General features: G+C 37.3%; 3 protein-coding genes across 9 annotated transcripts; 1 reads left to right on the top strand and 2 right to left on the bottom strand.

The window, feature by feature from the left end:
- Positions 1–28,792: 28,792 nt before the first annotated feature.
- On the top strand, positions 28,793–32,049 carry zgc:113227 (uncharacterized protein LOC541506 homolog). The gene is made up of 2 exons (XM_048200248.1): positions 28,793–28,937; positions 30,853–32,049. The coding sequence occupies exons 1-2, from the start codon at positions 28,800–28,802 to the stop codon at positions 31,954–31,956; spliced, it is 1,242 nt and encodes a 413-aa protein (XP_048056205.1). The 5' UTR covers positions 28,793–28,799; the 3' UTR covers positions 31,957–32,049.
- Positions 32,050–33,832: 1,783 nt separating this feature from the next.
- On the bottom strand, positions 33,833–40,624 carry si:dkey-261j15.2 (uncharacterized protein LOC794828 homolog). Of its 4 annotated transcripts, none has more exons than XM_048200237.1 (5): positions 40,117–40,624; positions 36,105–36,506; positions 35,179–35,909; positions 34,913–35,089; positions 33,833–34,776 (listed from the first exon to the last, which is right to left on the bottom strand). In XM_048200237.1, the coding sequence occupies exons 1-3, from the start codon at positions 40,511–40,513 to the stop codon at positions 35,632–35,634; spliced, it is 1,077 nt and encodes a 358-aa protein (XP_048056194.1). In that variant the 5' UTR covers positions 40,514–40,624; the 3' UTR covers positions 33,833–34,776; positions 34,913–35,089; positions 35,179–35,631. The 4 variants fall into 4 exon arrangements, with proteins under 4 accessions (XP_048056194.1, XP_048056195.1, XP_048056196.1 ...); XM_048200238.1 differs by having other exon boundaries at positions 33,833–35,089; positions 35,179–35,249; positions 35,344–35,909; XM_048200239.1 differs by having other exon boundaries at positions 33,833–35,089; positions 35,179–35,246; positions 35,344–35,909.
- A 10,297-nt stretch (positions 40,625–50,921) lies between these two features.
- sema5bb (sema domain, seven thrombospondin repeats (type 1 and type 1-like), transmembrane domain (TM) and short cytoplasmic domain, (semaphorin) 5Bb) lies at positions 50,922–131,737 on the bottom strand. 4 transcript variants are annotated; one of them, XM_048200209.1, is made up of 22 exons: positions 131,559–131,737; positions 102,144–102,217; positions 91,321–91,550; positions 86,787–86,886; positions 86,357–86,402; positions 78,389–78,451; positions 77,939–78,251; positions 76,722–77,007; positions 75,772–75,907; positions 75,446–75,653; positions 75,053–75,260; positions 67,993–68,110; positions 65,990–66,174; positions 60,436–60,579; positions 58,948–59,095; positions 58,578–58,806; positions 57,527–57,745; positions 56,538–56,708; positions 55,108–55,245; positions 54,980–55,018; positions 54,687–54,895; positions 50,922–52,349 (listed from the first exon to the last, which is right to left on the bottom strand). In XM_048200209.1, exons 3-22 carry the CDS (start codon positions 91,502–91,504, stop codon positions 52,188–52,190), a joined length of 3,306 nt encoding a protein of 1,101 aa, XP_048056166.1. In that variant the 5' UTR covers positions 91,505–91,550; positions 102,144–102,217; positions 131,559–131,737; the 3' UTR covers positions 50,922–52,187. The 4 variants fall into 4 exon arrangements, with proteins under 4 accessions (XP_048056166.1, XP_048056167.1, XP_048056169.1 ...); XM_048200210.1 differs by having other exon boundaries at positions 91,321–91,529; XM_048200212.1 differs by lacking the exon at positions 102,144–102,217.
- Between the last annotated feature and the right edge of the window lie 12,442 nt (positions 131,738–144,179).

Below are 144,179 nucleotides of genomic sequence, written 5' to 3'. Positions count from 1 at the left end.
GAAGACCAGAAATATTACCCGGCCATAACACACAAGTGTTAGTTCAGCAAGGAAAGCAATCAAAATATCCTGCCTGGATGTTTTATCATCAGATTGCATTGTCAAAGGAATGAATATAAATGTACAATATAAAAACATGATCCTTTAAAGGAATATTCACTCAGAAATGTTGGGTTTTTCCTAAAGCCTGGAACACACCAAGCTGACGCCGACGAAATAGTGGCGACAAAAGCAGACTGCGGGGTTGGCTTACGTCGGCAGCGTCTGGGTTCAAAGTTGCCCTGACACACCAAACCAACGCTCGACAGCCGACGGTCAAGTAGCACGTGCGTTCTGCGCCTGCGTAAGAAGAAATGAATTCCGTACCAACAGGTGGCAGCAGCTGAACAGCTAATCAGAATGATCAGATGGCCCGACGGACCGACGGCGATTCAACATGTCGAATCAGGCGAAAAAAAGCCAACGAGGACCAACTTCAGCCGACGGTGTGGAACACACTGAGAAAACTTAGTCGGCCATGAACAAAAACTGCCTGACGGCTGACCGTTGGCTTGGTGTGTTTCTGACTTAAAACAGTCGTAACAAAAGTCTATGACTAATGCACATTTTGTTCATCAAGATAATCTAGCCTAAATAGAAAGCTGAAGTTTTAAACTAACTACACGATGGTCACATGTCTTTAATGTCACCACCAATACGTTTTCCAACAACTCTTTATTGAAAATCTACAAGTTTAGATAGAATAGCTTGCAAGAGTGTGACATAAAAACAGCGAGGCAAAAAGCGGACAATGAATAATGTTTAATGTTCCCAACAACCTCTGTAGTCCCATTTAAACACTTGTTAGCAAGTGCCTTTTTGTGAGATGCATAAAAGTTTTTAAAAAAATCATGGGGTATTACTGATGTTTTTCACGTCGCAGAATAAAATGTGAAAGCTTAACTACAAACCTTACTTCAGGCAATTAAACAAAAACACATTAAAAAAATGGATGATGGAACTGGATGTTCATCTCATTGTTTTAAGACTCACTCCTGCTGCACTCTATAAATCACTATCCACTTTCTTTGTATAGAAAATAGCAGCTTGGATATTTTAATTCAAAACGTTTATATCCTTTTTGCTGCTCATTGTTTGTTACCATTTACTTCTAAATTTGTTTTAGCAGACATACAGCGCACTTTGCTCAATATGACGCCCACCAGGAAAATTCAGCCAGGTACCAGCTTGTCATTGCAGGCTTCCTTCAGGCTCTTTTCTCACAGAACAAAGAGAAAAGAATATAAGCTCTCAAAAGGAATGCATCAATACATTATCAAAAAAGGTATTAGAGGCCATTTGTGGTCAGTTTCAACCTAGTTTATTCCTGTCTGCTCTTTACATCTGTCCACTCCATTTCTCTCAGTATCTCCATCACAGTTATGCCTTCAAACCTTCATATCTTGCCTCATCTCAACATCTCAGTGACACATGGCCTTAAAGCAAATACACACACACTAGGTCACAAGGTACTGTGTGTCTACGATCTACCAGAAGCTGATCTTACATCAGCAAAGGCAGCAGCTAATGGGAAGCCATGCAATATTTCCCCAGTGCACAGATCCCTGTCACATCCCCTCAGATGGGAGGTTCTCTGAGGTAAAAGGTGCAGTGCTGCAAAATGTCATTGAGATGTTTGCCTGACATGTTTCAGTTTTCCATCAAATGAAGGGAAAATGGCTCCCTGAGGAGCTAGGTTACAGTAAGGAAGGCTAATCTAAAGAAGAACTCCAAGCAAAACAAAGAGGTTTTTGTGTTCAGGAGGACCCAAAGGCATAAAACTTAAGGCAGGCCTTTGCTGTCCAACATTTACAGGTTTTATAGTTTGTCAAAAAAATAATAATAATAATATAAAACACACACACAGACACACACACACATTAAAGAATGTTGGGCACAACTGCTCTTTTCCATATAATGAAAGTGAATATAGTTTAGGCCCCATTTACACTAGTGTGTTTTCGTTTTTTAAACTGCGTATTAAAATGAAAATGATTCAAGTCTACACTGGCGTTTCCATAGCATTTCAGAAACGATCTCCGTCTAACACTACACGGCCGAAACCCATGTCACATGACCGTTCATGCACACTGGTCATGCGCCTACAAGTGTAAACAGTTGCCTCTTGTGCATGTAGGCAGCTGCAGTATTAAAAAAAAATCATAGTTTAACTGCACAAAGGCTGCTAAAAATAACAACAAAGCAAGCAAAGATTGCAGTTCAGTCTCTGTGTTATTGTTTACATGGTCGTCAAGAATACGCAGAGAGAACGTGGGCAGCCACGCCATCGTTTATACTGAAACACAACCCCGGCGTTTTCAGACTTAAACGGGGTCTGCAGCGTTTTCAAAAGTCTCTTGCTGCATCCGAAATCGAACACTACTCTACTATATAGTACGCGAAAATCAGTATGCGAACAGAGTAGTATGTCCAAATTCATAGTATTCGAAAAACAGTAGGCGAAAAGTACCCGGATGACTTACTACTTCCGGCGAGATTCTGAAGTGCGCATACGATGAGAAGGGTCTGGCTGCAAACCATGGGCGAGTGGAGCTCCACTCTCGAACAGAACATACGTCACCTCCACTTGAATAATTTTGTCTCACCAGTGTTAGCTGATGTTGCATGACGACTAGGTGTAATCTATGTTTTGATGCCTTGTGTTAAAATAACATGAGGCAAAATCTCACAATAAAATAACAATTAATAAAATTATTACTTATCAGATTGTGTTTTACTAATGTCTACACCTACCCCAACCCTAAATCCACCCTTACAATAATGCAAATAGCCTACAGGTGCTGGTCATATAATTAGAATATCGTGAAAAAGTTCATTTTTTTATTGTAAATTATTTTAAAAAATGAAACTTTCATTTTTACTAGATTCCCTACATGTAAAGTAAAACATTTCAAAAGTTTTTTTTTTTTTTTTTTTTTTTTTTTTTTTTTAATTTGTTGATTAGAGCGTACAGCTAATGAAAGTCCAAAATCCAGTATCTCAAAATATTAGAATATTTACATTTGAGTTTCATTAAATGACCATCCCTACAGTATAAATTCCGGGTATCTCTTGTTCTTTGAAACCACACTAATGGGGAAGACTGCTGACATGGCAATGGTCCAGGAGACAATCATTGACAGCCTCCACAAAGAGAGTATGGTCATTACTGAATGTGGTGGCTGTTTACAGAGTGATGTATCAAAGCATATTAAATGCAAAGTTGACTAGAAGGAAGAAATTGGGTAGGCAAAGGTGCACAAGCAACAGGGATGACCACAAGCTTGAGAATACTGTCAAGTAAAGCCGATTCAAACACTTGGGAGAGCTTCACAATGAGTCAAATGAAGCCGGAGTCAGCGCATCAAGAGTCACCACACTCAGACATCTTCAGGAAAAGGACTACCAAGCCACTTCTGAAACAGAAACAACGTCAGAAGCATCTTACCTGGGCTGAGAAAAAGAACTGGACAGTGAACAGTGGTCGAAAGTCCTCTTTTCAGATAAAAGTAAATTTTGCATTTCATGTTGAAATCATGGTCCCAGAGTCTGAAGGAAGACTGGAGAGGCACAGAATCCAAGCTGCTTGAAGTCTAGTGGGAAGTTTCTGAAGTTAGTAATGATTTGGGGGGCCGTGACGACTGCTGGTGTTGGTCCATTGTGTTTTATCAAGTGCAAAGTCAATGCAGCCATCTTCCAGGAGATTTTGGAGCACTTTATGCTTCCATCTGCTGACAAGCTTTATGGAGATGCTGATTTCCTTTTCCAGCAGGACTTTAGCACCTGCCCACAGTGCAAAAACCACTTCCAAGTGGTTTGCTGACCATGATATTACTGTGCTTTATTGGCCAGCCAACATGCCTGACTCCTGAATCTATGGGATATTTTCAAGAGAAAGATGAGAAACAGTCGATCCAACAATATATAGATGATCTGAAGGCTCAATAGTGCCTCAGCAGTGCCACAGGCTGATCACTTCCATGCCACACTTCACTGATGCTGTAATTTGTGCTAGGAGCAAGTCATTTGCTGTATTATGTGCTGCCGACCAAGTATTGAGTGTACAAATGAACACACTTTAAAGAACTTGAACTTTTCTGTTTTGAAAATCCATTTTTTGATTGATCTCAGGAAATATTCTAATATTTTGAGATACTGGATTTTGGACTTTCATGAGCTATACACTCTAATCATCAAAATTAAAAAAAAAAAAAACTTTTGAAATGTTTTACTTTACATGTAGGGAATCTAGAATATATGAAAGTTTCATTTTTAAAAATAATTTACAATAAAAAAAAATGAACTTTTTCACGATATTCTAATTATATGACCAGCACCTGTACATTAATTAAATGACGCAATATTGATGTGCGCATGCCCAGTGGCCATAGCTGTAGCTAGCTACACTTGTAGAGGTGAGGTATTTCCTGTTCGAGAGTGGAGCTCCACTCGCTCCTTAAGTCTGCAGCCAGACCCTATTGGATACGATGGACACTTTACTATCCCATGAGGCCACGGGAGAGGATTTGTGAATGGAGTTGATGGGACGTAACTCAGAGATTGTATATTATAGAGAGATGAGCTGGTCTGTATCTCTTACCATTGGAGAAAGCGGAACGGCTAACTTAATCACGTGCGGCACCTCACAGCCTATTGTGTAATGGCAGTGACATCAGTGCCCACCATTCAAAACTCCTTCCCTGCATACCACCACAGCTGGAGCGTTAGCATTAGCCATTACGCTTTTTTGGCTAAAGGTTGCAGGCTTGCCTTCCAGTGGCTTTTACACAACATTGTTCTATCTGTTAAACAGTAATGCGGCACATTTGCTCTTGGTAATGCCGTAAATGAGTCCTACCTGTCCCAACATTCCCTAGTCTGCCTTCTCTTAAAAAAATACACTTTTATCAAGCTAAAAACTATATATAGTTCCCAACTAAAGTATTGTTTAGTGTAAAACACGCTAAAGATTAGCGAACAGGCTAAATGATTAATTAAATAATTAGCTATTTCCCCACAAAAGCTGTTTAATCAGCATAGTGAAGCCTCTCATCCATTGACATCCATTCAAAAAATGGCCTCTGGTCTCCTTCCCTGCATACCGACAGAGGTGGAGCATTAGCATTAGCCGTTACGCTTTTTTGGCTAAAGGTTGCAGGCTTGCCTTCCAGTGGCTTTGAACGTAACTGAAGCTTGTAGGTCATGTGACAGTAAAAACATAACGGATGCAGTACGTCCGATTTCATTCACGCAAAATGCCAGCGTAGCATAAACAACAGGCATAACCTTAGCAAAACGTTTTAAAATGAAAACGCACTAGTGTCAGTAAGATTTTTTTAAAGAAACTTTTATTCAGCAAAGATGAAAAAGTGACAGTAAAGACATTTATAGTTTAACAAAAGATTTCTATTTATAATTCTTTTGAACTTTGTATTCATCAAAAGAATCCTGAAAAAATGCAGCAAAAAAAGTTTTTAGCAATGATAATCAGAAATGTTTCTTGAGCAGCAAATCAGCATATTAGAATGATCATGTGACATTGAAGACTGGAGTAATGATGCTGAAAACTCAGCTTTGCCAACTCAGAAATAAATGACATTTAAAATGTATTAAAAATAGAAAAGTTATTTAAAATTTCAATAATATTTCACAATACTGTATCCTGTATATTTTGATCAAATAAATGCAGCTTTGGTGAGCAGAAGAGACTTTCAAAAACATTAACTCAATCAATCAATCAACTCAATTTTATTTGTAAAGCACTTTCAAAACCATAAAAATGGACCAAAGTGCTGTCCATAAATAGTAGATAATTATAAAATTAATACAAACATAAAATAACAATTAAACATAACACCAAGAAAATCATGCCATCAGTTACCACCAGTTGACCTAATCAAACTCCGAAAGCTTGATAAAATAAGTACGTCTTCAAATTCTTTTTAACAATGTCCATGCTTAACGAGGATTTTATAGATAATGGAAGCATCCCGTTTTCTGGTGTTTGATAAGATTCTCGCTGCAGAATTTTGAACATACTGAAAACGAGCAACCAGGGATTCACTTATGCCTAGATAAAGAGGGGGGAGGTAAATCTTACCAACTCCAAACACACAATCATTGCATTTATTCAAACTTGCTGTGTCAAACTTGTCGCATAATATTTCATGATGTCAGGCAAACAAAATTCTGTCTGTGACATAAGGCGAGTTTGGAAGTATAAATCACCATCTGCTTTCATTTTATGATAAAGAGCAGCTGGAACATTCTGACTAACATCTCCTTTTGTATTTCACGGAAGAAGGTTTGGAATGTTTTTAAAAATAATGGGGTATTTTTCTACTCAATAACATCCAGCTCTCTTCTACATTAATGCTCTCTTCACAAACATATATGCATGCAAGCTTTGGAGAAAATTGTGTTATTTTCTCTTTTATTACAGGCTGACTTGAGGGCATCACACATTATGTCTTTCTTTCCCATTACAATGGGTTTAATATTCATTGTGCAGTGCCACAGCCCCTTCCAGACTGGCCAGGTCTTCATTTCTGGATTCTCTCTGAACATACCATTGCTTGCTTGAACTGTCCTATCTGAATGGGATCTGAAATTATTATCGGGGTAGAGGAAATCAGATAGGTGTATTCAAAAGAGCTGAGAGCTTGAATCACACACATCATTATCATAATTACAGTCTGGAAGTCCATGCAGAGGTATTCAAAATGCAGCAGCCCCAACCCTTTAAATGTAAAACCTGAGAATGGAATACTGGCCTGATTGCTTTGAACAGAGTTCATGGCCCTCCAGTGCAGAGCTGTGTACTACTCGTGGGTGGTGAGCCATGTTTCTCTAGCTCTCGACTTGAACTTGAACCCAGAAGCCCTAACACTGATTGAAGCTGGGAGAGCTCCCCCTGGGACTGCAGCAAAGCTAATACAGACAACAGCCACACCATCATGATGTTCTGCTTTTACATCTCTCCCCCCACCATACTCCAGATACTAAGAACTGCTTGGTGAGGTGTTTGTAACGTATCCTTGGAAGATCAAAATAACATCTTGATGTTCATTTTAGCTGGTGAATGATTTATTTATGAGCATAAAAGAAGATGTACTCAAAACATGGTGGCTAATATACACTTGACTTAATAGACAGGCTTTGTGTTTTTCAGCCCATTCTGAAATCAAAATATTTACACACAGTCATTTATAATAAGAACGCTGGTTGCTAGTTTTCAGCTTTTTTATTAAATTTGAGTGCAGTCATATCAACCCAGGAGGCAATTTTATCACTCTTACATAGTTCAGTAGACTTCATGGAGATTTCATTTATGTTTACTTCAGGTAGGCTATAGATGTTTCTCTGAAAATAAGGAGAAAAAAAAAACAATTAGTCAATTGTTGACACACAGAAAGAGTAGTGCCATAACAGAATCAGAACAGATTAGTTCAGATCATTTGATCCTGTAAAAAATTGATTAAAAAAAAAATTGAGTTTATATTGAAATTAGACTTTTTTGAGTAAAAATTTGAGCAAGGTCTCCATTTACTGTCTATTTTGTCTCATTGCAATGTCTCAAAACCATTAAAAATATATATATTTCAGCTAGTTGCCAAGGCAATATTTCTCATTTTCATTTATTTTAAAGGGGCTATATGAATATGTATGTATCCGCGTTTCCACCGCAGGAACTTTCCCCAGGAACTAGGGACTTTGGGGTGGTACTCATTGTGTTTCGACCACAGGGACCAGGGTCTAAATGAAGTTCTGAGTAAAAATTTCCCCTTCAGAAAGTCCCTGCTCATGAGGTAGTACTTTTTCAAAGTTCAGGAACATTCGGGGGTGGGACTTGGGTGCTGAACATGCTGATTGGTTGAGATCACGCAGCATTTCGATTGGTTGACTCAATGTAGCATTTTATTTTAACCACCATTTTTCAAAGTCTGTTGCGGTGGGTGCAGTAAGAGATGTTTGCTTTGATGTTTGATGTTTTCGAATCAACAAAAAATACTACAGATGGACCGTCAACGAGGTTCAGGCTTTATTAAGCTTAAATGTGGAGGACGAAATACAGCGGGAACTGGAAAGTCGTGCACAGTCCTACATCACTGGACTAATTTGCCTAATCTTCACAGTACTTTAGACCGCAATGGAAACGCAGACAGCAACAGGTCTGGGGGGGGAAGTTCCTGGGACAAATTATTCCAGGTAATTTCGGTAGAAACGCGGCTGCGTTACATGATATGATATATAAGTTATATAAGTGCGAGGCTGCGAGCACAAGCAATAAATTGTTGTCTGCAGTTCACTGAACGGCCACCGGTGACGCTAATAACAAAAGTTTCTGAATTCTACATATAGCCCCTAACTTGATGTACTAATATAACTTACAACTAAAATATAAAATAATAAAAACTATATAGACATTTAAAAAAAAAACTAAATTACAAAATTAATAACAAAATTACTAAAAAATTAACTAAAATAAAAATGGAAAATATAAAAATAAAAAACTAATTCAAATTATTAACAAAAACTACTGGTACAAACACTCTCTCATGGCAATTTATAACTATTGTAACTTTATAACTTTTGGCAAATTGATGGCTAATTCGTATGAATTTCTCATTTGTATAATCTCATTTGTACATTTTTGCATGATCTGCTTACGCCCCACTGATGGTTAGGTTTAGGGGGTGGACCGCATGCTTTTAAAAAAAATAATAATACTTTTCCATCATATGAATTCACATGAAATCACTGTTTCGTAAAATAGGTTTTCTCATGTTGTTTCTGCCATAAACACTAATGCATAGCTAGACAATTCAGTTTCAATAAAGGTGTGAGCTTAGAAACAACACCAAAAGGATCCTCTTCCATGGTGTCAGTTTGTTTTAAGCCTCTTTATTTTGTCCCCAGTCGAGCCCCAAACCACACTCTATCATACATGAAAAATGACAAAAGCTGTTTCATTATTACAGATACCATGCAACTAAATATGCATTTTGAGGAGTGGCCTAATACCACGACACTGGGCCCTCATGCATATTTAAATAGCTCCAACCCTGTGTCTGGCCAGCAAGCAATTTCCCGCTCCACTCCGTATGGCCCAACCCCCGCCCGGCCTCAATAGCATGCATATGTATGAAGCACTGTTTCATATGTATCAGGTCCATCATTTTCTCCTGTTTCACTGAGAGGCGATGACACGCATGGCATCAAGAGGGATGACCCTCACAGGGGGCCAGACAGTCTCACAGGAATAGACTAGAGCCAAAACAAACTGCAGACTCCCATCATGCTTTGTAAGAGAAGGAGCAGCGGACAGGGAGATGAATAATCCAGATACGCAGTCTGCCACTGATGGCCTCTCAGGCCTTACATGGATATCTGCTCTAGGTATAGTTTAGATGCTGGTTGTTTCAGAATGTTGTAAACACTGTTGACTACAGTAAATTGGACATATGAGAAGCTTCAAAAAGTCCACATATATAATTACAGTATCTCACAAAAGTGAGTACACCCCTCACATTTCAGCAACCATTTTAGTATATTTTCTCAAGGGACAATACTATAGAAATGAAACTTGGATATATTTTAGAGTAGTCACTGTGCTGCTTGTATAGCAGTATATATTTACTGTCCTCTGAAAATACTTAACATACAGCCATTATTGTCAAAATAGCAGGCAACAAAAGTGAGTACACCCTAAGTGATAACAGTTGTATGTCGTTTAACCATGCAAAGCCACATGTCCTAGTCATCATGTTCATGTTTTTGTCTGCTTGACAGGACCATACAAATGTGTGGATCTTGTATTAGAGCAGTTAAAATTTTGTGCATTGAGTACAATTCTCTCATACTGATCACTGGATGTTCAACATGGCACCTCATGGCAAAGAACTCTCTGAGGATTTGAGAATTAGAATTGTTGCTCTCCACAAAGATGGCCTAGGCTATAAGAAGATCGGTAACACCATGAAACTGAGTTACAGCACAGTGGCCAGGGTCATACAGAGTTTTTCAAGATGGGTCCCCTTGGAACAGGCCAAAGAAGTTGAGACCTTGTGCTGTGCATCAGGTGCAGAAGCTGGCTTCAAAAAACAGATGCATGAGTGCTGCCAGCATTGCTTTCGAGGTTGCAGAAACAGAAGGTCAGCCTGCAGTGCTCAGACCATATGCTGCACACTGCAACAAGTCGGTTTGCCTGGCCGTCGTCCCAGAAGGAAGCCTCTTCTGAAGCTGGCTCACAAGAAAGCCCGCAAACAGTTTGTTGAAGACAACCTGTCCAAGAGCATGAATTACTGGAACCATGTCCTGTGGTCTGATGAGACTAAGATAAACTTGTTTGGCTCAGATGGTGTCCAGCATGTGTGGTGACGCCCTGGTGAGGAGTACCAAGAAAATTGGGTCTTGCCTACAGTCAAGCATGGTGGTGGTAGCATCATGGTCTTGGGCTGCATGATTTCTGCTGGTACTGGGGAGCTGCGCTTCATCGAGGGAAACATGGATTCCAACATGTACTGTGACATTCTGAAGCAGAACATGATACCCTCCCTTCAGAAACTGGGCTGAACGGCATGATAATGACCCCAAACACTGAAGGTGAAGGTGATAGAGTGGCCAAGTATGTCTCCAGACCCGAACCCTATTGAGCATCTGTGGGGCATCCTCAAACGGAAGGTGGAGGAGCACAAGGTCTCTAACATCCAACAATCTTCTTATAGCCTACGCCATCTTTATGTAGAGCAACAAATCTTTTTTTCAGATCCTCAGAGAGTTCTTTGCCATGAGGTGCCATGTTGAACTTCCAGTGACTAGAATGAGAGAGTGAGAGCGATAACACCAAATTTAACACACTTGCTCCCCATTCACACCTGAGACCTTGTAACACTAACGAGTCACATGACACTGGGGAGAGAAAATGGCTAATTGGGCCCAATTTGGACATTTTCACTTAGGGGTGTACTCACTTTTGTGGCCAGTGGTTTAGACATTAATGGCTGTGTGTTGAGTTATTTTGAGGGGACAGCAAATTTACACTGTTATACAAGATGTACACTCACTACTTTACATTGTAGCAAAGTGTCATTTCTTCAGTGCTGTCACATGAAAATATATAATAAAATATTTACAAAATGTGAGGGGTGTACTCACTTCTGTGAGATACTGTATATCCAATTTTCATTTCAATAGTATTGTCCCTTGAGAACATATAATAAAATGGTTGCTGAAATGTGAGGGGTGTACTCACTTTTGTGAGATACATTTATATATACAGTTTATATATACAGTAACGACAAAGATCAGATTACATGACATATGGTAATGATATGCATCCACCAAACTGACATAAAATATCATAAATAGCAAAACTTACCATTATGAAACCCCAATAAAATAACATGAAACATCCATTTAAAGGCATAAAAAGCTTTCATAATCACCTACGTTTTATTTTTTTATGACTTTATAATGAATACCCATGAAAATGTGACATTTTTTAACCATAACTATGGTTTTTAGAAATTACGGTTCACATGCTAAATTTTTCTAAGGCCTGGTTTAGCAACATTAAGACACAAGAGACCACTTCCACTAGTGCACTAGTGGAAGTGGGGGAAAAATAGTGTAATGTAATCAAAAACTGCAGGCTTGTAAATAAATAAATAAATGCTAGCATGTGCTAATAAATACATAAAATAATAAATGAAAAAAATAAAAATCAATACATCCCCTGTAATGCTGGGGGGATTGTATGTCGCTCCATTACACACACCCAGTTACCTCTTTACAAATAAACTAATTATCACAAATTAACACCAATCTGACAGGCACTGCGCTCTTAGCCATGACACCAGTGATGAAACACTTGGCATTCTGACTACGGTCATTTATTACAGTAGATGAGAAGGAGATTCTCTCAGACTGGTTCCTTTCCAATGGCAGCGGTCCATATTAACACATATGTCTAACTCATGTTTGATAATTGCTAGCATGTGCTAATTAGCCCCAAAGCTGCTGAGGAGGTCGCTGATACCAAAGAGTGACATAGCGAGAGGGAGAGAGTTAGGGCAAATTCCAAATGGCATTTTTGTGCCCTTGAAAGGCACTGCAGAAAGGGGATCTTAATTGTAGGGTCGTTCTAAATAAAACTGTTCCAAATAGTAAGCAACTATCCTTCATGTGTCAGAATGGGTAGCAAGTTTGCAAAGCAAAATTATCCTAAACTGGGCTTTCCCTTAGCAGGGGCTTGCTAGTTTGGGACTAATTGTTGGTTTGTAGTACAATTATATTGTTACATATAATAAATTAATAAAATTATATTGTTATATATGTAACAGTTTTGGAATTATGGTAAAATTGGTAATAGGGCCACACAAAATTTAAGACAGACAAAATTTTTACATTTTCGCTGATCAATGTTTACATGTGAATAAAAGACTTAATTCAATCTGTTCATCATATAAAGCGATCAAGTCTTTTCAGAAAATTTGGACTAAACCACTCAGTTCATATGGATTAGTTTTACAATCTCTTTATGAACTTTCTGAAACGACAAAGTGGTAGTTGCCTGGGCTGTCAATGTAGGGACAGAAATCTCTCAGATTTCATTAAAATATCTTAATTTGTGTTTCGAAGATGAACAAAAGTCTTGTGGGTTTAAAACAACATGAGGGTGAGTAATTGATGACATTTTTTATTTATTTATTTATTCGGTGAACTATCACTCGGTGAATGCATTTAAGCTTCTTTTCATGCTTGGTTAACTTTATGTTAGATAACAAATTAAACTCAGCTCTTAAAGTCCCTCTGTAGTCAATAATTTTATCCCTTAAAAACTCTTCTTTGATCACCATATTTAATTGTTTTTTCCTGTGAAAAAAAAAAAATAATAATTCTTCATGCCTTAAAATAGCTTGAATGTAACTGTACACCCTTGCCCCCTTAAGTATACACAGCTCAATGAATATGCAAATTAGCCCCCTCCACTCACTCACGCCAGCTCAGAGATGAACTCACTCAACTTACTGAGGTAATGTTATACAAACCATGTTCCTATTCGCCATGTCAGAGTCAGACAGCTGCCTTCTAACAATCAATATCCTTACAAACGCTTTGAACAACTCAGAACATCAGTGGAGAAAGGGTTATAGTTCATCATAACATCGTAATATATATCAAAATCCCACCGGCACATTGACGTGATTGGTTACAAGGTAGTTTGTGATGTCACAGACACCAGTGATTTCAAACTGGGGGTTTGAGACCGTCTTTTTTTCACTGCAGTTTTGAGAAAATACTCAGCAATGGTGTTGACATATAATTTTGCACATGGTTTGTCTTAAAGGTGCCCTAGAATCCTTTTTCACAAGATGTAATATAAGTCCAAAGTGTCCCCTGAATGTGTCTGTGAAGTTTCAGCTCAAAATACCCCATAGATTTTTTATTATTCCATTTTTTTAACTGCCTATTTTGGGGCATCATTAAAAATGTGCCGATTCAGGCTGTGGCCCCTTTAAATGCTTGCGTTTCCCGCCCCCAAGCTCGCAACTCTATAATACATTGAATAAACAAAGTTCACACAGCTAATATAACTCTCAAAATGGATCTTTACAAAGTGTTCGTCATGCAACATATCAGATCATGTAAGTAGAGTATTTATTTGGATGTTTACATTTGATTCTGAATGAGTTTGATAGTATGCCTCAGCTAACAGAGCTAAAGCTAACATTACACACTGTTGGAGAGATTTATAAAAAATGAAGTTATGAATTATACAGACTGCAAGCATTTAAAAATGAAAATAACGAAATCACTTTGGTGTCTGTGAATACAGTAAGAAACAATGGTAACTTTAACCACATTTAACAGTACATTAGCAACATGTTAACGAAACATTTAGAAAGACATTTTACAAATATCACTAAAAATATCATGATATCATGGATCATATCAGTTATTATTGCTCCATCTGCCATTTTTTGCTATTGTCCTTGCTTGCTTACCTGCATAAAGTCTGTTGATTCAGCTGTGCACAGATCCAGACGTTAATACTGACTTGTCTAATGCTTTGAACATGGGCTGGCATATGCAAAATTTGGGGGCGTACATATTAATGATCCCGACTGTTTTGTCACAGTCGGTGTTATGTTGAAATTTGCCTGTTCTTCAGAGGTCTTGTGCAAAAATCTAATTTACATAAGGAGGAGGAAACAATGGTGTTTGAGACTCACTGTATGTCATTTCCATGTACAGAACTCTAATTATTTAACTATGCCGAGGTAAATTCAATTTTAAATTCTAGGGCACCTTTAAAGCATATTAAAACACCAAACAGACATATAAACAACATTAAAAACTTGATTTTCGCCACAGGGGGTCTTTAACACAAAAACTATGGGATTTGTGCATCAAAAAAGTTATGGGACACCAAAGTATTCATGGAAAGCATCTCAAAATAAAAAAGCCATGAAGTTTAGTGAGTATAGAATGAGCAAATTCACCTGTAGTTATGACTTGCAACACTGTTAGCGCTTGTGAATATTTAGCCTGTTTAAAGAATACAAGCTTACTCTTAAAGTGCCCATATTATGCTATTTTAAAGGTTCCTAATTTTGTTTTGGAGTTCTCCTACAATAGGTTTACATGCATCCTAAGTAAAAAAAAATATATATATTTTCTCATAATATACAGTGCAACATCAACTCTTCCCTCACAGTGTCTGAAACGGTTCTATAAATTATTCTCTCTAGATCCCTCCTTTCTAATAGTGTACTCTGCTCTCATTGGTCAGATGGCCCAGCCTGTTGTGATCGGTCTACCGCTTACAGTGTGTGTCTGAAACGAAACGGCTATTACCATATCTGAATTTCCGTTCCGGAGGCTTCCTCAGCACTTGATACACAGTGAACAGTAATGTTGGCATTGTTTTTTTCCTTATCAGTTCCATCCTTTTGAAGTGAATGCAAAGTGGAAGCATTTTCTCGTTATGTCAACAACATAAACCATCTGAGGGCGGGTCAAAGTAGATGTTGTTCACGGGCAGCCAATGAACACCAAAGACTAGCATTATGCAAATGTGTTACATTTCTTTAACACCTTTCAGCAGTTCAGAATCAATTATTTTTTAGGAGACAATAACTTTATTGTGCACTTTGATCTTTAAAACTTTGCAAACCTTTACATTCACAAACATCTATATTACACACTGCATGAAAGGTAATACTCAAAAAAGCATAAAAGGGGCACGAAGGAAATATTACCTGCAATGACAATAAATGAACATGTGTCTATTAAATATACTAAGACTTGAATATTTAGGTGACTTTAAGGGACAGGACTTCTGTGGTTAATGTTTTAGCACATCAAAAATAGTTTATTTGTGATCGTGCCATGCTGTTAGCACTGTACTGGACCAGAGGTTGGTCAGATCATATCTTGAGCTTTGAGCGTTCTGAAATCTGAAAGACTGACATCAGTTATGAATCCCAAAAGACCAATTTTACACAGGCTGAGACACTGTGTGACATTCATGGAATGAAAGCCTGAGGCACATGAAGACAGGGTGAAAGAGGACAAGATGGAGAGAGTGAAGATGGGCTAAGAGAGAGAGAGGGAGAGGGGATGAATAGTCACCTTAGTGGTGGCTGATGTGCTGATATCTCTCATGGCTGTGGGCAATGTTCATGTGATTGGGTGTTTGTCAAACAGCCACAAAAGATAGCATCCATTCACCCAAGACTCACTCACTAAGCATACACACACAAATACACAGGAAACATCACAGAAACCATATGCGTGTGGAATGTCAGAAAGAAACATGGTTCCACCGCAACTCCAAATGTATACGCAAGTTCAGTATACTTCAAGTGCACTTCTAAACTGTGATTGTGGTTGGAATGGCATACTATCATATCACATTTAATATTTATGCTGCATATACACTGTAAAAATTATTCTCAAAATGGTAAATAAAGCAGATTATTAGAGTACGTTGATGATTGATGGAGTTTTTATACAGGAATAGATGTATTCCGCACCACTGCTTTGGAAGATGAAACATATAGGCTACATTTGTTTGTGAGTCTGTATGTGTCATTGCAAATCAGTCATGATTTCATGTCAAAGAACATCAACCATTATTGTACATCCATAAAGCTTACATTTCGGTTAATGTTCTATAGTTTCACCCCTCCTGTTTAAAGTCTTTTATGTCCTGTTTATTCAAATGTGTTTGTGAAATACGAGTGTCTTTACAATGCATCTTCTTTTTCCTCAGGATATGACTTTTGAATCTTTAATATTTCAGTCTTTTTACTTCAAATTTTCATGTTTAATTCAGTGTTTCTTTGTTATCTTTAAAAAAAACTTCAGCAATATTTGAATAAAAATTCAAAGTAAATCCTACACTTAAGCCCCGTTCACACCAAGAACGATAACTATAAAGATAACTATAGTCTAAAGATAACTATACCAGCGGACCATTCCAGATATCCTTGTTTATTCAAAGCGTGTCTCTCACTTTAAAGGTGCAATCTGTAAAATTTGGGAGGATCTATTGACAGAAATGCAATATAATATACATAACTATGTTTTCAGTGGTGCATAAAGACCTTACATAATGAACTGTTATGTTTTTATTACATTAGAATGAGCCATTTCTGTCTCCCCCTCCAAGTCGCCATTATGCACCAGCATGTTTCTACAGCAGCCCTAAACGGACAAACACTCTACTGAGCGTGTTTAGTCACTATGTTGTTCTTCTTCTAAATCGTTCATGTTTTTAGAGGCAGCTTGCATCGTCACTTTGTTGAATACGCACAAAGTAGTAGAAGTAGTAGTTGTCTGGTTTATTAGAAGCAAAAACCATTCTTTGTTAGAAGTAAGAAAAAACTCATTGCTTCACACACAGGCTACTCTGCTGTCTCAGATGACAACATCTTTGTATTGTGTCGGCCAGACGGCCACCATAGCTTCTCCGAAAGGGAGGGGTATGAGGGGTGTGCGCCATTAGTTGCAGTTCACAACCTCACCACTAGATGCTGCTCAAATTTACACATTGCAGCCTTTAGGATTAGTTCACTTCTGAATGAAAATTTCATGATAATTTACTCATCCCCATGTCATCTAAGATGTTTTTTGTCTTTCTTTCTTCAGTCAAAAAGAAATTAAGGTTTTGGAGGAAAACATTCCAGGATTTTTCTCCATATAGTGAACTTCAGTGGGGTTCACTGGGTGCAAGGTCCAAATTGCAGTTTCAGTGCAGCTTCAACGGGCTCTACACGATCCCAGACGAGGAATAAGGGTCTTGTCTAGTGAAACGATCGGCCATTTTAAAAAAAAATAAATAAAAAAAATGTATATACTTTTTAATCACAAATGCTTATCTGGCACTGCTCTGCGATGTGCCACGCATTACGTTGAAAAGTCATGCTTGGCGTTGGCAGAAGTACCAATCCAGTGTCTACAAAGCGAACGTGCAAAGTCTAAGCTAAACGCCCTTTACTAAAAAAAAGGTAAAACAACGATATTGGATGATTTTCAAATTGGAGGAGAAAATTCGTTTTTCATCCCTACCGCAGTACTTCCGCCTACATCATGCGTGAGCTCTCAATGTAATGCACAGCGCAACGCAGAGCAGTGCAAGACGAGCATTTGTGGTTAAAAAGTATATGCATTTTTTTTTTTTAAATGACAGATTGTTTCACTAGACAAGACTCCTCGTCTGGGATCATGTGGAGCCCTTTGAAGCTGCACTGAAACTGCAATTTGGACTTTCCGCACGGTGATACCCCACTGAAGTCCACTATATGGAGAAAAATCCTGGAATGTTTTCCTCAAAAACAATTCTTTCCGACTGAAGAAAGAAAGACATGAACATCTTGGATGAGTAAATTATCAGGAAATTTTCATTCAGAAGTCCTTTAAATGCTGGATGAATTCTGATTGGCAGTCATTGTTTTTATCGTTCATCAGATGGATAAAAATTGTTCTGAAAGTCTATATCGTTTCTCTGTGCCATTATCGTTATAGCTGTGGTATGGACTCTTCTATTCTTTAATATTGAGAATGATTTTTAGAACTGTCGTTATCTTTATAGTTATCGTTCTTTGTGTGAACAGGCCTTTATTTTTCACAAATAGTAAACAAAATAGTAAGCATGATTCCACGACAAATACTGTTGCAAGACCTCATTACCTCGCATGTGAGTGGCAGTTATCAATGGAATAACTTTTTTTTATTATTATTATTGAATTTTGTGTGAAACGTCTTAAAGGTCCCGTTCTTCGTGATCCCATGTTTTAAACTTTAGTTAGTGTATAATGTTGTTGTTAGAGTATAAATAAAATCTGTAAAATTTTAAAGCTCAAAGTTCAATGCCAAGCGAGATATTTTATTTAACAGAAGTCGCCTACATCGAACGGCCAGTTTGGACTACATCCCTCTACTTCCTTCTTTAATGACGTCACTAAAACAGTTTTTTGACTAACCTCCGCCCACAGGAATACACAAGAGTTGCGTTTGTAGAGTGCGTTTGTCGCCATGTCGTCGAAACGCTGTTATTTTCATCCCGCAGTCCAATCACCGGGTCTGATTCCGGGTCAAATTGATAGGGTAAAATTAAAGACATGTTTACAATAACACTGAGCGCGTGCATCTCCAAGTTATGGTAAGAGGCGTGACCTTTCCGGGCAAGGAGCGCTAAGCTGCTGTCGAATCACAACACAGGAACCGCTGGCACAATCAGAACTCGTTACGTATTTCTGAAGGAGGGACTTCATAGAACAAGGAAGTCATCAGCCCGTTTTTATGACAGTGGAAACAGCGGTATACAGATAAGTAAATTATGTGAAAAATACTGTGTTTTTTTACACGCGAAACGTGAACACATGTTATATTGCACACTATAAACACAATCAAAGCTTCAAAAAACCACGAAAAACGGGACCTTTAACATTTGGTAGTCCAGTCAAGAAAGAGATCAAGTCTCTAATTAGTAGAGTAGGAGTAGCATTTAATATGAAATATAAGAAGCGCTTTGATATAAAAAAGCAAGAAAGTATTCCATTCCGAACACAGCCTAAAATCAGACAAATGATCCTTGTGTCCAGTCTTGTGAATAGCGTGGGACGGAGTGTGTACACGTGTGTATTTATTTGCGTTGAGAGGTTAGTGTTGGTCAAGGTAGAATGGCTTGAATCGAAGGGTTCAGGGAGAGGAGGCTAATGCAGAAAGCCACTTCAAAAAACACTTTTCATCTTCTCTCCTTTTTTAACCATCCAGCCCTCCATCATTTTCCCCATGCCCTCCACTCCGAAAACTCTCCTTTTCATCTGGAGAGGGATCAAGACCGCGGATGTGTTTGACGTAATTATGTGCGATCAGGATTCTGTCTGTCCTCCTGTAGGAAATGATTTCATCCTTTTCAAAAGCAGGTCATAATCGAAAATAAGATGGACCGAATTTCATGTTCTTCTTTTTTGCATGATGATATTCTGCTGTCCATGAAGACCTCTGCTGCTTTATTCATAATTCATTTCTAGCATGACAAATGCAAGCTTTTTGTCCCCCACTGAAAATATGACTGCCACACTCGAATGACTTTGATGATCAATAATGAATATATGAAATGGGCCAAGAGTGAGTTTACAGGTTTGGACAAAAGCATTCTGATGTTTGGCTGTCTATATATATATATATATATATATATATATATATATATATTATTGAAAGCCCATTTTTGGGATGTCAGCGATGAATTACACTTTGGTTATTTCACCCAAAAATTAAAATTCTGTCATTAATTACTCACCCTCAGACCTTCGTTCATCTTCGGAATACAAATTAAGATATTTTTGATGAAATCCACCAGGTATATGACTCATCCATAGACAGCAATATAATCAATACTTTCAAGGTCCTGAAAGGTACTAAAGACTGTTAAAACAGTCGATGTGACTGCAGTGGTTCAACCCTCCCTTATGGAAAGAAAATATATTTCCCTATATATGAATGATCAATATATTACGTGATTTAACAGTATATCTGAAAATATACAGAAAAATATATTGCATAAAAATATTACAATATATTGAATAATACATAAGAAATTGCTGCTTTTCATATATTTAAAAATATGTGATAATATATTTACTAATATATCATAATGTTTGTAATTTTATATTCAGTAATATACTTCATAATATATAGATTTATATGTGATCAGATATGGTACTGCATGCATTATATATTTCAGATATATTTACTTATGCAGTATAAACACATATATGGTCAAATATATTATGTAACACATTTCTTATATTTTATAATTATTTACATTTTAAATATTTCATATTTTCAAGTTATTTAACAAAAGCACACCTGTATGTACTAAAGTTTCTACCAAAGAGACTATTACTGTACTATAGTGTGCGCAGCCATTACTTTTTAAATAAAGTTATTATAGTTTTAGTGCTGTTCAGCCAATCATAAACCTAAGCACAGGCTCTACTCTTCAGCACAATGGTAACCCCAAAAACTCACACATACCAGAAAACATTTTAAATTCCAAAATAATACAACTTTAAACACTTAACAGATCTCCACTATATCAATATTGAGCACATGAAATAGCACTTAATTTTAACATTTACCCTCCTTTAACAGTCAGAAGCAAAGCATGCTGGGAACTAGAAGTCTGTTGTAACCACTGATTGTAACTCATTCCATGAATGTGTGTATATATGTGTGTACCATACATTTACATTTATATAGGAACATGTAATATATGTACACAATAAAGGATAACATTTTATGAATGCAATGCTATTTTTGTCTTCATTTATACATATTTTATATGTATCAATATATAGCCATATATGGTCAATGCATATATTGCAGTATATTGAAAAATATAAGCACTAGTTTCCCATATATGGAAATGTATTATGTAATATATTGCATTATATTTTGCAGTATATTCCCATATATTTTGGTTCCATAAGGGCTAATTTTATGAAGCGACGAGAACACTTTTTGTGCGCGAAAACAAAACAAAAATAACTTTATTCAACAATATCTCTCTTCTGTGTCATTCTCATGCGTTGTCTACGTCAGAACGCCGACTCATTATTGGCCAGCTCCAGCGTCAGCCGCACACGCATGCGTCGTGCTGATCACGTGATCAGCTTTGGCCAATACTGAGCCGGCATTCGGACGTAAACACAGAAGCCTTCACTGTGAAGTTGCAGCTCAAAATACCCCATAGATTTTTTTTAATTAATTTTTGTAACTGCCTATTTTGAGGCATAATTAGAAATGCGCCGATTCGGGCTGCGGCCCCTTTAATTGCTCACGCTCTCGCCCCCTCCCAAGCTCTCGACTCTATCACTGCATAAACAAAGTTCACACAGCTAATATAACCCTCAAAATGGATCTTTACAAAGTGTTCGTCATGTCTAATCGCGTATGTATGGTATTTATTTGGATGTTTACATTTGATTCTGAATGAATTTGAGGCTGTGCTCCGTGGCTAACGGCTAATGCTACACTGTTGGAGAGATTTATAAAGAATTAAGTTGTGTTTATGCATTATACAGACTGCAAGTGTTTAAAAATGTAAATAGCGACGGCTCTTGTCTCCGTGAATACAGTAATAAACAATGATAACTTTAACCACATTTAACACTACATTAGCAAAATGCTAACGAAACATTTAGAAAGACAATTTACAAATATCACTAAAAATATCATGTTATCATGGATCATGTCAGTTATTATTGCTCCATCTGCCATTTTTCGCTGTTGTCCTTGCTTGCTTACCTAGTCTGATGATTCAGCTGTGCACAGATCCAGACGTTAATACTGGCTGCCCTTGTGTAATGCCTTGAACATGAGCTGGCATATGCAAATGTTGGGGGCGTACATCCCGACTGTTACGTTCTTCGGAGGTCTTTGAAACAAATGAGATTTATATAAGAAGGAGCAAACAATGGAGTTTGAGACTCACTGTATGTCATTTCCATGTACTGAACTCTTGTTATTCAACTATGCCGAGGTAAATTCAATTTTCAATTCGATGGCACCTTTAATTTGTGTTCCAAAGATGAACGAAAGTCTTATGGGTTTGGAACGACATGAGGGTGAGTAATTAATTTTTCATTTTTGGGTGAACTAACCCTTTAAGAACGTCAACAAGTTTGTTTTGACATGAGGCATGGTACATGTCTATTTTAGCCATTTATATCAATTCACATGGTTATGATACAGTACAGCACCATACCAAAGAGAATAGAACAGAAGCTCTAGCTCCATTTCCAATTTTCTATTATCATGCTGTTGTTTTCATTGAGCCTGTAAGGATAAGCATTTCCCAAGTAAATGTTAATATGCATGTTCATATGCACGCATTATTCCAATAGCATCATGGTCCTAAGTGCAAGCACTCTGGGAAATTGACCGAATTCTGTCTTGTGGACGCTCAGAGCATCAGGACAGGTTGCATTCAATAACATTCATTAATCTATGAATATTCAAATCGTCACTTTAATATCATTGACACGCATGAACTTTGTGGCGGTCACCAATTGCAACAGGTGACCACGAGTAATTATGCAGATTTATTCAAGACATTAGCATGATTAATTAGGTGCAAACCGAGGTGGCTACACTTGAATTAGTAAGCATTATGAATAATTACCATGCATATTTTGCTCTTTATGTGGCTGGGTTTCGTGATAAACAAAGCTTTAATTACGAGAAAACATCTGGGAATAGTAGTGACCTTCATTAATCTTACGCAAATTCCCTCAGCTCTACACCCTGATGCATAATTATTGCATTAATAACAGAGGCTGCACTGTATTAGTCCACTTGAGGAAATTCATACTATTGCCCTTTAGTAAGAACAAAACTAGAAGTTATAACCTATGCTGCACTGAGAAACAATTGCTATGATTAAAAAGGAGAAATGTTGATGAATGAACTATCCATTATTTTCCATACTGAAAGTGGAACCAGGCCTATAAAGCCTCAAAATGGCAAAAACGCATCATAAAAGTGTCATGACTCTTCCACTATATTCCACATATATCACATGTTAACTCTGTGTGATGAAAAAATAAAGAAAAGTTGTTATTGAGTGATAATCTTCCCTTCAAAAATATTGGATTTTTCCGAGAATAATGAAAGAATTTCATTAGTATTAAAGTCTCACACAAAGCTAATACTGCCTCAGAAGACTTACACATAATACATCAGAAGAACAACATAATTAGGAGTGAAAGATGACCATTAATTTTTGGGTGAACTAATTATTTACCAGATCACATACTGTACTGTAGACATTTGCCATTTTAGGTTTTTTTAGCAAGTCCAAAATGTCAAGAGAGTGTGATAGATGAGAACAGCAGAGGAAAGGGTGAAAGGTTTGTCCTCTCGCAGTGACTCTGCCTCTTTGGCCTGACTTCACACAAACAGATCACCAACTATGAAAAGGACCAGAATCTAGAAGAGGGGATCAGTTTTCCCTGAGCCTAACCACTTACCCAGCAGAGCTCATATACACACTCACATACACACAATTCATGTCAGGGTTGTCACAGTAACCTGATCCTTAAGGCCTCCTGACATGCAGCAGTCCAGTCTGGGCTCTCTCTGCCCGTACACTCTGGCTGTAAAACAAAGGAATTGCTTCCACATGTTTCTAAAGGCGGCAGAGTCTCATGGTACAAATCTTCAGAATGGGACCTTCCTCCTCTGCCAGGACACTTGCTCTCTCTCTCTCTCTCTCTCTCTCTCTCTCTCTCTCTCTCTCTCTCTCTCTCAATTTTTTCAAATTCAAATTCAAATGAGCTTTATTGGCATGACAAATTGTAAATTTTATTGCCAAAGCATTTATATGAGCAGAAAAAATGAAAATGAACAAAGTAGAACAAATTGTGTGATGAACAAGTGTAGAAAAAAAGGGGGGGGGGGGCATCACTGTTTGGTCGACACACACGCACATCAAAACTGCCATCTAGTGTTGTCTAAAAATAGCTTATTTATTACAGTTCATTAACAGGTAAATAGATGCAGTAAATTGATTTATTTACATTCTGGTATTTTTAGTTGAACATAGCCTACTCTGCATTTTTTACATCAGATTAATAATACAGAGTAAAGTGCGCAACACCAAACAAATTTTATCTTGTTTATACTGTGAGCTGTGTATAAGAGGCTGCTAATTAACAATGAGTAAACTCCATCTAATTTTCATCTAGCCCTTTTCTTGTGTCATGCAATTTACACTAGGAGGACCCACAACCATGACATCATATCCTGAAACAAACCTTAAAATTGAACAAGGTCCCACTTAGTTAGAAGAAACACTAATCGCCATAACTATGATTTAAAGGGGTCAAATCAACTTTTCCTTGAGCTTTTGATATATATATATATATATATAAGCGGTCATCGTACTATAAGAATATCCTGTAAGTATCGGAACTGAAAACTTCCTTGTTAGTCCAATAAAGGGGTTTTTTTTGACACCAGGCCCATCGAACGACTGATCCTGGAATGTGCCTATGACGTTATATACAGGTGAAACCCCACCTCCACAGAAGAAATCAACACCTACTTCATCATTGCAACATTAGCCCCACCCACTGGCGTGTTAGTGAGATGAAGAGGAGAGAAGAGTGGACCGTACAGGACAAAAATAACATTACCTTATAAAGGATCTTAAAGGTGCTCTAAGCGATGTCACGCGTTTTTAGGCCAAAATATTTTTTGTCACATTCAGCAAACATCTCCTCACTATCCGCTAGCTGCCTGTCCCCTGAACACACTGTAAAAAAACGCTGTCTCTGTAGTCGCCACAAGCTCCAAAAACGGCAATAAAAACAAACTGGTGCAGCCTGGACCACTTAACATAATAAACATGCTCCAGCCAATAACCGACAAGAATGATTTTAAATGCGCGTTCATGACTGTTTCAGGAAGCACGGAGGGGAGGGGGAGGAGGAGGAGGAGGGAGGGTCTAGCTAGCCTCTGTTTTGTTTGACAACACTTCAAACGTCAACAGGAATTACTCCACCCAGGATCACTTAGAGCACCTTTAATGCTATTATGGTTATTTATTTTCAACAATATGAATGTCTCAGTTGAGCATTATTTATTTGTATTTCGCAATTTCACTGTGGATTCTTTGGTAAATCAATCGCATTTCGGTGCAGGCTTTGCAAACAGACTTTTACGATATGGACTCCACAGTAATGCAAAAAATGTAAGTAACTGAGTTACTCCTACTGTTCTAATGCCTGATTTGATATGATTCGTGTAGTCAGATGTCCTTTGTCTATACAGTAAATCAAACCAGTGACTAAATGGTCAACTTCACGTTGTTTCTCTTAGTAGGATTAAAAAATAATCTGTTATTTAAACTGTGATTAAATTATTTATAGAAAGCGATCAAAGAACGCTCCCTTTACCATCGTTGGAGCTGTCAATCACACAGCACGAGTTTATCAAGTTCTGGTGCCAAAACTCCCGTTTTTTTTTCAATGAATTTCTGAGCTACATCACGTTTGCATTTGTTAAAAGTTTTCAAGAGAGTAATACTTAGCTATTTCAAATGGGAAGATGTTAGCCAATCACAGCAGTGGGTGTTTATACTGAAGTCTCACAGCAGTCACGCCCCTTAAAACAGAGCATTCAGATAAGAGGGCTAAAAAAATGCCTTTTATTTCTGAATTATGACAATTTTTGATGTAAAAAGCATACTAACATTATAAGTGCACCCCAGGAAACATTATAAAACAATAAAACAATGCAGTTCATGACCCCTTTAAAATAAAGCATGTGATCAAACAATGGTAATTGTATAGATCATACTTAAAAACCATACACAAAGCATAATTTCAAGATGTTGCATACGTGGAATGAAAACATGTCTCAAGTACTCACAACCATATTGTTACATCAAGGTACACTATATTGCCAAAAGTATTGGGACACCCCTCCAAATCATTGAATTCATGTTTTCCAATCACTTCCATGGCCACAGGTGTATAAAATCAAGCACCTAGGCATGCAGACTGCTTCTACAAACATTTGTGAAAGAATGTGTCGCTCTCAGGAGCTCAGTGAATTCAAGCGTGGTACCGTGATAGATTGCCACCTGTGCAATAAGTCCATTCGTGAAATTTCCTCACTGCTAAATATTCCACGGTCAACTGTTAGTGGTATTATAACAAAGTGGAAGCAATTGGGAACAACAGCAACTCAGCCATGAAGTGATAGGCCACATAAAATCACAGAGCAGGGTCTGCAAGAGGCACACAGTGCACAGAAGTCGCCAACTTTCTGCAGAGTCAATAGCTACAGACCTCCTTCATGTGGCCTTCAGATTAGCTCAAGAACAGTGCGTAGAGAGCTTCATGGAATGGGTTTCCATGGCCGAGCAGCTGCATCCAAGCCTTACATCACCAAGTGCAATGCAAAGCGTCGGATGCAGTGGTGTAAAGCACGCCACCACTGGACTCTAGAGCAGTGGAGACGTGTTCACTGGAGTGATGAATCATGCTTCTCTATCTGGCAATCCTATAGACGAGTCTGGGTTTGGTGGTTACCAGGAGAATGATACTTGCCTGACTGCATTGTGCCAAGTGTAAAGTTTGGTGAAGGGGGGATTATGGTGTGGGGTTGTTTTTCAGGGGTTGGGTTTAGCCCCTTGGTTGCAGCGAAAGGAACTCTTAATACTTCAGCATACCGAGACATTTTGGACAATTTCATGCTCCCAACTTTGTGGGAACAGTTTGGGATGGCCCCTTCCTGTTCCAACATGACTGTGCACCAGTGCACAAAGCAAGGTCCATAAAGACATGGATGAGCGAGTTTGGTGTGGAGGAACTTGACTGGCCTGCACAGAGTCCTGACCTCAACCCGATAGAACACCTTTGGGATGAATTAGAGCGGAGACTGTGAGCCAGGCTTTCCTGACAACATCAGTGCCTGACCTCACAAATGCGCTTCTAGAAGAATGGTCAAAAATTCCCATAAACACACTCCTAAACCTTGTGGAAACCCTTCCCAGAAGAGTTGAGGCTGTTATAGCTGCAAAGGGTGGGCCAACTCTATATTAAATCCTACAAATTAAGAATGGGAAGTCATTAAAGTTCATGTGCATGTAAAGGCAGGCATCCCAAAACTTTTGGCAATATAGTGTATGTCATAAAAAACACTAATCTCCACAATGGTGATTTCAAATATAAAACACCATATAAAACTACAACACCTATTACTTTCCATGGCATACACAATTTAATATTCATGTGAACAAAACTTTTGGCCACACCCCCAACAATGCTCAGACAGGACCTCAGCTGAAATATTTTTTTTCTAGTTGCATTTAATTAATTTGCCATAGGTTTGTTCAAACTGAAGATATACATATTTTAGTAAAAGAAAAATTTAAGTATTGAAGAACGAAATTTGATAATGCAGAATTTATTGTGAAACGCAAACACATCACTTGAAATAAATTCTTGTTCTTTGGATAATTATATGCTTGCTTATTTGCCGCTTGCCAGCAATTTTCAGAATTAAAAGCAATACTGTATCCCATCATGACTGCAAACACAGTTAATTTCTCTAAACTGAACCTGCTTTAAAAGACATGTTATAAAATTAAAATATATTGTAGCTGAAGTCCATTAATATGATAAAGCAATTATGCTAAAATTATTCATATATAATATGCATTGTCAGCTTTCTTTGTGTTTTAGTTTGCATTTCTTTCTTTCTTTTTAAGTTCTGCTTAATTTAAGAAATTTTCACAAACAAAGCAAAATCCATGCACCTCCACTAAATTTGTGAGTCACTTCTTCAGGACAGTCCTGGCCTCCTGGTTGTTCATTAACCTAATTAAAATAATAACAAGGAGGACTTCTTTTACTGGGCAGCAAATAAAGTCTAGTTTGCATATAGAGACTTAATGAATGCATGGCAGCAGGTGCAGACGGATGATAATTATCATCAGTAATGATAGTCACCTGTGACCATCTCCACCTTTTCTTAAGGTTCATTCCTTTACTTAACATGAACATCACGGACTGCATAACTGCAGAAAGCAGCAAATGAAACAAACAAACAAACAAAATGAGCAAACAGCTTTTGTGTGTATACAAATCTATTCTTGAATGGTATAAAATACTGTGCAATTATTGCTGACTGATAGAATAAGAGTTTCTTTCATCCGTCTAGTTATTTACATATTTGTAAATACGAGTTTTAATGAATGAATACAATGGTTTTTGACCAACCATACCAGGACGTGACAACAGTGAGGTTTTTCATTGGATGAGAGACGGTGTGTTGCCGCCCTCTACTGGTGATATGCACGCGGTGCAACTCACAATGAATGAAGCTACGAATAACGTATATGAATATATATATATATATATATATATATATATATATATATATATATATATATATATATATATATATATATATATATACACACACATTGTGAAAAAAAAAAAAGTGAAATCGTTTCACAATTTATTGCAATGCTGGTTTGTATTGAATGTTATTTACCCACGTTTTCACTATCAACCAAATAGATTTTATGGGTTAAGTTTTACACAAAGAGGTATTTATATATAGTAACATTCATAATATTGCAAGGGAAAAGAGAATAAAAGCACTGATTTGACACGCACGTGATGACGTAATCGGCCACGTAAGTACATAACTGCCCACAAACAATCATGGCGCACCATAGTCATTGTTTACAGGTCTGTCTACTAGTTTTGAGAACGTATTTTAACATCCAAAGTAATTTAATTCAGCGTCTTCATGCAGTTCAAAGACAATGTCATAGACACCGTCTACGTTCAAGACGTCAGGTAACGTTAACCCAGTTATTATTATCTTTATGCTTAGCGAATGTGCAGGATTCCCTCACGTAACGTTACTGGTTACGGAGCACGATCAAGTTTAGTTAGGTGGTGCACATGCAAACACCTATTTTCAAACTAACTTTAGTTATATTTCTAATTTCAGTTGGGGGCGGGACATTGTAAAAACTATATTTGGAATTGTAATAAATAAATTGAATTAATTCTGCAATCAGTGTTTTTTTAAGAATATATTGAATGTCCATTTTTTTTTACCTTGTGAACATGGTAATTTTGTTGGGTATATATAATCACATTCACACAGATATACAATTAGAAAGCAAATACAAAAAATTAGTTACAAGAAAATAAACATTTTCTTTATTTCCTTATGATTTTGTGAAAGTTTTTCAAAGTTTCAGAAACATAATGTAAAATAATGTAAAAAGACGGAAAACTTATGTTCCTGTGTCAAAAATTGTAATATTTTAGTACTGTCCTGATTTACATTTTTGTTAACGAGTCATTCCATTTCAAATCTTGCTCAATAATGTAAGTCTGCCTTACAGTGTTGTAACTTGGAACATTCCATGTCTTAAGAGTGTAAATGTGCAATAAAATAAATAAAACATATAATGTCCTGGAACATGATGTCTTAAAGTCAAGAGTAGAAGTAGTCTTAAAGGGTTAGTTCACCCAAAAATGAAAATAATGTAATTTATTACTCACCCTCATGCCGTTCCACACCCGTAAGACCTTTGTTCATCTTTGGAGCGCAAATTAAGATATTTTTGTTGAAATCCGATGGCTCAGTGAGGCCTGCATAGTCACCAATGACATTTCCTCTCTCAAGATCCATAAAGGTACTAAAAACATATTTAAATCAGTTCATGTGAGTACAGTGGTTCAATATTAATATTATAAAGTGACGAGAATATTTTTGGTGCGCCAAAAAAAAACAAAATAACGACTTATGTAGTGATGGCCGATTTCAAAATACTGCTTCATGAAGCTTCGGAGCGTTATGAATCTTTTGTGTCGAATCAGCGGTTTGGAGCACCAAAGTCAAGTGATTTCAGCGGTCTGACGGTTTGACACGCGATCCGAATCATGATTTGACACAAAAGATTCATAACGCTCCGAAGCTTCATGAAGCAGTGTTTTGAAATATAATAAATATGTCGGTTTTTTTTTTTTTTTTTTTTTTTTTGGTGCACAAAAAAAAATTATTGTCGCTTTATAATATTAATATTGAACCTCTGTACTCACATGAACTGATTTAAATATGTATTTAGTACATTTATGGATCTTGAGAGAGGAAATCGGATTTCAACAAAAATATCTTAATTTGCGTTCCGAAGATTAACAAAGTTGTTATGGGTGTGAAACGGCATGAGGGTGAGTAATAAATGACATTATTTTCCCTTTAAAGTCACCATGAAATCTGACAATTCATGGTGACTTTAAATTGACCATTTTTATTTTATTTATTGGATTTTGCAGTGTTTAATATATATGACTTATCTGTGTACATCTTTTTTTAAATTCTTGTGCCCTCAATCTTCAATCAAAATAACTTCCCCTCCCTCTTGCACTGACATCTCTTCTCTGATGACTGTTTACTGGCATGACAGGACAACCTGTCAATCACTTGAATAGCAAACCACAATGATCCAATCAATTCCCAATGCACAAAATCAAGTCCCACCCTACAATTTGTCTTGTACAAGAAGCCGATTCACTCAGATATAATCACAATAGGGAATAACAGACCATCACAACTTCCGTTTCATGCCAACATCAAGAGTAAGAACCCTGACATGGTTTATAAGTAATTACTTTTGCTTTTTTTGTATTGCCACAACAGAAAGATGTATCAAAGTTGGCATTACATAAACTCTATACACCTTAATTTTCTTAACAGATAGCCTTGGTGATCATGAGAAGACGGACGTCTACTGTGTGGTCATATCCACGAGAGGACAAGTGGTGGGATGCCATTGTACCTGAATTCTCACCAGAGCAGTTCCTCCAGAATTTCCGGGTCTCGCGGGAGTCTTTTGAGTACATATGTTGTCATCTCGGACATGTTCTTGAACGAAGGAACACCAATTTCCGTTTATGTGTACCTGTAAAGAAACGTATTGCCATCGCCCTTTGGAAGCTTGCCACTGGCAATGAGTACAGAAGTGTCAGTCAGCTTTTCGGGGTTGGCGTGAGCACTGTGTTCAACTGTGTGCAGGACTTCTGCAACGCTGTAATTAAAGTTCTTCTGCCTGTTCACATAAAATTCCCAGATTCTGTGAAGCTGAAGGAGATGGCAGATGTTTTTGAAAAACGCTGGAATGTACCACAATGTGTTGGTGCAATAGATGGAAGCCACATCCCAATAACAGCACCTGAAAAATACACTCGTGACTATTTTAACAGAAAAGGGTGGCATTCAATTGTAGTGCAAGCAGTAGTGGATGGGAAAGGGTTCTTCTGGGATTTGTGTGTTGGCTATCCTGGGAGCGTGCATGATGCAAGGGTCCTAAGACAGTCTTATTTGTGGAACATGTTGAAAGATGGACAACTGTTAAACCAAAATAAAGTACTCATCTCCGGTTGTGATGTTGGATACTACCTGATCGGAGACTCGGCCTATCCCATGCAAAACTGGCTCATGAAGCCATTTTCTGACTCTGACAGATTAACCCCACAGCAGCAAAAGTTCAATTTCAGGATGAGCAGTGCAAGGTCAGTTGTGGACTTGAGTTTTGGGAGGCTAAAGGCACGATGGAGGTGTCTCTTAAAAAGGAATGACTGTAAACTGGAGCTGATAAAGAAGATGGTTTTGACCTGCTGTGTGCTGCACAATATTTGTGAAGAACGTGGAGACCACTTCAGTGAGGACCTTTCAGCCATTCATGTGAATGTGCAGCCTCCTGTTCAGGCATTAACAGAACATGGACAACTGGAAGGGATGGATGTACAAGCCGCATTATTAGACTATTTTAGCAGACAGGAAGAGGAACTACTCAAGTAGCAGCTTAATTTTATTGCCTGTTTCTATAGTTTTTTTTCCTCTTATCCTTGTTTGCTTATGGTGTGAATATTCAATAAACTCAAATGAAGTGTATATTGATTTTATTACAAAAATGAATTACAAATCTGAAAATTTCAAATGTAAAAAGTGTTAATAAAGTACAAACAAGTAGACAAAAGCCAACTTTAGGCACAAAAGAATGACGCAACAATGCACACAAAAGTGTAAATGAACAAATGTAACAACTGTTTAAAGTTAACAGCATTTAAAACAAAAGGATACGATTTGGATGAGGGAACTGACAGCTAGAATGTAGATAAATGTCATAATGTCTGCATGTAGAAGCTATAGAATGCAAAAGATTGCTGTGTTCTTTGAAGCACAGTTCAATAGTGGGCAATATCACAGCCTTTAATCCAGGAAGTCTGGTGGTGAGGCCTCAGTCCTTCAAGAGTAATCCTTTGCACCAGGGGCCCGTTTCAATAAGGAGGTTCAACCAACTCTGAGTTAAAACTTGAACTCTGAGTTGATTTACCCTGAAATGCTAAACTGAGTTTTCAGTTTCAGAACAGCTTAATTAAGTTAGTTCAACTGACTCGAGTTAAGCGCATTCACCACGACTATAAAAAGCCACAATCAATGGAGCTCCGATGTGATTAACCATGGCAACAGCTCCTGAAAAAAAAGAGGTCTGCATACTTTTCCTCAGTAGAACTAGAAGCGCTACTGCAAATGTAAGCCGACTACAATTATATATTTAGAAAAAAAGGAGCAAGGCTGCAGCAGCAAGCAGAGTTGGCTTGGGAGAAAATTGCTACTTGAGTCAATGCGTAATTTTTAATCACTGTTATAATATCAGAGGTGAAACCTGGCAGATCGGTAAGTTATTCATTTCCATGTAGGTGCAGATAAAAATGAAGTATAAATACAATTCAATCAGGTAAAGGTTTAAGCGTACCTGACTTTACAGACATCTGACATACTAAATAACTAAATCTCATTCAGTGTCAATTTCAATGTGCAGCAGCTTTTTCCATATAGGTCTAATGCTGTTTTCACACAATTAAATGTTCTCTAATCCAACCTGCTATATTTCTTAATTAGAGTAATGAAATTAACATTTGACTTCTACTCAGACAACAGAAAGAAGGCAGAGGCTCGCAAAATTGGGGGAGGACCTGTACCACCACCTCTGACAGATGCAGAGGAGATAGCCACAGATGAATTGTACCAAGTATTGGAAGAATATCAAAATCTAACAAGGAAAATAACTTGTATTTGTAAGACCACCAAATAAACTGTGAATAATGTGTGTTTATTTAATAGCTGTGGGTGGTTATGGAATATAATATCTTGAACTACCCTTCCATCCTGGAAATCTGCAGGGTGGATCAGGTCTTTCCACCACACTGAATAAATGTGTGGTTCACCACGCCTGGTTCAATGCTGTGGATTGACCTCCTACTGAGATACAGTAATCATCTTAATTTTCGATGATGGGAATACGCGTGCCATCAATGCATCAAATTAAAATGCATGGGGATGACAATAAAAACCTCTCCTGATGTAAATGTAACTCCTTACGAATGAATGTAGCCTCCTCATCTACACACAGCAAAATCCCCAGAGTTAAATCAACTCTGCTCAGAGTACATATGGTCCCTCTCTAAATAGTGTTAAAGTAACACTGAAGCAGAGTTAAAGTTACTGAGGTAATTAAGTAATTAATATGGCTGTGACTTAAGTCACTTGTAGTTCTTGTGTTCTTATTTCTTCAGTGATTCTGCTTGTTAACAGCAGGTGTTCATCACTAATGCACAATCATTAGTTAATTAATTGCTTTATTATCTCATTAAATTTAACTCTGCTCCAGTGTTATTTTAACACTATTTAGAGAGGGACCATATGTACTCTGAGCAGAGTTGATTTAACTCTGGGGATTTTGCTGTGCAGGATCCTCTATAAAAAGTCATGCCATTTTTGTCACTAAGACGTGTCTGCGTGATGAAAATAAGCGCAATGAATGAACTGCAGAGCAAAACATTTTTTCTTTGTATTTTTGACTTGTTTCCAGTCAAAATATCTAAAAATTCTTAAATCCAGATGCATTTTCTACATAAGAAAAATTACATAAGATATTTAGTCTTGTTTCCCAGGGGGAAAAAATCTAAATTAAGTGCATTTTGCTTAAAACAGGTAAAATGATCTGCCAATGGGGAAAGAAAAATAATTTTGTTTTCCGTTTACATTAATATTATTTTTCTTACCCCATTGGCAGATCATTTTACCTGTTTTAAGCTAAATGCTTACCCCAGGAAACGAGACTAAATATCTTATGTTATTTTTCTTTTTATCGAAAATGCATTTTGATTTAAGAATTCTGTATTTGTATTTGTACTTCGGTAAGGAAAAAAATTTTGCAGTGTGAATGAATGAACACTGCTTATGCTTTAAAAGGGAGAAGGAGACTACACTACAACACACCCCTTACGACATTGGCCCTGCCTTTTGTTCACACAGGGAGGGCGCATTCCGGGACTGATCCCGGCAATGTTATTAGGTCCCCATTCCGAAATCAATCCTGGGACATGTTTGCGTTCACACAGAAGGGACTCTGACAATTTTATGGGATCAATGCGCTGTGTGAAAGGGGCTTAAATTACTTTCAGAAATATCCTTGAATTACCCCACTTTCTCGGGATTGAGATACTTCGATTCTGAAACAGAAAACCCAGAGTTTCCCTCATTTCCCTCATTAACATACTCAGAGTTTACACTAAACCTCCTTTCTGAAACGGGCCTCAGGTCAAGCTCTTGTGCCTGTATGACAGATAAACAAAATAACAGTAATAAATAAACAGATGATTCTGTTCAAGCAAAATGCTCCTCAAAAACATAACCCCTTCAACGTCTTGTGCAACTATGGAAAAAGCTTTAATCACTAATGCCAGCTTACTGCCTACAACACCAGGATGGACTTCATTTTCATTGTCTTCTTGATCTGTTGGTTCCATTATGGTGCATGATGAACCCTTGTTGACATCAAGAGTGTTGTCTTCCATGCGTGGCCATTTATTCAAAGTCACGAAGAAAGGTTTGATGCTGGCCCCAACAGAGCATCCCAAAATTTTCACTACAAATGAAAGTCATATCTGTTAAACACAAGAAAAACGGTTCATGGTTGATGTGATGAGGCTACAAGTTAGAAGCTTATAACTTTACCTTCACACCCATTCAAATGCTTTTCATAGATGGAGCAAAGCACTGGCAGTCAATATTTTGTGTTCCTCCTACTTCACAGAGCAAAAAAAAATCCACTGAGCCAGAAACCAGGACAGTTTGGGAATTGGGAACAAGGTTTTAGGAGACAAACGGTTAAAAATGCACCTCTGGTAGTTTGCTACACTAATTCCACGTGGAGATACTCGCTGCCCATGGTCTCTATATCATGACAGGTGATTGGAAGGAATGAGCTGATGATGTCAAAAAGGAAAATAATTTCAGGGGTAGAGAAAATTATATTTTGATGACAGATTAAAAAAAGTTATTTTTTTTCTGTAATAACGTACATAATAATTCAAAATAAGAGCAGGAACATAAATTAAAGTAATTTTGATTTTTCTTTGACTTTAAATGTAAGAAGTGTGCAAATGAGAATAAAGTATGCAAAAGCATTCATGGCTTGTTTCCCTGCTGTCCCTCCATTAGCGCCACCATGCGTCCCAATAATCCCAGCATAGAATTTGTAGCTTCATCCATTTTATTAAGAATGGCAGTATTAAGTTCTTTGGCGTGTGCCATAAACCGTTCATCAGCAGTTTGCAAGTATTCCAGCAGCTCCTGGTTTGGATCTCTCTTCTTTATTCTGGTTGTTCCCAGAGACTTTCTTGGCTGGGTATGAGAAGAGTTTAAGGACGATTCAGCTTGGTCCAGCACCTCATTGACTGAACAGTCTGTATGTAACATAATAACAGAAACAAGTTACTTAAAAGACCTATAGCATATAGTACATCTACTTGCTAATCTTGCCAAACCTATGAGGCTAGCTATAACAAAATTTGCAACATGAGATGCCCAATTATTCTTTTGCAGTATGTATTAGGAAAGCAAGTAGAAAAAGAGTACAACAAAGTTAGATAAAATCTTACCAAGATCAGCTGCAGAAGACAGCGATTCAGCATTTGATTCGAGCATGGCGGTCGCTGAATTTAATGCCTCTGTAAACTGACTCGCTGGTAGGTGTTCCAGCACAGCATCCATAACGTCATGGTTGGTGGTATTATTGCTCAGTCGGCTGATGCTTTTACTTGGCTCCTTCTTTTGGTCCCGGAACTCCTTCTTAAGTTTTTTTAGTTTGTTTATGATTTGGTCAGTCGTACGGGTAAATCCAACTTTTACCATTTCTTGGCAAATGTCGTCATACACTCTTTTCTTTCTTTTCGAGCTCTCCAGTCTCTCCTGGATCTCTGTGGAAGACCATATCGCAAGCAGCGAACTGGTTTCCTCTGAAGACCACTGCTGTGCAGTTTTGCACTCGGATATTCTGCTCCCTACAAACAAAAAAAACTATTTTGTTGAGCAACTTTGTTAGTAAAGCTGCTTGGTTTGGGTTGTCAACAACATAATATATTGTGGTTATGATTTGGATCTTGCTAAACATTTAACTTATTGTCTTATTGCTGATGCTTGTCAAATAACATTTGACATAGTAGCTCTCATGATCAAATGCAGTGTGCAAAAACTAAAGTTAGTCAGGGTTGCCACACTCTACTGCTTAGAAAAAGTTATGCTTCAAAGGTAAGCCCATTTTAAAATAACTCAAGTCAGACCTATTTTAGGCCGACACAAAAGTGGTCTGAATAAAAAAGAACCTAGTTTTCTTTGCATTCACATGCTTTCACTTGTTACTCAGATTTCTTTCCATTAACACTTTGTCTTATTGCTGATGCTTGGTTATGAAGCTAAAACAAAAAGACAAACAATTTAACACAGTAATAGCTCTCATGTACGGAAGAGGATTAGGGCCAAGAAATTTCGAGAAAAAACTCGTTAAATTTCGTGAAAAAAGTCAAGATAAAATATTGAGAAAAAACTCGTTAAATTACGAGAAAAAACTCGTTAAATTTCGAGAAAAAAGTCGAGATAAAATGTTGAGCATAAAGTAATTAAATTACGAGAAAAAAGTCGTTAAATTACGAGAACAAATTTGTTAAATTATGAGAAAAATGTCGGTAAATTTCGAGAAAAAAGTCAAGATAAAATGTTGAGAATAAAGTCATTAAATTATGAGAATAAAGTAATTAAATTACGAGAAAAAAAGTCGTTAAATTATGAGAACAAATTCGTAATTTAACGAATTTGTTCTCGTAATTTAATGTCTTTTTTCTCATAATTTAACGAATTTGTTCTCGTAATTTAACGACTTTTTCTCATTTAATGACTTTATTCTCAACATTTTATCTCGACTTTTTTCTCAAAATTTAACGACATTTTCTCATAATTTAACGAATTTGTTCTCGCAATTTAAGACTTTTTTCTCGCAATTTAACGAGTTTATTCTCAAAATTTAATAACTTTAATCTCGAGATGGTTTTATTTTTTTATTATTGCTTGGCCCTAATCCTCTTCCGTACTCATGCTCAAAAGTGTGTACAAAAAAAATTAAAAAGGCAATGTTTTTCTCTCTCTCTGAAGCGAGTCAGACTGGTCACATTCTACTGCTTATAAAAAGATATTTCTTACAGTTATGTCCACTTTTAAAGAACCAATGTCAGACCTAAGTGGACAGGGGAAAAAAAGTGTTCATTTATTTTAGCATTAAAATGTATCTTACTTATGAATGCAAAGTGAAATTGAACTCGGATCTTTTTTTGTTCCACCTTCAATGTGATGGGTCAACTGAAGTCAGTTTTATTTGAATGTAGATTTTCACAATACACAGTGATTCAAATGAGCTTAATAGAAAATTATGATGTTCATAATATCTTCATATATCGCCTTATAATCGCATTTAGCAGATTGGAGCTAGGCCATAATATAATTTACATCAGTCATCGAACTGAATAATATTTTATATATTTGATTTCATTATTATCGTTACACGACAGCTATACATTTCTATCGTAATTTCTTCACTTTTACATGACATTGAACCATTCAGCTTTTATCTGGGAGAAAACCTGAAATATAAACATAGATTTTATACGTGTTGTGTGTTTAATTGTGCAGCCCTACTAGCTATAACAAAAACCTTACACAGCATAACACTGTCAGGGTTTTTTTTCTGGCAATTGCGAGCTTATATCACAATTATGTAAACTCGCAATTGTAAGAAAAATATTTAGACTTGTGAGATAAAAAGTTGCAATTAGGCTAACATTTTTTATTTATTATTCAGTGGCGAAAACAAGATTCCATAGTTTATTGTCATTACTTAACTACTGATACACACTTGGCAGTAAGTTTTGGAAGATCATTATCTTTGCAAGGTGGACTTTTCAGGGTAAGAGATGGACTAAAAATTAACTCCAACACCTTACAGCTAGATTCCGGAAGATAAATTCTTCAAACAGTGGTACAAGAGGATGTTGTGCTGGTCCTTCAAGAGTCACTCTCAATCTGTCTGTCTATAAAGCCTATAAAAAAAATCTGACTTCTTGTATTTTACTACAATTCAGTATGTGATTCTTAAATGGGGGGCATTTTTTAGGATTCTTTACCTAATCTAAGTCTGAGATCCTGACACCTCGTACTCCTGGAGAATCCAGGCAAGTTCTGGAAAATGGTGGCGCTGAAGACTAAAGGGTTTCTGATGGTTTCACACTTAAAGGTGCTAAAGAGGATCTTTTCGTCGACTGAGAAACCAAAGACTGTTAGTGAGTTTTTGAAATGAGCGCATGCGTAAGAACAACCCCCCTCCTTCACAGCTCATTTCAAGGGAACGCCTCCCAAACTCGTGCACGAGAATTGGAACACGAGTGTTTACCACCGGCATTCGCTGTGTCGTGTTAGTGGATTCATTATGTCGGACTCACCGCAGGTAACTCATAATCTGCAGTTGTTATTCCTGTCTCCTGACAAAAACATTGCATGCAGCGCCTGTGGAGTGTGGGAAGTTACTGGAGCACGCAGCCGCGCTTGTCTCTCACAAGGAACGTCATGGCAGTGATTGACAAGCCAGAGGGCCAATCCGCGCACGTCTCTCACAAGGAACGTCACGGCAGTGATTGACAAGCGAGAGGGCCAATCGTTTACGCGATGATCGCGTAAACGATTGGCTGATGTTTTTAAGGCCCTACCTCGTGCAGATGATGTATATTAATATTATTCCTTTCAGTGCACCTAATAATTAGTCTTTTATCAGTTAGTAAAGAAAGTTTCAAGTAATATTGCAAAAATGTATAAAACAAAACATCCTCTTTAGCACCTTTAATTCTTCACCTTAATTCTTAATTCTTTTGCAGTTAACGTGTCTTTTCTTATCCACCTGTTTTTGTCTGACCCTGCTGACCCAATGAGCATTTCACTGTCCAATGGACATGCCTTAACAGCAATTTATAGTATTGCATTAGTATTGCATCCTTCTTGTGGGAATTTAATAATTTTTGACTTTTCAGTCTGAGATAAATCTCTTTTTGGCTCATTTTATCTGTAAAAGAAAACAAGCCTTCATGAACTAACTTCATGACTAAATACAAAATCAATAGTAGTTATTAAGATTGATTGGTTTGAAAGTTGATCAGAAAATCAACTTGCATAATAATTAAGCAAACAATTATGCATTTAAGCAGTTAATAACATACGTTACTATAACAATATAATAACTGCTGCAAGTGGCAACACAAGACTAAACATCATCATTGAAAAAATACTACTCTCACGTGTCAAAACTCAGCATTCCTGAACATCGCACTTTCTACAACTAATGGTGATTGTTTTAGGTCAGTGATAAACTCTTTGGTCTTGACTAAAGAAAACCCCAAGAACTTTTTAAAAATAATTTTCCAGGACAACTACAAGATTTTCCAGGACACTTTACATTTTCTCTAATTTTCCATGTGTTTTCCAGGACTGGTAATATGTCATCAATTTTCCAGGTTTTCCAGGATAAGTGGGAACCCTGCACTGTATACAGACAAACAAGCATTTTGGAAAGCTTACCTAGATCCGCTACAGAGAACACGGGAGAGTCATCGTTTGTCTCGAGTGTGGCCGTCGCTGAATTCAAGGCCCCGTTCAGCTGACTGGCTGGTCGGTGTCCTAGCACAGACTCCATAATTTCGTGGTCAAAGGTTTTATTGCTATGTCCACTGCCGCGCTTGCTTGGTTTCCTTTTCTGGTCCCTGTACTCCTTCCTAAGCTTTTTTAATTTGTTTATTATTTGGTCGGTCGAGCGAATGAAGCCGCCGTGCAGCATTTCTTGGCTTATCTCGTCATACACTCTTTTCTTCCTTTTCGAGCTCTCCAGTTTCTCCTGGATCTCTGAGGAAGACCATATCGCGAGCAGCACGCTGGTTTCTTCTGAAGACCACTGCTGTACGCTTTTGTTTTCGGACATTTTGAGTATGTACGGTTAAAAGGCACTGCCCGTGCAGAACTATAGCATGATAGCTACAGCTAGAAAGACTGTTGTTTTGAAAATGTTTCCTGGTGACGTCATATTTCCCGCCCCCCAGCATTTTGGGTTCCCGGGGTTCGAGGTGGATGATGATGGTTGTAGTGACGAAACACGGCTTCATGAAAATTCTTAACAGAGCTCAGATTTCTTTACCTGCTTGTGTAAGCTTTTGGAATAACACATTTCTTGATATAATATGGGAAGATTTCTGGCTTCTTCAGAAAAACAAATCTAATAAAGTTATTTAAGTCTCTATTCAAATTCACAGTTGCTACCCAGTTAATTATAAACTTGCTAAATTTAATAGTATTTCCCCCATGTGCTCCTTTTGTCATCAGTTTGAAGAGACAATCATTTGTTTTGGGACTGTGTGTACTGCAAAATATTTTGGGTTGACTTTTCAAACTTTGTATATCTATCCCATGCCCGTAGGCAGGGGGGGTTCGGGTGGTTCGAACGAACCCCCCCTCACTGCCAAAGGTCCAGAATTTTTTTTTTTTTTTTTTATGTGATTATTGTCATCATTGTTTTAATCAATTCTTGTGACAAATATTCTGGGTTGCTGTTTCAAATTAATATGATACATTATTGTAGCTGGACGTGTGTGTGTGCCGCGCGTGCAGTTCAGAGAGAGTTCTCGCAATACACTTTTTCAAAGCAACGGTGAAGAAGCATCGCCGAATGATGTGGTAGGGGTTATATATATATATATATATATATATATATATATATATATATATATATATATATATATATAGTTTTAATTAAAAGGATTTCTATATTTTATCCACTCAATAGTCTACAATATAATAGCCATATAAACGTAGCGTAATTATAATAATAAAACATAGTGGGATATTCAGTGATATTGGCTGTGCAATATCGACTGTTGTGATTGGCCAATACCGGCAGACTGGAGCCAATGGAAATGCTTCGGTGCGCGTCTTATTCCTCTGAGAACTTCAAAGCAGACCGCTTGAGGTAAATTATCTGGAATAATTAGTATATTGATTTACGATGCCTATGTGAGAGTGTTAGCCTATGTCTGTACATGGGCGTCGGAACCATTGTATGTGGGTGGGACAAGACCCACCCACTTTTTAAGACCAATGATATTGGACCCACTCACTTTTACCGTCTCTAATTCAGCATTTGTCTAATCCCCCTCAGGTGATGCTACTCCACAAACCACTAACAGAGCATAAAAAATACCAAAAATAAAAATATTTTTTAAAACATCGCCAAGTCAAACGCTTAGTTTATATAGAACTGTCTCTTTTTACGACCACAACAAACAGGACACTTTTCAGACGCGCATTCCGACTTCGCCTCAGCGCCAGGCGCAAGTCAAACGAGCGCGGAAAAGGTATCTTCAGTTGAACAACAGTGAACTGTGGTCAGATGAGATGTTGTCAGGCTATGCCAGTAAAACTCCAATCAGCCGTTAGCCTATAGCCTACTGCGCTCGAAGCATGAACCCAAGAATTGCTCGAGCAAATGCATGCGCCGGCGCGCGCTGCATATTACTTTATTATAGCTTAAATAAAGCGCTAAAGAAACTACGGGCATGCACCGTCGTAAAATGTAAATGAAGTCATGAAATTACCAAACATGCGATTAAAGCTGCCTCAAATTTGTGCATGCATGTATGTATTTGTTGACGTGGTTTTAAAGCTATTGTTATCCAATTTGTTGGCCTTAAAACGTCTTAAAATGCATATATGTACACCAAGGAAATCAAACCCTTGGTGCCCCCCTTGCATAATAAAACATTTTGTGACCTCGGTGAATATAAAACCCTGCGTACGGCCCTGCTTCTTTTCTATCTAACGAAATCAAAGGTAATCATGTATTTCTCCAGTTGTGCGCACTTGGGACTAAACTTTGTATGCACTGTGTGATCAATGTGTGAAAATAAATGGGAGCAAAAACGAAAAAAGGTTTGTGTCTCGTTCTATTAAAAAAAATCAATAACTACCGATTGATCTTGGCATTCTATCTATCTATATGTAGGCTATGTGTGTATATAAATAAATATATATATATATATATATATATATATATATATATATATATATATATATATAAAAATGGTACATGAGGAAGCAATTTGACAACAATGCAGTAAATATTTTAGGTGCATCAAAAAGCATGCTCGTTAAAATACCAGCAGACAAGATAATCCAGCACAAATTAGTGCATAAAAGGTCACCAAAATGAAGTATTTGAACCTCATAATTAAATACAAAAGGAGGAGAAAAACTGCAAAAAGGTCCACTTTTTGAAAAAAAGAACCCCCCCTTTCAATAGGCTGGCTACGGACCTGTATCCTCAAACTTCTGTATAAGCCAAAAAATTGTGTTCTTTGAGACCCTTCTCATTTTAAATTTGTACTTAATTTACTACTTTTTCTTGCCAAATTTTATATTCACAAATGCAAATTTACAAAGAAAACTTTACAAAGATAAGAATTTGACTTGTATTTAAAGTCAATGAGAAACTCTAAAACTACTGCATGTAAGGGTGTATTCACACCTGTCTTGTTTGGTTCGATTGAATCGAACTCAAGTTTGTTTCCCCCTTTGGTGTTGATATTTTGGGCAGGTGTGAGCACCTCAATCGCACTCGGGTGCGGACCAAACAACCATACCAAGACCCAGCTGAAGAGGTGGTCTCGGTCCGGCTCCAAGCGAATTCTGGTACGGTCCTCTGCTTGAGAATTTCTGTACAATAAATGGATGACCTTAGCACATGTGTGGTTTTGTTTGCAAATTTTGGTTCACCTGCAAAAAGGGCAGTGTGAAAGCAAAACACACTAAACAAAAAAAAAATAAAAAATCAACATTGTATTTGGTCCGGACCAAAGCAAGTGAAGTAGCTGACTTTCCTGGTGTGAATACACCCTAGACTCTGTTATGGTCTAAATCATTTAAGCTAGTTTAATACTCTTTGTTGTTTTTATTTTGTAACCCTCATTATTGTAGGTGGCTGCAGTGAGGGGAGAAGTGAAAAAAGTGCAGGCAAGACGGACAGTTCTCACTTCTCGAAGTGGATCAGACACCTAAGAGATTAAAGGCGGATATCACAGGATTCACAATGTGCTGTGTTGCTGATAAACTGGATGTAATTTAAGTTCTGTTGCTTTTATATGAAAAAAAGATATACATATACTTTTTTTTTTTTTTTTTTTTTGAACAAGACACCCAAAGTACTTATTTATTTCCATTCGAAAGACGTGTTTATCAAAACTTTAATTACAGATGTTTTTATATTTTTTTTAATAAATATGACAATCACATAAACCATAGAGAGATCTCACTGTCTGAGAATTTGGGAATATTCCCTGCTGAAAAATCCAGCTAAAACCAGTCTAAGATGGTTGGCTGGTCTTAGCTGGTTTAAGCTGGAAGTAGCTGGTTTTAGCTGGTCTCCCAGCCTGGCTTAGCTGGTGTTCAGCTGGTTTAAGCTGGTCTCATTCTCATTGAATTGTTCACTCAACCGATTGAATTGACACAACACTGAGTCAATGACAATGGACAAACAGTCACTGTGATTTTAATTGTGTACTAGAGACATCAGTCATTTTTGCACATCCACAGTTATTCCACCCGTTATTCCACCCGTTTTATCCTTTATCTTAAATGTTCTCAGCATTACTCGTCATAATTGCATTTTTACTAGTAAGAATTAAATTAAAGAGCTCTACAGTTCAGTTCTTACTAGTAACAGTTACAATTAGTGAGCTCTCTAATTCAATTCTTAGTAACACTTATGATTAGAGAGCTCTCTAATTCAATTCTTACTAGTAGCTAGTCTCCAACGTGGTGGTCTCCAGCTCCGCTGAGGTGGTCTTCGATCCGCCCTGGCCACCGGACCAGGTTCCTCGTCCTGGCCACCTGATCAGCCTGCTTTGCCCTGGCTACCTGCACTACTTCTATCTCCAGTCATTCCTCCACTACACAGGCCTGGCCCTCCATCCCGCCCCCTGGTCTGCCTCCGTTCCACCTCCCTCCTGGACTTCTTGTTTTTAGGAATATCTGGAAGCTATGTCACATTCCTGGTTCTGTGTTTTGAGTAGGATTCTTATTTTGAAATATATTCCCCATTGTTTCTGTGTCCCCTTCTTGTGTTTAGTTCCTGTTTCTCTTGTTTGCATTAGCTCCCTTGTTTGTTACCATAGCAACCCTGATTGTTCCCTCAGGTGTTTCTTGTTTCTTTTTGTTAGTTTCCCTGTGTGCATATATATAGCCCTGTGTATTAATCAGTCTTTGAATCGTTGCGGTTGGAATTCTTGTTCCTGGTTGGATTATGTTTTTTTAATAAACTTGCTGCATGTAGATCCTCGCCTCACCTCATCTTTGCCACCATCGTTACACAATGACAGAGAAACATCATGTAGTTATTTCATTCTAAATAATGACGCAGCAGCTGATTTTGACATTTACAGCCTTGGAGTAAAGGGACTGTGTTTTTGATGTCACTGTGAAGTGGTAAATTGATAGATTCATGTTTGTTTGTTTTTTAAAGAAATTGTTTAATATAGGGCAGATTAAACACATTGCCAATATAGACAATTACAGTAATATAAGGTTTTCAATATTCTAAATTTAATAATGAATATGATCTGGTTAGTTAAAATGATTTGAAATGAAATCAATATTCAGGGATTGATTTGATAGGTAGAACCAATTGTATATTGTTCCTGCCTACTCTAGTATAAAAACAATATTTTAAATATTTTTTTAATCATATCATACACTTCACCTCACCCCTCACCCCGGGTGAGTACATGCACTTTATTTTTTCCACTTCAAGCACTACATTGCACAATTCTATTTGACCGAAATGCTTGTGTTAAAATATTTTACTCTGCCCAAGTTATGTTCCGCCAATGATAAAACTGTGCTAGATGGCTGGTAGTGAGCCTGTGTGCAGAAATATATGACAAGGACCAAGAAGGAAGAGCATCAGAAGATCTTAAAACTGCAAATAGTTCATTTTCAAATAGTTAAAAAAAAAATAAATAAATAAATAAATAAAATATCTCTACTTCCGCTAAAGGATTTTGTTCACCAGCTGTCAATTTTAAGGTACTGAGATTTTATTTATGAAAACAGACAATTTATGATTAGGCCTACAACTGGTATATTGAAATCATTCTGTCTCCCTAGAACTAATGATCAATCCAACGTTTTCGTCATAGAAAATGGCAGAAGCCATGAATATTTACCAACTCAATGTAAGAGTGTTGACACCAGAGGGCGGCATTGAGCTATAGTTCTGCGGAGAGAGGAACGTTCTCATAACATGCTTGAATCTCTCATGAATGATTTCATTTCCACTTCACCTACCGGACCTGAAGGAACAATATCACTGGCTCATATGACGCTTGTCAGAGCTTGAAAGAAAACAGCAACATTAATACTGGAAAAGGAATTCCAGTATATCCAGGATCTGATTCCAATTAGGAGCAGTTCCAAATTATATTAGAAATTCCTATAGGAATCTTGTATGCATTTGAAAGGCTCGATTTCAGAAAGAAAAACATCTCATTCAAAGTCATGCCTGTGAGATGATTTAAACAACACAGTGAAATAAAAGTCTGTCTAAAATGCATTCAATGATTCTATATCAGCCATTTATTAACGAGTTTAATGAACTACACTTGTAACCCATTAGACAGCCAAAATAAAGCCCAAATTATGTGTGTATGCGCACAGTTAAACGCACAGCCTTGCAAAGTATACTTCATTTGACTCATACCATGAGTTCATGGTTTGAGCTGGTTTATGCTGGTCCTTAGCTGGTTTAAGCTGGTCAAGTGCTAGTCCTGAGCTGGAGCTAGCAAAGTCCCTTTGAAGACAAGTCATTTCACTCGGCGGCCATCTTTGAAACGCCTCACGGGATCCAAGTGCAGCTCCTATGTCTTTGAATGGGGAAACATCAAATTCTCTAAAGCTGTTTGCCAAGCTTTCGATTAAATTTCATATTTGAAATCACCAGTGAAATCTGACAACAACGGTCACATAAATCTTGTTTCTAAACGCTCGAATCATGACAAAAAACGGTATTTTTCAGGCTGGATCAACCTAATGCGCATGTGCAGTCCTAAATGCGCGTCTCTTGTGTCTCATTCCTGAGGCGCGCGTCTGACTGTTTCGGTGCGTTCCAAACGGGATATATCGCCCTCAGAAGGGCACTTCGGAGTTAAAATAATCATGGCCGCCATGTTGAAGGGTCGTTCCAAACCTAAGTGCTCAAAACTGGCCACTTCAAGGGCCCTTCGGAATAAAGGATTTCGAAGGGTACAACTGATGGACACTTCGGGCCCCCATGATCCTTTGCACAGGGAAGTTGTTTGACGTCACAGAATGGGTACATGAGGCTCAGAATTTTACCTGTAAATCATGTATGAATAGTATTTTTCTATACTACTGCAATATTTATCACAAAGGGCGCAGTTTGCACAATCTACGAATAATTAGCTGCTGAAGTGGATTTAGGCTACCTGTTGTAAAGTTAATGAAAGTTATCATGAGCATTGTTATGTTTAAAAAGCAGATGTCTTAACAAATGTCAGTAGACCGAGAAGATTTTAAAACGAGCAGTTCAAAGACAACCATGGGCAAGTGGAGCTCCACTCTCGAACAGGAAATACGTCACCTCCACCTGCAAAGTCTCACAATAAAATAATTAATAAAATTACTACTTATCAGATTGTGTTTTACTAACATCTACACCTACCCCAACCCTAAACCATACCCTTACAATAATGCAAATACAGTAATTAAATGACGCAATAATGATGTATGCATGCCCAGTGGCTATAGCTCCACTAGTGGAGGTGAGGTATTTCCTGTTCGAGAGTGGAGCTCCACACACCCCTTAAGTCTGCAGCTGGCCGCTACAGTGACGCGATGACTACCAATCAGTGATTGGCTCTTATTTAGAAGGCAGGTCTTATTCCGCCATATTGCTCGTTGCACTTTCTCCCATTCATAATAATACAAGTGACGCGTCTTGTGTTACTCTAGTCTTTGGAGCTAGTTGCTTAGGACCAACACTTGACCAGCATAAACCAGCTCATGACCAGCTAAGGACCAGCATAAACCAGCTTCAAAACATACCTAACCAGCATACACTGTTTTTTTCAACTGGGTGGATGACCTTTTTATTGTCCTACGCCTTCCACAGATTATATAAATACATTTAGATCACTTAGTGATTGCTATCGGTATGTGAAGAGACTTTCAGCCAGCATAACAAAAAAGTTTTTGAAGCAAATCACCTACCCTGCCTTTAATAAAGCACTCTGAATGGAGATTAATACCATTATTTTACTGTTTACTTATTTATCAAACTACATATCACAGAACAAAATGAATAGGTAAATAATGTTAATGAGTCTTTATGTCTCTTCAATTCTCTTCAAGTCAATAGTCTTTGTGCAGAGATCATTCATTCCCACTGCAATGTGTTTTACTCTGTTTTTGTCAGTCTGCTCACTCACGCTGATGAAATCACACCGAACGTGTCCTTCAGGGACTTTCATAACCTCTAAAAGATCTCTCTACTCGTGCAAGCATTATGGGTGTGTGAGTGAGTGTATAACATCTGTAGAAATCTAAATATTTTGGTATTATATTATATAATTGGCATTTCTTAGAATCTGCATGATGTTCTTGAGAAGTTTCGTCTTAGTGCAAGTATGGTGTTTATGTCATGCATGTCAAGTTGACGGCTGTGGCTCCAAAACTTCTCAGCTGTGTTCAATTTTCAAAACATCCGTGACCTCAGCTGATTTCTACATAACATGCTCGTCTTGACTGCTCCAAAGGTCCAATATTCACCCCTCGGATATTAAGAAATGGCAGGTATTCATTCTTGTTTTCATGTCAAAAGCTAAAAAAAACAACAACTTAAAAGTCAATTGTCTTAACGAATTTTGGTAATACAAATTTTGGGTGAAATGTGTTTAGTTTACATAATGAAACATTTCTTTTGATTTTATGGTGATGTTTTTTTCCACTTACAAATAAATGCTCTCTGTTGCACACATGAGTGTTGGTTCAGGAGGTTTATCCTCTGAGCAGCTTTCATTAGTGGTGTATCTGGAGGCCACAATAGGTCTCAGTTCAAATGGCCCGTCTGCTCTGATAACTCTCTCCAGCTGCTGGGTAATGGTTGGTTTCCTCCCATTAGAGAGGAAAACCTCCAAACAGCAAACAGCTCATTAAAAAGCCATATCACTTACCCACTGTTAGAACCACAAACTTCATTCATCACATGGATTGAAGTGAAGACTTTAAATACTCATCTGCAGGCTCAGGCTAGAGGACACTACGTACACCAGAGAACACGAAGGCTCTGTAATCAACTCTACAGTACCGCTAATGACCAGAATTATTAACCTTTCCCTGTGCTGGTACAATCCCTCACAGAATACACAACTTTAGATATGAAAGTGATAATGTTACAATGAAAAGTCACATCATGCAGTGTGCTATTCATAATAATACCAATGGATGGATGGATGGATGGAATGACGGATGGACAAATAGAATGACATAGATAGATAGATAGATAGATAGATAGATAGATAGATAGAAGTCTTGACAGAAGAAAGTAAATTGTGTTGTTTTGACACCCAGCTGGATATTTATTTATTTTTACAATGTACAACATATAAAAACATAGAAAAAGTTCACAGTGTATAAAGGCAGTGATCATGTGTTGTAAATTCATTTTCTTTTTTATTGCATAGAGAACTGTCTGCATTCAGAAAATGCAGCATCCATGCAACATCAGCGTAAAAATGTCCGGTTCTGCTCGCGCACCTCTCATCATCAGAAACAATGTAATGCCATATTCAACATCAAGCGAGATGCATTTTTGTATTTTGCATTAAAGTTCATCTGGGCTCATAGTAAAGATTAAACAAAATATTTCATAAAACATATATTTTCATTTAAACGTACACACACTGCTGGACAGAAAAAAACTGTCATACACAAGACAGTATCCATTTGAGTACTCTAGTGTACAGAAGTGTTCTTTCATTTTCTTATGTTCGCTGTGGAGTTATAGCAAGGAAAAAAAATACCTGATTCCATCAAAAAGAATCATCATTTGTGTATAAATATATAATGCCAGCTACAAATATACATACATACTTACAAATGTACATCCCTTTAGGTTCAATAACACTCGCACAGAGCTTTTTCATACTGCCATGCTCCAGTAACAATTTATTTTAAAAGAAAAATTAACCAAAAATTAAACATTCTGTCCTTATTTACCCATCCTCATGTTGTTTAAAAGCAGTATGACTTTCTTTCCTCCGTGGAACAGAAAAAAAAAAGTTTAGCAGAATGTGTGAGCCACATCTTGATCTTGAAGTTTGAATATGTATGCATGAAATTTAAGAGCTTTTAGCAAATACTTTTTTTTTTTTTTTTTTTTTTTTTTCAGTCAGCCAACACAAATCTACTGTATGGATCCAGAAGATGTAGAATATAGTGCATGTCATATTAACTACTTTTATAATGCTTTTATAGTGGCGTTTTGTGCATTTGGGAGCTTGACAGGCCACTAAATACTTCATTGTATGGAAAAGAGCAGCATGAAAAATCTTCCACTTCAGACAAGACACTATTGGCAAAACCATTGTTTTTTTCATGCAATTGTGAGATTTTGGGATATTTTGCATCAGATTTGTGGAAAGAAAACATTGAAAATGCACATTTAAAGGGTTAGTTCACCCAAAAATGAAAATTTTGTCATTAATTACTCACCCTCATGTCGTTCCAGACTTGTGAGACTTTCTTCAGAACACAAATAAAGATCTTTTTGATGAAATCTGAGAGCTTTCTATCCTTCTATTGACAGCTACACAACTACCACTTTGATGCTTCAAAAAGCTCATAAAGAGATTGTAAAACTAATCCATATGAATTGAGCGGTTTAGTCCAAATTTTCTGAAGAGACTCGATGAACAGAAGCTCAGCTGAACCAGCTTGATGCTCGAGAACAAACCTCATTGGTTCTTGTGGAAGCTCAAACGTGCTGCGTAACACATGAGAATGAACCTCATTGGATTTCCACATCAAGCAAATATGCTTGAGCTTCTGTTTACCACAACTGAAGTTGATGAATGTTTATATGTGAATAAAAGCCTAAATTAAATCTGTTCAGTGTGTAAAGCGATCGTTTCTCTTCAGAAAATTTGGACTAAACCACTCAATTCATATGGATTAGTTTTAACTTTTTGAAGCTTCAAAGTGGTAGTTGCGTTGCTGTCAATGGAGGGACAGAAAGCTCTCAGATTTCATCAAAAAGATCTTCATTTATATTCCAAAGATGAGCGAAAGTCTTGCAGGTTTGGAACGACATAAGGGTGAGTAATTAATGACAGAAATTTCATTTTTGGGTGAACTAACCCTTTAAGTGTTTGTTTCATTATCTATTTGCATGTGTAGATTTCAATTATAATAGATACTTATTAAAATGAGCTTTTTCATATATACTGAACACTTACATAAAACTAACTTCCCTGTTTTATCTATATATTCTGAAGGTTTTTACAGAAGGGTTTGTTCATATATCATTTACCTGTTTTATATTATAGTTTACTCCTAAAAATATGGAGATTATATGGATACTGTTGACAGTATTTTCTGATTTATATTATATAATTACATTCTTTACCCTATTCACCTGTGTTGTCTTGCCTTAAAAAAAGCCATCAATGTTTGGAAAGACATGAGGGTGAGTAAATGATGACAGAACTGTCATATTTGGGTGAACTTTCCTTTTAAAAAGTGCCTGACAGACATATTCATACTGGTGAACATATGTGTAACAGTGTGTGGACGGCCATATATCCATGAGTTCAAGTCCTTTATTAGACGATGAAGATAACAGCCTCTTTCATGAGTCCGTAACTGTATGCAGCTCCTGCTCAGTTCAGCGACTCGACTGGTGTGACATTAACCAGTCGCATCACCAGTAATCCTGATTCCATGTACTGTATCTCCCATCCACTGCTTGAGTTCTGGAGCCGAAAGGACAAAAACCAGGAAAAAATAAGGGAAACAGATGTTCAGGCTTATTGTGGGACGTCACAGCTGTCTGGAACCCTTCATGCTTTATCGACTCAAAACGAGTTTTGCGTTGCATTTTTTCTACTATGAAAAACAACACAAAGCTGAAGACGCCAGCACACAAAGTAGTACGTCACAATTCAGTTTTGAGCTTCACATGAAAAGCAAAGATGCCAGAATTCCTCTTGCTCCTCTGCATTTTAAGAAGTGTGCATGCTTTGTGAGTGTCAGTCTGCAGTTATTACGACACATGTGATCAACTGAACCCGTGACTTCCGGTTTGAGATGACATTTAGGAAAGGAAATGCTACAAGAAAACTACATGGGCCCGTTTTATCCGAACAACAATCCTTTGCGTTTTCCTGCATCTTTTGAAATGCAGGTTATGCGCTCGACCTTTCTGCGGATCCATGCATTTTCCAATGCAACTGCATGGACGGATAAGGGTGTGTAACCGTGGTCACGCGCCCCTAAGAAAGCATGATATGTATTTGAGTGTGTGTCTTTTTGCATCAGCTGTGCATGTAGCTGCAGGGTGAATCCATGGAAGGGAAGTCATACTTGCCCAGAGGAGATGGGTAATACGTGGTGGCGTAGACGTTGGTCTGCGGCAAAGCTGATGGGAAGAAGTTGCAGCTTTCATCTGGTGGAAGCAGGTTGTTCTTATTCAGAGTCTGCGGGGAACAGAGAGAAAGCACAAAAAGTGAATACACGAGATGTCGGAAAAGCTCTTCAATATTTCAAAGGCCACAGTGTGTTTTGCATCATGCTGCAGCGGTCCTCTGATGTCAACGCTCTGAGGGAAGAGACGGTACCGGAAAATGAAGAATGATAGATAAGACGGATTTATAGAATGAGAGCCATTTCCTCTGAGATAGATTAGGGAAAGTCGTGGTTCTCAGCTGCTTCTGATACAGATCGTAAATGGACACAACAGAAGACCATAATTATTTATTGAACAAATAATAAAACAATATAGTATATAACAAATACAATTACATAAAATATAATACAATATAATATTTTTAAAATCAAACTTTGATCATTAATACTATTCAATTATATATACAGTCAAACCAAAATTTATTCAGACACCTTGAACATTTCATTCATTAATACAGTTTATTCAGAATTTTTTTTTTTCCAAAGTGTCTGAATAATTTTTGGTTCCAAATTTGTATCAATTTTACTGGTAGTCCACCATTTTTGGGTTTGATATGTCACAGTTTATTTTATTTTGCTATCCTCACTTACATAATTGAACTATAGTATCCTGCACCCACTAGAAAAATATATCAAAAATATATATAAAAAAAAGTCTGAATAATTTTTGGTTTGACTGTATATACAGTATCTCACAGAAGTGAGTACACCCCTCACATTTTTGTAAATATTTTATTGTTCTTTCATGTGACAACACTGAAGAAATGACACTTTGCTACAATGTAAAGTAGTGAGTGTACAGCTTGTATAACAGTGTAAATTTTCTGTCCCCTCAAAATAACTCAACACACAGCCATTAATGTCTAAACCACTGGCCACAAAAGTGAGAACACCCCTAAGTGAAAATGTCCAAATTGGGCCCAATTAGCCATTTTCTCTCCCCAGTGTCATGTGACTCGTTAGTGTTACAAGGTCTCAGGTGTGAATGGAGAGCAGTTGTGTTAAATTTGGTGTTATCGCTCTCACTCTCTCATACTGGTCACTGGAAGTTCAACATGGAACCTCATGGCAAAGAACTCTCTGAGGATCTGAAAAAAAGAATTGTTGCTCTACATAAAGATGGCGTAGGCTATAAGAAGATTGACAAGACCCTAAAACTGAGCTGCAGCATGGTGGACAAGACCATAGAGCGGTTAACAGGCCAGGTTCCACTCAGAACAGGCCTCGCCATGGTCGACCAAAGAAGTTGACTGCACGTGCTCAGCGTCATATCCAGAGGTTGTTTGGGAAATAGACATATGAGTGCTGCCAGCATTGCTGCAGAGGTTGAAGGGGTGGGGGGTCAGCCTGTCAGTGCTCAGACCATACGCCGCACACTGCATCAAATTGGTCTGCATGGCTGTCGTCCCAGAAGGAAGCCTCTTCTAAAGATGATGCACAAGAAAGTCCGCAAACAGTTTGCTGAAGACAAGCAGACTAAAGACATAGATTACTAGAACCATGTCCTGTGGTCTGATGAGACCAAGATGAACTTATTTGGTTCAGGAGCTACAGTTCATTGAGGGAACCATGAATGAGCAGAGCATGATCCCCTTCCTTCGGAGACTGGGCCACAGGGCAGTATTCCAACATGATAACGATCCCAAACACACCTCCAAGACAACCACTGCATTGCTAAAGAAGCTGAGGGTAAAGGTGATGGACTGGCCAAGCATGTCTCCAGACCTAAACACTACGGAATGGTGGAGGAGCACAAGGTCTCTTAACATTCAACAGCTCCGTGATGTCATCATGGAGTGGAAGAGGACTTCAGTGGCAACCTGTGAAGCTCTGGTGAACTCCATGCCCAAGAGGGTTAAGGCAGTGCTGGAAAATAATGGTGGCTACACAAAATATTGACACTTTGGGCCCAATTTGGACATTTTCACTTAGGCGTGTACTCACTGGCCAGCGGTTTAGACATTAATGGCTGTGTGTTGAGTTATTTTGGGAGGACAGCAAATTTACACTGTTATACAAGCTGTACACTCACTACTTTACATTGTAGCAAAGTGTCATTTCTTCAGTGTTGTCACATGAAAAGATATAATAAAATATTTACAATAATGTGAGGGGTGTACTCATTTCGTTGAGATACTCTTAATATGTATACCTCTTCAACCTCTGCAGCAACCTCTGTTACCTTTGTTCTTTGATTAACATTAATGACAGACATCACAGCAACTGGTTTATTAGGCTGCTGTGACTTTAAGAGCTGCCGCTGCCGAACATGACACAGATCTGACGTGCATCTCATTTTCTCACAACTTTTTAAGTTCATTTAAATGTTTAAGACTGCTCTTAAATACCTTAAACTCCATGGGTGTGTACAAGTCGTTTTTGGGTGCACAGCTGTTCTCTTTATAGTGTAGGTGGTTGGGGGTGCTGGGATGAATAACTGCGGATTCTTGAGGGGGTTTGCGGAGTCTCTGACAGTACACGTACACCAGGATGGACAGCAAAATGGCTCCCAAAAAACAACATGCGCCAGTCAGCACCAAGTGGAACAGAGAAAACCCTGCAGGAGACAAAACAGACAAAAAAAATATTTACTGGCGGTCATTAGCCAACCTGAATGCTGTTTGATGTAAGCTGCATTTACCTCCACAGTTTGAGTTCTTCTTCTGTCCCTTTGACAGCACTAGAATTAAGAAAACGATGTTAATGTGAAACACTACTGTAGTCTGAGATGCCAGAAATGAACTAAGGAAAAGAGGGAAAGGAACTAACCTGCACTCTCATTGGGCCGACACATTCTCTGATCTGTGGAGTTTCCTTGGCAAGAGGAGCTTATTTCACATATACGAACGCGGAGCTGCTGCCCTTCCTCATTACACTCTGCCCACTCTGACCACGCCCCCCACCCACCTGTTACAGGTGAGAAAAAAAAAAAACACACATTTCACAATTGTGTTGTCATTAGGTTTCATGAATGCCATCATAACGAGTATTTAACTCTTTCCCCGCCATTGACAGAATTTTCCGGCAATCCATGTTTTCACTGTTATACATTAGGGGGTGCTATTATGCATCTTCGGAAAAAGTACAGAATCTCCGGATCAAAACACAGACGAAGAAGAGGCAGAAACAAGCGAAAGAAGCATTGCTTACGCTCATGTAAGTGAATGCGATCATCAAACATTAAACAGCATATAAATCAAAACTGCCTAATTTTACTGAGTGAAATGTTGAACCCATGAAGAGGAAACGACTTTGAAGCTTTGGGGGTGTTGATGGGCTCGATCTACTCCATCTATGTTTTGATCATCGTTCTGAATCCGATATGGATGTAGTCTTTGACAAAAACACAATTTTCTCAGCTTTTTGTTTAAATGATTTTTTTTTTATGAAACACCCACATTCAAGTGTTGATAAAAACGATATATTAAAATGAAAAAATATACTATTTATATGGGATTTTGAAGCCAAAAAAAGTGCATCCATTCATCATAAAAATAATCATACAGCTCCAGGGGGTTAATAAATGCCTTCTGAAGCGAAGCGATGGGTTTTTGTAAGAAAAATATCCATATTTAAAACTTTGCAAACTATTTTCCCAGCATAGAGTAAGATTAGGTGAGAGTAGACATCTCTCATGGTTCAAACAATAGGGCTGGGCAACAAACTCAAGCTCCTCTTCTCTTATATTGAAATCCTCTGACATTTCTATTTAAAAACTCTCATTTTAGACTTCTAATTCGTGACCGGTGTGTTGTTGTGGTCTATCCACTGCGCTTAAGTGTTCGTCAAAATATGTCATGCGTCGGGTAAGAGGTCACTCTTCCACCGGAACTAGACTCATGTACGGCCATTGCTAAAAGCCAGTGATTATAGTTTATAGTATATTTTTCTTACAAATACCCATCGCTTCACTTAAGAAGGCCTTTATTAACCTCCTGGAGCTGTATGGATTACTTTTATGATGGATGGATGCATTTTTTTGGGCTTCAAAATCTTGGGTACCATTCACTCCAATTATAAAGCTTGGAAGAGCCAGGGAATTTTTTAATATATCTCCCATTGTGTTTGGCTGAATGAAAAAAGTCATATACACCTAGGATGGCTTGAGGGTGAGTAAATTATGGGATAGTTTTCATTTTTGGGTGAACTAACCCTTTAAGAGAAATTGCTGTGAGCAGCAGTGTTAAATGTTTTCTCACCTTCACACTCGTGTGTGTTACAGAGAGCTTCCTCCGTGTGCAGACCAATGCAGATATCTCCAGAATGAGCAGGGGCGGGGTTAGAGCAGGTACGGGAGCGCTGGTAGTGACCGCCGCCACAGGAAGTCGAGCACTGAGACCAGGAAGACCAGCACGACCACGCTCCCTTCACTGATAAACAACACCTGTTATTACACTAGTCCTTGCAGCAAGACTTTTATAGCCAGTTATTACAAGGCTCTCTGGAATACTTGATTCTGATTGGTTAGTCGCGACATTCCGAGGTGTATTCTCCGATAACAACCTTCATCAATAGCAACGCTGAATAACATACCAGCCATCTTTCATTTCTCTTGTATAACACTGTGGACTCGCTCTCGCTTGTTATCATACAAATGCAGCTGCTGCTTTCTTGAGTCTCTGTTCAATTTATTAGTTGTATTGAAAATGAAATCGGAGAACGTCAGTATTAATAGTATTGCAATATTGTTGCTGTGTTCATCTTCTTGCAAGGACAATTGTTTTGTACACTGTAATGGATTATAAGATAATAAACTGGTAAGATTTCAAAGGTTTTATGTCAAATCAATTTCTCTTGTCCCCATAATTATTTGTGTGGTGAAAAGCAGTGTAATAAGTGGTATGACTGTACTTTGTCCCTTAAATGTTCGTTTAGTTGTTCAATCGCTTGCTAGAAACTGTTTTCTTCATGGAAGCTTTGCGTTTTATGAGCTAATAAAATATTTCAGCAAATATCAATAATTTTCATCCAATTCTTTACTTACGTGGGAAGTAGCCGTTCAATAAAGCAAAATAATGGACATCCAGACAGTTATCAAAAAATAATCCCCTTCAATGTGATACAAGACCCTGATCACCCTGTCGGGGTTTATTCTGTGATAACAACCAGCTGGATGTACATTATCCCTTTCTTAACAGGACATGAGTGACATATTTCAGAGGAAACAAGTATCTGAAAAATATCTGACCTGGGCATGGCTGAGAGTTGCAGTCCTGATACTCGGCCGGCGCTCCGCTGCAGGCGAATGGCGTGCTCTTGCCATCCGGTGTGGCACAGGAGCGCTTGCGTGTGCGGAAGCCTTTAGAACACTCTTTGGAACATGCAGACCACGTTTCCCATGATGACCAAGCAGCTCCTTGCACTCGTGTAACGGGTCGACCCATTCTCAACAGGTCCTCAACTAGACCTACAAACATAAAAGTGTTTCTGTTAGTTTTGGGCTGCACGACTAATCAAAATAGAAGTGATATCGCGATATGGCTTAGTGTGATTATCAAATTGCAAATGCTGGGATTTAATTAAATAAACAGAGTTTTCAGTGTCTAAGAGTGGCTCGATTTGCAGCGAGTGCTGCTCCACTAAAAACTTTGCATCCGCTCTTAGTTTGGGTCGCTTTAACGTGCATCTTCCCAAACTTATAATAAGTCCTTATAGACCGGTGGTTGTCAACGAAAGAGTGTTCCATCAAAATAAAAGTTTGATGGGATAACGTTTGAAAATGAAGAAATTAAGACAGCCATAAATATTAGTATTGTAATTTTACAGTGGTACTGTAAAATAAAATAAAATTTTACTAAAAATAAAAATGTAATTTACTAAATTTACTAATTAAATATTTTACTAATTTACTAATTCAATTTACTACCACTATTATATTATTTTTCTTAAATACTCTAATTTGTATTTTATAATTGAATATTATAGTATTATATAGCTATTATAGTATTATAATAGTATTATTTCTTATTTTGCTTAATATTTTTAGTTAGTAGTAATAATGATACTATTATAAATATTTTATAGTCATATTGATATATAGCCAAAAAAATTTGGGCCAAAGTGCAGCCCTGCAAACAAGCAAAACATGGAGGCTTTTTTAACACACATTTTAAAGCAAAATGTAACTTTTTATCAGAAAAATCGCAAATCGATGTCACCCCCATTTCATGCCGCCCAACCTTATAAGAGGAATGTGTATATATGAGTATATGTGTCTGAGGCTATGTGTGTGTATGTACCATCAGTCTCACAGACAGCAGCTCCATCAGTGGTGGGACAGAGGCGAGTCTCTATCTTGCGTTTGCCAAGCTGCAGGTCGTGAGGGTCGGCGAGGAGAGCCCTGCAGGTGTATCTGACCCTCTGCTCCTGTCTCGCCCCCATTTGAGTCACATTAACAGGGTACCAGGGTGTCCATGGCGTGGTACGCCTCACCTCGGCACACGCATCCAAATTACATGCCTTATACTCCTGGATGCAGTAACACACACGATAGATGCTAATGAGAGTCTAGTTTTCAAATAAATCTCTTTTCATTTCTCATGTGATTTTTTGTTGACATTAGGGTTTTTGATGATTATCATAACACATATGACCACTCGAAGACCCTACCAGAGGGCAACCAGGACACGTGTTGCCATTCTCGCAGGTTCGAACACGGGATTGGACTCCACCACCACAGGCAACGCTACATTTGGACCAAGCGCTCCAGGAGACCCAGGACACCGGAACAGGACACAGATTCTTTTCGTTACACAGTCTGAATCACACAAAAATGAATAATTCATCCATCTTTCACGTATACGCTTATGGAGTTGGTTCTTTTAAGTTAAGGCTGGAATACACTACACAACTTTTAAAATCAGAATAGATTTTCAAACACTAGGCATCATTCACTTGCCAACTTTGTAAATGCTTACATAGAAAAACTGGGCATCATACAGCAAATAAACTTTCAAGTCGCTCGGAACACAAACTCACACAGAAACATGCGCCTCGTAATACGTGTTGTATAGAACGTATGTGCTAGAGAAACAAACGCGCAGCCATCTTTCGAATTTTGTGTTTGAATTTGGTTTTGTGGTGGCTCTGTATATTTTTATGGCATCGCTGTTGAAGAGTAATTAGCTGGTGAAGTGGATTTACTTGTTGTGGAGTTAACGAAAGCTATCATGAGTATTGTAATGTTTGAAGAGGATGTCATAACAAATGTCAGTAGACCGGAAAGATTTTAAAACAAGCGGTTCATTCATAAATCCAGGACATCTTACCTTCATGCTGTGGAAATACAAACCACAAGACAAAACACAACAAGCGCAGTGCAGCGCTGAAAAGGGGCAGGGCTACATAAGGTCTATACATGTTCTAAAATCACTCAAAATATCAACCATGTTTGATATCTTCCAAATGGATGAAATCAAATTCTGAAGTTAAAAAATCTGAGTTTGTGCCCATCATAAACTATGTGATTTTCTGCAAAATCTGTTAACTCAGACTGCTCAAAATCTGCAGACTGGCTCTGACTTTCTGTAACTACAGTAGCATTGACTTGTCCAGACTGCAAATTGGGGGAAAAAATGCAAATGTTGTGTAGTGTGTTCTAGACTTTAGACAACAAAAAGAATCACAAGAGTTTGTTTTAGTGAATCAAAATCATAAAGCACAGCCAGTGCATTCCAACCAATTCTTGAATATTTGAAGTCAGTTTTTTAGTGAATCAAAAGCTTACAGTACAACCAGGGTAGTCCGACTCTCAAATAAATGACTCTTAAGGGGCCGTTCACACAGAACACATTTTTCCATTCCACTGCACTAATTTTCCATTGTTTTTCTACGTAAACATGCTAGATGGACGTCATTAACTGTTGCACTCGAGTCTCGTGTCTTATGTAGCGTTTCAAGCATGACACAACTTTCTAAAAATGTGCGCTCAAGTTAAAATAATTTTTTTTGCGCTTTTTTTAACCAATGACCTGTGTCTCACATTTTTAACAGCAAAAACGTGTTCTGTGTGAAGCAGCCATTTTTGTTGCAAATTAAATCATATCAAATCAAAACAATACAGCACAGCCTTATAGCCCATTTTTCTTTTAGTCTCACCTCTCCTCTCGCGCCTGACCTACGCATACGCGTCCTCCATGTCGGGGTGCTGGGTTGTTGCAGGACCGCTGACGGACCTCAAATCCAATGCCACAACTGGTGCTGCACTCGGCCCAGGATGACCAGGGAGTCCAGCCTCCATTCCTGAACATACACAAGCAGGAGTTAGCATGGATATCACACAATAACACAATCTGGGTACCTGTCGGTTAGCAGGTAATCTGCACTACATTAAAGAAGCCGTATTTGACCATTTTTGTTGTATTGTATGATGATAGCCAAGTATCATTTAAGAAAAATAACCATTAGATTGCAAAGTAAGAAAGAAATTACAGTATTTTACACCTTACAATGAATATCGGTCAATTTTATTATGGTTACTTTTCTTAAATATGACATCCTTGATGACGTATACAGCCTTCAAATGCGAACTCCAGAGGACGCAGCCTCCGAAATGACACGCATCTCCTGTCACCAAAGGAGTGTGTTTTTGGTTGTGAGGAAAAGGGGACAGTGGATGAAGTTTGTTTTTCTGGGGCAGCAACGGAGTTGTACATGTATGTTTGTTTGTTCCCGGGATTTCGGTGATGAATGCTTTGTAAACAAGTCCCAGTTTGGCGATGGATTTGCAGATCGCGGGTGGTGAGTAAAGCTGCATCAGATGTCTCCGTTTTGTTGGCAATCGGCACGCAAGTGCATATAATGTAAACAACAGGAACGTTTTTGTTCCATTTTTATTTTGATGTCACAGCTTGCAGACGATCTCTACGCAAAAGCTGCGCACGCTCGTGACTCTTTAGCTCTGCCCACGGCACTGACGGCAGGCACGCCTCCAGGAGCTCGGCTTTTTTCGAAAAGACTCAGTACAGCGTACCTATCTTTTATAAATATGATAAAACTAAAGACTTTTCGGAGATATGAAGGATGCAATACTACTCTATATGTACTCAAGATTAACATGAGATTGGCAGAAACTGTGTGTGATACCGCCCCTTTAATATTTTGAATTAGCTTTTATTTTTATATTTTCATTTTAAGTTTAAGGTTTAGTAATTATGGTATAGTATGTAGTTTTTTTTTGGTCTAATATTTATATTTTATTTCAGCTTTATTTTAATTAACGAAATCGTTTTCAATGGCTTTTGTTTTACTTAACAATATTGACACTTTCTTGTGTGGAAATGTTTTTGTCTATACAATGAAAGTAAATGGGGTTCAAAACCTCACTCATTTTCAACCTGTATGAAAGTAATACAGGTTTAAACCAATATAAAGAGTAAGGTAGGGACACTAGTAAGGTAGGGACATCTTTGCACTGCAAGGACAGTCCCTCTGGAGCTACCTGGAGTCAAGTGACGTCTTCTAAAGGCCTGATAATGACTTCACGGGATTGTGATCACAACTTTAGAGCTGTTAGGTAACATCAGTTTTATTAAACTTAACAGTAGAATTCTGACAAAAATGTATTAACAGCTCATTACTCAAACTGTATGTCATTTATTATAGGCCTGCTACAGCTGAAAGATCCTGCCACAGCTGCTGTTTTTTTGTTATACTGAAACATTACGTCCTGTTACTTTCTTGCACCCAGACCTGGTGATGTGTGTGTTTAAACAAGCTCTCTAGGTGAAGAAATAATAGGAACATTCATTCAGTGACTGCAGGATAATGGGACATGCAAAGAAGGAGCTGCTCCGTGAGAACTGCTGCGTCAGCATCTTGTAGTTAATGAATAAAGCCGCACGTTACACGCGGCACGTCTGTATCGGTGTTCGGGATTGATGAACTCGAGGCCTCATTCTCTGCAGCTGTTAGCGTTGGGTGGTTCCTTTCTCTCATGGAAGAGCTGAATCAGAGGGAATAAAAGCATCACACTTTTATGTGCTTTGACACTTTGACTGGCTGTGATTGAAGACTTCAGGCTGATCGCTCTGGGTCTCATATATCACTCTAGCCACACTGTTTACACCTGCCAATTCAATATGAGAAGACCCAGATTTTAAAAGGCTAGTTCATCCAAAAAAATTCTGCTATTATTTACTGACTCTCATACTCTTTCTTCTCTGTGCAATGAAAGTGAATAAGAGGAGACTGTCGAACTTGAAAAATCACATAGATGCATCACCATATCCATATGACTCAGTGTTGGGGAGTAGCCAAGTACAAGTTACGACGCAACTAACTTTTTTTTTAGTAAGTTTCAACTACATTTTTCAGTTGCTTGACAGTACCTCAGTTTCTTTTAAAGGGGACCTATTATGCAGAATGCACTTTTATAAGGTGTTTGAACACAGATGTGTGTCCACGGTGTGTGTAAATAACCAGCCTAAAATGGTAAAAATCCACCAACTCCTTTTTTATAATCTCCATAAATCATAAATAGTCTCTCCAAATGAGCAGTTCCAGATTTCCACCTACTCTTACATAAGAATGGCAACAGAATCTGCCCTATTAGCTTAGCTCCTCCCCTGAGTGAGCTGTACACAGTCTGCCATGCCAGAGCATTTAACAGCAGCATTCAAGTAATAAATGCGTTCTTAATAAAGCTACGAAGTTATTTAATCAAGAACAGCTAGTGATTTTTCTTTTGTTGTTTGGTTCATATTAACAGCATATGCAGCAGTAGGTACTATATTATGCTGCTGTCACTTTAATACACAGATCTAATATACACATGCGATTTCTTTCCCTGCGGTTTATGTTCACAGGCATAACCGACTGCGTTTATGTGAACTTTGTGTGTTTTTGACATAACCTTGTACGTATTTGACAGTTTAAAGGCAGGGTAGGTAAGAAATTTTGTTCCAAATTTGTTTAAACTTTCTATATATATACATGCATAATTAAAATGTAAGAACTCTGATAAAAAGAGTATAAAAATCGAGTGACTCTAGACCGTTTAATCTGTATTAAACACAGCTCATTATTTCCATCCGGGACGAAACATAGTATTGGCTTAGGCGGCTGTCACTCTCTCGCAACCATGGCAACCACCCTTTTGCCACACATGACCTGCCCACTTGCGTGCGCACGTTTGATTTGGGGAATTCAAGAGGCATGGATCCTAGGAATACCAAAACAATGGCAGAGAAACAGCAAGCAAAATTCACAGTACTGGCCTATGCAGTTAGTGAAGGCAAACCAGGCAAAAAAGGAAGACAGTAACAGTACAAGAAAAGGCAATGAACAAAAAGTCTTTGGATAAACAAAGAAATAAAACGCGAGTTAATATCGGCGTGGCTTTCCAGCGATGGCGAGAACTGAGGGAACTCAAGGGGCTGAAAAGTGACTCCTTGATGGCTTTATTTCTGCTGGACAGGTAAATCTTTCTTTTTGTATTTTGATCATACATATTTTTTTGTTTATTTTTTCATGAAGCATGTGTCATTAGCACACGTAGCTGCATAATATAGCTAACATAACATTACTTAGCGAGCCGTAGTAGAGACGATAAATAATCTATAGGCCTAGCACAAGATGATAGCTATAGTGTTGAATTGTGCATAATTTTGCTTTAGATAACTAAATACATGTTTAACAGATAGTAGGCCTAACGTTACTCCGCATCTAGGAACTTTTCTTAGAACTATATTTACTCTCTGTCTAACTCTTTTACCATGTTCACCTGTAAGTTTACCTGCACGTTTTTTTTCGCCTTTGTTTTGTTTTTATATTCTCTACCTATGTTTACTGATGTCTTTATCTTGTATCTGTGCGTGTCGTACACACTTTGTTGTATGTGTGTGTTATTATTTTGTGTCTGCAATGCAGTTGTGAGTTGATATTTGAGTGTATGTTACTCTGTTTATCTGTAGAACAACGTATATGTTATGAATCTTACACGAAATTCATCTTCATCACAGTGTAAATGATGGTAATGGAAAAACGTGTATCATGCAACCTGTTTTTAGCTTTGCCGTATAGATAATTAACTCGTTAGTGAATTAAATTATGTTTATCTTCATAATTATAAAGTTATTTTTATTACATGTGATTCTGACATGATGTCACTACATGCACTGTGCTCCTTCCTCTCCGCTCGTCTCAGGTAAATAATGCGTCTTCCAGCTCAGTGGTCGGAGTCGCACGTTCATGCGTTTTGGGGGCGTGGCTTTGGAAGGCGCCCAGAAGTGAGGGGGTGGAGTGAATGGAAATAATGAGCTGTCTTTAAAACAGTCGTGAGAGGTCTACAGACACTCGATTTTTATACTTTCTTTTTCAGAGTACTTACATTTTAAATATGTATTGATATATAAATAAAGTTTAAACAAATTTTGAAAAAAAAGTTTTTTATACATTTTTTACCTACCCTGCCTTTAAGTGCAATAAGATGTGTAAGAGAAATCAGTTTAATACTCGCAGCCAGTTTTCTGTGTGCGTGCTTCGGATGTGTGCACTCAGAAAACCATATATCAGAAGTTTAAACTGTAAAGGCTGTTAAAATGCAGGTGAGTAATAGCCATTTTAAATTGATTAATTATCCTGCTTTATTACACACTATATCAAATGTCTATTTCTGTTTTAATTACATTGATGAATCTGTGTTATCCATTAAATACACAGACTAATCTGTCCCGCCACAATTTTGTATTTGAACCTAAAAGATCATTAACGTTGTGTTTTGAGCCAATGCTGTAATCGAACAGAAAACAAATTTATAACGCGATATAACTTACTGTGTTTATTACACCGCAGTGCAAAGGCTATTATTTATTTAAACAGGAATATATCTTAGTTTGTTGCAGCGTGTTTCAGAGTGAAGCGCACTGTGCTCACGCAAGCAGCTCATGATTCACGTCTCAGAGTGACTCCGTTTTTGATGATTCCAGTATATCCAATTTAATTTGCAATCATTTTGTTCTTGCAATGATGTTATATTTGTTGCAATTTTGACAAAGAGTCAGTTTGAGATATACATTTGAGTATTGTGTGTAGACTATCTTTGGACAGTTTACAAAATAAAACAATAGGCTACTCTTTGCCATCACTTCTCTTTGCCTCAAATTTCCATCATTTATTACTCACCCTCATGTCGTTCTACACTCGCAAGACCTTCGTTCATCTTCAGAACACAAATTAAGATATTTTTGATGAAATCCAAGAGGTTTTTTTTTTATTCCCAGTAGAAAGCAACATAATTACCACATTCAAGGTCCAGAAAAGTAGTAAAAACATTGTTAAAATAGTCAACGTGACTACAGTGGTTCAACCTTAATGTTATTGAGCGACAATACTTTTTGTGCGTAAAAACAAAACAAAAATAACGACTTTATTCAACAATTTCATCTCTTCCCCTGTCACTCTCCTACGCAGTTTACATTGTAAAGACAGTGCGACTTCAGTGTGCTATGTCAGAACGCCGGCTTAGTATTGGCCGACGCTGTTCACGTGAGCAGCACAACAAATGAATGTGATGCTGACGCAGGAGCCGGCCAATAATGAGTCGGCATTCTGAGGTTTTGTGTTTTATCATTTTTTGGCTTTTGTCATTTTAAGCGTGGTCATTATCATGGTCATTGTAAGGAAAAGATATGTGTTAATACTGTAAATGTACCTGGAGCAGTTGGCCACCTCTATGTTGGCTCCGACACACTTCATCCCTCCACACTGGGGTCGAGGGTTATCACAGGACCGAGTGCGACACTGACATGTGCTGGTGCCTTCCCCTCCGTCATCATGGTTACAAGCCTGCCATGGTGACCAATGGCCAAAGCCACCATCTTGGGTAAGGTTCCGCTCCTACAAATTTAAATGCAAACGCTCTTAAGACACTACAGCGCCGCAAGTGTTTTTGCTAGCTTCAGCCCGACACAGTTATCATTTTCAAGACCTGTGCCATGTTGTTTAAATAGCAAATTAATTTGTGCCCATCTGTTCACCCATGGGCGTGCTGGTCTGAAAATGAGGCGTGTTCAGGCGCATTGTTGGCGCGTTACTATTTTGAGGCAACTGAAAACGACTGCACCATTGACCAACTGAAACCTTGTCTAAAGTTTGTTATTTAAAGAGCGTGTTATTTTAATATGCACCTATAGGCGGGTGCACAACGCTCGTACACTCTGCTTATTACACACACGGGGATGTGCAGCAGCACACAAACATGCCAAATATTAAAAATAAATGGATTACAATGTAAAAGATTATTATTGTGTGCATAAAGTAAAAAATGCTTTGGTTGAATCCGGATTTTCCCATAGATGGTCTCCTGGCAGGACACCAAAAGCAACTCTAGGAATGATTTCTGCACTGCAGCCAACAGACATTCTACAAATGTTTGGGAAAACACACACTAACTGTCATATGTTACTATGGAAACAGTGAGTATTGCATGATAGAAAATACTTTTAGTGCATAGTATAAGTATACAACTTGGGATGAAGCCAAAGCTTCCATAGTGTTGTAGAAAATGAGGTTTGTTTATTATTGCTCCTCTGAGGATATCAACCATCAAAGATAATAGGAAATTTGTGATGTCTAATTATGGACCTAATGAAGTGTCAAGAGGGAACAGGAGTGACATTGGCCAGTCATCGTGCAGAACACCAGCGTGTAATTGACACTGTCAGATGGAGCATCTGGATCAGCTGGGTTAACCAACAAGCACTTCATCACAAATTTAATTCTTCTTTGGTGTACTCAAAGAAAGAAAGTCAGAATCTGTACTTCAGAAGCTCTGAGGTGAAAATATAATCTTTGTAGAATAGAATAGAATAGAATAGAATAGAATAGAATAGAATAGAAACAGAACAGAACAGAACAGAACAGAACAGAACAGAACAGAATAGAATAGAACATAACATAACAGAATAGAAAAGAATAGGATAGAATAGTACAGAATAGAATAGAACAAAACAGTAAATAAGAAAAGAGTATAGAATAGAACCAAAACATAACAGAATAGAACAAAACAGAAAATAAGAAAAGAGTATAGAATAGAACAGAATACAGAATAGAATGGAACAGTATAGAAAAGAACAGAACAGAATAGAACATAATACAGCAGAACAGAAGAGAATGGAATAGATCAGAAAAGAATAAAAGAGTATAGAATAGAACAGAATACAGAACAGAATAGATCATATTAGAATAGAATAGAACTGAAACATAACAGAATAGAATAGGATAGAATAGAACAGTAGTATAGAACAGAACAGGATAGAACAAAACAGAAAATAATGAATACAGAATAGAACAGAACAGTATAGAACAGAATAAAACATAATACAACAGAACAGAAGAGAATCCAACATTAGAATAGAATAGAATAGAATAGAATAGAATAGAATAGAACAGAACAGAAAATAATATGAGTATAGAATAAAACAGTATAGAAAAGAACAGAACAGAATACAATAGAACAGAGTGTCAACATAACTAAGTAACGAGCTGTATTACAGAAGTATTACAAAAACTATCCTGCCACCAAAAAAGTTTAATAACCACTGATTTACACAATCTAATCTGGTTGCTGTCCAGAAGAAACACCTGATATATTAAAGAGATGTCAGTTCTGATTTTTCTTTTCTGTGAGATATTGGCTAAAAAAGTGTGTCTTACAGGGCACTTTGTGATGTCTTGGCTCCACTGGCTCATGTTGGAACTGTCCTCAATCGTCGTACAGTGCTTCTCTTTCCGGTCCCAACCACAGTACGGATCCCTGGCGCCCAGACAATCCCTGCGGAAACACACAGATACAAATAGTCACAAATCAATGACAACATCTTAATAAGTACCACCATAAAGCCATGAAGAGAGTGTCATGAGAACTTAACAAGCAATAAAAAGGAGAGAAAGAGAGACTGGGCTGCAATTTAATTCTACAGGATACAGCACAGCTTAATAATGTGTAATAAATATCAGTGCAATTCAATCATGATATTCCATAAACAAGTAAATTACATTATATTAATTAATTATTAAAACTAATTCTGCCCTTCTTGCTAATGCTGGATGACGCTCAGATAGTGAACACTGAATCTATAGTGAAGGTTTGGCAAATTTGGTCTATAATCTAAACATCACTTACATTGTCGAGATCTAAGTCAGAGATTAAGCTGAAGGGTAAATATAACCTAAGCATCTGATCAAAACATGATATGATCTGACAGTAACTATAGAGAAGACACAACAAGAATCAAATCCTGCTCTGCACCTCCGGTGATTTATTACAGCTAACAGACTTGTCCTTTTCTCCTTGTGTCCTTTAGGTTCAATGGAGTGAGACAGTGTTATTAATTCAGAAGCATGTTTCATTATTTTAATAATGTGTCATTCTTAAGAAGGACATGAAGTATAAAAAAGCAAACAATGTACGTTACCAGTAAAATTCCAGCACATGCATACAATCATATATACAGGTGCTGGTCATATAATTAGAATATCATGAAAAAGTTCATTTTTTTATTGTAAATTATTTAAAAAAAAAAAATGAAACTTTCATTTATACTAGATTCCCTACATGTAAAATAAAACATTTCAAAAGTTTTTTTTTTTTTTAATTTGTTGATTAGAGCGTACAGCTAATGAAAGTCCAAAATCCAGTATCTCAAAATATTAGAATATTTACATTTGAGTTTCGTTAAATGACCATTCCTACAGTATAAATTCCGGGTATCTCTTGTTCTTTGAAACCACACTAATGGGGAAGACTGCTGACATGGCAATGGTCCAGGAGACAATCATTGACACCCTCCACAAAGAGAGTAAGTGACAGAAGGTCATTACTGAATGTGGTGGCTGTTTACAGAGTGATGTATCAAAGCATATTAAATGCAAAGTTGACTAGAAGGAAGAAATTGGGTAGGCAAAGGTGCACAAGCAATAGGGATGACCACAAGCTTGAGAATACTGTCAAGTAAAGCCGATTCAAACACTTGGGAGAGCTTCACAATGAGTCAAATGAAGCCGGAGTCAACGCATCAAGAGTCACCACACTCAGACATCTTCAGGAAAAGGACTACCAAGCCACTTCTGAAACAGAAACAATGTCAGAAGCATCTTACCTGGGCTAAGGAGAAAAAGAACTGGACAGTGAACAGTGGTCAAAAGTCCTCTTTTCAGATAAAAGTAAATTTTGCATTTCATGTTGAAATCATGGTCCCAGAGTCTGAAGGAAGACTGGAGAGGCACAGAATCCAAGCTGCTTGAAGTCTAGTGGGAAGTTTCTGAAGTTAGTAATGATTTGGGGGGCCGTGACGACTGCTGGTGTTGGTCCATTGTGTTTTATCAAGTGCAAAGTCAATGCAGCCATCTTCCAGGAGATTTTGGAGCACTTTATGCTTCCATCTGCTGACAAGCTTTATGGAGATGCTGATTTCCTTTTCCAGCAGGACTTTAGCACCTGCCCACAGTGCAAAAACCACTTCCAAGTGGTTTGCTGACCATGATATTACTGTGTTTTATTGGCCAGCCAACATGCCTGACCCCTGAATCTATGGGATATTTTCAAGAGAAAGATGAGAAACAGTCGATCCAACAATATACAGATGATCTGAAGGCTCAGTAGTGCCTCAGCAGTGCCACAGGCTGATCACTTCCATGCCACACTTCACTGATGCTGTAATTTGTGCTAGGAGCAAGTCATTTGCTGTAATATGTGCTGCCGACCAAGTATTGAGTGTACAAATGAACATACTTTAAAGAACTTGAACTTTTCTGTTTTGAAAATCCATTTTTTTATTGATCTTAGGAAATATTTTAATATTTTGAGATACTGGATTTTGGACTTTCATGAGCTGTATGCTCTAATCATCAAAATTAAAAAAAACAAAAAAAACTTTTGAAATGTTTTACTTTACATGTAGGGAATCTAGAATATATGAAAGTTTCATTTTTAAAAATAAATTTACAATAAAAAAATGAACTTTTTCATGATATTCTAATTATATGACCAGCACCTGTACACTACCTTGCAAAAGTATGAAATCAGTAAGATTTTTTTTAAAGAAATTAATACTTTTATACAGCAAGGATGCAATAAATTGATCAAAAGTAACAGTGAATGCATTCATAATGCTACAAAAGATTTAATTAAAAAAAAAAATTTGGGCCTGAAATTTATCACGGTTTCACTGTTTTCAACACTGATAATAATCAGAAATTTTTCTTGAGCAGAAAATCAGCATATTACAATGATTTCGGTAGGATCATGTGACTAAAGACTGAAGGAATGATGCTGAAAATTCAGCTTTACATGATGGGAATAAATTACATTTTAAAATATATTAAAATAGAAAACATTCAAATTCTTTCTCTCAATATTACTGTTTTTACTGTATTTTTAATCAACTGAATGCAGCCTTAGTGAGCAGAAGAGACTTTCAAAAACATTACAAATTCTTACCGACCACAAACTTTTAAAGGATACAGTCATATTTTGCCCCAAAATCAAACATAACAATGTGTATCAGCATCCTACTAACAAACTGAACATCCGTTTACTACACACCGGCAACATGAGAAAACTGCAAATCGTGCTGGAGATGCTAAAAGCCATACAGAGAATGCATTTACATAAATTAAAGGTTATATAAAATTATAATGACATGACTAAACACTTGCAGCTCAGACTCTATAGATGAAAACTGGTATAAAATAATTAGAGTTATTTGCAACAATCTTGTGAGATCTGACCTTCTGCCACCTGTGTCTACATGTGCATGGGGAAGAATCTGTAATGAAATGACTTCTTTCCATCGCATCGGCATGCTAAACACTGAGTGGCTTCACAAACACAGTTTCATCACGTCCAGAAACAGCTTCTAATATCAAATGTGTCTGTCTTGTGTACCTCTGAGTGTTGTACAACAACATCTGCGGCAGGAATTTAGGGAGAGAGTCCAAGGCATCACGGTCCTCGCATTATGACTCTCTTCTACCTCTAAAGTAATTACCGCCACCCTCAAATTATAAGCACGCACATGCTGCTAAACTGACAGATCATGTGGAAAACCTCATGCTGGATTAATGCGAAAAACAAACCCTTTTAAACTTCTCTGATGTAACATGGTGTATTTTAAATATGGTGACATGCTACATTGGAGCTTCAAGGCCTTTAGCAGATTGGAAAAAAAATGTTTTGCTTGATTTTATAACTCAATTCAACATGTTTAATTTAATTTGGGGTGCAAAATCACACAAAGGCCTTACAAAATCCAGCTCAGAAGCCCAATTCATCCATGTAGAGTCTAGAAGGAGGCCATTACTTTATGGATCTGATTTCTAATTAGATCTGTAATGTAAATGCAGTCATTTCCTGTGAGGTGTGATGCATGCATTATATATTTTTAATGATGTTCGACAATTTATAGGTGTTCTATTCTTAGCAATGACGGAGAACACGATGCAGCAATTTTTTTAAATGACCTAGATCATCATTCATCTGCCTCTCGGCCAGTGGTGAAAAATTTATGAGATAATAATATCTCTAACTGCTCATAAGTACTGTCATTCACTTCATCTCCTTGAGCTCCACTTCCTGTCTGACTTCAAGGGCATTAGAAGCTCGGAAGTATATGTTCCATAATCAGCCTTTGCCGTAATTTAACAGCAATTGTTCGTTTAGATGTCATGTGAACAGGTCAAAATGACGGCAGAAGAGCTCCGGCAATTTAGTGGCTTAAGGAGTTCTGTAGTGATACTATGTGACTGTAAAGGTTCGATCATGTTCAAGGTTAGGATGCTCTGACTTCATGAGTCTGTTGTCAAAGAGTTTCAGTCAAAGCAATCACAATGTTCTGAAGAAGTTAATGCAATTATTTCACATGATGTTGGAGTCAAAAATCTTGGTGCATTCAGCACCAAATAAATCACTTGCAGCCATTTTTTAAATCTACTAGTACTTCTGGTGATTCATAAGCCATTCAACAGATCAGTATGTTTTTGGTCTCATGCATTAACTAACATGAAGTCGTGACTTATTCACGATACAGCACTAGCCTCGAGTACCTTATTTCTTTTATAAAACGGTTACCACACAATATAAATATTAAAGCCAAAAATATGTATCAATGCAACTTTCATGAAGTAAACTTTTTCTAAAAGCCTTCCTTCCACTAGAAAAAATAGTCCCTGACCCGTGAACAGCAACAGAAGTTACATTTTCACGCCATTAGATGGCGGCAAAGACTGTGTCGGTCAGTAGCGAAGATTTTTACATTGAAAAGACTGAATTGTTTTGAAAACGGAACAAGATGCAACTGACAAATGCTTTGACTAGTGCTGTCAGTCACGGGAAAACCCCTTAACTGTTAAAAGAACAAGATAATACATAAGACATTTAAACAGATTTTTTATTATGAACATAGGACTGACCTGAAGGAAAATGCTAAATCTGAATGCAAGTAATAAACTCGCTCACTCAATCTTTTTCTCACAATACTCTTCTACATAATACAGTAAGCTTCAATTAACAATATCAATTGAGAACATACACTTTACTTTGCTAAGAGTGGTTGCTAAGGGTCTTGTGTAGTGATACACAGAACCGTTGGGTGAAGTGGTCATAGTCGTGTTTTATCATGAATAAAACACAGCTATTGACCAATCAGAATCAAGGACAGGAACAAACCATTTTATTTATTATGATAAATTATATTTTAAAATATATTCACATAGAAAACAGTTATTTTAAAAATTTTAATAATATTTCACAATATTACAGATTTTTCTGTATTTTTGATCAAATAAATGCAGCTTTGGTGAGCAGAAGAGACTCTAAAAACATAAAAAACAAAGTGTACACCGAGTTATTATTATTCAGAAAGCCTAGTTGACTACTAAAACCATAAGCGTAATTTGCGTATGGGACATGTCCCCATCACTTTTTGCCAGGGTCGAAATTGTCCCCACAACTTTTCGAAACATCTAGCGGCACAGATGTATCTAATACAAAAGAAACATCTCTAGATGAGTAGCAATTTGTTCGTTTGTGTTAAATAATAAGGTGATCTGGATGTTGTGTTGTTTTTGAAATCATGTTGAGTGCTCATTGCCGCTGTTATCAGTGGCGCAAACAGTGTTCTCTTGGTGCTCGTGCACACTGTGCAGTTTTCACACGGACGAGCGCTTCAATCTATCGCTGTTGTTGTGGAGACTTGTTCCGGTGAAATCACAAAACAGGGTGGATTAGAACCCAGAACCTCTGGCACGCTGAACAAAAACTCTACCACCAATCCATTAAGACAATCTATTACAAAATCATATCCACATATTTATTGTCTAACGTAAATACTCTCGAGACTAACAATATATTGTATTGTAGTAGATGTAAGGATGAAACTATCATATTAAACATGAGGTCTGTGTCAATAATTTTGTGCATTTATCATTGTATTAATAGAATTACAATATACCCCCCACCACCACACACATTCCTGTCCCACCAACTTTTTGAAAAAGTTACGCCACTGAATAAAACTAATAATTACAACCCAAATTCTAGAAAAGTTAAGACATTTTTTAAAAATGTATAAAATCAAGAATCTGTGATTTGTTAATTCTCTTAAACCTCTATTTAACTGACAAAAGTAAAGATTTTCAAGGTTTTCACTGACCAACTTAATTGTATATTGTAAATATAAACCAATTTTGATTTTGATGATTGCAACACACTCCAAAAGGACATGACAGAGGACAGAGGCATGTTTACCACTGTGTCACATCACCTTTCCTTTTATTATACTTTTTAAATCATTTGGGAATTGAAAATACTAATTGTTGCAGTTTTGCATGTGGAATTTTTGCCAAATCTTGCTTGATACAAGACAGCTGCTCAACAGTCTGTGATCGTCATTGTCTGATTCTCCTTTTCATGATGTGCCATACATTTTCAATAGGAGACCAATCTGGACTGCAGGCAGGGAGTAAAGCACATCCACTCTACGGTGCAGAGTGTCTAAGAAACCACTCTGATGTAGAAAGTGCAGAATGAGGCCTGACATTGTCTTGCTTCCCAGGAAAGATGTCATCTTGATGGCAGTATATGTCCCAGTATACACCTCCACGTCAATGGAACATATGCAAGTCACCCATGCACCCCTATATCATGACAGATGTTTGCTTTTGCACCTGACACCGATGACAGTCTGGATGGTCACTTTCGTCTTTGGAACCGAGAACTTTTTTGTCAGTTTTTCCCAAAAACAAGCTGAAACAAGGATTCATCTGACCACAGCACACATTTCCACTGTGTTTTAGACCATCTGAGATGAGCTCGGGCCCAAAGAACTGGGCGCCATCTCTGCATTGACCAGATGCATAACTTTCTCCGTGCATAACAGACATTCGAGTTGCATTTCTTGATGCGGTGGCAGACTGTGTTAAGTGACAACAGTTTTCCAAAGTACACATGAGCACATGTGGCTAACACAGTAGCATGACGGTTTCTCATGTAATGCCGTCTGAGGCCTCGAAGGTCACGCACATTCAACAGATGTCTTTTCACTTTTTTGGAGTGTGTTACAGCCATCAAAATCAAAATTTGTTTATATTTACAAAATACAATTAATTTGGCCAATGAAAACAAAGTACAGATTCTTGATTTTATTACATTTACAAAATGTCCCAACTTTTCTGGAATTTTGGGTATAGTCCTAGTGTGTGCATGTGTGAGACTCACTGTTCAGTTTTGTAGTTGGAGCATCTCTCCAGAGGGATCTTCAACACTCTGCTGGGAAGTCCCACGAAAAGAGACCTATCGCTGTGCAGAATCTGCAGGTTTAGGATTGGCTCCTGCTTGTTTTCTGGGAGAATGTTCATCTCCTCCAAATAACATCCACGCAGACTCTTATTATTTGTGGACAAGGCCTTAATGATGGTGCCATGCTCTGATTGGTCAATGAAAGAAAACAGCTATGATTAGAAGCGCAAGTATTTCTAAACATCCCTGCTGAAAAATCCAGCATTGTTGTTCACCAGTATAAGGTATGTTTAGTATGCTGGGACTAACATGGGATGCTGATTGCTGGTTTTCTTTAAAAGCATGCATGTCAGATTTCTTTGCCTCCCTGACCTGTGCCGATGTACATGACGTGGTAGAGCGTGTCCCTCCCTTGAACAATGTCCACAGCCAGTCTGGAGTAACGGATGTTGTCTTGCATGACCAGAGGATCTGTGGAAATGGGCTGAACCACTTCGCTCATGAGGAAGAGCCGCTGAGCATCTTGAAGACTCCGCTCTGTTAGATTGCCGCCTGGACCCGAATCATTTACTGTCCCACACTGGCAGAAAAAAAAGAGGGAAAAAAACTAATTGACTACTGTATATGGTGCCAGAAGTCTTGAATAAAATTGTAAGTTGGCTTCAAGGAAAAATGCTGCAGCAGTTAATTTCCTTCACCTGAAAATTTGGGATGGGATTGGGAGTGGAAAGCCAGCTGGTCCGAGGGTTCTCCTGATAACGAAAGGGTCCGTTAAAGGCCTGTGTAATGGCACTGAGGTTAAACGCACACACTGCTGATGCAGCAATGCTGTTCCTGTGAAGAGAAACGAGAAAGGGAAGTGAAGGATTGTGCGGAGCTGTAAATTCTACATTAAAAATCTTAAATAGAAAAACATTACCAATTAAAAGTTTAGGGTCAGTACGATTTTTTATGTTTTTGAAAGAAATCTCTTATGCTCACCAAAAATACTTTTATGTGATGCAGTAAAACAGTAATATTGTGTCTAATCTTTTGAATATATGAATAATGCCACTTTTCATCAATTTAATGAAAGTATTAATTTCATTTAAAAAAAACTTACTATCCCCAAATTTGTAGTGTATATAGTGTATATATGTATATATAATGTATATATATATTTTCATATACAGTACATATACAGTATATCAAAACGTGGATTCATTCAGAAACGAAACACTGCTGTGTGTTGCTCTGTAATATTTTCATTGGCAAAATTGAGGCAATAACAAAAACAGACAATATTGTGTCTAAAATATAACATAATATTAACTTTTTATTTATTTAACTTTTGTATAAAATCAATATCACATTTGCACTCGTGCTATTTGGAACAAAAACAGCACTCGTGTGAAATTGCGCTCGTTACTCTTGCGATATTGCTTAACTATATCATATTATATAAATATGAGACTCTAATATCAAACTCTATCTTGATATCTTGATTTTTAGGGTCATTCTAATTGTATTCTAATGTTCTACTAGTGATGTAAAAGAAGTAATTATGTTTTGTCACAAAGCTTGTGCTGGACTAAAGAAATTCCTGCTGTGTGACTCTGCTGATCTTCTATGAATTGCAATTTCAGTAACTGATGAAGAATCCACTCACACATTGGTGGTGAAGACTCCGTAGATGAGATCTTGCTCAGGGAGGTAGAAGGTGCTCTGCAGCTCATGGTAGTAGAAGGGAACATCTCCAGAGCGGGAACAGTTCAGTCGAGCCTTCATGAAGGTGGTCCATGTGTCTTCCAGCAGAAAACGACCACCAATGTCATTCTGACACACGCGGGCCACACGAGAGAAGACAGTCTTCCCACAATCCTGTTCTACTGCATTCTCTCTAAGAAAGAGGTATGTGAAGCGGCCCACCTCATACGCAGAGACAAAGTGAGGTTCTGTGGAGAGAAAGGAGAGGAAGAAGGTGGATATCTCACTTTCAGTGACAGCGATATGGTTTGACATGACAAAATATAATACTTTCAAATCACTTTTTTTCAATACATAGCCATAAATAGAAGGGCAACTCACAAAACCTTGTCCAAGTCACATTTTACCCCAAAATCAGAAGAAAAAGTTAAAAGTTAGTATTTTACTCAAAGAAATTTAACAATATTTAACACTATTAGATGTGAAGACTTGTGATATTATTTTCCCTCAAAAATCTTTAAATTTTAATTTCTCAATTGTGATTCTTATCACTGTAATACAGATTTTTTTATCAAAGTAGAAAAATAATGTTACACAATATTTAATGCAACATTTTTAAAACAAAGTATCTAGATGTTTAACTTTTGAGTTTTTAATTTTTTAATTTTTATTTTTTCATTGGGGAATTTTCTAATTCAGTACATTGTGCTGCATTACAGCAAATACAATAAGCTAATTTGATTTTTATTAATTTTTATTAATTTTCATTCATTTGATCTTTATCATTGGAAAAATGTTGTAATATAATATTTAATGCAGCATTTTTAAATCATAAATATACATATAACCTTCATTAGTGAATTCTCTAATTTATTTTGTTGCTGCATTAAATACAATAAGGTAATATAATGTTTTTATTTAAAAATATCTATGTATACAACGAATTCTACTAAAAATATACAATTTAAAAATGATTATTCAAAGTAATGAGAATTTAGGTCAAAATGAGTCATGAAAATAATGTCACAATGCAAAAAAGGTCCAAAAGTAGGCTTCATTTTCTCTTAGCAAAATATAATTTCTTTGGGAATTTTAATTTTGGAATGCAATTTGACCTGGACGTGTTCTTGATAGGTTTTGTCAGATTCACTGATAAGTGTGAGTGTTGTCCCACTGTACCACTGAGCCATTTGGAGTTGTACTGGGCGGTCCGCAGGGGCGGCATGTTCCCCAGACTGCGGTAAATTATAGGGTCACGGCTAGAGAAATCAGTCACTGTGGCCGCATAGACTTCTCCACTCTCAGTTATCATAGCTGTAGAGTTGTGTCGAGGGTCATAAGGACAGCGCGCCACCCCGCTGATGGACTCCAGAACACTCGCAATGTCAGTAATAGGGCGAGTCGTACAGATGGGCATGAAAGCGTTAGTCCCACAGGTAAACAAACGGCTGCCGTTCAACAGGAGGACACGAACATAGTTCTGACACTCATCCTGAGAGGAGGAGAGAAAGTGAAGAAATATTTTATTTCACACACATATAAACATATACACTCTATAACACATTCATTCACAGAGATTTATGTTACACCAAACACTCCGCAACCCAGGGTTCACCTTTCCCTTCTCACCTCTGTCTTTCCTTTGCTCTGGCAGGACCTCCTGGTGGTCTCGTCTACGGCCCATTCTGTGGCCTACAATGAAAAACCAATTAACATCAATGTAAGAAGTTAAGCTGTTGAGACATGCATCCAGTCCTGTGCTGTGCTAAAATTCCCATGCATCCTTTAACTCAGGGTTTCCCAAACTGTGGTTCTCACGGGAACTCCAGGGGGTTTGTGAGTTGATGAAAAGCTAATAATAATAATAATATATATATTTTTTTAAAAATCACATAAAATAGTCATTTGAAAATAAATAAATAAATAAATAAATTATTAAAAAGGTTAAATATTTTATTTGTTTACCTGCTTGTCATGTGACCATAGACTTTTAAAAGGTAGTGTAGAAATATTAAATTATATTTTCAAGCGCATTTAATTATAAGAAATTAAGTCTATTTTTTTAAAATTAGCCCACCACAACTCTTTAAAAAAAAAAATCTCATTCTCAATTTCTTTAGATAAAAATGTTTGCTGAATGACAAAGAATTTATTTTGATGCAGTAAATGGGCAAAAACTATATATATATATATATATATATATATATATATATATATATATATATATATATATATATATATATATATATATATATATATATATATATATATCTGATTGGTCAATAGCTGTGTTTTATTCACAATAAAACACGGCTATGTCCGCTTCACCCAACTGTTCTGTGTATCACTACACAAAACCCTTAGCAACCACTCTTAGCAACGTAAGCTGTTTGTTCTCAATTGATATTGTTCATTGAAACTTACTGTATTATGTAGAAGAGTATCATGAGAAAGAGATCGAGTGAGCGAGTTTATTACCTGCATTCAGATTTAGAATTTTCCTTCAGGTCAGTCCTATGTTAATAATACAAAAAATGTGTTTAAATGTCCGCTGCAATATCTTGTCCTTTTAACAGTTAAGGGGTTTTCCCGTGACTGACAGCGCTAGTCAAAACATTTGTCAGTTGCGTCTTGTTCCATGTTCGCAACAATTTTCAGTCTTTTCAATGTAAAAGTCTTTCACTACTGACTGACACACTCAGAAAGACATTCTTTGCCACAATCTAATGGCGTAATGATGTAACTTCTGTTGGTGTTCACAGTCAGGGACTATTTTTTTCCAGCAGAAAGAAGGCATTTAGTGATTTTACTTCATGAAAGTAGCATTTATATTTTTGGCTTTAATATTTATATTGTGTGGTAACCGTTTTACAAAAGGCTAGTGCTGTATCATGAATAAGTCATGGCTGAAGGGGTTGCAGGCACAACAATGTGCCTAACAACGCCCTTCAGCCGTGACTTATTCACGATACAGCACAGCCTCTCGTACCTTATTGCTTACATATATATATATATATATATATATATATATATATATATATATATATATATATATATATATATATATATATATATCCATCTTTGAAACGCCTCTCGGGCATCCTGGGCATCATGCAATTTCTTTGAATGGGGAAACATCAAATCCTCCAAAACTGTTCGCCAACCTTATGATTAAATTTCATATAGGACTTATTCCACCATATTGCGCGTTACACTTTCTCCCATTCAAAACAATATGAGTGACCCGTCTTGTGTTATTCTATAGTCTTTGGCAATATATATATTATATACAATTTATAAAAAAAAATGTTTATGTTTTTTCCATTTTCATTTTCATTTAGCTACATTTTTTTTTGTAATTTTGTTGTTTTTGCCATTTTTATTAGTAGTTGTTTTAAAAAAAATACATCTACTTGTATACTTTTTATATTTTTATTTTTTAAGTAGTTTTACTTTTAGTTATTTTAGGACATTAAGTTAATCTAAATGAGAAATGTTGTTGTTTTTATATTTGATTTATTTTGGTTAATATTTATTTTTCTCAAGTAACAAAATTTATTTTACGGTTTTATTTTTAGTTTTAACTAGCCTACAATAACCCCAGCATGAAAATGCAAAAGTGTTACTGAATGATCTCATAGTTACTTCAAGAAACCAGCTGACAAAACTGTTCTGGAATCCCTGCTTTAACTGACAAAACAGCACTTTAACATGGCGGATGCATGACGATTTCTGCATTAGTACTTTGCAGCAATGTTACAGAAACAACTCACATTGCAACACTCCTCTTTGCCACTTAGAGCCAGACAGAACTGGACTCAGCGCATTAACAGCTGTAGAGAGCAACTTCAACATGTACGGTCTGTTAAGACAGCAGAGCAGCCTGTGTTTGCATGTGGATGTACAAGAAATACCATGATATTTAAAAGTCAAGCTTTCCTGTGCAAATCAGAAAATTGGAATCGTTTAAATGATTTGAATGAATCAGCTTACAAAACATTCATCACTCAGCTGTAAGAACCTTGTTTGTGAGTAAAACTGTGATGTGGGTGACATGTTGGAATGATAAACACGGTGATAAACAACTGCATTTAAATATTTATTTCATTGCAAAAATTGTAGAAGGTCACACAGGGACTACTGTTTACTGATGATTCTAAGAAATTTGTAAATTGCTTACTTGAACCAGTTCATTTAAACTGTCCGAACAAACAAACTCATTAAAGTGGAACTATCAACATTCCTTTTACCTTTAAACAGCCATGACAACAAATCCAAACCTCTCCTGTTACTATGGCTTCGATTTACATTTAAGGAGGCAGAATACCAGAATGTCCTCTTAATGCAGTAAATCTATGAAAGATATTGAGTCATGGGAAACTCTTCCATTCGTTCAGCTTCTTTCCTTAATGTGAACAGGGTACAAAACACAATAAAAGAAGACAAAAAGATGGAAGATGGAAAGTTTCACTGCAAATACACAATATGACTCTATGGCGAGGCACATGTGTGAAAGCACAATTGTGTGACATTTAATTAGGGAACACTGGACGGTTTGTCCTAATCACATTCGTTCTCTTATCTAAAACGAAAACCCTTGAATGTGTTGTTTCACTGGTTTTAGACGTTCTTCCTCTCTTTTGTTCTTTGTCCCTCCCTCTCCTTTCACAGGCTGCTTTGTCATGTTTATCTGTGTTGTCATTGCCTCAAAAATAATGATGTAGACCAGAGTCTCACACACATGCGCACACACACACAGACGGTTTGGTTTTGTATTGGTTGTGACCCTTACTGAAGAATTGTGAGGATCCCAGTAGATCCTGAATAGAGTTAGACGAGTGGTCACAGATAAAACAGCTCTTCACAGATTAACGCCTGTACCGGGGGAAGTTTTATGACAAAGATAATCAAAGCCAGATCTAGATTATTTAAACCACACTTTCACACATTAGGGTGAACCGAGTCAAACTTAATCCCAAAATCAAAATATACACTACAGTTCAAAAGTTTGGGGTCAGTAAGACTTTTTTGTTGCTAAAAAACCCCGAATCCTTTTATTCAGCAAGGATGCATTAAATTGATCAAATATGACATTAAAGACATTTATAATATTACAAACGATTTCAAATAAATGCTGTTCTTTTGAACTTTCTTTTCAGCAAAGGAAAAACATTTCATGGTTTTCACAAAAAATACTGAGCAGCACAACTGTTTTCAACATAATAATAAATGTTTTCAACATAATATTAGAATGATTTCTGAAGGATCATGTGACACTGAAGCCTGGAGTAATGATGCTGCAAAGTCAGCTTTTCATCACAGGAAGTAATTACATTTTACAATATATTCAAAGAGAAAAACAGTTATTTTACAATATTACTGTTTTTACAGTATTTTTGAACAAATAAATTCAACAAAAAAGTCTATTTTACATTATTTCCATGAAAATTAAGCTTCATCCCAATTCTAAAAAAAAAAAATAATAATAATAATAATCTCATTCTCATTTTCATTGCATAAAAACCTTTGCTATATGACAAAAGGTAAATATCATTAATGCAAAGTGAAAAAAATGGTATATTATTTAAATTGTAAAGTATCTATAGATTACAGTACATTTGTAGTACTGCCTTGCATTTATGCTGATTTAAATTTAAAATATCATTGTATTAGTCATTTTTACCATAATATATAAGAATTACTCTATTACACTAATGAGAGTCCAATGAGAATTGAAAAAAAGGGAATTACGAAAAAGTAAAATTCCCAGAATCATTACGATAAAGAGCCCCATTACAACAGTGCAAGTTTATTTTGATGGCAATAACAATTTAGCAGCAAATGGGCAATAACTGAGGTGATATACTTGACTGACAGTTTGAAATGTAAAAAAACAACACTGTACATAGAGTGCTCAGAGACAGACACACAGTTGATGGAAATAATTTGGTTTTACGGTTATAATTTTGTTCCTATTGCCATTTGTAAATATTGTAAAAATGCAATTCTGAGCATGATGAATTATTTTCCTTAAGTGCTTTCACTGTTTTGTGGTAGTTTGAGAAGTTTTAAAAGCACCATTGCATACACTAAAAAAAGAGGTTGAAGTACATATTTGATAAGTGACATCTGTGCTTCCCCACTCTTGAAAAGCACCAGGCGTTCTGATGAGCACAAACCCATCTACAAAGAAACTGATTACACATCTTCTGACAGATTGCATCTGTTCATATGACTTTTGAAGACTATATTTCATTCTTGCTGTTTAGGGGAAAGAGAGAAACAAAGAGAGAGAGTGCAAGGGTTCAGAAAGCAATCATCAATCTAACCATGTCTCTGCAGTCAGTCACGTGAAAGACGTTTTCATTTGAAGGGTATAGGATTCACCCTGAAAAGATCTTGAGGGGTCAGACTTGAGTCACCTCTGGATGTTGAGGGGGTTGTGTTTTTTCTCCAAAACACTCAAAATCTTCTCATCCTTGTCTTCCCTACCAGGCATGATCATTTGACCTCAGCTAAAACATTTTTATCTGCCCTTTCTATCTCTCTCTGAAATCTGTTCCTCTCAACAGTGAAGCGGCTGACGCAAAACCATCATTACACCAGAAAGATATCAAGTGAGATATAATAAATCATTGACATGAGATCCAACAGATCCAAACATCTTATCATCAGTGATAAGAGTAACGCATTACAAGTAACATGAGTTACGTAGTCAGACTTTTTCAAGTAACTAGTAAAGTAATGCATTACTTTTAAATTCTGAGTTACTTTTTCAAATAAGTAACGCAATTACTTTGTTTTCCCATTTATTGACTGACAGCTCTCCTGTCCCCATGTTGAGAGAAATCGTGAGTAATGGTGCATCGCTGTGTGAACATGGATATTGTAGTTCTAGACTAAATGTGAGCATGCATGCCTCTCAGTTGCACAAAAACAGATTCAGTATTCCTCAGAATGAATAAAAACAGTGAAATGGAAACTCAGAATATAACACAAACCTGCAATAATTAAATATGTTAAATAACACAAATATACTTTATGAATTTAATCTCACTTTATAAATCAATGTCTTTGCTGCTGACTGTTGACGATCTAATTCAACCATACTAATAATAAGCAAAAATGACTTTAGTTAAACATCACATTTGACGTTCATTTTTGTTTTTATTGCTAAAGCAAGAGTGTTGAACGTTTTTCTCATGCATCCTATTCTTCTGGAATCCAGAATGGCAGCAGAGCTGAAAGGTTTGTTTGAGCTGCGGCCAACAGGCGTGAATTTGCATTCCCTTCAGCCTTTTAATAATGCCGCAAATACCAGTAAATCGACTAGCGCAAACCTTAGTAAATCCCCTTGCATGATTCGTTTAAATACTCTCCTCCCATAAATGTTGTGTCTGAAAGGGAAACTCCTAAAAATGCATATGCAATAAAGTCAGCGGCAAAAATAACCCTGTCCATGCCTTTGCAGCGTGTTAATAAATTCTGACAGTATTTTTTTAATGGTAAAAGAGGGTTTGCACTGGCAGAAGCTGTTAGTAAATCTGGCCCTTAGTGTTAAAGGGCCTTTACATTTGCCAAAAATAGAACTTTTTTTTGTTGTTAAGCCCAGCCCAGGTGAAAAAATAACACAAAAGTAATGTAACATTACTTTCCATAAAAAGTAACTAAGTAATGCAATTAGTTATTTTTTGGTGGGATTACTGTAATATTGTAACACAATTCTTTGTAACTTGTACTTTGTAACTTTCCACAACATCATATTGTTATCATATCTTTCATATTTATTGACGTGGAGTGACATCCAATGTCTGGAGAAGCCAATGGTTAGTTTGGTGTTCTGTATGTTTGACTACTGGAATACAGTGCGGGTTTTCAGAAAATCTGTTTAAAAAGTCATTATTTTTGAAACTCAATTTGGTGATGGTGCAATTACATTTTAAATACAGCTGCTTCTCGAAACTTCTACTTTAAGCAGTGATCTTCATATTATTAGACTTTTCGAATATTACTTCAGGCACTTTAAATCTCCCAGCGTGGTGAATTTTGAATAAATAAAATAAAATAAATAATAAAAACAAAAAATTAAATACACAATTTCAATACTTATTGAGTGAAAATTATGTATCAATTTTAAGCAAAATTACAGCTAGTCCATAGCTTTTTTTTAAGCATTTTTGTCAGCATTTTTAATATATTTTGTCATTTCCATTCAAGCTGTATTTTTGCCATTTAATTCATTTTTAATTGTTTAAGTTTAGGATACATAAAATGTTAATTGTGAAATTATCTTAGCAAGTCATTGTGCCTTTTTATTTAGAAAATGTTTTTAAAATGTCATTTGCATAATGAATGATGATTTGAGCTGGAAATGACATTTGTTCATGATGGAGGAATTAAATATGCTGTTTTACTTATGGATCAACATGATATGACATAATTTTCCTTAAATGTATGTGAAATACATAAATTCTGAATGATTTTTTTCAGAACAGACAGGACTGCAGGACTTGTCATACTGCCGTGTGTTTGAGTGTGTGTTTGCTCGAGTGACTGTGGGTCACTCTTGTGGACACAGGATCAAGAAGTCACCCTAAATCACTGGATTCTGACAGATTCTTGTGAGATCTTCCTCCAGGGCGTCACCCCCTCTCAGGGTTACGGCGAATGTTTATAGAGTTCACCAGCAGGGTCTTCAACAAACACCAGCAAAGTCACTCTTAAATATCACACAACCGCTCAAAGCTTTCAACAGGCATGTCACGCAAGCACAACACAATCTCAGTGCTCCCACCACACAGTAAGTGCAGCAGTGGTCTTGAATATCCTTCAAGAAGAACAACGCCAATTTGGACCCACTCCCATATGAGATTGCTGTCTACTGGCAGCTTCTCGCCTGAAACGCAGACAGCCTGTAGCAGCAGACAAACATAAGAGTAGAGAGCCAAAAAAATACTCAAAAATAAAATAAAATAAAATAAAATAAAATAAAATAAAATAAAATAAAATAAAATAAAATAAAATAAAATAATTGAAAAATTAAATTAAATTAAATTAAAAGGAATAGATTATTACCCTGATCCTAAACATTTTCTACCCTATGTCTGATCATTATGCCCAAAACATAAGGATGAGAAAATTATGATAGAATTTCACACAGAATTTTTAAATTAATTATTCTATTAAGAACAAAATAAAATAAAATAATAATAAATAAATAATTTTCGATGTATACATTATTTTGGGCTCCTTTCAAGAGATTCAGAGGAGAGGAGGTCAAATCAGGACGTTGAACACGATGCAGCTGTCTTGGAAGTCAGTGCTTCTCAAACATCTGCACAATAACATGCTACTGAAGGTGTGTGTGTGTGTGTGTGTGTGTGTGTGTGTGTGTGTGTGTGTGTGTGTGTGTTTGATATTTCAGCTTCTGTGCGTCAGCACTTTTGAACATGTGGGCAATCATAATAAAAGACTGAGTCTGTGCGTGTCTGGCATTGGATGAATTAAATGGACAGTGCTGGTTCTGCATTTCTAGAGACGTCAAGATGATTGAATGGACAGATGGGAAGGAGAATGAAGAGAAAGAGAAAGTACTACCTGCAGGAGAGAGACGTTGCTCAACCTCAACCGGAAGAGATGATTCCTACACAGAGAAAAAGATACTTTAGGTTTGACAGGCTCAATTGGGCTTGTACTTCTGTGTTTTTGTTTTGTGTGTGTGTGTGTTTGTGACATATCAGGACACAAATTTGTATAATGACATGGGTATGACATAGGTATTACAAGGAGAGGGTGACTTATGAGGACATTACCCCATGTCCCCATTTTCAAAAGGCTTATAAATTATACAGAATGAGTTTTTGTAAGAAAGTAAAAATGTGCAGTTTCCAGTGATGTAGGTTTAGGGGTAGGGGTAGTGTAGGGTAATAGAAAATACAGTTTGTACAGTATAAAAACAATTACGGCTATGGAATGTCCTCACAATTCACAAAAACAAACCTGTGTGTGTGTGCGATGTGTGTGTTACCTGGCTCCCACTATCAGCTGGTTTCTTGTGAGGTCGAGTGCGAGCGGCGAGTAGTCATTTACTCCAGGCAGAGAGAAAGAGGACAGCCACGGGTTCAAAGCTACGGCAGAAAAGAGCCACAGGTGACATTTAGACAGTTAGCTGTGAGCTTGGACGTTTGATCTGTTGTTTAGCTGCTGTTTTCCACTGTTTAGACAGATGTTGGAGAACATGTACAACACTAATCCCACAAAATTTGAAAAATCCCACAAGTAAACTCTATGCAAATGATGATTTGGCGACTATTAGCATTTACTCTTCATGTTGCTGTGAGCAATAGCACTGTTCTGTATGATTTGTCTCTGCACACAAACAGTTCTGATGTTTAGCAAACCATGCCAGTAACTGTCAAGATTTGAAGTGAGTTTGATTCATGCATTAATAATCTTGTTCATGATAGGATGCATTATCCACTGATGCAATTTACATACAAACACTTTTTCCCTGCATAATGTGATAGAATGACATCTTTGTTACCGAAATCTACTGTGCAATAATACTATCATTGAAAAGTTTGGGGTCGGTAAGACTGTTTAACGTTTTTGAAGTCTCTTATGCTCACCAAAGCTGCAATTATTTAATTAAAAATACTGTAAAAACGGTAATATTGTTTAATATTATTAAACTTTAAAATAACTGTTTTCTATGTGAATATATTGTAAAATGTAATTTATTCCTGTGATCAAAGCTGAATTTTCAGCATCATTACTCCAGTCTCCAGTGTCAAATGACCCTTCAGAAATCATTCTAATATGTTGATTTTGTTTTTAAGAAACATTTCTTATTGTTTTCGATATTGAAAACATTGGATCAACATTGCTGGATGAACATTGTTGCTTAAAGGTGCAATATGTAATATTTTTGCAGTAAAATATCCAAAAACCACTAGGCCAGTGTTATATATTTTGTTCACTTGAGTACTTACAATATCCCAAATGTTTCCAACTATTTGTAAATCGTGAGAAAATTGCAATTTTAACCAAGTCTCACGGACGTGTGAGGAGTCGCCTGTCAATTGCGTCATACCCGCGTTACCATTGGTTTCCGGGTAATATTACATATTTTAATAGACAAGGCAACAACTGTTTTGATTGTTTAGTCTTATTGTTTAAATCTAATTTTCTTGATTTTTTGCGAGTACCATGCTTTACCATGCCTCAGAGAAAAACACTATTTTGTCAAGTAGCTAACATAGCATAATCAGATGCAGCTTTATTTTTAGTAACAGTAACACAGAATTTTCTCCATCATACAATACGTTTTAAAATTAATTGCATGCCATTTATCAACACAAGCGACCACAAGGTGGAGACCACATGTCCCAAGATTCCGCTCTCAAACTTGGCGTCATCAAGCTACGCCTTTGTTTTGAATAGGCTTCTAGCGACCTCTAGCGAACAGAATTATTACATACTGCACCTTTAATATTTTTGTTAAAACCTTGATACATTACGGGATTCTTTGATGAATAGAAAGTTAAAAAGAGCAGCATTATTTGAAACAGAAATCTTTTGTAACATTAATAAATGTATTTCCTGCTACTTTTGATCAATTTAATGCATCATTGCTTAACAAAAGTATTATTTTCCTTAAAAACAAAAAAAATCTTACCGACCCTGACTTTTGGACGGTAGTGTATGATCAGATTTTTAAAAACTATGGCAAGTTACACAGCCCACCAACAATGTTTTTCGTACATTCAGAGGCAGAAACAGCTGCTGGCAACCTGGTGAACTCCAGCTGTAAGTGTGAAGATACTTAATATATGTTGTCCTAGAGAAACATTGGGAGAGACAAGGGAAAGCATGGGTTGGGAGTCCAAACCACACACACTGGACCATTAATGAGGTGTGATGCTTATGAAACCAGACGGCCAGTCACAACATCAGCCACATCTGAGAGAACAACACAACCCACATACAGAAAGGCAGGAAGGAGGTGAAGGAATAGCTGGCAAATTCTTGTAAAACTTGCAAAACTTGTACAACCTTCACAAAAAATAATATATCCGGATACACTACTTTCACGCTACTTCTTTTCAAAATAATACACTGCATAAAATCATTTTAGTGATTTGTATGTGCACTGTCAAACATTTTTACTTCAATAAACATCAGTGACGACAATGCTGCTGTGTTGCTTGTAAAGGAGAAGATACAGGGAGCCTAAAAAGTATTTGGACACTTAAAGGTCCAGAGGTGCTTATTTGCCAATTAGAACATTTAGCCAATTAGAAATGCTCTCTATCTGAAGTTCAGTTCATGCATTCAGGTTTGTTGACAACAGCTTGGCTTACGTGTCTTTTGGGGAAAGAGTTAAAGGGATGGGGGCGGTCTTCACTTTCGGACTTCTTTTTCTGTTTGCCAGATTGTATGTTATGAGAATGGTGAAATCTTAAGTAAAAGCCAAGACAGACCATGCAAGACTGACTATCTTTCATGTCTGACTGTACGATATACAATACTGGTCAAAAGTTTGGAAACATTACTATTTCTAATGTTTTTGAAAGAAGTCTGCATTTATTTGATCAAAAATACAGAAAAATCAGTTATATTGTGAAATATTATTACAATTTAAAATAATGGTTTTCTATTTTAATATGCTTTAATATATAATTTATTTCTGTGATGCAAAGCTGAATTTTCATCAGCCAGTCTTCAGTGTCACAAGATCATTCAGAAATCATTCTAATATGCTGATTTGATACTCAGTTATTATCAATGTTGGAAACAGTGCTGCTTAATATTTTTTGGAACCTGTGATACTTTTTTCAGGATTCATTGATGAATAAAAAAGTTAAAAAGAACAGCATTTATTTAAAATAGAAATCATTTCTAACAATATAAGTCTTAACTATCACTTTTAAAAAAATATTTACCCCAAACTTTTGAATGTTACTGTATATTGTTTCAAAAGATTTCTATTTTAAATAAATTATGTTCTTCTTAAACTTTTTATTCATCAAAGAATCCTGAAAAAATACCAGGCTTGAATCGGAAATTAGCAAAAGGTGACTTAAGTGTCTAAATACTTATTAGCAGCCACTGTAAGTGAAAACAGTGACTAATGATGAAATGTTCAGACAGGATGAAGAGAAGAAACATTGTATATGGAGCCTATTAGTTCTCCAAACAGTGCTGAAGCGAGCTTTGCTGTAAATCAAAGCTGTTATCACCCAGAAACAGACGACTACACCCTCACTGTCTCTCACTTGATAAATAAATACCCCTGAATCTTTCTCTACGGGCAAAACATGTCTTTAATAGTACAGCTACTAGTGCAATTTGCTAATGCTTGTGTAATGGAGGAATTATAAGACAATACGAACGCAAACACTTGCATATTAAAAGGGCAGACTGTGCCAATTAGTGTGTGATATTAGAAACTGCAGGGTGTGTGAACATACTCCTGATAGTACACACAGCTGCGTTAACCTTTAACATCTGGGCAACATATGATTAAAAGAAGACTGCTGGCAGTTAACTGGTCTCAGATGAAAACGTACCCTGGATCGCCAACAGGCCATTAATGAAGGGACTGATGTAAAATCCATACAAAAGAGATTTTTCTCAAAACAGACAGCTCTAATCTGATTGATTGGCTTTACACACTTTCCAAGAGTCAAAGTGCACGTTTTTAAGAAATGAAGCAAGGCAAATCGGCTCCCTTGGAGGGCATATTGGCATTCACTTTCACGCTAATACATCACGTACTAGATTGAATGTAGAAAGATTAAACTTCTTTAGTCCAAATCAAGTTGCACAACCATTCAAAAGTTTGGGGTCAGTAAGATTTTTTAATGTTCATGAAAGAAATCTCTTATGCTCACCATCATTTACTATTTACTATCGCATTTACGTGATCAAAAATACAGTAAAAACAGTAATATTGTGAAATATTACAATTCAAAATAACTGATTCTTCAGAAATCATTCTAATATGCTGATTTGGTGCTCAAAAACATTTCTTATTATTATCAATGTTGCTTAACATTTTTGTGGAAACTGATTTTCTGTGTTTTTCAGTATTCTCTGATGAATAGAAAATTCAAAAGAACAGCATTTATTTGAAACCGAAATCTTTTTTTAACATTATGATAAATGTCTTCACTGTCACTTTTGATTAATATAATGCATTCCTGGTGAATAAATATGGTCTAGATAATGCACATGTATCTGTGTAGAATAAAAAGCAGGTGATGTCTTTTTGTCTCTTGTATCTGAAAGTTTCAGCCACCAAATTGAGCAATGGGATTTCTCCCAATCATTTTTCTGTTTTTATCCTCCTTATACTGTCTCCGGTTTCAGTTACATGGTCTCTTCTGGTCTAGCTGCAATGTGGACGTTCGGCTATGCAAGTTTCACGAACAGTTTTTACAAGCTCGACACTGACATTTTTAGGGGGAAAAAATCATTCAAAAGCTTATCGTTTTAACCTTTGGCTTCAAATGCAAGAGATGGAAAGGGCAGGAGAGAGCGTGGTATTTTACACCCACCTGTGTAGGAGGTAACAGGGTGCATTTTTCTCCGGCACTCTTCAGGCAGAGGGGGCACAGGCTCCAGGTCAGAGGTCGCTGGGAGCGATGGCGTCTGTGACGTGACAAGAGGCAGAGAGAGGAAGTGGAAGACGACAAGTCCAGCGAAGGACAGTGGTCCGGCCCAGAATGGCAATGCTGTCATGGTTACCGCAACAACCACTCCCGCACTTAGGAAAAGTGAGAGGGTCCTGACATGAGGAGAGATGACAAAATCATCATGTTATTAAAATTAGAATCTTGGAAAAACTTGGAATATGGACTTTTTGAGCGGACGATATTGTTCTGTTTATTCTAAGCATGCACTGCAGTTTTGTCGTCTACTGCTTTAAATGCATAAGCTCTTTAAAGAAGGATGAATTCTGATTGGCTGTCTGTTATCATTATAGTTGTGGTGTGGACTCTGCTATTCTTTAACATTTAGAACAATTTTTAGATCTTTTTCATTATAGTTATTGGTGTGAACAGGCCTAATTCTTCAAAATTGTTCCTTTTGCGTTGCAGGGAAGAAAGTAAAATGGGTTTGGAATTGCATATGGAAGAGTAAATGATGAAAATACAGATAACAGACTGAGGAATCAACTAAATAAACCAAAACCTGCAAGAACAGAAAGAAAACAGATGGACATCCAGATAAAAAGACAAGATAAGACAACAGCGAGCAGCAGTGAGGCGGCTTCATCTTCTCCTGATGTGTTAGATGGTGTACATCTTGCTATTTTTAATCTAATTAACCTCCATCTCTCATCAGTGTAAATGACTGGACCTCTTCCAAGACCTGCAGCAGTTCCAACATAACGTTATTCTAAAATACAACATTGATTTTGCTATAGTTGTCAGCCTGTGGATGATGAAGCAGCAGATCATTAAAAGTTTAATTAGAAGTTGAGGAAGGGATTTTGATATATTTTCAGCCTGTCATAGGAATCAATGGGACTCTGTGGTGATCTCCCCAGAGCTTAAAACAGTTCACTCAGTTAATTTTTCCATTAGGTGTTTGATAGCGCATGAGGCTCGGGTAAACCCGACGTGTAAACACTCATCTGAGATCTTACATAAGCTAAGAATATATGCACACACAGCTTGACTTTAACACAAACTTCCCTGTTAGTGCGCTAGTAAACACATACACATATGCACAAACACATGCTCAATCACACTTAGACATACGCTTCCTGATGCGTCATAGAGAAACCACTGCAGCATCTGTCTTGGCTTTACACACACAAACACCAAACATTACCCACTTTGTAGAGACTAGAGAGGTGGTCTGATGTCCTGTAACCAAGCACATATTTTTTTACACTTTTGTACTGATTCACTTAAACTTGATACCATATGATAGTATCAAATGGAAAAACAGTCCCTTTAAGAGTAGTCTGTCCACACGGGATCATCTTGAATATACCCCCAAAAAAGCAGTTTTCCAGGATACAAAAACACTACTTTAAAGAGGAAAGAATGATATCTCCAAAACGATGTCAAGATTATGATCAATAACACTGTAAATCAAGTTGTACTTCTGAGGAGCTGATGCCTCTATCAAAAAGATGATTGCCATATATTTACTGTTGCAATTCTCACATTAGTTTTTCACGATAAGTCTCCTTCTCTATATACAGTCTGTATTCTTCTGTATGTACCATGGTACTGAAAGATTACCATATTTATGTACCATGGTATTTACATAATATTCCATGGTAAGTCAAAGAACATCAGGGTATACTATAGTATATTTGGAAAAATTGTTGAATTCTGTATACAGAATTCTATAGAATGATTTAAATATGGCAAACAGTGTTCACTGGAGCTAAGAAGAGTACTACTGGTAACTGAAACAGTGATATTATAATTGACTAAAACTAAAATTAAAACTATTAAAGATCACTTAAGGTAACTGATAAAAAGCTGAAATAAAATTAAATAAAAAAAATAACTTTTAAATATATGTTTCCTTGGCAATTGAAATAAGTTTAAGTTCTACAATTACTAAAACTAAAACTGAAAAAAAAAAAAAAAATTAAAGTGAAAAATAAATAGTTAAATAATAATAATAATAATGACAAAATCACAATGAAAAAAATTTAAGCTAAAATAAAAAAAAACTGAAATTTAAGAATAAAAGCTAATTAAAAATATAAATAAATACTATAATAGTATATAAATAATAAAATTTACAATTTTATATTATGCAAACAGCTTTTATTCATAACTCTATCAAAATGTTATTATTAGAAGGCGGAAAAAAATGAATCATACCATATCCCAAAAAATAGTAATATAGAAATATTCAAAATAAAATATTCTGAGAAAACTTTCAGCTGAAAGTTCCACTTTTAGCAGAAACTAATATCAAAGATGAGTCAAAAATATTTACATTTCATATTTTATTTAATAAGCTAATTTGTGTAATTTTTTCTGGGTTAAAGTATGTTCTTATATACCAATTTAATATGTAGAAACAACTATAAATAAGCCATGAATAGTCTGCTATAAATTAAACAATGGAATTGTTTAATTTATAGCAGGGCTATGAGTAAGTCTGATCAATAGAAGTGTTTGGGAAACCTTTTTTTTTTGCAGTTCCACTTGATGAATCTATTAGTGGACATTTATTCAAAACTCTCAAAATCTAGTTAATAAGGAAAAACACACAGCAAGTAGAGGAGGGTGGGGGTGTAGAATTTTGTGAATGTTGAGTATTTGAATTCTTTGGAAATCTGTTGAGTTTTCTGTGAAATTCTCTGGCAGCAGGTTCCAGGCTCTTATTCTTGGCTCAGGGAGCGTGACGCTGTGCGGCAGACACTTCATCACCGACCATATCTAATGTACCTCAATAGCAAAAGACCCTCAATCCCCCAAATCCCCCTTAATACCCCTCAGCACTCTCACATTCACCCTATTCATGCCCACCTTCTCAGACTCATCAGAGGCCATAGAGATGGAGGGATGACAGAGAGAGATGGAGACCCATGAAAGCCATAATGGCAGTGACAAATGCACCAAAGGGGAGGCCCGGGTCACACAATGGGCAGACTAGGTGGGCCACTGATGGCCCGTCTGGGCCAATTCCTTTTGTGTTAAAAGAGGAGATATGAAAGAACAAGATGAATAAATAAGGTCAAAGATGGATGACAGACACAAATGCACACACAAGCACCAATCACACACAGATATCCTTGGGGTCAGAACAGGTTAATAATGAACTGACAACTCTTCTAACTAGATTAGACTAAGTGAACAATTCAAACAATGCGGGTTACTCAAGTTACTCCAGATATTTAAAGATGTTTATTGGTAATTCACAAGGGTACCTCAATTTTTCAGGCCCATGTCAAATGTCCCCGTGTTGTTTCCACACAACATTGTGACATTGCATGAGGTAACACCTGGTTTAGAGGCAGTTTGTTTCTTGCCTCTGCAAAGTACTACAAAACCCACTAAATCAATCACTGATTTAAAAGAACATTAGATTATGAACTAAACGAAATGAGGTTTCACTTCTACTCAGGTTTTGTCGAAATACTTTCTGTCTATTCCATATATATAAATGCATAAACTACCGTTAAACAGTTTGGGGCCAATAAGATTTTTTTTTTAAAAGAAATTAATACTTTTTTCAGCAAGGCTGCATTACATCGATCAAAAGTGACAGTTAAGAGATTTGTAATGCTGCAAAAGATTTCTATTTCTAATAATTACTGTTTTTTTTTTACTTCATCAAAGAATCATGAAAAAATGTATTACTGTTTCCACAAAAATATAAAGCAGCACAACTGAAAATTCAGCTTTAATCACAGGAATAAATTGCATTTTAAAATACATTCAAATAGAAAACTGTAATAATATATTTCAGTTTTTTACTGTATTTTTCATCAAATAAATGCAGCTTTAACAAGCATAAGAAACTTCTTTCAAAAATATTTTAAAAAAATCTTACCAACCCCAAACTTTTGAATGGTAATTTACAAAACTGCTAGTTAACATAATGACGTTTGATTCTAAATGAATATGGAAATTATGAAATGTTTTTACATGTACAGTAAGTAAAAGGTTTTTGATAAAACTCATGTCTTCAGGTTATATTCAGTTGTCCAAAAAATGAACTGAACAATTTCAAATAGTTCAAATATTCTTTTCATTTTCTTAAAAAGGCAGTATTAGATTCTGTCTTATAAAACTTGTAAGATGGACTGTACTTTCATGTTCCCAATGCTTTCCCACCTCAGTTTCTGCTCTCCTCTCACTTCTGTTCTCCCACATGTAGGTTCTGTATGATCAAAGAATCTCTTCAATATCTAATGGGAGACTCAAAATGACTTAACCTTTATGCAGAAAAAGAGGTTGTGATTGTCAGGCCAGTAGGTATTTGGCATCCTGGAGGTCTCTGCAGTAATGTGTTGTCGTCTCGTCAGCCCAGTCTAATCCAGACTAAGAGATTTAAAGGCCTTTATGTGGAATTACAAACTGCACTGGCAGTTCCTACCCTGGACTCCCATGGTTCCCTCTAAAGCAGTGTCGTAAGACAAGGTTCAAAGTTCAGGACGTGAGTGCAAAATGACCTCTATGGTGTTTGTGCGTGTGTGTCCTAAATGTGATTTATGTGTAAAAAGAGCCAAATATTTTTTTAAGCAATGTTCCGGTCAATACAACTTAAGCATGTTGTCAATTACCACAGAAAGTAAACTTGAGTTCTCTCAGTTTGTATAAAGAAACAAAACTTGTGTATATAGTAATGCATTTACAAATATATTTTAAAATATACACTGTATTGAAAGTACCAGAAATAGCAACCAATGACTTGAATAAAAACTTTTCATGCATTTGAAAACATTTTATTTTTACATTTTGTTTGTTGGAAAATTATCCAAACCTTAATAGTTAGTTAATTTTAGTGCTTATTAATGTTTTTCAAAGAAGTCTAATATGCTCACCAAAGCTGCATTTATTTCATTTAAAAAAAAAAAAATCAGTAAAAACAGTAATATTGTGAAATATTGTTACAATTTAAAATAACTGTTTTCTATTTGAATTTATTGTAAAATGTAATTTATTCCTGTGATGCAAAGCTGAATTTTCAGAGATCCTTCAGAAATTCTAATATACTGATCTGAAACCTTTCTTATTATTATTATTATGAATGTTGAAAACAGTTGTGCTGCTTAATAGTTTTGTTTACAACTATGATATATTTTATTTTCAGGATTTTTTGATGAATAGAAAGTTCAAAAGAACAGCATTTATCTGAAATAGATATCTTTTTTTAACACAGCAAATGTCTTTACAGTCACTATCGACCAGTTTAATGTGTCTTTGCTCAATAAAAGTATTAATTTCTTAAAAAAACCTTACTGACCCAAGACTTTTGAAAAGTAGTACAACTATCCACAAAGTACTGTTTAAATGGAGCAAACTTTTTCTACAAAGGTTACGCCAGTAATGCATAATAACTAGACATTCATCTGCCTAGAAAAGTAGTCTCACTAGAAGACAGATTTAGATGTGATTTAGATATTACAGCTAACACACATATTTTTAAACAGATTCTTTAACAGAATCTTTAAAGTTCTTTAACAGAAAATACAAGTTTTCATATTTCTGTTTTTAAACCCTGCTTTGCCTTCCACCGTAAGTGATGTAACTTAAACGCAACATTTGTTTTGACAAACTGAGGGACAAATCGAAAATGATGTGGCAATCAAAAGCAGACCACAGATGCTGTTAATAAAAGTTGTACTCAACCCGGTACATTCCTTCAACACTCTTAGATTGTGCAATGTACAAACAACAGAATTCCTTGGATATTAAGTTTCGCATGTATCAAGGACAATGAGTGAGAGTGCAAATATAAAGGGCGTTGAGTGAAAATTCTGCCAAAAAAGTCAGATTGTGATCACAGATGCTATCCTCAAGCACATTACTGAAAGACATCTAATCCATGACTGACCTGTGTAAACAGTATAGAATAAACACAAGGATTAATGCTAATCCACAATAGATGGTCTCAGATAAACTCTGTCTCACTGTGTCACTACTTTACAACCACTGCAGCATCAGGCTGCTGATACAGAGGGTTTATAGACTCTATTCTTCTTTAATTATCCTCCGTCAGGAAAAAAAAAGCAAGAGGGAGGGAAGTTATAAAGGAAGACAAGAAAGTGATAATGAGCTGCTGTGACTGCAGGAAGCATTTCAAGGTGAACTCAGGAAAGTCAAGACAGTCCAGTCAGTTTAGTACAGATGTTACAAAACAACTGAGCTGTTCACATTACCTTTTTGGCTGAACAAGAAAGTCTAGTTGATTAAGCTAATTAAAGTCCATATGAAATCAAATTGGACCCTATTTAATTCCTGCAATTACTGTGAATGGCTAGGGCTGTCAAAATGGCTGAAAAACTAAATTCAAATTTTATTCTTAAATATTAGAAATATTTAAATTATATTCGATTTTAAAAGGCATAATTTCAGTTAGGGGAAAAAATGTTCGGCTTGTCTCCTGAGGCCACAAGAAAGTGCAATGAGGAAAATATTAATGTTAACATTTAAAAAAACATTTATAAATCAAATATAATTTAATAAATTGCATAGACAATTATGAACAAACAGCATTTACAGTGGAATGGGGGAAAAAAACAGTCACTTTAAAAGTTTTTTAAAAGTTGAACTTCTTTTAACTTTACATGGCTTTCTAAACATGCGACTCTCTGTTGCAAGATGCAAGAGTAATGGTCAAAGATGTCCGTCTAGCATTTGTTTACATAGAAAACAACGGAAAAGCAGCACAGAAAATGTGTTCTGTGTGAACAGCTTTTTGACATAACCAAGATCTTCTCCGCATCTGTTCTCATCTCTATTTTCGCAATGTTTTGAATGAACAATGCAGCTGCATTAAGTGGGTTCAACTGGATAAACTAACAAAAAAATTGAAATGCAACAACAACTCCTACGTCATCATGACGTAGTGTCATACATCATCTTGTCTGCCTGACACCGTGTCTCCACCAGATACAAGCGGCACAACGCGACAAAAGACAGTGAACGATGCTGTCTACACTGGATGCAGTGTGAAGCGACACAACAAATCTCTATGCCCGGTTCTATTTCTGACGTACTTCAAGCATTCACGCTATTTCTGGCATTAAGAACAAATGGATTTACAATGGCTGCTTTGTTGCATCCAGTGTAGACAGATTCAAGCTGTGGTGGCGTGACATGAGCACACCTAAAATTCAAATGCGGCATTTTTGCATTCGAATGTGGATTTTTATTTCAAATTCGTCAAATATTCGAAATTCTAATTTTAATTTGACAGCCCTATGGCACACATTATTCCAAAGAAAAAAAACTGTTTGTCTTCATAATCTTTTATTTAATATGATAACTTCTGCTCGTAATTTGATTTATTCACTGTTTTAAAGTAAAAAAAAAAAATTTGACCTCATTTATACTGTGAGGCTAAAAAAATATGTTGAAAAACGGAAATGGAACAGAAAGTGAAACATTACTGGTAATTTTCTGTCAGGACATAATCCATTCATTTAATTAATTTCCTTTAAACCTAAAACACATCACAATGCAATGCACAATTCAAAATATGGTCAAAACACCTGCGAAAAATCAACACTGAAAATTTCTTCATATTAACACAGTACACTGCACAAATTTACGACATCAATTTTTTAAAAAAAATCTAAAGTTTGCGCAAAGATACAGACAATAAGTCTGCAAGAGGAGATGTGAGAGAAGGGCAAAAAAAGGACTAGCAGGGGAAAACTTGTCTATATGAAATGAAAAATTGTCTCTTTTAAAACAACGGCAAGACGTTGTTGATGTTGTTTGATGATGTTTGTTTGCATGTTGTTAGGAGAATGATAACTAATGCATCTACAGCCTCATTCATGAAATGCATGCACAATTTTCTGTATAAATCACCTGTCAAACCATGCTTACGTAAATGTCACATTCTATTCAGTGCAACAATTTCCATAAGAAATTTGTTCTGTTTGCATTTCATGAATGAAGTCCGTAGTCTGTGATTACTTGTGTATAGTGTCATCAACATGACAGAAAACAAGAAACTGCCATCAGTGTTCTTGCACATGTGCTAGACTTAAAATTCATCATTTGCAGAGTGCATCCAATTGAAGTTAATTTGCCTAGCTAGACTCAGTGAAAAAAAAAAAAAAAAAAAAAAAAAGATAAAAAAATAAATAAACTCTTCAACAAACATGCTCTTTGACATCGCCTACAGAGAACATGCAGTTTTCGCTCATGGGAGCCCAGCCACCATCAATCCCCACCATTTCTTCTAAGCGCTGAAAAGGGTCACACAACCGAAACCTTTATCCCCAAAAAGAGACCCCAAATGAACTGTATTCCCATTCACGCAGCTGGAGGTCCGTGCACTACCCTAGTTAGGACACTAAGACAGGCCAGCAACCACTGTCGGCAAAGAGCCAACGCCAACCTGAGCTAGACGTACAGTGAGAATGACCCAAGCTGTAAATTAGCAGTTAGAATGAAGCCGTTCCACGGATATTTGTTGTATCTCTGAAAGTGTTTGCCTTCTCAGATGTGTCCTTGTTTGCCATTTTTTTCCCCCAAACCTTCCACTCCTTCACTGTCTCTGCGTGAAAGCCTTCTCTGTGAGACCGGCCAACTATCTGCCAAAGCAGAGGCTCTTTAGCACGTGAATGAAGTCCGTTGAGCTTTACAGGCGCTCTGAGCGAGCACGTGGTCATCCGCCAAAGCTGAGCACTTTCACTCAGCCCTGACCACGGACCCGACACCAGGCAGAATCTTAAACAGCACGGCAACAAGACCGGCCTTTTTATTGTGTCCATCCTCACGCCATTCACGTTTCACTCATTCTCTCATTCTCCCTTTCTCTGTCCATCTCTCATTCTCTTTGTGCCATTTAACAACATCAGATTTGTGACAGAAGCAACGATTTTGATAATTCGGTGTACTAAACAGATTTAAAAGGGAAAAAGAAGGTTTAAATTAACTTCAGAAGCTTGAAACAAAAATCATAGCTTACAGCTGTATGATATTTGCAAATTTGTTCCTGAATCGTTGTACACCTGAATAATGGACGACATGAACTTAGAGAGTTCTTGCAGATCCATTAATTTTCATTATCATAGTTGTTTAAGTTTTCTTTTTGCAAATAATTCTGTTATGAAATTCCTACAGCCACCTATTTATATTTATAAAGCAGTTCATAAACCTTTCAAATAAAAGAAGAATTTCCAAACACTTTCAATAAAAACTACATTAATATATGTTAGTTAATGCAATAGTCAGTTTAATCCAACAATAAACATAACACTTTTACAGCATTTAATAAACTTGTTTAATGTTAATTTCCACATCCGTTAACATTAATGAACCACATGAATTGCCCTTGAAGAATTTATAAATTATAAACATTTATAAAATGATAAATCAACCAAGATTAATAAATGCTGTAAAAAATTATTATATATTGTTATACATTTAAATTTCTATAAAAAAGTATATATGCACAATCGTTCAAAAGATTGGGGTCGGTAAGATAGTTAACGTTGTCCGTCATGCTCACCAAGGCTGCATTTATTTGATCAAAATCAGTAAAAACAGTAATATTGTGAAATATTATTACAAATTAAAATACCTGTTTTCTATTTTAATATATTTTAAAATGTAATTTATTCCTGTTATCAAAGCTGAATTTTCAGCATCATTCTCATTACTTCAGAAATCATTCTATTTGCTGCTCAAGAAACATTTCTGATTATTATCAATGTTAAAAACAGTTGTGCTACTTCTTATTTTTGTGGAAACCATGATGCATTTTTTTCAGGATTCTTTCCCGAACAGAAAGTAAAAAAAAAAAACAGCATTTATTTGAAATAGAAATCTTTTTTAACATTATAAATGTCCTTACTGACACTTTTAATCAATTTAATGAATTTAATTTCTTTAAAAAACATCTTGCTGAACACAAACTTATAAATAAAAACTTTAATACGATTAAAAGCAAAAATGAATTAAACGGAATTAAAATGAAATTGATTTGAAATGAGTTGAGAGAATATGGAGACACAGACGGAACAGAACAACAAAATGAACTGTCATGACAACAAAGACTAATTTAATTACACAGAAATGAAAAAAGACTTCAAGTAAAAGAAAAGAACTGATCTGAAATAAACAGAACAAGGAGACAGAAATGACAAAATAGACTGAAACGACAACAAAATCTAATTAACTGAAATTAAATTTAACTGAACTGAAAAAGACAGAAGAGGGGAGACAGACAGACAGACAGACACAAAAAGAATCAAAATGCAGTGACACTATGGACAATACGGTTAAATTCTTGCATAGCAGCTCGATCTATTCAGGCAAACACAGACACACTTGAAGTGGTCAATCACAAACACACACTCAGGCCAGCGCCACAGGCTGAGAGAACAAAGAGAATTGGACACACAATGGGGGAGGTCTGGAGATGACGGCCAAACTGTTTATCAGAATACCTCAACAAAGACACGGAGAGAGGGAGGGGACAGAGACAGAGAGAGAGAGAGAGACGGAAGACGGGATGGAGCACGGAGAGAGGAAGAAATTGGAAAAGATACGGGAGGACACGAGGGGAGGGAAGACATGTGGGCAAAATTGCTTCCAGGACAAAAAGAAGAAGGAAAAGCACATTGCAACAAGATGAAAAGATTCATAGGAAGTGGATAGTTTTGTCCACGAATGGACAGATGAGGAGGGAAAAAAAAGAGTGTACTCACCAGGAGTAAGGTGTCAGCAAGGGCTCATTCCAGAGGAGCGCATCCGATAGACTTCAGATCTGTTTAACAGAATCCTTACAGAAAGACAGAGAGAGAGAGAGAAATAATTTTAGTCAGCCTCTCACGGACGGGCTGCGTCCAGAGTAAAGGGGGGAGATGAAGGGGCTTCAGTAATGTGTGCAGTGAAGCATTCAGCCCTGTGAAAAACAAACTGTTAACTTTCTCAATGGAGGGAGGCTGCTGGGGGCATGGCGGCTGTGCACGAGAACGTATTTGTGTGCAGCATCTGTAACGAGCAGACGCAGGCAAAGAAAGGGTTAAAATTCCTCGAACTGTTCCCAAACTGAGGCTGGTGCACCTCAGATGTGTACTTGTCGGGATGCCACTGCATTTGTTACAAAATAAGAAAGCAAGTAACATCTGTGCTCAAATGCTAGTTTTTTTTTCATAAATCCACTAAAAATTACCAAAAACATTGACTAAAACCCACCAAGCACACAAGATTAAGACTCCTCAAGTTCACACAGGTGTTCTAGTAGAGTAAACAGGTAATGTTTATAGATCAAAAAGATCCATTAAAATTTCACAAGTGTCATATTTCTTGTCTTAATTAACATTAATCTTATTTAATTTTGCTTATACAATATATACACTACTGTTCAAAAGTTTGGGGTCTGCAAGATTTTTTAAATGTTAAAAAATACAGTAAAAACAGTAACATTGTGAAATATTACTACAATTTAAAACAGCTGTTTTCTATTTGAATATATTTTTTGAAATGCAATTTAGTGATGCAAAGCTGTATTCTTTACTGAATTGAAAGTTAAAAAACAGCATTTATTTGAAATAGGAATATTTTATAAATGTCTGTACTGTCACTTTTTATCAACTTAATGAGTCCTCGCTGAATAAAAGTATTAATTTCTTTTCACCCATCATGACAATATTCAGAATCCTGAATTATTTTTATATGGCCAGCAAAAATCATTGTGAATTAGTAAATTTTTGACAGCCTTAATATATCAATCTTAGATGCCATATTTATTTACATAATTTGACATGAATAAAAGCAAGGCTGTCATTTACAGAAGTACAGACCGTTCAAAGGATTGTATTTTAATCAAGTCAATAAAAGTCACTATAACTATGTCTATACATAACCTAAAACCTCAAAACAATACAATTACGACCCATTGAACAGACTGTATGTCTATCCTTCACAGCTCATTTTCATGCATGTCAAATTACATATGCCATCTTTCCTGACTAAGCCCCACTGTTTTATCACTTAAGACTTAACAAAATGTCAGTGAAATGTTCTGCTTAATAAGTGTGCTTTTTTCTTTAAAATAAATGTCATTTGGTTTGATATTTTGTTATTTAATGCAGGTAGATTCAGGCATTTTTAAGTGTGACTTCAGTGTCTTTTTGGGACAATTCCACATGAAACCTTTGCTTACTCATTTGCTGAGGACAGCACTTTGAGAAGCAGTGGTCTAGTTTCTGTGGCAACAACACCCCTCCCCCCACAACATCCCATAATTTTCTTTTCAATCAATTCAAATTTGACATTTCACAGTGATAATAGGTGAAAAGAGATCAAGAAACATGTTCATTCCCCTCTTGTCATTATTCCTTTTCCCTCCATCTCCAGGCCCCCGTCACACACAAAAACACAATACGCAATGGGGGGGTTGATTTTGAATTCAACTTTTGTATGACTTTCTCTCGAGATCATCCAATTCACCCACTCATTCATCCATTCATTTGTAGCTCCATTCAACTGAGTCGCTTAATTCAGCAGACTGAAATTAGATATTCATTTATTCTCAGAGGTGAGTGAGGGAAAGGATGATATGTTATGCAGGAGTTGTGCTGGATCCATAAAGTCAACATAAAGTCAAAAGTTCTCTGAACTGCACAGGGGAACATTCAGTCAGTTTTGTTGAGCTAAAAGTTTAAAACATATGGTACAAGCAAAGCACAGTCAGACTGACTTGAAACATAGACTTGAATAACACTAACATGCTTTTTAAACATACATAACTGGTATGCTAAATTCTTAATCAGTAAGACTATTTTTTACCAGCTTATCCAGCATTCTGTACCAGCAAAATCACAGCTTTCTGCTTTACTGATTTAACCAGAAAGTCAACAAGCTTGACAAGGAAGACCATATTGATTTGCTGCTTGACAGCTTGGCTTTTGCTCGTCCACAAGCTTGACCTGCACTAACCAGCCTTAACTAATCACTAATCCAGTACTACTTAACCAGAATGGACCAACATAAATCAACCACCAAACTTCTAAATCAGCAAAATCAAAAAAGCTGAAAAACTTAACCAGCAAGAGCCTGTTGCTTTAGCTTGACCTGAAATACCATGTTTGTTTTTTTTACTATTGGACAGCATGGCTTTACTTTTCCACCAGCTAGACTAGCACTGACCATCCATAACCAGCAACAAACCATTACTACTCAACTCTAAACCAGCTCCAGATTAGTACTAACTAGCATAAACAAGCCACCAAATTTCTAAACCAGCAAAATCACATTAGCTGACCAGCTGCTTAACCAGCAAGAACATTCTGCTTTACTCATTTAACTAGAAGGACAACAGGCTTAATGTTTTACTGTGCAACAACATGGCTTTGTTCATCCACAAGCTTGACTAGCACTAACCAGAGACAATCCAGTACTACTTAACACTAAAACAGAATGGACTAGCACAAACCAACCACCAAACTTCTAAATCAACAAAATCACAATAGCTGACCAACTTAACCAGCAGGAACCTGTTGCTTTAGCTTGACCTGAAAGACTTTATTTTGGCTGTTTTGACAGCTTGTCCACCAGCTAGACCAGCCTTTACCAGCACCAAACCAGTAATACTCAACTCTAAACCAGAATAAACCAGCTCCAGATTAGCACTAACCAACATAAACCATCCACCAAACTTCTAATCTGGCAAAATCACATTAACTGACCAGTTTAACCAGCAAGAACCTTCTGCTTTACTGATTTAACCAATAAGTCAACCTGCTTGACAAGGAAGATCATGCTGTTGTGTTGTGGGACAGCATGGCTTTGCTCATCCTCCAGCCTGACTAGCACTAGAACCAGCACCAAACCAGCATAAACAATCCACCATACTTCTAAACCAGCAAACTTACAATAGCTGACCAACTTAACTAGCAGTAACCTGTTGCTTTACTAGTTTAATCAATCATGATAGTTGACCAGGTTCATCTGTTATGATTCTCTGGTGAACAAAATGGTTAGGCTGGTTAACACCAGTAAGGTAAGCATCAGACCAGTAATAGCATGCACTAAACCAGTGCTAAAACAACACTAACCAGCATCAATCATTTCCAAATCAGCACTAACCAGCATAAATCAGCCTGAACCTTCATGGAAATGCATGGAAACAACCTGAATATTGATTTATATAAAACAATATGATGAAACGAACAAACATCAATAGAATAGAATAGAATAGAATAGAATAGAATAGAATAGAATAGAATAGAATAAACAAACAAAAATACATACAGATTGACCAACTAATTGGTTTATTCAAACAACATTATTAACAAAGAAGAGGAATACTACTAAAACAAGAATACAGTATGTTAACGTTAGTCTGGTGTTAATTAGTCCTTGGTTCGCCCCTCACGGGTGTGTTCCCTCTCGAGGGGTTCACTATGAACATGTCATGTCTGAACAGATGCCAGTATCATAAGTCATGCTAGAGTACTGGATGAAGAAACACAAAACAGATTTAGCCAACATGATCTCACTGTGAAATGCATGACTTATGTTGTAATCATCTCAATTCAGCACACATTTTTAGACACTTTATTCGTTCCACTCTCTATTTCTCCCACTGATTTAACTTAATTCTTGAAAATCATTCTTTATAAATACATGCAGTATGCGGGATATGTGCCATATTCTTCTCTGCAGGCAATGTGGGTGTTTGTGAAAGAAAGTGGGATTGAGATAGATGGGGAAATTAGGTAAAATTTTTGGAAAGCCAAGTCAAACTCAAAATGAATTAAAAATAAAAAAGATTATTTCTGTCAAATATAAAGTGGCAGTGTTTCAGCATGCAGTATTTCAAGGACAAAGGTACAGCGGTCTTTTGGTATATGTATTTTGGGGTTGTTGTTTTTTTTTATATGCACCTCACAGGGCTGCCTGCTCATTTCTGAGCTCCTGTGGTCAGTCTGATGGCTGCAATCACAAGATGTCCACAAGATAGCACAGCATCAGGGGACCGGTTGACTAGTCCATCTTCTCTTTTTTAGGAACTCATGATGAAGACCCATACGCAAGGTGAAAAAAATACATATGGGATAAATAACTCAATTTAAATAACTCAAACTTGTGTTCAAGATAACAATGAGATTAAAAAGGAGAGCAAGTGAAGACTTTTGTTGAAGTTTCCTGCTTAGAAGTGTCTCCTGAAAAAAGACATCTTGCATTTTGTCAACTAGAGGTTAAGAAGAAACAATTTAAAAAAACAGATCTCAATATGCGTTAACTTGCATATTGACATTTTGCATTATATTATTTTGCATTCTGTAATTATTAGTATTTTCGGTCTTGTTTTCACATGAAACTTGACAACATCAGTAAAACATCCCTGACATAAAATATTGACAAGAGATTTATTTTTAGAAAATATACCAACTATAAAAGTTACCAAACTGTATAAATACAACAAAATGTAGTTTAAAAATAATATTGACAAGACTAAAATACAGATTTTGCAATGCACTGATTTTATAGTTCTATAATCTTATTGTATGTCAATGATTGACTCATTTGCATCTATTTTTATTTCCCCTAAGGAGAAACATCACAAATAAAGTTGATATGTAAATTAAACATAACCGTGATCTCCCTTAAGTCTCCTGAGCTGTGAAAGAGCAACTGCTGAGCAATAAAATCATACTCTGGAGAGCGACCAAAACAAAAACAGAGAGTGAGAGTGAATGATGGTGCAATTTAGAGAATTCTTCAACCCTCAGGTGGAATTCAGTCAGGTCTGAACTCTCTGCCAGAGAGGAAAAAAATCTCCTGAGACACAGAGATGTTCACACAGTAACTACACAGCCTACGATTCCTCAGAGGCGAAGAGAAAGAGGCAGAGGACAGAGGAAAAAGATAAGAGAAAATAACAAGAATGAAGATTCCCGAGTCAGACAAACAGAAAGAGTAGTTGATCTCTTCACAAGAGCGTTAATAAAGCAAATGAAATCCAAACAGAGAGAAAAAGAGAAAAAGGAAGAGAGAGGACAACCAAAAAAGTCCATAATTTAACTTTTTATTCACTTAAGTTTATATTTTCTCCTCGGCTGTAGCTCTTCAATCCCAACTTGTAGAAACGCGATCAGTCATGTGATACACAACTGACGACATGCAACATCACTGACACCAAACCTGAATCAAAGCTTCTTTGTGCACTATTCACAACATAAACAGTCAAACAAACTTCCCAAAAACACATAAAATACATCCCCATTTCACATAGACCAACAACATTTTCAGCAACACAAGAATTAGATTGTCCATTTATCTGCATTTCCACCAATGTAGAGCTGCAACATAACATTGACAAATTCCATAATAATTTGATTATTGAATTAATCGATTAATTGCATCCAACAGTCATGTCACTTTACAGTAGGGCTGTCCCTGACTAAAGATTTTTCTAGTCAACTAGTAATCGTTCATTCGCTTAATCGCACATTTATATTAATTTAATTACATAAATATACTGGGGGGTGGAATATATGCCTCACACTCAAGAACTCGCATAAAGCTTGCCGCAAAGCACTGGCAAGTTTGATTGACAAGCGACCTAACCAATCATAACGCTACATCAGCCATTTTGTCTGACAAAGCAGTCAGGAGTTAGAAGATTAACCTCGGTGGACTTAAACTTGAAAAATGGTGTGTACTGACATCTTTCCGCTTTTGAAACAACTTTCCTTCTCATGTTCATGTTGTTTATTTGATGTTATAAATTAACTAGTAAGAAGAGATGATCGGTTCACGAGCCGCTTGAGCTGAGGCGCTACAGCAATCTGTCACGACACATTAAACAGCCACAAAACGGTTTGTATTGTTTTAATTTCTTAAAAAAATACACAGTTTGAAAGCTGGGACTTTGTTTAATATCATAAGTAACCTGCTCTGTCTTGTCTGTCGACATGTTGTCAGTGTCCCCTTTGCTCCGCAATGTATTTTTCACTCTGTGTGGCGTGACGGCACCATGGCTTGTCGTACAAAGCAACAATAACTAAGGGGGGCAGGTCTTTGCGAAGGGTCAAGTAATGATAATGTCATGATCATTAGTGTGAGTGCCCTATCAGCCACTAGAGGGCACTCCATCCTGGACTCTTGTTTTCACCCCGTGGACTTCATTACCCATAACGCACTGCCGGACTCATTATCTCATGATCACTTCATTACTCACAGCTGTCTTGTATTATGTTATCAGTGTCTGTCTATTTATACCCTGTTGGTTTCTGTTCTAGTCATGGAGTTTTCAGTTCACATTTCCCGGTCTGTGTTGTTTCTTGTTCCCTGTTTTTGTGCCTGTTTTTGTATGGACTGCTACTCTGGATTTTGACCCTGGCCTGTTTATGGATTCACGATATTGGATTACCCATTAAACTTACCTGCATTTGGATCTGTCTCTTGTCTCCGTGTTTGCTACCGTGACAGAAAACTCCATCACCTAAGGATCCAGCAGGATGGGAATCTTTATCACTCCTCCAACCACTGTGGAGGAACGGATGGCTCGCCTGGAGAACCTAACCACCCTGAGGCAACAGGGCAGAGAGGTGGGTGGTTTGGCACAATTGTTTTGGACCCTGGCAGTAGGGCTGGGATATAGTGATATCGCTCTGAAGGAAATTTTTAATAGATGCCTGGATGACCCTCTGCCTCATTGGGAGTTGGAGGGTCTTCAGATCCTGGATTTCTGGAGCTTCATTAAATATCTTGGATTTAGAAGCCAGTGGGCTATACCTGGTCACCCTGTACCCTACCGTAGAGACTTTCCAGTCGCCATAGAGGAGATGGGCACTGAACCTCTGCTTCACCCCGGTAAAAGGAGGAGGAGAAGGAAGAAGGCTTCCTTCATCCTTCAAGGTTTGGGATCCACTCCAGAGCCCGCTCCAGCCAGTGAGTCCACTCCAGAGTTCGCTCCAGCCAGTGAGTCCACTCCAGCCAGTGAGTCTGCTCCAGCCAGTGAGTCCACTCCAGTCAGTGAGTCCACTCCAGAGCCTGCTCCAGCCAGTGAGTCCACTCCAGCCAGTGAGTCCACTCCAGCCAGTGAGTCCGCTCCAGCCAGTGAGTCCGCTCCAGCCAGTGAGTCCACTCCAGAGCCTGCTCCAGCCAGTGAGTCCACTCCAGCCAGTGAGTCCACTCCAGAGTCCGCTCCAGCCAGTGAGTCCACTCCAGTCAGTGAGTCCACTCCAGAGTCCGCTCCAGCCAGTGAGTCCACTCCAGTCAGTGAATCCACTCCAGAGTCCACTCCAGCCAGTGAGTCCGCTCCAGCCAGTGAGCCCTCTCCAGAGCCCGCTCCAGTCAGTGAACCCGCTCCAGCCAGTGAGTCCGCTCCAGAGCCCGCTCCAGCCAGTGAGTCCGCTCCAGAGCCCGCTCCAGCCAGTGAGTCCGCTCCAGAGCCCGCTCCAGTCAGTGAGTCCGCTCCAGCCAGTGAGTCCACTCCAGAGCCCGCTCCAGTCAGTGAACCCGCTCCAGCCAGTGAGTCCACTCCAGAGCCCGCTCCAGCCAGTGAGTCCACTCCAGAGCCCGCTCCAGCCAGTGAGTCCACTCCAGAGCCCGCTCCAGCCAGTGAGTCCGCTCCAGAGCCCGCTCCAGCCAGTGAGTCCGCTCCAGAGCCCGCTCCAGCCAGTGAGTCCACTCCAGAGCCCGCTCCAGCCAGTGAGTCCACTACAGAGCCCGCTCCAGCCAGTAAGTCCGCTCCAGCCAGTGAGTCCATTTTGGGTGAGCCACCGCCTGACCCTCATAAGCGGAGGAGAAGGAGGAAAAGGGCTTCCTCCATCCTACAAGGCCTGGAGACCACTCTAGAGGTTGTTCGTTGGTTCTCCAAGCGCCTTGCCCTGCCGGCGCCACCGAAGCGCCTTGCCCTGCCGGCGCCAACTAAGCGCCTTGCCCTGCCGGCGCCAACTAAGCGCCTTGCCCTGCCGGCGCCAACTAAGCGCCTTGCCCTGCCGGCGCCAACTAAGCGTCTTGCCCTGCCGGCGCCAACTAAGCGCCTTGCCCTGCCGGCGCCAACTAAGCGCCTTGCCCTGCCGGCGCCAACTAAGCGCCTTGCCCTGCCGGCGCCAACTAAGCGCCTTGCCCTGCCGGCGCCAACTAAGCGCCTTGCCCTGCCGGCGCCAACTAAGCGCCTTGCCCTGCCGGCGCCAACTAAGCGCCTTGCCCTGCCGGCGCCAACTAAGCGCCTTGCCCTGCCGGCGCCAACTAAGCGCCTTGCCCTGCCGGCGCCAACTAAGCGCCTTGCCCTGCCGGCGCCAACTAAGCGCCTTGCCCTGCCGGCGCCAACTAAGCGCCTTGCCCTGCCGGCGCCAACTAAGCGCCTTGCCCTGCCGGCGCCAACTAAGCGCCTTGCCCTGCCTCCTGAGCAGCCAGAGCTGGCCACGGAAACCGTCACCGAGCTGTCCGCTCTCCCTGATACGGCCACGGAGGCCGTCACCGAGCTGCCCGCTCGCCCTGATATGGCCACGAAGCACCCTTGGCTAGTCCTGCCGCCGCCGTCCAAGCCTTCTGCCCTGCCGCCGCCGTCCAAGCCTTCTGCCCTGCCGCCTCTGCCCAGGCTACCAGAACCGTTGAGACCCGCCTGGTCTGTTCCTCCAGCACCGCCCTGGCACTCAGCCAGGAATCCAGACCTGCCAGTGCCCGCCTGGTCAGTTCCTCCAGCGCCACCCTGGCACTCAGCCAGGACTCCAGAACCGCTGGAACCAGCCTGGTCAGTTCCTCCAGTGCCGCCCTGGTGTTCAGCCTGGACCCCAGACCTGCGGGAACCCGCCTGGTTAGTTCCTCCAGCGCCACCCTGGCAATCGGCCAGGACTCCAGGCCTGCTGGCGCCCGCCTGGTCAGTTCCTCCAGCACCGCCCTGGCCTTCTGTTGGGGACTCTGGACCTGGCCCGCCATCCCTCCCCCTGATCCTCCTCCTGTCCACCTCCCTCCTGAGTTTTTGTGTTTTTGTTTTTTTTTCTTTTTTGTCTGGTGGAGCGTCTGGTAGCCGCTCCTTTGAGGGGGGGTAATGTCATGATCATTAGTGTGAGTGCCCTATCAGCCACTAGAGGGCACTCCATCCTGGACTCTTGTTTTCACCCCGTGGACTTCATTACCCATAACGCACTGCCGGACTCATTATCTCATGATCACTTCATTACTCACAGCTGTCTTGTATTATGTTATCAGTGTCTGTCTATTTATACCCTGTTGGTTTCTGTTCTAGTCATGGAGTTTTCAGTTCACATTTCCCGGTCTGTGTTGTTTCTTGTTCCCTGTTTTTGTGCCTGTTTTTGTATGGACTGCTACTCTGGATTTTGACCCTGGCCTGTTTATGGATTCACGATATTGGATTACCCATTAAACTTACCTGCATTTGGATCTGTCTCTTGTCTCCGTGTTTGCTACCGTGACAGATTATGAATGTGTCAGATAGCAATTTTAAAATAGCAAGTTTATATAAGTTTATTATTATAAAATAACATTTTAATTGTTTATTAATAAACTAGTATTTTCTGAGTCAGTGTCGGATGCAAATATGAAGTTGATGATGCTGACTCGTCATCTCCGCAGTAATATGGATTACATAATCAGAGAGTATTTGTTTTCAATTCGAATTGGTTTGTTTAAAAATAGAAGTTTCAAGTTTCGATATATTCGTAAGTAGCCTATACAATGAGTTCCTGCTCAGGAACACCAAGATGGCAGTAAGCATATCCCGTTTGTTTTCTTTATTTTACAAAAGCACATTATTGTGAGTGTACACAAATAAAAGTAGACCCTTTACAGTTCAGAATGATGTATTATTCTTGTCTGTATGACAAAAAATGATGAAGTATTTTAAGTTAAAAAATACAAGCGAACGCGCCGGCGCCTCAATGTAGTGCAATAAAGCATGCTATATTTCAGCTTCCACACTCCGCACGAACTTGGATATAAATGCTAATATCGCACACTTATCTAGTTTAACATTATATGCTATATATGCGTGGATATATATGCTAATATCGCACATTTATTTAGTTTAACGTTAGAGCGAGCAGCCGTTTAAAGTTGATACTACTTACATGTTTGAATGTGAAGTCAATGGTCCGAAGAAGAAAGATTTGGTAGAATTGGCGTTCGGTACCGCTTTATGAAACCGCTATATGCTGTTGCAACAGCTGTTTTGGTTTTTTTTTCTGCTGATCTTTATAGGTGAATGTGTGTTCCTTGTACCAGTTAACATTTTGCACATTGTTTGGAGGACAACATTGGTGTGGAAAACAATTTTGTAAATAATGCATTTAAATTAATTTATTTTTTATTAAAATTACTTTTTTTTCATCCAGCTTTATCGGCATATTAACACTCTGAGGTCTAAAAACGCGCCGGCGCGTTTTGCAGGTTTTTTTTCACATTGCAGCAAAACAGACTTAAAATACTCTGTCATTTTTTGTCATAGAGACATAAGTAATACATCAATTGAAACTATAGAATATCTCCTTTTATTTGTATACACTCAGAGTAAAAACAAAATGTTGTGCTTTTTGTAAAATAAAGAAAACTAACATGATGCGTGATCTCTCATCTCCCTCTGAACGAAGTCCAATCTGATAGTTCTCAGAAAATGAAGTGTAACTTAGTGAATACTAATCACAAAAAATTCATACTTATGTCTAACAAAACGTTGAAATGTCAGGTTTTAAATCGTGCAAGTCAAATCGAAAACAAACATTCTGTGTTTATGTAATCTGTATGAAAAGAGAGCCATGTCAGAAGTCCGTGATTCAGCTCATTACCCACTAATGCGGCCACACCCACGGAGCCAGCGCTATTCACAGGCAAATTCAGAGACAACACATGCATTCATCATCTCAATCATGTATTTATTGCCTTGAAAATTGTTTATCTGGATGAAAAAGCCATGGTTAGCGATCTCTGGAAGACATTCAGTAAATTCCTGTTTGTTTTTCTTCTAATGATAAGTTTTAAGTGAGTTTTTGTTTCTTTAGCGCCCTCCGGCTGTAGTATGAATTGGTAAACACCATTCATGGAATATCGTCTTCTTCTTAGGTGAATTTGTGGACTAAAATGCACAGAGCGCCCTCCGGCTGCAGTATGAATTGCAAACACCAGCGCTCATAGAGATAACAATGAATATTAAATAAAAAATAACTCCTCTGTATAGAAAATTGACATAAACATATGAGAATCCTATATTTCTCCAAATGTGCATGCTTTTAAACTAAAAGCCTATATTCAGACTCTTTGCATCACAGAAATACATTATATTTTAAAGTATAATATAAAACCATTATTTTATATTGTAATAAAATTTTTCTGTATGTTTCATATACCATGATGAGCTTGAGACATCACAGAAGTTTTTTTTCACAGCCTACCTGACTGAAATGCCTCATTAATATGCAAGTCTTTTCAGGTCATTACTATTCAATTCTTTTGTCTTCACAGGTGAGAATGAGCCATTATTCATGGAGATTCACGCCTCCTCGCATACCGTGTTTCTTGGCAAAAAGTGTCTTACAAAAACTAAATCTGTATATTGTTATAAATGAAAGAGTAGTCAGCATAATTTTTACATAATTTTGAAGCAAAAACTCTAGTCTACAACCTTCAATACCCAAAAGTCTTGTGAACACAGATTTAATATACTTTTATTGGCCTTATATCAGTGACTTAAGTTTTTTGTTTTTTCAGTAACCACACATAAACGTTATTCCTTCAAAAACACAAACATGTACACACATGTTCCTCACATATTATGGTAGCCTAGTTTGTGCTGAATACAGTGTAATGACACTTGTGTCATTAATATGTTTATGAACAACTGAAAAAAGCACAAATGTCAGGGCATGTCAAAACTTCTCCAGGCCCCAAATCAGCCTCAGACTCCAGAGGGTTAATCGATTATCAAGATAATCGTTAGTTGCAGCCCTGCACCAATGATCTTGCATGACTTACACCAACAAAGTGACAGAGTAAAATGTCAGTCCTAAAACCAGATGGCTGATTGGAGAAAAGAGCACAAGGCCCAGCCTGACCTGTCGGACACAACAAACATGACAGCAATTACCACTATGCATAGATCATATCCCGCATCTCTGGGGGAAGTCAACGGCCCCTTCAAGGGTCCGTCAGAGCACAGGAGACTAATAGCTCTGCTGTTCTGACATTTTCTTAACCTTTAAAGCCATCACCGAGAACACCATTCATCTTCCTTTGCAACGCTCCAAAAACAGACAAAACAGTGGGACGCCCCAGCAGAAAGAGTTATGTTAAACCAATTTCAGTAGGATTGAGACAAATGTGGACTGGGAAGGTGAACGTGCGGTGAAGAACAAGCAAAAGAACGCCGGTTGTGCAGATACTATTCATTCAAAGTGATTTTGGGGTACACTAATAGTAGGGACCGTCCCCTCCTGGGGCGAGCTGGGGTTAAGTGCCTCAATCAAGAGCATGATTGGAGATCTCAGAACTTTACCCACTTTACAGTTCATGGGTCAAACGACCTGGGAATGAACTTACAATGTTTGGGACTGGCTATTTGAATCATGAATACAGCGCTGTTTTTCCTCCCCATGAAAACAAATGCCGTTTTCCTTCCCTCGCTCACACTAAACTTACTGTTCTTATGCACACAGGAAACTTTATGTCACATTTGGAAGGGAAAAATGGGCTTGTCCACAGACTTTGACAGGCCACTGCTTGGAAGTTTGATTCACATGTTATTTAAAAAAAAAAAAAAAAAAACAGTTCACCCAAAGTAAAAATTCTGTAATCATTTACTCACACTCATGTTTACTTGCAGCATGGTTATTGTGTATGAAAATCTTAATCAACTAGACTTATTTCACATTGCTAAAAAAGACAACTCATCTCTGTGGCTTCATAACACACCACAATGTCAAACAACTCACAAATTAATATGGGAATACCTATGTAAAAACTGTGAAAATCAACCACAGAGTTGAAAGTTTCACTGCAATTCACACTCTGACAGCAGTCAGTAATATCTGTAAGAAATGCATTAAACACATTTAGAGTTAAACCTATAGCTCAACCCTCTACGGACAAACTGAGGCTCGAGTTGCAATTGGCTTATCGTTTTTTTATTTTACTCACAAGACTTTTTACATGAAATGCAAGAACAATGCAAATGAAAAAAATTCTACATAATTATAACATAATACATAAATTTCAAACACTATTAAAGTCAAGTAAACAGTCTGTAATAAAACAGAGTCAAATAATATACTGTAACTACAAGCAATAGCACAAATAAACACAATAGAAAAGATGCCATTTAAATAAACAGTACTTTTCGGGTTTTTCAGGTAGATCTAACAGTAGTTAGATGTAGATTAGGTACAGAAATTGAATAAAGTAATCAAATGTAAAATAGCACTGCATAGTCTTCACTGTATAAATTAAAAATAGATTAATCCTTTATTTATATATATATATATATATATATATATATATATATATATATATATATATATATATATATATATATATATATATATATTAAAGTTACAAAAGTTGTTCAGTCAAGAGTACTGACTGATTTTTATTATATTAAACGTGCCCTGGAACCAGTTTTTACAAGATGTGAAGTTTCAGCTCCAAATACCCCATAGATTTTTTTTAATTAATTTTTTTAACTGCTATTTTGGGGCATCATTAACTATGCACCGATTCAGGCTGTGGTGGCCCCTTTCAATCGCGCGCTCCCTTCCCCCCGAGCTCTCGACTATAATACAGTGCATTTACAAAGTTCACACAGCTAATATAACCCTCAAATGGATCTTTACAAGATGTTCGTCATGCATACTGCATGCATGCGTCGGATCATGTGAGTATAGTATTTATTTGGATGTTTACATTTGATTCTGATTGAGTTTGAGGCCGTGCTTTGTGGCTAAAGCTAACATTACACACTCTTGGAGAGATTTATAAAGAAAGTTGTGTTCATGCACTGCAAGTGTTGCAAGTGTTTAAAAATGAAAATAGCGACGGCTCTTGTCGCCGTGAATACAGTAAGAAATGATGTTAACTTTAACCACATTTAACAGTACATTAGCAACATGCTAACGAAACAATTATATAGACAATTTACAAATATCACTAAAAATATCATGTTATCATGGATCATGTCAGTTATTATTGTTCCAGCTGCCATTTTTCGCTATTGTTCTTGCTTGCTTACCTAGTCTGATGATTCAGCTGTGCACAGCTCCAGACGTTAATACTGGCTGCCCTTGTCTAATGCCTTGAACATGGGCTGGCATATGCAAATTTTGGGGTCATACATATTAATGATCCCGACTGTTACGTAACAGTCGGTGTTATGTTGAGATTCGCCTGTTCTTCTGAGGTCTTTTAAACAAATGAGATTTACATAAGAAGGAGGAAACAATGGTGTTTGAGACTCACTGTATGTCTTTTCCATGTACTGAACTCTTGTTATTCAACTATGCCAAGGTAAATTCAATTTTTGATTCTAGGGCACCTTTAAAAACAGACAGCTGCAGGAATATTAGGTTGCTGTCACTTTAAGACTAATGCACGGATCCAATATACTGTTACAACGCATTTACTTTCTCAACTGTCTACATTCACTTAAGACACAACGATGTTTACTAGGATACTCGCCAAGACGGGCATTTTGACATAATGTCATGTGAATTTGTCCGTTCAAGCGCAAGATGTGAAAGAGAGCTCAATTCAGTATTCACGGTTCAGACACGGTTTTCTGGGCACACACTTTGGATGCGGGCACACACAAATCTTCTCAAACAATGCAAAAAACAACTCGTGCACGCTTTCTTCTGCTTGAATGTTTAAATTGGCAAGGCATAAAATCACCTGCAAATGATAAACTTTCATGACAAAGCAGCACTGGTCCGATTGGGACAGTGACAGTTCTATCAACGAGCCCTGCATGTGCTCTTTCTTTCCCTCACGTTGAGTGTGGGCTCTCTCAGCCAAGCCACGGTGCGTAAAGCTCAGCAGGCAATGAAAATAACTCATTTTTGCCTCTAAATCAATTACAGGCGACTAAAATCATACAATTTACCAGCCAATGGCAAATAAAAGATCTTTTATTCTTCTGAAATTTGGTCGCATATGTGACTGATTTACTCACATTGTAGAGGGTTATAGCTCTACAACACTCTCAGTGCAAAACTTGCAAATATAAAGCCTGGTTGCTGTCGATGGTTGCCAAAAGGAATTTTGAATCCTTGGCATATTTATAGGTGGTTGCTAGGATGTTCTGGTTGGTTACTACAGCATATCTATGGTATTCTGGTCCCTATATGACTTGTTTTCCATTCTTCAATATAAATCTTTGGGATTTTTTAAACCTTTTTTTACCTGGTGGATGATGAAAATTGTAATGAGCCGTTCACACCAAGGACGATAACTGTAACAAAAACAATACAGTTTTAACCATCGTTCTAATTCTATGAAAACAGGGAAGACCACATCACAACTATACCAACATTGAGACGATATCACCAATGATATCACTGGAATCACAGTTTCAAAACAAATTTTTCCAGCTGATGAACGATAAAAACATTGACAGCCAATCAGAATCAACCTGATGATAAAGAGCTCAAGCATTTAAAGGGTTAGTTCACCCGAAAATGAAATTTCTGTCATTAATTACTCACCCTCATGTCGTCCCAAACCTGTAAAACCTTTGTTTGTCTTCGGAACACAAATTAAGATATTTTTGATGAAATCTAAGGGTTTCTGATCCACACATAGGCAGCAACGATATAGAGTGACATCGTTAAAACAGTCAACGTGACTACAGTGGATCAAACATAATATTATGAATCAACGAGAATACATTTTGTGTGCAAAAACAAAACAAAAATTATGGGCCCTATTTTAACGATCGAAACGCAAAGTGTAAAGCGCACGGCGCAGGTGCACTCAGGGCGTGTCCAAATCCACTTTCGCTATTTTAAAGACGGAAAAACGGTCCGTGCGCCGGGGCGCATTTTTGAAATGGGTTGTCCCTATTCTCTTAATGAGTAATGGGCGTAATGTTCAATACACCAATCAGAGTGTCATCTCCCATTCCCTTTAATAGCGAGATGCGCTCGCACCATGGCGGATTGCTATTTACATGGCGGAATTTGTTGGCGGAAAAGCTGAACGCTTTTATATTTATGTAGCCTACACAATAATATTCTTTTACACTGTAATCCTTTTGTTTTTAATATTTGGCATGTTTGTGTGATGCGCATCCCTGTGTGTAATAAGCAAAGTCAACGCGCACTGTGGACGCGCCCAGAGGCGCAGTTTCTACCAACGCGCTCTAACAAAAAAATATTGCGCCATTGACTTTAGCTAAAGGTTTGAGTTGGTCTATGGCGCAGCCTATTTTCAGCTCCTTAAAATAGCAATGCGCCGGCAATGCACCTGAACACACCTCTTTTTTAGACCAGCACGCCCATGGGTGCACTAACTGGCGCAAATGCATTTACTAATTTAAGGACGTGGCGCTGAACGGGAAAACGCGAACGGCGCTGGACGCAAACTAGCAAACACACTTGCGCTGCGCCTTGCGTCACATTGCGCCGGGTGTATTATAGGGCCCAATGACTTTATTTAACAAATTGGTCTACGCTATTTTCGTTGCAGAGCTTTAGTGTTTATGTCCGAACGGTAGCTCAGTATTGACTCGGCCAATACTGAACCCGCGTTCAGACATAAACACTGAAGTTCTGCAACGATAATAGCGTTGCAGTATGACAGGGCACAGACGAATTTGTTGAATAAAGTTGTTATTTTTGTTTTGTTTTTGCACACAAAAAGTATTCTCGTCGCTTCATAACATTAAGGTCGAACCACTGTAGTCATGTCGATGGTTTTAATGATGTCTTTAGTACCTTTCTGGACCTCAAAAGGTGCAATGTTGTTGCTGCCTATGTGTGGATCAAATACCCTTGGATTTCATCAAAAAATATCTTAATTTGTGTTCTGAAGACAAATGAGGGTCGGGTTTTGGACAGTGTTAATTTCGTTGACGAATAATTTGTCATAATTTTCGTCAACGACATTTTTTCACAGACGAAAACGAGATGATGACTAAATAAAAATGTGTTTTGAATGACTAAAACTATGACTAAAATCTACTCTAATTTTCGTCAATGAATAAAAACGAGACGAAAAGGAAACAGAGGGACGATTTGGGAAGATATCCAGTCAGGACTGCTGTCCTGTGTGGAAGATGCCCACATTTGAAGTGTAACGTGCTGATTTAACGCGGGAAACACGGCGATGTTGCGCACTCTACAGGCTCACGCGGCAGCACTTCAGACTGCTTCGCAAATAATACCGCACATTTATGCCAAGCGACTGCTTATAAGCTGATGATGTATTATGACAATGTTTACTACACAATATTTATATGGTAGTATGTTTTAGACCCTCATGAGCAGCCTGCTACAGTGCAGACTGTGCAGACATTTCAGAATAAGAGTCACGGTGTACTTCAAATTTAATATGCATATTTTTTTTTCTTTTTTCTTTTTTTTTTACAGTAGAGGCTTGTCAAGCAGTAGCATAAAAAACCTTTACGCTAACCAGATGATGGACAGATAGGGAGAAAGAAAGCCATCGTGCCTTATAAAAACACTTTCCTCTTGAAAAAGACCTGCTTGTTTGACTAACCCAGACTCGAGGTGCACAGACCCCCCTTAAAACACAACACACCCCACCTCAGCGAGAGGCATCAATGACTCTCTTGTGCCTGACAGAGACCGTCACTGTGCAGCCGGGGCCTTGGGAACAGCAATATTTGCTTTAATATTTAAAACATTTAGCTTGACCCATTTCACACAAGCTTGGCAGTGTTGTCCGGCAGCCCCTCGGGTCTCGCTGCAGAGCTACTGTGGTTTACTCCAATCAGCTTCCACAAACGACCCCTAACACAGCTCCTCCAGCCCAATTCATCCATTCATGCATTCACCATCTCAACATGAGGCAACCGATATGGAAAACCCGCAGTTCCTCATCACAGGTGTGGGTCTCCACCTAGTTTTTCCCCAATCCATTTTTTCTCCATCCTCCTTCCACTTCCTGACCACAAGCGATGCAGGCTGAAGTGGAGAACAGTGGCGCTAGTATAGGGTGATGTGTTGTCGGTTTAACCTGAGGTTTAGAGTTCAGCTAGTGGTTTAGATTACTGTAAAAGGGTGCTGAGGTTTAAGCTGAGATTGGAAGAAAGATGAGCACGTGAGGAAAAAATGAAGCAAGAGAGGGTATATTAGACACTACACATATACACACCATACACATTCTGTAGAATTACAATTTTCCACATTTTATAATAATAGTAAAGTCATCAAAAATCTGTGATTAGGAGTTGATCAAGTAAAATTATAAATTAAAACTGAATTTTGATTTTGCTTCAACATAGCACAACAACTAAATGTCATCTAAACCAAACATCTATTAACAATGTTAACCTATAATGAACCCTGTAAAGCCTGATATAAGAAATAATACTTGCATAAATGCGCATAAATATCAGGCATCGTTCTGTATCTCCCAGTAATGGGTCTTATTACGATGATATTTACATGTTTTAGGATCAAAGCACTGTAATGTTTATTGTGGAGGACAAAATTCAATGCAATAAAATTGCATGATGATTGAGAGATGTACAAATAAACATCCTCAAAATCCTGATGTATCATATTTGATACTCACATTTTAACATGATTTTTCTGAAAAAAGGTGTATAGATAATAAACTTAACTCAAGTTGCTTCAGTTTAGTTTTTATCTTGAAATATTACTAACAATATAAAAATTATTCTTATGTTTAATTTAAGAAAATAAGGGCAAAAAGATATCAAGAACTCACACTTACTAATACATTATCTTCTTATGTGCTAGTGCATGATACAGTAGAATTATACTACAGGCTGTTGAATGGCTTGGTTCTGATTGGTTGATGAAGGTTCTAAGGTGTGCAATTATTTTCCAGTAAACAACAGTAGTTCCAGAAGCAGTTACACTGCATTTACATATTATACACCAGATAGAGAGGTGAAGGGAAGACGTCAAAACCCGGTAGACTAATTCCCCACTGGTTCCCTCATGATTTGTATAATTGGGATTTCTCAATTTATGAGTGAAATAAGGTCTGTGGTAAACATAATTTGACGATACTTGCTTATTTTGCTCTACAATGTAAACTGCACACACTCACACCCCATGCATTATCTAGTTACTTATCAGAAACATATTTTTTTAAAATAAGCATAACAGCTTCAAAATTTGCTTTTTTGATATGGGTGTAATTTAATTTGTAGAGCAAAACGCTACAAAACTATCATCAAGTTATGTTTACCACAGACCTTATTTCACTAATAAATTGAAAAACCCCATAGGAAATTCTCGAAGGAACCAGTGGCTTATTAGTCTTCAAGGTTTTGATGTCATCCCTGCACCACTTTCAGGTTATTATTCAGAAATTTCAGATATTAATTAACACCACTTCAGTTATTATTAGTAAAGATGCTGCTACCAAACACCGTTGAGAGCTGCACAGACTCAGGTAATTCATACGCGTTTCATTCAATCAATCAATCAATCAATAAATCATCAATTATTCCTTACTTCTTACTCTAATTATTACATTCATTTATTCGTTCCTGATTTTCGGAGCTCACCAGCCCTCGCTCACCAGCCCTCGCTCACCAAAGAGTCTTACATTTTAAATCAAATCTTACCAAACGTATTTTGCCTTGTTAGATGCAGACATTTTCACTTGTTTTAAGCTTAGACCTAATTAAATGGTGGAATTACAGCAATTTTTTTCCATTCTTGTAATCAACAAAAATTGCAATTTCTAGGATGAGCAAGGTCTAATTTGGTTCAGTTTTCACTGTCTTGATTAACCTGACCTCAAAGCAGCGGTGAACTTGACCTTTACTGTGGCAGCTTCATTTAAACCCAATCATGCACTAACTATTAAAAATACTTGCTATGTTACACACACACACACAACTGTTCAGCAACTGTTCAACACAGAGATAATTCTCTTGTCCAATTCCTCCATTTAAAAAAGAATAATAATTGTACTTTTTGTAAACCTGTTTATATGTTGACAATTTATATTTGCCTGCAAATCTAATTTCAAGCATTTAAGCATACGTCTTTAAATCAAAATGTCTTTAAGATCACGAGAAACACAAATTCAGTCAGGTGTGTCCAAAAGTTCAATGGTACTGTAAGTGCATGCGTGTTTCTTTTTTCATATACTCAAGTTTCTTGATAATTGCACATCTAGCTGAACAATTTAATGAATAATACGTTCTGATTGCACTGATCACGTCTTTTATCCTATTTTGAATCCATGCATAATCGCTACATTGTTCCACATGAATATTTACCAGGGCACTCATGCATAGTTCTCTGGGAACCATATATTCATTACCTTTAGAAGTTTTAGTGTATAGCAAAACAATGACCTAGAAAAATGAATTGGCCTGATGCACTGACTATTGATTATCACATGTTCATGTACACTGCAAAAATTTCAGTAAAATGTCCTAAAAATGTCCTTGATAAATTCACTTCAGAAGCTACCATTTCAAAAGCTATTAAAGCAGTTTTTAAGAGAATGTATATTGAATATCTTATTTAGACTATTTTTGAATGATATTACAGCTATTTTCCATACAATGAAAGTGAAAATGTCATGATGGCAAAACTAACTATAACAGTATTATAAAAGACTTTTATATAGAACTATATTCCCGCCTGTCCAAGCCTTCAGAAGCCTTTCTATATCTCTGTGTAAGGACAAGACAGATATTTAAGTTGTTTATGAGTAGAAATTATATTTTTATGTTGCTTTTGACAGATTTGAGATGACAGCACCAAAAAAATGGACTTTCGCTTGTTTTTAAGCATAAACGCCACCAAATGTTGGAATTACTGCCATTTTTTAGTGTACTAAAAAAGTGTAGTTATTTTTTAGTTCCTACACAGGTAGGAAATACCAGGAAAAGATTACTAATTAAATGTTTCACTGTGCTTCTGATAAAATAGCTTCACCAGATGTGCCCTTTAAGAACCCTGAGGAGAGCTTTTTCGAAAAGTCTTTATAGGAAATGTTTCACATATGCCTGGGGAATTTTATATTTATCAAATATATGACTATAGGACACATGAAAGAGATGAGCACAGCACTAGAGGCCCATGTGTCTCCTAAACTGAAATATCTGCTCTGTGCATGAAGATATTTCTTACACTATGTCTGGATGTTTGTGTCACATTACTACACAACAAAACTAGACACTCCCATTATAATCAACAGATCTTGTCTACACTACATGCGCCCAATGTATTGGTACCTCCCATCATTTGACAAACACTATTTCTGTTTTTATGTGCTTCTCAGCTACTCCAGACATTTTATTCCCACATCCATCACAAATAAAAGAATTTTACTTCAAAATACCAAATTCAAATTTGATATCTGACTGTTACACCAGACTAGAGCCAGATTGTGAAGTTTCTGATCTCTGATAGGTTACGTTCACACTGAAGAAAAAAATGGCTGTGTCTGAGATCTGATTTTTTGACAGTATGAACAGCACAAACTACATGGAATCTGATCATACGTGGTTCTAAATCAGATACAGGTCAGATGTTTTGTAATGAACAGTCATATCGGAATTCATGCGAAATTTACATCACTCTAGATTGACATTTATCACAATTCTGCATTGATGGACATCACTTCAAAGAAGTTACATACCGCTAGTTCTTTGAATATGGAAGCCAGCAGTGAAGTTAGTCAGTGGAGGGACAGTGAGCTGTTTACACTCAAATCTGATATTGGCCACATTTAAAAGGTAATGAGAACAGCCAAACAAAACAAACTGGATCTGAGCAATATTGCCCCAACTCACCCTCAAGCCATCCTAGGTGTATATGACTTTCTTCTTTCTGATTATCACAATCAGAGATATATATTAAAGGGATAGTTCACCCAAAAATGAAAATTTGATGTTTATCTGCTTACCCCCAGCACATCCAAGATGTAGGTGCTTTGCTTCAATGAGTGCAAGACATCACTGCCGTTGTCAGAGCGCGATCAGACCTTACTAAGCGAAAGCTGAATGTTGGACATAGTGGTGTATTAGAGATAAAAAATGATATAAATACTGTTCGCTTTCTTGCACAAACCAATCGTTTCGTGTCTTAGGACATCAATGTGCCATCATGAGCCGCAGGGTTTAATTTGGAATTGTTTATGCATAATTTTTGACTCTTATAAATTGTGTTACCATTGACACCCATTATACGGCTGACAGACAGCAACAGTTGGAGTTAAAAATCATCATTTGTGTTCTACTGAAGAAACAAAGTCACCTACATCTTGGATGCCCTGGGGGTAAGCAGATAAACATAAAATTTTCATTTTTGGGTGAACTATCCCTTTAAAAAATATCCTGACGCATCCGAGCTTTATAATGGCAGTGAGCGGGATCAATGAGTATGAAGCTGAAGAAAGTGCCTACATCCACATCTATCCATCATATACATACTCCACACGGCTCCGGGGGTTTAATAAAAACTTTCTACATCCTACGCCTTCCCTATTCAAGTTACGGAAAAAGCTTCACTGACGCGATGCCAGTTACATTTTTTCCATAATTTGAATATTGAAGACGGTCTGGCAGAAGCTTGATATTTTACTTCATAACTTGTTAAAGGGGGACTCAGTGGTATTTCAAATTCACTGTTTGGAAGTTAGTAGGGCCGAGTCCAACATCAAACGTCTAACCAATCAGCATCAGGGGACGTATGACGGTCGAGGAGAAAGAACGAGCAAGAGGGAGATTTGAAAATAAGAAGAAAAAAAAAAAACTGCAGAATGAGAAATGGAACGCAATACAAAACAGCTCAAAAGAATATCACTGGAATGAAGGTTTATGCCTGGGCAAGCACTTTAGGACCCGGTTTATATTAGAAAAGCTTTCCAGCACTGGAGAGAGCTAAGAGGGAAGGCCTGAAAACTGCTTTGATCCCGCTTCTCATGTAAGTACACTGGGTTTTGATTGTCTGGAGCTGCTGAGCTGTTTGCGACTAACAACGAACACTTTGTATGTTAATTTTTTGTTCTTCCTTGACGTTCGTTCATCAAGTGTGCTTCATTTTTCGTGAAGCATTTTGTTGTGCGTCAGCTGTGATAGACAGCCACTCGCATTGCATGTGCAACAGTGGCCACATAGTGAGAGTTGTGCAGGTAAACCACTGCGCACTGACGGCCGCTAGAGAATGTGGTGCTTAGCGTCATTGGTAGTGCATTCGCATTGCATGCCAGCAGCGATCGGGCATCAGGGTTTGAGACCGACTCAGAGCAGGGTGGTTAGAATTGGAGTGTGAGTTTTTGAGGCGGAGCAATGAAGAGATGGGTGGGTTTGTTTGGGTTGATTTCAAATATCAACAATGTCCAATGCATATATAAATTGAAAAACACCATGCTTTATTATAGTTTAAGTTTATCTTCAATCTTAAAGTTGATAGGTCCATTTTAGTGAAAAATTTTAAACGAGGTTCAGCTTCAAAGCTTCCTTTGTAGACAAATCTCAATTGTGTGGGTGATGTGGTGTTTCAGTTTTTAATCATATCTTCAAATTCACACCTCATTTAGAAGTTTCTAATTCAGATTCTATTCATCTGAGAAGAGTGGACATCCACTTCAAGGAAATACTCCATGCTTTCCCTGTAGTAAATGTGTTATGTCTTGTGCACCCAGCTCAGGGCACTTCTGATTGATTCCACATAAATAAGTGTGTCTAGGACAGCTAATGGACCAGCGGCTGCTGAATGATGATTTAAATCAAGACACTGAGTTCGGATGGCTCTCTGAAAGAACCTTGAGGTTACAAACACTTTCAGAGAGCAAGTTTTCTACCGTATCCTTGTCCAACTCTGCAAGGTTTGCGTTTCTCAAATTGCACACTGTCTCCACTCTAGTGACTTGCCGATGCTAGATATGAGAGAAACAGAGAGCGAGGGCTGACAGAATGGGGTTGAAGGGTCATGTTGAGGAGACTAATTGAGCTGACAGAGGAAAGTCTCTACTTTGGTATCACATTTCAATGGTAACCTGTCAGAATCGCTGAGACTCTACAGGGGCCATTGAGACACTTCCTAACAACACCAAATATTTTTGAGAAAACTTTTTAGTTTAATTGTTCTTGTATCCCATAAAGTTATCACAACTTGTTTTGTTAAGGCAAACATCACAAGTACTATTGCTTTCCCCAACAACCACGAGAAGTGCAGCAGCAACTATATTGCTATAACTGCATTATCTGATTCCCTTTAACTCATGTAAGCTTCCATTCTATCTAATATTTCTAATTTGTCTAATCTATCTATCCATCTATATATCAATCTAATATTTCCATCTATATATCCATCTATCCATCAATCTATCAAACATTTCTACAACCCGAATTCTGGAAATGTTGGGATGTTTTTTAAATTTGAATAAAATGAAAACTAAAAGACTTTCAAATTACATGAGCCAATATTTTATTCACAATAGAACATAAATAACATAAATATTTAAATGGAGAAATTTTACACTTTTATCCAATGAATGAGCTCATTTCAAATTTGATGCCTGCTACAGGTCTCAAAAAAGTTGGCACGGGGGCAACAAATGGCTGAAAAAGCAAGACATTTTGAAAAGATTCAGCTGGGAGAACATCTAGCAACTAATTAAGTTAATTGATATCAGGTCTGTAACATGATTAGCTATAAAAGGGATGTCTTAGAGAGGCAGTCTCTCTCAGAAGTAAAGAAGGGCAGAGCTGTGAAAGAGTGCATAAAAAGATTGTGGAATAAAAACAATGGTTCCTCAACGTCAAATTGCAAAGGCTTTGCAAATCTGATCATCTACAGTGCATAACATTATCCAAAGATTCAGAGAAACTGGAGAAATCTCTGTGCATAAGGGACAAGGCCGAATACCTTTACTGGATGCCCATTAGACAACACAGCATCACTCATCGACATGGTTGTGTCAATGATATTACTAAATGGGCCCAGGAATACTTCTAGAAACAACTGTCGGCAAACACAATCCGCCGTGCCATCTGCAGATGCCAACTAAAGCTCTATCATGCAAAAAGGAAGCCATATGTGAAAATGATCCAGAAGCGGCGTCGTGTCCTGTGGACCAAGGTTCATTTAAAATTGACTGTTTCAAAGTGGAAAAGTGTTCTATGGTTAGACGAGTCCAAATTTGACATTCTTGTTGGAAATTACAGACGTCGTGTCCTCCGGGCTAAAGAGCAGGGAGACCTTCCAGTGTGTTATCAGGGTTCAGTTCAAAAGCCACCATCTCTGATGGTATGGGATGCATGAGTGCATACGGTATGGGCAGCTTGCATGTTTTAGAAGGCACTATGAATGCTGAAAGGTATATAAAGGTTTTAGAGCAATATATGCTCCCCTCCAGATGACGTCTGTTTCAGAGAAGGCCTTGTGTATTTCAACAGGACAATGCAAAACCACATACGGCAGCTATTACAACAGCATGGCTTCGTAGTAGAAGAGTCCGGGTGCTGAATTGGCCTGCCTGCAGTCCAGATTTCAGCTATAGAGAAAAATACGTCTAAGACGACTACTAACTCTTAAGCACTCTTAAGTCTTTTAGTTTTCATTTTATTCAAATTTAAAAAACGTCCCAACATTTCCGGAATTTGGGTTGTAATCAATCAATCAATCATATATTCATATATTCATTGCATTTAACATTGTTCCTATAATTTTGTATTATATAGTTCTTTTGTCTGTCATTGTTTGTCATTCCTTAATTTCTAATTATTATAATTCAATTATTATGCTTAAATTATTATTCTTCTGAGACTAAAATTTCTAACTCTAACTTTCAAACATTTAAACGATTTCACACTTCAAAATATTCTTCAAAATTTCAGGCAAGGCTTTCTCAAGCCAACATCAAAGTTTGTTCACAAACTTTACTCATCTAGTTTTACCTATTTTGCTTGATTATGTGACATATTTCCTAGTGATATTCAATAAGAGAAATTTATGACTTGATTTTTTTCCATCAGAAACTGATTGCATTGATGAATCATTTATAATAAGACCAGGAACACGTATTAAGGAAGCAAATGGGGTTGATGAATTAACATTAATTTAAATATATTTGTTTAGAATTATAACTTTAAATATTAATTGCAAACTTTCAGTAACTTTATTAAATACATCTACAACTAACCATTTCTAAAGACATTTAAAGCAGGTAAATTCAGATTTGTTGTCATCGTTCAATTGCTTGACTATTGGGTCAGTTCTGTTCATTCACCTCAGCATGAAACATTAATGATTTTGTTCTTGCCGCAGCAATAATTCATGTAACAGACTTTTAAAATGCACCTCTAAATGTTTGATAACGGCTGAAACGGTGCTCGCGGCCATTGGGGAATATGGTAACTGGGATATTTCTTTATACAGTAACCCCTGTACTAACCCAGATTACAGCTGATTAGTGCTGAATGAGATGCAGACACATTCATTTTAAACCACAGCCGCTGATTAGCATTTGAAAAGCATTGTCTATAACTAGTTTACACACATGATGTGATAATGCGTTTTGTTCAGTCAGATATTATTTATTCAAAAATCAAAAAAGAAAATCACAAATCGCTTTATTACATGGGTTCTTTCTCCTACAGAGCAATGAGATCAAATAGTGAAAAATAAGTGAGAGTTTCAATGAAGTCTCCAGCTTCCCCTGCCAGAGAAAAAGAGTCCAGTAATCTCATGTGTCTCCATTAGTGTTCAGAAGAGGTCTCAGTAATGTCTCAAACCAAGATACCAAAATCCGAGCTGTTAATCACATTCATTTATAGCTCTATACTCTTACTGTATGTCAACAATTATCTCATTTGCATTTTTTTATTTTATTTTTTTGTTATGTGGTGACTAAAAAATTTTTTAGCACTTTTTAGCAAATTTATGCATTTGAAATTTACAGTTTCTTCTGTAAAAAAAAGGTTGTAAATATTGAGTACTCATATTTTTGGTCTGTATGGGCATATACGGTACAAACTGTCCAGTAAAAACCTCTATAAAATGTCCGTAACACAAACTAAAGGCTCTAAATTTCTGCTTGAATAGTAAAGTCAAGTCATTTCATAAGGTTTCTTTAAGCATTCTGATCGAATGTACTACAACCAATAACTTCACAAAGAGCTGAAGAGAGCCAGTGGAGAACTTACATGCAGAGGTAATTATGACAAGGCCAGAGGTTATGCTGTTATTACAGTTTTTCACAATTGCTAAGACTCTAAACCCCATTCTCTGAACCAAATTCTCAAAGGCCTAAACCCATTTGTCGAATAAAACACTCCTTCTGCAAAACCTTTAAACAAGTTTAGGCAGTTAGACACCATTTGCAAATCTCATGCACTCTTTTTGCAAAACTCCAAACACATTCTCACTCACTAAAACATATTTTGCACTTGTATTGTAAAACGGTAAACATGGGACAACACCATTGTCATCGTTTACACACAATGGCTCAAAATTGTTTGCAATTGTTTCTAATGATGTGATCAGACCGACTGTAAAAAATATTAGCCAGTTCAGGTGGCACAGGTGCACTGAATGTTGATATAAACAATGGATGGAAACAATCGGAGAGAAAGAGGAAGAAGAGTATGTGTAGAAGGAGGAGGAGCAAGGTGTGGAAAGTGTTGTCAAGGCTGGATCTGGCACACCAGAGGGTTTTTCCCTCAACAATATTCAATAATATTCAACAATATTATTGATTTGACTGCACTGACGCTATTGGATGAGAATTGAACTGAGCTGGACAATGACATCACTGTTTTCTGCTGAACTGCTTTATAGATGAAATAAACTAATAATTGATGATCTTTACAACGGAACTGAATCAACACTGATTTTAGCTGGACAATGACACTATTTGTACAGCCGAACTGAACACTGTTTGCATCATTGAATCCTGTTATCACTGTAAGGCTGCTTTGAAAGTATAAATGTATAAAACACTAGCCTATATAGATAAAGGTGACTTGACCTCTTGGGCTTTTGCATTTGGACTAATGTATTTTTACAGTAAGCAAGTGCTGAATATACAGACATTCAATACTATACAATATTCAACACAATATTATATTTGCAGTACACAGTGTACAATATATTCACCTAACTAAGTTGCGATTACTACTATTACTACTTGCAAAATGTGTTTACTGCATGCAATAAACTTTTTTTTTCTATAACTACTTGCCCTGGATGAAGATTTGTTTTTGTGTTTAATGTTGTGAGAAAATGGGTGGAGGTTTCAAGAAACGTGTCTTAGCAATTGTGAAAAACTGTAATGAAAATATGAGGATAGTTTGTGCAGATGTATAATAATGAAAATGTGGTTTCATATAACAGTCTCTGTGAAGTGCTGGAACTCCGCATAACCTAAAAACTGGTCATGCGGGCAAAATGATAATGTCCGTTCATGTCTAGACAAACTGATAATACTACAGTTTCAGGGTGCAAATCAGACCATCAACTTCAAAACATTCCATGCAGAATTACTGACTGCCGTGAACAAGGTCTCCAATTCAAACCATCCAAAAGCCACCTACATAATACTTCAAAGCTTAATCATTAAGAATTTATATAATTTAGATGCAGGGTATAACGTAAGCATAAACAAAACAAAGCCAGACTATTTTGTAAATCATAACAGGTGATCAATCCAATACAAAGCCCAGAAGACTCGCTATCGCCCTCTAGTGATCTGCATTTGCATTACTATTTACACCACAACAATTACATTTTCAATCCATCAGTATTATTAATTGCAAAGTGAATAAACAGACTTAAAACAGACAAAGCCAAAGGAAAGCAAGTTTTCAAAGCAATGAAAAAAACAGTACACATCTTGGGGAACATTTTCCTGAAACAACTTTTTGTCAAACTCAGTTACGAGTGTAAGCTACCTTTAATACGCAGATTTGCTCGTAAACATTGTCATATTCTATACATTTGCTGTAAGGAAACCTACAGGAATTATCTTACCTCTCCAGTCAGGTGAATCCAGGAGTAATTTCGGTGTATGTGATGTTCAGAAGACTCTGGTGAGGTCTGTGAAGGCATCTGTGCTCTCGCCGACAGCACCGCCTCACACCGGGACGGGACGAATCCTACTACTGCTGCTACCTCTTGGCTCATGAATATTAATTAGGTCGTGCTGCCATTGCTCCGTAACACGCCTATAAGGAAGGTTTACTTATGAATATTAATGATTTATGCTTACGTTGCTTTGTAGCCTTTCAATGGCTACGGTTTGGCTCATGAACTTTAACAAACAATTATAACTAATAAATTCACCTCTGAGACATAAAAAAAAAATTCACAAATAACTGCCAGGATACAAATAAAAGTGCCCGTTGTTACAGGCTGTGTTACAGGTTCTAATTTATCTTAAACTATTATTTAAAATTAATTATAAGTAAGAAATAAATTGTTGTATAATTATTATACATGACACTAACTGTGACACTTACTATCATTATAGTATTTGTAATTTTAAAAAATGTATTTGACACTCTGCACCATTTAACTATAACATTATTTAAAACTTGAACAACCTGGTTAAATTGTAATCATTCATATTTCTTCAGCACTTGTCCCTGTTGAAAATAAAGTCTCCTTAAAAAAAAAAATTAAGTCTCTTAAAGTGTTGAAATGAAAAAATTGTCATCATTTACTCACCCTCATGTTGTTCCAAACCTGTAAACTAAATTCATATGAATTGAGTGGTTTAGTCCAAATTTTCTAAAGAGACTCAATCGCTTTTTATGATGAACTGATTTAATTTAGGCTTTTATTCACATATAAACATTTAAAGGTGATAGAGGGGATTTTTTCGTCGACTGAGAATCCAAAGACTGTTACTGAGTTTTTGAAATGAGCGCATGCGTAAGAACAGCCCCCCTCCTTCACAGCTCATTTCAAAGGAAAGCCTCCCAAAACTCGTGCACGAGTATCGGAACATGAGTGTTTACCACCGGCATTCGCTGTGTCGTGTTTTTTGGATTCATTATGTCGGACTCACCGCAGGTAACTCATAATCTGCAGTTGTTATTCCTGTCTCCTGACAAAAACATTGCATGCAGTGCCTGTAGAGTGTGGAAAGTTACTGGAGCGCGCAGCCGCGCTCTTCTCTCACAAGGAACGTTACGGTAGTGATTGACAAGCCAGAGGGCCAATCGTTTACGCGATCATCAGATCATTGGCTGATGTTTTTAAGGCCCTACCTCGTGCACAGATGATGTATATTAATATTATTACTTTCAGTGCCCCTAATAAATAGTCTTTTATCAGTTAGTAAAGACAGTTTCAAGTAATATTGCAAAAATGTATAAAACAAAACATCCTCTTTAGCACCTTTAATCAGCGAACATAAAGAGCTCAAAAGTGCATGCTTGATGTGCAAGAACAAACCTCATTGGCTCTTGCGGAAGCTCAAAGGTGCTGCGTAACACGAGAATGAACCTCAATGGTTCTCACACGTCAAGCAAGCATGCTTAAGTTTCCGTTTACTTTAACTGATGTGTGAGTTGATGAATGTTTACAGTATATGTGAATAAAAGCCTAAAATAAATATTTTCATTATATAAAGAGATTGTGTCTCTTCAGAAAAATTTGAATAAACCACTTAATTCATATAGATTAGTTTTACAATCTCTTTATGAGCTTTTTGAAATATCAAAGTGGTAGTTGCGTAGACTGTCAACGGAGGAACAGAAATCTCTCAGATATTATTAAAAATATCTTCATTTTGTGTTCTAAAGATAAACGAAAGTCTTACGGGGTTGTACGCGCGTACAACCAATGTACGACAGATAATGTGCCAGATGAATTCCCACATCTGACCAGAAGATGGCACCTGCAGCTGAATCATCCATCCATCAATCCATTTTCCAAACCGCTGGTCCATTGTGGCTACAGGTTCCTATCATACAGGTTCCTTTTTAATTGATTGTTAAATTTACAACATTTCAAATCAGTTCTCGCCATCTCCGAAAAGCCAAGCCAATGTTGATTCTGGTTTTATTACGAGCTCTGTCGCAGTCTCTTTTTGCCAGCAGACTCCTCTGTTTGGCATTTTTTTTAAAAACGAGTGATTCCCCAGAGGTTCAAGATTTAGCATCTCCATGTCAACCTTTCTCATTTGTTGTGACAACAAGCCACTCCCACACCATACACACGTCAAAGGCTGAATCCCAAACGGCACACTTCAATGCACTTTCGGTCTTGTGGACTTACAATGGCTGCCGCGTGCGCGTGTCCTTTAAGTCCACGAGACTGTAGGGTGTCCCATTCATCATTTTAGGTTTCAGAAGGGTGTTCGTGGCCACTATGCGCCCTCGATGTGCACTTCAGCTGAGCCCACAAGCCTGCGAGCTACACAGAAGACTTTACCCGGCAGTCAAAATTGCATCACGTCATGAAAGTGCGGACTCAGAGGAAGACCGTGAGGGTTTAGGGTGCCATTTGGAATTCAGCCAAAGTAGTTGGAGCAACTTTTCTCTATTTACGGATATGACGAGGCACACACGGGTGAGTGACATTGGTACGCGATTTCCTGCGAAAACCATCAATACTGGTCTGAAATATAAACACTAATAGGCTTACCATAGTGAATCAGGGTTAGAACAAAACACGCTTTGAAAGAGGGATTGATTATGTATTGACTCATTATTTCAATTTTGTTGCTTTTGAAACTTTGTATACATAGTGTATTTTTAAAACACTTTTCACACTTTCACTACATTATTGACTAATGAATATCTTGATTTTACATTGAATTCTTGATATCTCTCATTTCTCATAATTGTTTCAAATTTCATCTCAAGCCTTCTCTTCACTGACACTGTTATCTCCTTTTTAGAAAAGTAGGCTACACTAACCTAAATACCAAAAGTTTACGAAACACTCCCAAATAAATTTAACCTTAAAATGTTGAACATAAAAATGGATGTCCATATTATTAATGCCCATTGACAGGCAATATTAATGCAAAATAAAAACATACATCACCATTCAGTGATTAAAAAAAAAAAAGCTTTGACAAAGAATGAGCTGGTTCAAAGGCTGAGAGATCATGTGAGGTTGGATAATGTGGTATTTGGCACAAGAACTGAGGCAGGTGTAGTGGGGTTCAAACACTATTACAGGGAATTTGCCAACTGGAAAGTCATCAAGGCTCTTTTTACCATGTAATCAGATGTTTTTAAAGGATTATGTGACCAAAAATTCTGTGAAGTTCTCAAAGGCAATAAGTGCTGCTGAGAGAAGGTATATGTATACAGGTATGTTTTTCATTCTACTCTCTCAGAAATCATGTGTATATATGTAAAGTGATGCCTTCAGGCAAAAAACATGCTGTAATATAAGTTTACAGTATAACAAAAATCTGCCAATCAACAGAGAAATGTATGTGATTACAAAAAAGATAGATTTGCATTCGCACATAAGACTAAGATATTGCCATATGACTGACAGATTTACTCTCCTGAGATATGAGAAAATGGAGATTAGAAATCAGCAACTGTCCATCACAATAAGTACAAGCACTTATGTCAACTGGAAATGAGAAGTATTAGTACTCAGTGGACGTTGCAGATTGAGCTGTCAATCATCACATCACATCATCACACTGTTGAATCTCACATTTCTGCAGTAAATCTTTAAATTATAAAGTTTACTTAAATGCCTGGAAAGCACATGCTGGTGTGAAAATAAACTCAGTGCTATCCTAAGCCTTTAGAATTAAAAACAGATCTCCGTACGAACTCTGTCAATCAAAGGACGATCGACAACCAGAGCTTGTCTTTGCATTATTTTAACTACAGTTCATCACAGATCTAAAGTTGCTTTGAAGCTCAACTTTGATATCTGATTGATGATCTCTGTTGGTTTTTTGAGCATGTATAAATCTCAGCTGTGTGAGCATGTGTGTATGTATCTGTGTAGACACAAAGATTCAGAAAAATACTTCAGTATTCTCACATCTAAAGAAGCATATAACATCAAAAGCATGTTTCTGGATCATATTTCACCCCAAGATCAAAAGAATATATATTTATATAAAGTAAGTGAGGGCTATTTTTAGGATTAAGATTTTTTTGTGTAATGCAAAAACATAATGCAACAAAACTGTATAATAATGAGAAGAAAAAAAACTGATTTATTATCATGGCCATATTTTTTTTCAATTATTGTAATAGGGAGAATCGCCATTTAAAATATTGGGAATTACAAGGAAATAGATGTATGTTCAGTTTGTTTGTGTTTTAGGGTATATTTACATGACAACAATGTACTAAAAAAAAGGAAAAGTTTTTCCTTTGCTTTTTTTGTGTACAGTCAACAATGCAAAAATTATTAAAAATGATGTGTTACGCATGCCAAGCCAGTAGCTAGTGAGGTCACTCTGTAAAGAAACACTACATGCCTACAGTCTGAACAAATTTTCACAAATTCGCATTTTTGTAGTTTACACTGAGATGATAATGGTATCGTTTCCAAAAACTTACACTTTGAAATGATCTCAAAAGATTTCAAGCCTGTCTGCTTGTTTCCCTATTAGTTTCTATGGTTACTGATTATGTTATCACACCTGTTTCGGTTTCTCTTGATTAGCTGTGTATTTATAGTTCTCAGTTCTCACAGTTCTTTGTTTGGTGTTGTCGATGTTTTACGTGGTTGTACAATTCTGGTTTCCTTTGTGATCTCCTGCATATTCTTTGTTGGAATTTGGATTTATTAAAGGGTTGGTTCACCCAAACATTTCTGTCATTCTGTCCTTCAAGTTGTCCCAAACCTGTAAGACCTTTGTTTGTCTTCGGAACACAAATTAAGATTTTTTTGATGAAATCCGAGTGTGTCTGATCAACACATAGGCAGCAACGTCAGTGCACCTTTTGAGGTCAAGAAAGGTAATAAAAAAAAAACTTTGTTAAAACCATCGAAGTAACTGCAGTGGTTCAACCTTAATATTATGAAGCGACAAGAATACTTTTTGTGCGCAAAAACAAAACAAAAATAACAACTTTGTTCAACAAATTCATCTATTCCCTGTCATACTGCTATGGGTTTCAGAAAATGGCTCGATAGCGCCACCTACAAAATTTCAATTAAGCGCCCTTCACGCTACGTTTCACGTACGCATGATTTTTTTCCCCCAAACGATTCAGCAGAAATCCCCGCCCTGCAACCAGTTTCATTGGCTGAAGTTACAGTGACGGGTAGGTTTAGGGATCAGAGTTGCGTGTAGGCAATCGTTATTGTGATTGAAATGGCCAATGAAATGTTTCGAATCGGCGTCAGGACGGGATTTCCGCTGAACTGGTTTGGGGGAAACAATCATGCTTCACATACAGGTATGAAATTCGGTAGACATATGTAACAGCTCAAAAAAGTGGGTGTAAAATCTATAAACCTAACAGGAAGTGAAATATTTTGAATTTTCTCTGCAAAATTTTTGCAGTTTTTGCCATTTCCATACATTGTACTTTAACAAACTCCACCTAGAGATTCTATCAGATCAACATCACATTTGGTCGGCCTAATCTAAGGCCCTTTGCAACGTTAAATTGCGAAGATCTAGAGTTTTCGTTGAAGGGAGTGTCTGTGGCGGCCTGACAAAGTTTGATGTTTTGCCATGAAACCGGAAGTTGTTGTAACTCGGGCATACAATGTCCAAACTTCACATGTTTTATTAGAGTCTTGGCCTGAAGATATCTACATGGCAATATTCAGTTACAGTCATAGCGCCACCTGCGGGCAACAGGAAATGACGTTTTACACTGTGATTAGCTCCTCGTAGAGAATTAACCAGATCAACATCATATGATCTTAAGGCCTTAGTGATGATATCAAAGATCTTGAGTTTTCGCTGAAGGGCGTGTCCATGGCGGCCTGACGAAGTCTGATGTTTCGCCATGAAAGAGGAAGCTGTTGTAAGTCAGGCATACAATGTCCGATGTGCCCCAAACTTCACGTGTGTGATAAGAGTCCTGGGGCCGTATTCACAAAACATTTTATCTTACCACTAAGAGATCTCCTAAATAGTAGTAAAAGTTCTTAGCTAAGAGTTTTCTCTTAAAACCTATTTACAAAGCTGCTGAGACCAACTTTTACTAAGGAATAGAAAGAAGTCTTAATCTAAGAGTAAGGGCTTGGTTGACCTCGTTGCTATGGAGTATACACACAGTGATTGGCTGATGGGGGAGGAGTCAGCGATTTAATCATAGAAATATTGTAGAATGAGGCGTCATGTTTCCATATTAAAATAAAGGTTTTAACATACAAATGTTGCCCTATTCAAATATATATATTTTTAATAAAAATGTTGCCATAGTTAAAATAAAATGTTGCCATATTGTTGCCATAAAGGTTTTAAAATGTAGGCTAAGTGTCACTTATTAAACTAGTATATACAGTTAATTGTCCACCTCTTGGATGCAGAATTCAAGCGACAAATTATGTTTTATAAACAAAGTTTGGGAGAAACACATTCAAACTGTCTTTCTAATCATCATGAGAGGAGGAATATATACACAGATGAGAGCCGACTCGCCTGTAGTTACTTCGACAGTTTTCTGCATCGCTCCTCACCCTCGGCTGGGGATCCCCTTGGACAGCACACCAAATGCACTTATTATACAGTACAGTCCAAAAGTTTGGAACCACTAAGATTTTTAATGTTTTTAAAAGAAGTTTTGTCTGCTCACCAAGGCTACATTTATTTAATTAAAAATACAGTAAAAAACAGTAATATTGTGAAATATTATTACAATTTAAAATAACTGTGTACTATTTAAATATATTTGACAAAGTAATTTATTCCTGTGATGCAAAGCTGAATTTTCAGCACCGTTACTCCAGTCTTCAGTGTCACATGATCCTTCAGAAATCATTCTAATATGCTGATTTGCTGCTCAATAAACATTTATGATTATTTTCAATGTTGAAAACAGTTGTGTACTTTTTTTTTCAGGATTCCTTGATGAATAGAAAGTTCAAAAGAACAGCATTTATCTGAAATACAAAGCTTCTGTAGCATTATACACTATCGTTCAAAAGTTTGGGGTCAGTAAGAATTTTTATTTTTATTTTTTTGAAAAGAAATTAAACAAATGAATAATTTTATTCAGCAAGGATGCATTAAATCAATCAAAAGTGGCAGTAAAGACATTTATAATGTTACAAAAGATTAGATTTCAGATAAACACTGTTCTTTTGAACTTTCTATTCATCAAATAATCCTGAAAAAAAATATTGTACACAAATATTTTGTACAATTGTACACATTAAATGTTTCTTGAGCAGCAGATCAGCATATTAGAATGATTTCTGAAGGATCATGTGACACTGAAGACTGGAGTAATGATGCTGAAAATTCAGCTTTGCCATCACAGGAATAAATTACTTTGTGAAATATATTCAAATAGAAAACAGTTATTTTAAATTGTAATAATATTTCACAATATTACTGTTTTTTTACTGTATTTTTTATTAAATAAATGTAGCCTTGGTGAGCAGACGAAACTTCTTTTAAAAACATTAAAAATCTTAGTGGTTCCAAACTTTTGGACTGTACTGTGTGTATATATATATATATATATATATATATATATATATATATATATATATATATATATTTTTTTTTTTTTTTTTTTTTTTTTTTACTCTATTCAATCATTTGTAAGTGTGAACTCATAATAACCACTGCCACAGGTAATCAGACTATATTTATTTATTTGTTAAAGATTTATTTTTGGCGTCTCATCATAGATTCAAATCTATAAATCAAAATGTATTGCATTTATGAAGAAAAGGTTCAGCACCCAAGGCTCTATCACTATTGCCTCAATGGTGTACAGTAGGGGTGTGACGAGATTTCTCGTCGAGGCGAAAAGTAGTCTCGTGATGTTGCCATGACAGAATGTTAGGATGATTAGGAAAGAATATGCCACCGCTACGTTTACATTACGCCTCCACTGTCCTTTTGCTTTGTGTTTAAATAAAAAACATTTAATTCAGGATAAAAAACATTTAATTGGATAACGGTCGCCGCCGCTCCATATTTACAGAGTTACGCGCGATCGCTGAAAGTGAAAGTAAACGCGCGCGCGCATTCAAACGCGATTTCAATACCCCGCATTTTGAAAGCGGCTCCCTGATGAATGCAAATATCTCTCAATATGAAAGCTATTTTAGGCTGGGCAGTGTAGTTGTAACCATCTCTTAGCTCTGTATCAAAGAAAAAGTTGGTCTTATTTGCACTTTGAATATTGAGAGAGTGCGATTATGGTTTCAACTTGTAAAGTGTTAGCATAAAAATGAATAACAGTTTTCTCTTAATCTTATTAAGCACAAACAGCAAGGTTTCATTTGTTAACATTAGTTAATGCACTGTGAACAAAGATTAATAAATACTGTAGCAAATATATTGTTCATTGTTAGTTGATGTTGGTTAATATGTTAATGTTAATAAATGAGAGCTTACTGTAAAGTGTTACCATTTTTATTTTTTTATTTCTATGATCAGTTTGTGGAAAGGAGTTCAGTTAGGAGGTCAAAAGTTGTAGAAGCTCATAAATCATGTACAGTAAGATCTGAAATCATACAAAAGAGAAGTCAGTCAGTTGAGTTTTTGGCAAAACCTTTTACAGAACTTGAGTATTGTTGTCTTTTACTGCATATGATAATTCATACTCAGAAAGTAGAACTGAATGACATTCATTATAAGATGATTAGTTAAAACATTTCAAATACACCTGCAGAATATTTTTTCTAGTCATGTATTTCGCCATTGAGGATTTCTTAAAAATAGTGTGTAAAAATCTTGTCTCGTCTCGTCTCGTCTCGTGAACTCAATCTCGAGTCTCGTCTCGTGAGATACCTGTCTCGTCACACCCCTAGTGTACAGTGTCTTTGGGTGGATTAGGACTGTTTGTGATTTGCTCTTAGTGATTTAGGAGTCCTCTTGACTACTCCTAACATTTCTCAGATTTAGGAGCTAGTTTTAGTGCTAAAATGCTTTGTGAAATACTCTTAGAGCAAAAATTTAGGACTCCTAAAATTAGGACTGACACGCCCATTATTTTTAAGAGTTTCTCCTAAATCAGCAAGTTAGGAGCTACTTTTAGCCTTAAGATGTTTTGTGAATACGGCCCCTGGTCTAAAGACATCTATATGCCAATTTTCAGTTAATCATAGCGCCACCTGCTGGCAATGACATGCTTTACACTGTAATTAACTCCCAGAAACACATTTCAATATGCCACAAAGTACCAAACACACTAGAAACACGTTAAATCATGCAACACTTGGCTAAGTGCTAATGTTTGCGATTAATGCCACGAAACAGGAAGTTGTTGTAACTTAGGCATACAATGTCCGATCTGCTCCAAAGTTCACGTGTTTGATAATAGTCCTAGCCTGAAGACATCTACATGGCAATATCCAGTCACAGTCAAAGCGCCACCGGTTGGCAGCAGGAAGCGTGGCACTTTAAAATGACTTTGCCATATTTATCCTGTATTTACTCACTTACATGCATGTCACCCACTGTTCACAGTTTTCCTAAGGCCAACGGGTGGCAGTGAGTACTGGTGCGAGGGCCCTTTCATCACTGCTTGTAGCTTTTTTTGTTTGTTTTGTTTTTGCGCACAAAAGTATTCATGTCACTCACTTCATGTTTTCTAGAATGTATTTTTTTTTACCTGGCAAGATTTTATTTTTGGGCATTTGGGCATCACACAAACTGTTTGTTTGGCAACTGCCTATTTGGACTATAGCTTACCAAATTTGCACTCAGTTTGTTTCTTCTCCTGATCAGTTTATTTTGCTATCCTTACATTTAGCTTTTGATTATATGGATTGTTATATTATTTGCATTTGCCAGACCTGTGACCCATTTTTCGACTGTAATCCCCCGGTTGAGAACCACTGATGCAGTCAGTCAATGGAGATCTAAGAGTATTCACACATACAGGCACAGATATTCTATTCTGCAATAATTGCGTTGGCTGAGAAATTCTGATGGATGATTATTATAGGATGTCCGTCTCTGTACCCACACACTGCACTGATGCCCTTCTATTTTCAGTGTTGCAGTGATTAGTCTCTTTAATCAGAGCTGATGGCAAGAGCCAAAGAGAGATGTCATACTGAAATACTGCACTGATGGATTGGAGCCGGAGTATGTTTATGAGTGACGGAGGCGTGTAGGAGTGTGTGTATGTGTGTGTGTGTGTGTGTGTGTGTGTGTGTGTGTGTGATTATGTGGGTGTGTCATTTCCAGTTCACTGTCAGTAGAAAAGGGGGGTGGGGGTTGGGGGGGGATATAATTTACAAGAGTCAGTGTGAATATCATGATCTCACCATCCCGCACACACTCTCTGTAGCTAAAGAGAAATGATGTAATTCATCTTCCTTGCCCTCTCCTCCTTTGTTATTTCTTGGACTTTAACTCCTAAATATGATTGTAATAGTTTTTTGATCCCTCTCCAGGGATGTTTTTGATTAAATCATTGTGTTGAGATGTGTTGGTGTTTAGATCTGACAGCATGCAGAAGTAGGACACAGAGGGTCTTACAGTAGGTGTCATTAGGAGGTCAGCACTTATCATTCTCTCCTCCTCTGCACTTACAGGCATTAATATTACATGAGAATGAAAGATCGAGCGTTAGTCCTCTGAAAGTTTTCAGCACCGTTCACTGCTGTTCTCTAACCTTGTGAAGTACATGAGTGAATTTATGAAAGTTTATTTTCACATGATTTAGCCAGTGCCTTATAATTAGCCTATAGCCATTCAATGGATGAAGCTTTTTCTGGGTGAACTTGAGGTGCTGAGTATACCCAAGCAGGTATGAAATTTGAGAGGAGCTTAAATTTTGGACTTAGAATATGGCACATGAGTCATATGGACTACTTTTGTGTTTGTGGTGCTTTTTTGACCCTTTTTGGACCTTGGTTGGCCTTGTTAAATGTATATTTTCATTGCATGAAAAAAAAAACAACTTGGACATTCTGTGAAACATCTTATTGTGTGTTTCATGGAAGAAATAAACCATGAGAGTAAGTAAACAAGGATAATTTTTTAAGTTCACCATCCCTTTAAATGCTATAAGGTGTGTTCGACTTGAAGCGGCAAATAATATTTTTTATTTTGAGGAGACTTTATATTATATGTTTGTGTGTGTGTGTGTGTGTGTGTGTGTGTTAATTTAAATTTCTACAAAATGTCAATTTAATGTGCCATTTGATAGAGTGTATCATCTTTGTTAATAGGCATGGTATCAAAGAGGATCAAATGTTTGCTTGCCTAAATATGTCAAAAAAAAAAAAAGAAAAAAAAGAAGCTTACTATTTCCATGGGATGTACTTATTTTTTTCACATGACTGTAAATGTAACTTGCCCCAATGTCTGAAATAACTTTCCTTTCTTGTTGTCATCTAATAGGTTGTGTGGGCTATTGGTAACTAACTAGCCAAAGGCAATCCGGCAATGTTTCAGTAGGGCAGAAGTCCACTGCTCACGGTCCACTGTAAACTCAAATAACTCTAGTCCCATACACTTGGGAGAGTTTGCTGGGTAATTTTCAGGCTAGGCTGCACAGACTGTGATTACAGTTTTTTCTAATGGCTTAAGCACATTTTTTGTAACTATTGGCTATTTTTGCAAAACTCTACACACAAATAAGAAAACCCTTCACCAAATCAGCAAAACATTGTAGTTCTCTTGCAAAAGCTAATAAACCTGGCTTAACTCTTGAAACCTTCGTAAAAATGGTATTTTCGTATCAAACATTTAACACAAGCCATCACATTAATAAGCACACAATGCACCAACTACACTCTGATGGTATGAATAAAAAACACATCTACACAAATAGTAATTTCAGTCTATCACAAATAGTAAAAATCAGTCTACATCATGTCGTCTCTCTGGGTCCGGCCACAAAATTTCATCTACATCACATGCAATGTCCTCTAGTCCAAGGCACCGGGGAAAATATCTTCTGGAATGCCGTATCCAGGCCTGACATGATGCCTGGTCAATATCCCCACATGCCTCCTCCATTGCCTGTAAAAGGGCTATACGTTGATGGGGATGATGGTCATAGACCTTCCAGCGCCAGGCAGAGAAGAACTCTTCAATTGGATTCAAGAATGGAGCGTAAGGGGGGAGGTTGAGTACAGTGAAGAGTGGGTGATCTGTAAACCAGTTGCGGACCAAAGCAGCCCTATGGAAACTAACATTGTCCCATATGATGACGTATCTGGTCTGCTCTGGTTTTTGAACATTAGTGAGCATGTCATGTAAGGTGTCCAGGAATGTAATAATGTATGCAGTGTTATATGGGCCTAGGGATGCATGATGGTGAACAACACCATTTTGACTTATAGCTACACACATAGTTATGTTACCACCACGTTGTCCTGGGACATTGATTATGGCACGGTGTCTAATAATGTTCCTACCACGTCTCCTTGTTTTAGTGAGGTTAAAACCTGCCTCATCCACAAAAAGCTGCTCATGACCCATGGCATCTGCCTCTAGCTCCATCACTCTCTGGACAAGACAAAACAAATGCAGCACAGCAGGCTCATGCACAG

Source organism: Megalobrama amblycephala, linkage group LG8 (genome assembly GCF_018812025.1).
Source record: "Megalobrama amblycephala isolate DHTTF-2021 linkage group LG8, ASM1881202v1, whole genome shotgun sequence".
Lineage (NCBI taxonomy): Eukaryota > Metazoa > Chordata > Actinopteri > Cypriniformes > Xenocyprididae > Megalobrama > Megalobrama amblycephala.
Note: the sequence above shows the minus strand (reverse complement) of the source record. Positions and strands in the feature narration are given on the sequence as shown.

Bases quoted from the DNA above. Each gene is read 5' to 3' on its own strand.
- zgc:113227 (XM_048200248.1), top strand. From the start codon at position 28,800: ATGGCGCACCATAGTCATTGTTTACAGGTCTGTCTACTAGTTTTGAGA. The intron at 28,938-30,852 runs GTAACGTTAACC...TTTTCTTAACAG, and splicing joins GTCTACGTTCAAGACGTCAG to ATAGCCTTGGTGATCATGAG.
- si:dkey-261j15.2 (XM_048200236.1), bottom strand. From the start codon at position 40,513: ATGTCCGAAAACAAAAGCGTACAGCAGTGGTCTTCAGAAGAAACCAGC. The intron at 36,507-40,116 runs GTAAGCTTTCCA...TTTTGTTTGTAG, and splicing joins GTTCTCTGTAGCGGATCTAG to GGAGCAGAATATCCGAGTGC. The intron at 35,910-36,104 runs GTAAGATTTTAT...TGTTACATACAG, and splicing joins GTCTTCTGCAGCTGATCTTG to ACTGTTCAGTCAATGAGGTG.
- sema5bb (XM_048200209.1), bottom strand. From the start codon at position 91,504: ATGACAGCATTGCCATTCTGGGCCGGACCACTGTCCTTCGCTGGACTT. The intron at 86,887-91,320 runs GTGGGTGTAAAA...TTTCTGCCGTAG, and splicing joins CCCTGTTACCTCCTACACAG to CTTTGAACCCGTGGCTGTCC. The intron at 55,019-55,107 runs GTTAGTTCCTTT...TCTTAATTCTAG, and splicing joins TCGGCCCAATGAGAGTGCAG to TGCTGTCAAAGGGACAGAAG.